This window comes from Leptodactylus fuscus, chromosome 2 (assembly GCF_031893055.1).
Source record: "Leptodactylus fuscus isolate aLepFus1 chromosome 2, aLepFus1.hap2, whole genome shotgun sequence".
In the NCBI taxonomy this organism is placed as follows: Eukaryota; Metazoa; Chordata; class Amphibia; order Anura; family Leptodactylidae; genus Leptodactylus; species Leptodactylus fuscus.
The window spans coordinates 222160996-222305174 of NC_134266.1; the positions used below are offsets into that span (position 1 = coordinate 222160996).

At 42.5% G+C, this 144179-nt stretch overlaps 4 protein-coding genes across 4 annotated transcripts; 3 read left to right on the plus strand and 1 right to left on the minus strand.

Annotated features, from left to right (window-relative positions):
* The first annotated feature begins 6049 nt into the window (after positions 1 to 6049).
* CDK4 (cyclin dependent kinase 4) lies at positions 6050 to 33364 on the plus strand. The gene is made up of 8 exons (XM_075265687.1): positions 6050 to 6147; positions 9646 to 9899; positions 17932 to 18067; positions 21159 to 21326; positions 26041 to 26150; positions 26863 to 26913; positions 27351 to 27486; positions 32413 to 33364. The coding sequence occupies exons 2-8, from the start codon at positions 9670 to 9672 to the stop codon at positions 32551 to 32553; spliced, it is 972 nt and encodes a 323-aa protein (XP_075121788.1). The 5' UTR covers positions 6050 to 6147; positions 9646 to 9669; the 3' UTR covers positions 32554 to 33364.
* Positions 33365 to 38425: 5061 nt separating this feature from the next.
* On the minus strand, positions 38426 to 58254 carry TSPAN31 (tetraspanin 31). The gene is made up of 6 exons (XM_075265697.1): positions 58075 to 58254; positions 49485 to 49652; positions 47496 to 47576; positions 45125 to 45265; positions 43629 to 43742; positions 38426 to 40087 (listed from the first exon to the last, which is right to left on the minus strand). The coding sequence occupies exons 1-6, from the start codon at positions 58135 to 58137 to the stop codon at positions 40013 to 40015; spliced, it is 642 nt and encodes a 213-aa protein (XP_075121798.1). The 5' UTR covers positions 58138 to 58254; the 3' UTR covers positions 38426 to 40012.
* Positions 58255 to 87116: 28862 nt separating this feature from the next.
* Positions 87117 to 99370, plus strand: LOC142193855 (uridylate-specific endoribonuclease D-like). Its single transcript, XM_075262867.1, has 7 exons — positions 87117 to 87192; positions 88302 to 88464; positions 93042 to 93244; positions 93783 to 93896; positions 96722 to 96828; positions 99005 to 99147; positions 99259 to 99370. The coding sequence occupies exons 1-7, from the start codon at positions 87123 to 87125 to the stop codon at positions 99368 to 99370; spliced, it is 912 nt and encodes a 303-aa protein (XP_075118968.1). The 5' UTR covers positions 87117 to 87122.
* A 10555-nt stretch (positions 99371 to 109925) lies between these two features.
* On the plus strand, positions 109926 to 130661 carry LOC142193856 (uridylate-specific endoribonuclease D-like). The gene is made up of 7 exons (XM_075262868.1): positions 109926 to 110040; positions 113717 to 113891; positions 115595 to 115797; positions 117380 to 117493; positions 117784 to 117890; positions 127090 to 127232; positions 130475 to 130661. Exons 1-7 carry the CDS (start codon positions 109971 to 109973, stop codon positions 130584 to 130586), a joined length of 924 nt encoding a protein of 307 aa, XP_075118969.1. The 5' UTR covers positions 109926 to 109970; the 3' UTR covers positions 130587 to 130661.
* The last annotated feature ends 13518 nt before the right edge of the window (positions 130662 to 144179 follow it).

Genomic DNA, 144179 nt, shown 5'->3' on the forward strand with positions numbered 1-144179 from the left:
ATAAAGGTATTTTGGACAAACAATTCAAGTTCAGTTAAGTTAGATGGTCGCCGAGCATGGACAGCCCGCTTCAAATCATCCCACAGATGTTCAATGATATTCAGGTCTGGGGACTGGGATGGCCATTCCAGAACATTGTAATTGTTCCTCTGCATGAATGCCTGAGTTGATTTGGACCAGTGTTTTGGATCATTGTCTTGCTGAAATATCCATCCCCGGCGTAACTTCAACTTCGTCACTGATTCTTGAACATTATTCTCAAGAATCTGCTGATACTGAGTGGAATCCATGCGACCCTCAACTTTAACAAGATTCCCGGTGCCGGCATTGGCCACACAGCCCCAAAGCATGATGGAACCTCCACCAAATTTTACAGTGGGTAGCAAGTGTTTTTCTTGGAATGCTGTTTCTTTTTGGACGCCATGCATAACGCCTTTTTTTATAACCAAACAACTCAATCTTTGTTTCCAAAATGAAGTTGGCTTCTCCAAATGTGCTTTTGCATACCTCAGGCAACTCTATTTGTGGCGTACGTGCAGAAACGGCTTCTTTCTCATCACTCTCCCATACAGCTTCTCCTTGTGCAAAGTGCGCTGTATTGCTGACTGATGCACAGTGACACCATCTGCAGCAAGATGATGCTGCAGCTCTTTGGAGGTGGTCTGTGGATTGTCCTTGACTGTTCTCACCATTCTTCTTCTCTGCCTTTCTGATATTTTTCTTGGCCTGCCACTTCTGGGCTTAACAAGAACTGTCCCTGTGGTCTTCCATTTCCTTACTATGTTCCTCACAGTGGAAACTGACAGGTTAAATCTCTGAGACAACGTTTTGTATCCTTCCCCTGAACAACTATGTTGAACAATCTTTGTTTTCAGATCATTTGAGAGCGGGCTGTCCATGTTCGGCGACCATCAAACTTAACTGAACTTGAATTGTTTTGTAGAAAGAAATGGTCCAAAATACCTTCATCCAGGATCCAGGAACTGATTAAAAGCTACAGGAAGCGACTAGAGGCTGTTATCTTTGCAAAAGGAGGATCTACTAAATATTAATGTCACTTTTCTGTTGAGGTGCCCATATTTTTGCACCGGTCAAATTTTGGTTTAATGCATATTGCACATTTTCTGTTAGTACAATAAACCTCATTTCAATCCTGAAATATTACTGTGTCCATCAGTTATTAGATATATCAAACTGAAATGGCTGTTGCAAACACCAAAATATTTAGAACTAAAAATGATTAAGATTAATAGGGGTGCCCAAACTTTGTCATAGGACTGTATATGTAATACAGTTTTGCACACATCACGTATCTAATATGTTTGCCTAACCAAACATGTTGCATATCAGCCTCTTTCTAAACCTTCTTTTTGTTTACTTATATTGAATGGAATATATCTGACAATAAGTTTTTCCATAGTATACATCTTGTTATATTCATAGACATGCTACATATACGTATTTTATACTGCCCAGCACCTTAGTCCTGCATTCCCCACTTTCTCCTATAGAAACAGTGCCCTTTGTACTCAGAATGGAGATAGCACTCTCTGTGTGTATATATATATATATATATATATATATATATATATATATATATATATATATAGCGCTGTACATGTCCCATACATTAGTCTATAGGCCGGCTATAGAGGGGTCTGCATGTAGGTGGGAGGGGGCACCCACACTGGCTAATAGCGCTCTCTCTGCACCCACAGCCCCATTAGGATTAGTCCGGCTATAGAGGGGGTCTGCATGTAGGTGGGAGGGGGCGCCCACAATGACTAATAGCACTAGCTCTGCACCCACAGCCCCAATAGGATTAGTCCGGAATTAATTACAGACCATAGCGGTGTATAAGCATCCTCACTGCTGATGCCGGCTCTCTGAAGATTGCCCACCCACTTTCACATTCATCTCCCTTCCCTTAGCCTCTATTGGCCAATCGGCCTGCAGGAAGCAAGAGGGGCGTGTCTCAGTCCTCCTGCTTTACTAATACTTATAGTATATGGTACTAGCTATACCCGCGACTTCGTCCGCGAATCTCCCTTCCTTGTGCAAACCATGTGCAGCGCGGCCCGTTGGCCCCCCCACGGCCCTTTTCTTGTGGCCACCACAGTCCTCTCCCACACCCTGGTGTGGTGGGACCCCATAGCCCCGCTGCTGTGGCTCCGGCTCCCCCTAGCACCCATCCGCGCCCCCTGCTCTCCCCTTATCTCTCAGCCGCGCCCCCTCCCCCCTTTAGTGCCTACAGTCACCTTCCACATCTCCCCCCCCTGCCACTACCACCACCCACCCGTGACCCCAGTCACCCGCCCACCTCCCCCTTTAACCTGTGCAATCGGCCTCCCTCCTACTCACCCTCAGCCCTCTGGTCCCAACCCCCCCACTAATAAACCCCCCCAGGCCCCCTCCCTAACTCCCAGCACCTCCCCCAAACCACCAACCCCCCCCCCCCCACCCACCACCTCTTCCCCCCCCCAGCCCCTTACACACCAACTCTTGTAACACCCCCCCCCCCCCACTAAGGAAACTGGCGATCACGGAACCTCCAGCACTCACCTTGCATATGCTGGGGAGGTCTGTGTGTAGTGACCGCGACATGAGTGCTGTCTGTTCCCGGGCACACAGTACGCAGATATGGGCGGCTGTGGGCCTGAGGCCTGGTCGCGCTGCTGTATATAATGGCGATATGTGGCCGGCCGGCATGTGAGCAGCGTTGGGAACATGCAGGCAGCCGCCATGTTCAGACAAGTGTCCTCGCGCGCTGGCCACGCCCACATTTTGGCGCTAACCTATGGGGTCGCTGTGCTGTCTCCCTATCCTGCCCCCGCACCGTCATGCACCAATTGGAGCTGTGTGTCACTACCTGCGCTGATGTTGGGGCCGACAGTGGAGCCGAAGCCAACTTTTGAGGGTCGCGGTGGCGATTTGGGGTGAGTGAGAAACATTTAAAGTAGCCTATGTATCCTTCCTGGTATGTAGGTGTGTGTGAAATTTCAAAGCAATCCATTCAGCCGTTTGGGTGTGATTGAGGAACAAACATCCAAACACACAAACTTTTCACATTTATAATATTAGTAGGATAGAATAAGGAAAAAGTTTGTTTTTGTACCGTGTTAGCCAGTGGGTAGGAAATATAAAAAACAAAAAACTTGAGAGTCTTTAGTAGTTGATACCTTTTTTAATGACTAATAATGATGATGACAGATTACAAGCTTTCAGAGCTCTCGGCTTCTTCCTCAGGTATATTTAAAAACAATTTCTGAAAGATGCGTAGTTATGTACAAAGGGGCACACAGGAATACAATGTTGTTACAATGTTATTTTATTCCTGTGTGTCCCTTTGTACATAACTATGCATCTTTCAGAAATTGTTTTTAAATATACCTGAGGAAGAAGCCGAGAGCTCTGAAAGCTTGTAATCTGTCATCATCATTATTAGTCATTAAAAAAGATATCAACTACTGAAGTCTCTCAAATTTTTTATATTTTATAGTATACTAGCCTCTGCCCATGACTTTGTCTGCGGGTTGTTGGCGTTGATGATCCGCCTATATTCAGCAAATTGCTGACGATCCGCCTGCTCCGGTGTTTCGGCAGCTGTCAAGCTGGCCTGCCACTGAACTCATTCTTCGAGCTGTGCCCGTGATTGTTCCGGTATCTCAGCAGGTTGTTGGGACAACATATAATGAGCGTGTTGTTGGTGTTGATGATCCCCCCCTCAGCTCCGCTTGAGGAAGCTCTGTGACTTCTGGCTACCTGCCAATTTGGATTAAAGGTATTTGCCCATGTCAGTTTGTCAGCAGTGCCTGGACCAGATCAGATAATATGCAAATGCAGGAACACAAACCACTGAGGGCAGTGGCGTAACTAGGAATGGCGGGGCCCCATGGCGAACTTTTGACATGTCCCCCCCCCCCCCCGACGACCTCGACCAAACCCCTCCTACGCATTCCTGCGCGTTCTATTATCCCCCATAGTGGGCCCTGCACACAGTATTATCCCCAATAGTGGCCCCTGCACACAGTATTATCCCCCTTAGTGGCCCCTGCACACAGTATTATCCCCCAGAGTGGCCCCTGCACACAGTATTATCCCCCATAGTGGCCCCTGCACACAGTATTATCCCCCATAGTGGCCCCTGCAAACAGTATTATCCCCCATAGTGGCCCCTGCACACAGTATTATCCCCCATAGTGGCCTCTGCACACAGTATTATCCCCCATAGTGGCCCCTGCACACAGTATTGTCCCCCATAGTGGCCCCTGCACACAGTATTATCCCCAATAGTGACCCCTGCACACAGTATTATCCCCCATAGTGGTACCTGCACACAGTATTATCCCCCATAGTGGCTCCTGCACACAGTATTATCCTCCATAGTGGCCCCTGCAAACAATATTATCCCCCTTAGTGGCCCCTGCACACAGTATTATCCCCCATAGTGGCCCCTGCAAACAGTATTATCCCCCATAGTGGCCCCTGCACACAGTATTATCCCCCATAGTGGCCCCTGCATACAGTATTATGTTCCACTGTGGACACCCATAAACAATTATTATGCTCTGGGGTCTTTTCAGACCCCAGAGTATAATAATCGGAGACCCGGGGGAATAAAAACATAAAAAACTGCTGTTTCTTACCTGTTCCCCGACTCCTACGCTGTCGGCCTCCGCTGCTGCCCTTCTGCAATGACGTTGGACATCACATGACCCAGGACGCAGGCCGGGTTCATGTGACGTCAGACAACAAGGAAGGAGGCCTGGCAGGATCGTGGAGAGGTAAGTAACCGTGTTTTTTATGTCTCTTACCTCTCCCGGTCGGCCAATGATTATACTCAGGGGTCCGAAAAGACCCCCGAGTATAATGATAGCAGCAGTAGCGGCTGTCACCGGGCCCTGTGACAGCTGCCTCTACTGCTATGGCAGTAGTTACGCCACTGACTGAGGGTTAGCATGTGTACACAGAGAGAGAACAGCCCTGGCTTTCTCAGAAGCTAAGAGCAGTGTGTAATATAGTATTTGTGAACATAAATTCATAACAGTTGTGAAGCCATGTCATTTACCGGGATAAAAAGTAGCCTATGTGTTAATCAAGGTTATAATCTATCTATGTGCCGAATTTCATCCAAATCCGTTCAGCCGTTTTTGTGTGATTGAGGAACAAACACACAAACATCCAAACTTTCACATTTATAACATAGGATAGGAGGATAGGATAGGATAGACACTCAACACCGACCAGCTGTGCTATGGACCACACCCACCTGTTCTGATAGGCTGACGGGCGTTAGCAGGCGGGGCCTGCAGGTCCTGTTACTTGCTCTGAGTGTTAGACCCTGCGCTCCATTCCTTTATAATAAGGTCACAAAGTGCCGCAGCCGCTAATGTTCTATTCTACAAGAGCGGAGCGATGTTACATGGAAATAGGATGTCTTTGGGGGGTGTTCACACCATGCGTTTTGTGTTTTTCTTGCTATAGTGTATTTATTACTAGTTTACTATTGGAGAAAGGCGCCTGTGTACATCACAGAAATACTAATACAAGCCGGATTAATCCTAATGGGGCTGTGGGCGCAGAGCTAGCGCTATTAGCCAGTGTGGGCGCCCCCTCCCACCTACATGCAGACCCCCTCTATAGCCGGACTAATCCTAATGGGGCTGTGGGTGCAGAGCTAGCGCTATTAGCCAGTGTGGGCGCCCCCTCCCACATACATGCAGACCCCCTCTATAGCCGGACTAATCCTAATGGGGCTGTGGGCGCAGAGCTAGCGCTATTAGCCAGTGTGGGCGCCCCCTCCCACATACATGCAGACCCCCTCTATAGCCGGACTAATCCTAATGGGGCTGTGGGTGCAGAGCTAGCGCTATTAGCCATTGTGTGTGTGCCCCCTCCCACCTACATGCAGACCCCTCTATAGCCGGCCTATATAATGTATGGGGCTGTGGGCGCCCCCTATAGCCGGCCTATAGACTAATGTATGGGGCGGCTCACATTACAGGAGGCGGGTCGCTGCATAAGCCCCTGCCCAGGGGTGACTGTGAATTGGGGCAGGAAGTGATTGTATTGTGAGGACATGTGAGAGGGCTGTAGTGAGGAGCCGGGCTCGCCATGACTGAGCGCTGCTGACTGGAGAAGAGCCGGGTAAGGCTTGCTGTGCTTGTAGCTCAGGCACCAGCCGCTCCTGTGTTATGGGGGTGAGCACATGGTGATGCAGTAACGAGGCTGCGGGTCATGCTGGGAGTTGTAGTCCCTCTGCCTGGAGGGGCTGCACAGTGGGACAGATGGGGCCGAGTCCTCCGACTCCTCAAACCCGGCCATGTTGTTTTTTTTCCTGGAAACTCCAAGTTTTGACCTAATAAGAAAAAAGTTGTGGCAGGAAGAGGAGGGGAAAGCGGCATGGAGGTGGATGAGCTGCCGAGAGAATGAAACTTCATTATCTCATGGTGTGAGGGGAGGGGAAGGGACCCGGGGATCCTGCCCATCCGTGATAAGAGCCCATGTGCCCGGCACAAAAGAGCCTCTGCGTGCGGTACCGCGTGTGGGGCTGAGGCGCTAACCTGACGCTGCGGTTACTGGTGAGTGCAGGCTGGTGTTCTCTGGTATCAGCCACACTGGGCTCCTGCTGTGTTACTGATAGGAAGAGCCCCCGCTAGTGCTGCTGTACCTCACCTGTGCCCAGGGCTGGGAAACTGCCAGAGAGCTATACATACAACTGCCAGAGAGCTGTACATGCATACATACATGGGAACTGCCAGAGAGCTGTACATGCATACATACAACTGCCAGAGAGCTGTACATACATACACATACATACATACATACATACATACATACATGGGAACTGCCAGAGAGCTGTACATACATACATACATGGGAACTGCCAGAGAGCTGTACATACATACATACATGGGAACTGCCAGAGAGCTGTACATGCATACATACATACATACATGGGAACTGCCAGAGAGCTGTACATACATACGTACATACATACATGGGAACTGCCAGAGAGCTGTACATGTATGCATACATACATGGGAACTGCCAGAGAGCTGTACATGCATACATACAACTGCCAGAGAGCTATACATACATACATACAACTGCCAGAGAGCTGTACATACATACATACATGGGAACTGCCAGACAGCTGTACATACATACATACCGTACATACAACTGCCAGACAGCTGTACATACATACCGTACATACATAGGTGGGAATTAGGCTTTACTGCGTCTTTATATTATTATTATTATTATTAGTGTGTCTATAACTTATACATGTGTCGTGGATCCTGTCTGCGTTTATCATAGTGTAAATGGTTATTTATAGAGCAACATTAACTTATTGGTGCTGTACATTATTATATTAATTCCCTGGTTCTGTACATTATTATCTGGTGCTGCACATTGTTATATTAATTCTCTGGTGCTGCACATTATTATTATATTTGAGGATTTACATATAGTAAACAAAATATACAAAACAAATCCAATACTAAGGCCTGGTTCACATCTTGGGGACCCCCCAAATAGAATACTGAATGCATTAAAAAGTGGTGAGCTATGAAAGCAGACGGAACCCATAGCCTATAATGTTTTTTCTGCCCGCTGTCCACACGAATCATGTGGAGAGAAAAATACTTCAAGAACTACTTTTCTCTCCACATGACTCATGCAGAAAACACACGGACCCCATTACAGTCTATGGGGTCCGTGTGCTTTCATTGCTCACCGCTTGTCAGTGCGTTTGGTATAATATTCCCTGAATGGAATATCGAATGCAGATGTGAACCAGGCCTAACAATGACCAACTGGCAGAGTGGGATAGAGGTCGCTGTCCGCGGGGGGCTTATGGTCTATGAGGGAAGAGGGATAGAGACAGACGGTGAGGGGAGAGACTGCTCAGATAGTGATGTGGTGACAGTAGTGTTATGTCATTGGGTTTTCCAGACCTGGTGACAGGCCCGCTTTAAATGGGGTCACATGATCCTGCTTGGCCATGTCACATATTACCCCCACTATCTTCATTCTCCTGAAAACTATGATAGTAGTGTAATAGTAAAGTAATGGCTCCAACCAAAATCTGTTCTGTTTCCACAGCCCTGAGTGTGCCAATACTTTGTGATCTGTAGAGGTCCATCCTCTGGGACCCCCATTAATCCTCAAAATGAAGGGATGTTTAACCATTTTATACAGTAGATTTTCTGGGACAGGTGGATGCCGGGCGCACCGCTGTGCACTAAAGTCCAAATTACCGTTGCGGCTCCCTTATTCGCAGGGGTCTGTCCCTCCTTAGACCATGAAGTCATGGCGCCTCCTCACTGCGTACCCCTCCTTATTACGATGGGTATACCCCTTTAAACCCTCGCAGTATTTTAAACACTTTGGTGGTGTTTGAGTCTTGCACAGACATGGCTTCTCCACAGTTTATAGAGCACATTTTTCTGTTCTATTTTTACCTCTCTTCTTCTAATTCACACTAGTCTGCTTATGTAACCAGGTTTTTCAGATGTTCTCCTTAGGGTATATTGACACCTGATAGGTTTGATATATGGAAATATACCTTAGTGGTTTACAATGGGCGGTGTAAATGTCTTGGGGTATGTTCAGGCAGTGGAATAATCTGATGTGCGTTTTTGCTTTATGCCCTGTGACAAAAATACGAGGAGGTTTTCTGTAGTTTGAGAATAGTGCGGGTCCATGTACAGTTTTTGGGTTGGTGTGCTATTATCCATACCGGCGCTGTCTCAGCACCCACCACCCAGTGACTGGGAACATTTTGCCCTATGAGTTTTAGTTACCCCCTCGCACGCTAGTATCACATGGTAAATCTGGTAGCCTTTACTTAAAGAGGTTTTCCAAAAAACAGAATTTATCAACTATCCAACAGATGACAAGTGATAAGTGAATCTGGGGTCTGAGTGTTGAGACTCCCACTGCCCATAAGACAGGTGGTCCCCGAGTCTTGTGTATGTATCGGTATTACTCATTCATAGCCCCGTACTTGGCGATCTCAATCAGTCCCATACACGTGTATTTTCACTATCCCATTTTGCATCACAAGTCAGTAGAGATTTACCATCGGGGGAGGGCAGTCCTCACCACCCTGCAATGACGCTAAGCCGTGAGGCCGAATCCAGTAATATCAGTAGTTGAAACTAATGGAACAGATATCTCACAATGGTGGCAGATACGGCGCTGAATTTACGGTCACCATTTACCCTACCTTAAGGCATGAGTTTATTATTTTACGATTTACCTGTTGTGAAACTTTGCGAATGCGTTGCATTTTATTGTGTAGATCCTGAGCTACAGCCGTATTATAGCCAGGAGGTGCAGGCAGAATTTTCCATGACTCCTTTGGTCTTAAATATAAAAAACAAAAAACTTGAGAGTCTTCAGTAGTTGATACCTTTTTTTAATAGGTAACTGATAATGATAACAGATTACACGCTTTCGGGATATCTCTGATCCCTTCCTCAGGAATAATTTTAGGGTTTGCTATTCACTGGGTTTTATTTTATTTTTTGACTCCTTCAGTAGGTGCCTGTTTCGGATCTTGCAGGCTCTAGTATATGGTTATTGTGGTGTTATTCACTACTCTACTAACTGATATTTTTGTCTTATTTCCAGGAGGAGAACTAGACGATAAGTCACATGCTCGGGATTATGGCTAAAGAGATTCGCGACCAGTATGAACCTGTCGCAGAAATTGGCGTCGGAGCCTATGGAACTGTGTATAAGGCACGAGACTTGCAAAGCGGAAAGTTTGTGGCCCTTAAAAACGTGCGAGTTCAGACCAACGAGAATGGTCTTCCCCTGTCCACGGTCAGGGAGGTGGCGCTGCTGAAACGCCTTGAGCACTTTGACCATCCAAATATTGTAAAGTGAGTAAACTGAGAGGCTGAGCTGTACAGGAAGGCAATGTGTCATCTTAACCTTTTTTTCTGAATAACTGTTTACTTGCAAGGGTGTGCTGAAAGAAACTGATGATAAAGGTTAAAGGGCAATTCTATCCAATATATATGCATTTCTATTCTGCATTTATGATGTATCCAAACCCTCTATTGCCCATATGGCAGCTCTACGTCTCCAGGTTTAAGACAAAAGGGGGGCCATGAATGCCATGAATTTCAAGTGTTTTAGTGACTTTTTGTCTATTCACTATTTTAACCCTTAATTACTATCATGGTATCTATCATACACCACTATCACACATATCATTACGATAGACACCATGATAGTACTTAAGGCTGAACATGCATTTTTCTAAATCTGTAGAGCAAAAAATTCCTTACCTACGACTTAAACCTCTGACCTAAAGAATGCCACAAACCATATGGTATATTGTACTATAGCCATCTATGTAATACCTGACTGTGACGGTGATTTGATAGAAATGACATTACCTGCTCACATGCAGTACTTGTAAGATTGTCAGACGCTGGAGATCAGTCATGTCATATGTGGCGGATCTGGGGCAACAGAGTGGCTCAGTGGTTAGCACTGCAGCCTTGCAGCACTAGGGCCCTGAGTTCGAATCCCGCCAGGAACAACATCTGCAAGCAGTTTGTATGTTCTCCCCATGTTTGCGTGGATTTTCTCCCTTTCTACAAAGACATACTGATAGGAAAAAAAAATGTACATTGTGATCCCTATATGGGTCTCACAATCTATATATAAAAAAAACAAACAAAAAAAACATGTGGCTGATCTAATACTTTGCTTACTAAATCAAAATTTTTAGCAAATCATATTTTCTAATTGTGTAACAGGCAAAAATGCATGTTAAAGATGGGTAGAAAAATGTCTTTACAGAGTTCTCAGAACGGGTCCACAATTGGGATACTTCCTGATAACTCTTAAGACACCTGATACCTCTTAATGACAGCTCAGCCAATCTCTGGCTGACTTGGTGACCACCTTAACCAGTAATTTCCTGTGTGTCAAGAGGGACCCAGGCAGTGTCGCAGCAGGGGATTGGTTAGATGGTACCTTTAACTCTTTCTAAGCATTCTGTATGATAGAAACACTGGGTTTCCCAATAAGGGGAAAAGGCAGATACATGCATGGAAATTGTCACATGTATCTACCCCCATGCCTAGTTTGACAAGACTCTGCTGAACACCTCTCTGTCTGTAAAGTACCGTAGTTTTTTCCAGGTACACTTCAGAAGTGCCCAGAAGTGAAAGCCGTTGACCTTCATACACTACTTAAATTTGTGGCTTTTTTGCTGGTTGAACACTCCTGACTCTGCAAAATTCACCACCAAGAAAAAGCAGAATTTTCTGCACTGACTCACGCAGTGAGCAGACTAAAGAACACGGTCTCACATAAACTGAGAAGACTTTCCATATTTGCAATGGGCCATGAAGTGGAAAGTCCACAATGAAGCTGAGTTATGCCAGTGTGACCAAAACTATGTGTTGTTTCCCACACTCACAGTTGTACAGTATTTGAGGATGCCAGAATGTCATGTCCCTGGCATCTGATAGTCAGCAGCATAAAGTGTCTATCTGCATAGATTACAAGACTGCTATATGTAGTCGCAATATCACTATTAACATGGGATTGTTATAAATGGGGCAGGGTAGTAAGGCTTTTCTATAGGATTCTGAAATCTTCTAATTTAAGGTTCTCCTGTTTTAAAGGGATTCTATCATTCAGAGGTAACTTTTTGTCCCTAACACGTTGGAATAGCCTTAAGAAAGGATATTCTTCTCCTACCTTTAAGATGTCTTCTTTGCGCCGCCTTTCCCGTAAAAATACCGGTTTTCGCCGGTATGCAAATGAGATCTCTCGCAGCACTGGGGGCGGTCCCCAGTGCTCAAACAGCACACTAGGGGCATCCCCAATGCTGCCAGAAAACTCTCCAGCGCCGCCTCTATCTACTTCAGGAACATCCTCTTCCTGTGTCTTCTTTCGATGGAGGCTTTGAAACTTGTAGGCCTTGGGCAGAGCCGACTGCGCATGCCCTTAGGCCACAAGAAATTGGCCGCTTACTTACTGTGTAAGCGCCCATTTTTCTTGTGGCCGCAGGCATGCGCAGTAGGCTCTGCCCGAGGCCTACAAGTTTCAAAGCCTGTGCTGGAAGAAGATGCATGACAACGATGTTCCAGAAGAAGATGGAGGCTTCGCTGGAGAGTTCTCTCACAGCATTGGGAACCCCCCATCAGTGCTGTTTGAGCGCTGTGGCCCACCCCCATTGCTTCTGTTGCTAACTATGGCTATATGGAAATTGTGTGTAAGATTCCCTTATAAATTTGGGAATAGCCCTTGAGGTTGTACAGGAGTATTTCCAACTAGAACATGTATATGCCATTATTGCCTGTCTGATTCACTTCTTATGTTTTTTAACCTGGAGGTTTCCAAATCCAGACATTAAATATATGCACAGGGGGCGATGCCTATATGGTATTCACGCTCTATTCACTGCTATGGACGTTACGGAAACAACTAAGCACATAAGTGTGGCTGTTTATATAACCTTCATAACAGTGAATGTGGAGAGCTGTGTACACTATCATTCAGCCCCTCTCCAGATGTGACAGCCGTATCACCTGATAGTAGGATGTGGGACTCTTGGTGTAACTAGCCACATTCTAATATATCATAAAGGGGTTTTCCATGACTTTTTTTTTTTTATATATAAATTCTTTATTTATAAACAAGATTAACAATAAAAGAACAAATAGAACAAAGTAAAACAAAACATCACAGAGCAGTGACACGTATGGGCCCAAAGAGCCAGAAAGGGGCCGAGTAGAGCAGAGCAGGCAACTCAAAGACAAGACAACCCTGATACCATCGAGCAGAAAAACATCTCAGAACTACCCCACAAAGGAAAGAAGGGAGGATAAAGAGAAAAGGGAGGAAGAAGAGACAAGAAAAGGGAAGAAGGGCTCCAACCCCCAGCAGCATGAAAACCGGTTGGACACGTGACCATGTATGAGAGCAAACCCTGGAGAAGGATCCTAGCGCTGGAGTACACGCCCTAGCGGCATGAATCAGAGGTGTAACAACTACAGTACATATCAAGGTACCTTGAAGAGGAGAAAGAGGGGGCCAGGCCCTCGCAGAGGTGTGTTGCTCAGGCAAAAGACACGGTAGTCCTATTACTCTAGCACAAGCAGAATAGGGAAGATCGCTCCTCCATTAGCGTCAATAAAGAAGAGCACTAGAGACCAATGCCGGGTGCCAGAGAACCAGAGGGGAGAAGGGGAGAGGAAAAGGAAAAAGAAAGAGAAAAAGGAGGAGGAATGGAACGAGAACACAAGCAAACAAACAGAACAAAACCAATAACCCCGGTCTAAGCTAATCCCAGAACGGGTAACACTAAGCAGTGGGAGTTTTACCCACTAAAGCAGGTCTCGAGAGAACGCGGCAGCATACTCCCAGAGCTGCCAAAACCCTAGCTAACGGGGGAAAGAGGATCTATGACCCAAAGCCACCCCGGCCCCGAGCAGTATCAATGAATAGCCACAAAGGCCGAAAGAGACTAGGGAGGATGAGAAGAAAGAGGAGTACAAATCCTGTGTAGCAGGAAACTACCTGAGTAGGCCATAACAGATCTGGGAGTCCACGTCACAACCCCCCCCCCCCTCCCCCGAGGGAAGGAGAGAGCTCTCCAAACAGTCGACAGCAAGTCCTTCAACAGGAAACCGGAAAAGGATAGGGCCAGCCGCGGTGCGCCTTCACAAACTGGGGCGGACCACACTGACGGAAGCCGCCGCAGACCAAGATCCACTGCGGCCCCCGCCAGGGCATGGGGCTTAAAGTAGTACACGTAAGTATCAAATAAACAGCAGAACAGGAATCAGACGAGGGCCCATACAGGCCAAGGCACAACAAAGTTCAAAAGTCCATAATCAAGGAAAAGGATACAAGGACGAGTCCTAAGTCCCATTAGGAGTCTTCCACCAGGTGCCGCCGCCGGAGTTGAGATGGAGAAGAAGAACGGGCCACGGTCAGAGAAGGAGGAAGCGGGAAGGTCAGCCAGTCTGGCAACAACAGATCCGGAAGTTCGAGGAACTGTGCTAGGGAGGACGCTTGATCAGGAGAGCGGAGAGTGAACAATACACCATTTCGACGGATCTGAAGGTGGAATGGGTGACCCCACCTATACGTGGCGCCAGAGTCCAGTGTCAGCTGTAGAAGTGGTTTGAGCATCCTCCTCATGGCAAGAGCACGACGCGACACATCCGGAAGGATCAGAACAGAAGAATCGAGATAGGCAACCGGACCGTGCCGCCAAGCAGCCTGGAGAATGTCCTCCTTCTCCCTGAAGAAATGGATCCTGCACAAGACATCTCGAGGGCCAGAGACGAAAGGGCCTTTAGAGCTCAGAACGCGATGAACCCTGTCAATAATGATTTCCGACTCCACAGCGCGGGACAAGACCGTATTGAAGATAGCAGTAACCGTGGAGCGAAGTTCAGCCGGGGAGACAACTTCGGGAATCCCACGCAGCTTAAGATTATTACAACGACCTCTGTTCTCCTGATCGTCCACCTGAAGGGGTTTTCCATTACTTAAATAGAGGATTGCTCATTACTGTCAGATCAGCGGGGATCTGACCCCACCAGCAAGCCATCCAATCAGATGTTAGAAGTACTAGCAGCCCTCGGATGAGTTCTGCTTCGTAGGCCATGTGGCGTCATGTTCATCTGTCACATGGTTTGCTGCTCAGTCCCATTCAAATGAATGGGACTGAGCAGCAACTTCAAGCACAACTGTTACATAATGTGCAATACTGTGCTGGCTGTTGGGCTCCCACCGATCTGATATTGATGATAAGGGGTTTTCTGGCCCAATATTGATTTTTTTCATCCTGTTCACTTATACACCAGATAAGTCATCAGTATGTGATTTGTGAGGGTCTGACCTCTTCACCCCATAGAGATCACTTGGACAGACCTCCTTCTGCTGCAGTGGACAGGCAGTGTGTGCAGGCTGCATCTACTGACAGTAATCCTGTTTGTTGCAACCCAGTACAGCCAGCAGGACATGGATGATGTCGATGGATAAAGCAGGGTTGGGGGCTTAGCTAGCCGTGGTGACAGCCGCTCTCCATTGACAGTGTGCAGGTGCTTGCTCTCTACCCTAAGTTGCTACTTCGTTCCCCCAGAGACTCTTGCACCACCCCAGACTTTCACCCACCCGGTCAGTTGCTTAGCACTAAGTTTTTTTCCATGTAAAATCCGTCATCTAGACACAAAAGTTCAGTATAAAACATTCGATTGACTTTGCTCTTTTACCTCATTCAAGTGTGTTTTTTGTTTTTTTCACCCTGTCATCTATTCCTGGCACATGTACATGGAATAAGCGCAGTGCCCCTTGTAATTCAGGACTCTTATGGTAATGACTGCCTGCAGTACAGTGTGTAAATGTGGTCTTTCTGAAGTTCTATACAAAGGCTAAGCTTTGCACCCAAGCGTGAAGCAACTATTATAGAAGACATTCTTTCTGACTTTCTAAGGGGAAGTAAAATAGTGGACTTGTCATTGTTTTTAGCACCAGAATCTGACATGTTCTGTTTTGTGCCTCTCATCTCTCTCTCTCGTTCTTGGGGACAGCTGCACCTTTTTTTTTTTTTTTTTTTGACTTCACAATCAACTGGAAAAGGTAACATTGCATTGTCCACTGGCTTCCCCTATAGACACGCTATAGGGGAGACGTGTAGTACGGTGGCTCCATGGTTAGAAGCGCTGGAGTCCTGGATTCAAATCCAACCAAGGACAACATCTACATGGTATTTATATGTTCTCCTTGTGTCCGCAGGAGTCTCTTGTAGAGGCCAAAAACAGTGATCGGTTAATAGGAAATTTGGATCAGAGTCAGGAACCTATGCTAGTAATGACCGTCACTGTACAGCTTTGTGGTATATGCTGGTGCTGTATAATAATCTCTGGGTCCTGCAGAGTGGTACTGTGTCTGCACTGCTCTAGCCCATAGGGTGCACCGTACGGAGATTCACCAATAAGCTTGTGGGATCGGTATACTGCTAAATATAGAGGCATGGTGATCTCATAGGGCTTCATTCCTTCTGTTTTAGCGATTAGTGGGGGTATCTGCCCCCAACAACAATAATAACGAATGATTTGACATGTCACTACACTATGCACCATAAGACTACATTCACAAGTTGTCCTATCTGTCACTGGACAGAAAAGTAAACCTGACTTGTTCACCCTCTGATTTGGAGAGAATAAGGAGGGGACAATAGTCAATAAGGTCCCTCTGGCTCTGCTCTTGCCCGTTTTTGACGGGGTCCATTACAGTCTATTTTTCTGTTCTTCTGGTCCTCCAGTGGACCAGAAGAAACAACTGGCCGGCACAGATGTGAACATAGCTTCAGGGAATATTTTGTGCTGATCAGTTAAGGGTTAAACAAGTACCGTAAGCATCCTCTGGTGATATAGCCGGGATCAGCTGTATCCTTCTACTGGTCCCAAGGAATTCTCACTGCTTGTACAGATGGAAGATATAGTCATGTACTACTTTTTATGTTTGTAAATATCTGTTTAACTGATACTTGTTGCCGCTCTTGTTCTGTTTTTTTTTTTGCTGTACACTTTATGTATGACTTGCAATGTGCTTTTTCTATGTATGTGGAACAGAAAGGGTTACAGAGACAAAGCCCCCAGAGTAGCTGCAAGTCTTTTTACCTTGTGCATTATGTAGGGCCTGGTGACCTGTTCTTGGTATCTCTTGTACTTGGTAAGCAGATTCCATATTTCTGATCATGGGGGGTTTTATCTCCTTAGCACAGCCTGTCGCTTTCCTTTATCTTAAGCAAAGACAAAACTTTTACAGAGACAAAAAAATAGTGAGGCTGATGGTGACCAATCTGTGTTCTGCTTATCTCTGCCTTGTTACTGAGCAGAAATGTATTGAATTTCTACATTCTACTTTTTTTTTTTTTTTTTTTTTTTTTTTTTTAATTTTCATAAAATTTTTATTACAGCCATTATCACCTGGTTTTTGATCTGTGCTGCTGTTTACTTGCTCCTCACATTGAGGGTCTTTATCCTGGGGAAGGTTGGGTGGCCATTATATGTAAGGCCTTGGCTACACCGCAACCTACATGTTGTGCACCTGAGTGACGTCTGTCGTCCGTACAGTTTGATATTGCTCCTTTGGGGGGTTTTTTGAACCGCTTTGTGGCTCAGTAGTTAAAATTAGTCAGTAGCGCTAGAAAAAACAATCTGTAGTGTAGCTCTGGCCTATCGGGTCAGTTTCTTTGCCATCACCCGCACAATTGTACATGTGATGTGGAAAGACTCAGATTGCAAAATGGGAAGAAACTGACCAATGCCTAGGAAGTGTCTTGGCCCTTTTGTGTGGTTTAGAATAGGACCATACATGGGCTTCTTAGGTGATACATGACTGGACTGAAAAAGCAAGAAAAGTGACTATTTTTATTGCACAGAAATCCAGTCCTACAGGTGTTTGCAGCCACGTTTTAAACAGACATGTCAAGCTTGTCTATTTAGTGGGATATTCCAGATATTTCTGTGGATAGGTCACTGGTATCTGGGGGTCTGGCGTTGCATTCAATCGTCACATGATTCTTCTGCAGATCAGTCTTGTTTAATTGAATAAGACAAGGCGGACTCAACAGGCGCAACCAATTGGCTTTGCCATATAACCCCCTCTACCACCGATCTGTATAAAAATCTTAAATAGCCGACCGCTTTCAGTCCTCGCTTATCTGAGTGATACAGAATACAGCTCTATGCTCTTATGCAGGTTTCCAGCCGCTTTTTTTCCAACCTTTGATAGATTATATATATATATATATATATATATATATATATATATATATATATATGTGAGAGGACTGCTGAAAGTGTAAGCTATAACTTGAAGTATACTTAAAGAAATGTAATAATATGGATATTTCATACTTTATTCTAGGTTGATGGATGTTTGCGCCTCTGCCCGGACAGACAGGGAGACAAAAGTTACCTTAGTTTTCGAGCATGTGGATCAAGACCTAAAGACTTATTTGAATAAAGTTCCTCCTCCTGGCCTGCCCATCGATACCATCAAGGTACTTGTATCCGCTCTGATGTCCCCAGATATTATAAGTTATATACATCAGTCAGTGTCAGAAATATCATGTTGGTGTACGTGTTTGCTTTTCTCAAAGATTACCCAGAACAATGATGACATGGACTAGATAAAGACAGATAAAATCTAATATATCACAAATACCTTACTGTTACTACTTTGTTCTACATGACAAACTGATTCCCCGCTATTACTGTACATGCTTCTGTAGCCCTACAATATTACGCTGTGCCCTTGGTGAGAGCCTGTATGTGCAGCCATTGTATGTATAGGCTTTCTATTCTCCACTTACATGTATCAGATGTATCGCCCAGACATGTGTGACTTCTGTAGTTATTGGGTTATAAAAAAACCTGGATCCATCAAGTTTACCAGTTCTTACTGTTATAAACTAGGTTTATGGTGCTCTCTGCCTTTTAGTGCAAAAACTTCATTCTTGACCCCTGCTGACAATTGGACAGATCCCCATATCGGCCTTTTACTTTAATACCCGTATCCCTGTATGTTGTGGCTCCTAAGGAAGTCAGCAAGCATAGTGAATTATGATGCCTGGAGCTCATGAACAGCAGTAGCAATACTGTACTGAGTTGAAGGCTGTATGTCAGTTTAGTACCATATCACTAAAAGTGTTTCTGCTTCTTACACATTTTTTATAAATCTCTCCACAGAATAGCTATACACGTTATGTCTGATATTCACTCTTATCCTGACCTATACTGGCCACGGTTTGATGTAGATTTGGCAATGAAAGTCTATAGGTGTACCATCATATATGTCGGGAGATTCTGTGCACTGCATATATAAATCAAGCCTGAAGGTTCACATAAGCCATCCTTCCCATCAGCATGTGTTTTTCAGTGTAAGGGAGAAGGGGATTGGGGGGTTATGTCGGATTCCCTTGCCACTATTTCGTTTTCAATACTGGGCTGTAACCAGAGCTGTCTGGCGTCAACTTCTTTGTCACTCCCCGTTAAATAAAACAAACCAAAAACCACATGCACAACCATATGGCTGATCATTCTCTCAGATCACAAAGGATTGAGGACCTGCTTCAGTGTCTGTGCTAAAAGGAGATGCTGATATCTGGATTGTATGGGGTCCTCCTGTCCCCCCCCCCCACAAAGCCAGATACAGGCAGGGAGAGAACAATCTTGAAGTTGGATTTAACATGTTCAGCTGTTTTATTCTCAGGCAATATACATAAAACACAGACATGCTTGGTCCAGCTGAGTGTACATGTATATCGAAGCTTGGTCATCCAACAGCTAATGTGTATAGCTAGTCTTTTGCAATATGTCTTGCTTGGGAGAAAAAAAAAGATTGGATCTGTAAAACACAGTCTTAGATTCTTCACCCCGAAAAAAAAAGTTAAGGTTTATTGAAGGGAAATGTGGACTAAGTGATCTGGCTGAGTTGTCAATGCTGCTTTTGTCTGTATGACATCCAGAATGCGGCTTTGTGTGCCTGCTCGTATATACTGTATCTGGAAGGCTTGGAGGATGAGCTTTGATTCTTAAATGAGCGTAGAAATTCCTTGGAGTAGCTGACCTGGAAGTTGTGGGGAATGTTTAATAACAAGAGGCCGTCCTCCTTCCCCTTGATTGAGTTTTTCTTAGAACAATGAGGGTGAGTCATGGGCAGATGAGGCCAGGCAGCTGCAGCCGCACTGAATGCTGTTTGTTTTCCAGCTGACTTGCTATTCACTAACCTCTTATTGCATTTGTTGATCTGCTCTGGAGAAGCCTCCAGGAAAATACTGTAACTGGTGTGTGCTGTAGTCCACCAGCGCTGCTACAAATTGCCAAGTATTTCCCCATTTTAACATTTGCTTAACACTTGCGTATTTTTCAGTTTTCCTCTACATCCCTTTCTAGAAGGTCAGTTTCACCAGTGTATGACCAGACATGTTACAGATACACATGAATCTACTCTCCTCTCACCCTTCTTATTTAATCATGCAATAAAAAAAAAAAAAAAATTATAAACAAGTCTTTTGTGTATCCCAGGACAGGGAAAAATCAGCACGTGTTTTCCTGAAAATCGCTGCTGCGAAGACTGCACACTGAATCGTGATTGGTCTCCTGTTACTTTCAGCCTTTGCATATAGTTAGGATTTATTAGGCTGATTCCACATGTTGTGAAAAAGCTGCAGTTTTTGTTTCAGATTTTGCTGCGTTTTTTTTTTAGCCAAAGCCAGGAATGGATTGAGCAGAGGAAAGAAGCATAAGAACTTTCTATATATTTCCCATTCCTTTTCAAGCCACTCTTGACTTTGGCTCAAAAAACTGCAGCAAAATCTGCAACAAAAAAAGCTCTGTTTCTGCAATGTGGGGCCTCACAGAGGACCATTCATGTCCTCTGACATCAGTGGTGTTAAACACTGCTCAAAAAAATAAAGGGAACACTCAAATAACACATCCTAGATCTGAATGAATGAAATATTCTCACTGAATACTTTGTTCTGTACAAAGTTGAATGTGAGGAGAACAAAATCACACAAAAATCATCAATGGAAATCAAATTTATTAACCAATGGAAGCCTGGATCTGGGTTTTTGGAACCATTTTTCAAAGTCGTCAAGTTTTTTTTCTGTATTTTTGGAGTTGTTTTTCAGTCCCCCATTCACTTCACTAGGACTTGGACAGGTTTCTTCTGCCTTAAGATAGGGCAGGAGGCTAGCTGACTTCGAGCTGAAATCAATGGGGTAATTTTCATGAATTTTTGGAGCTTTTTATTTTTTTTCTTGTGTCAGGAAAGCCTAAAAAAAGTCTCCATAAGAATCAGTATGACCCATCATAACTACACTTTTCTATTCCCCTTCTATAAGTAGCCATCTGGCCTTCATGTGCAGTGCAGTATCTCTCCAGTGTCAAGCACTGCTGGCAAGGGGTTCATTGTTACCATAATGACTATTCTATTATTTGTTACATAGTTATTTGTAATGTATTTTTAGTATTAGCATCCGCCTCCTCCTCATCTAATGTTGTTATTTCAGATATAACACATGCCTTCTCCTGGCGGGGCTGATCTAGGGATCTGTTAGTTATGTTGTGTATTGTCTCCCTCCGCAGAACCTGATGAGGCAGTTCCTCTCTGGCCTCGAGTTCCTCCATTTGAACTGTATTGTGCACCGTGACCTGAAGCCAGAGAATATCCTGGTGACCAGCTGTGGACAGGTTAAACTCGCAGATTTTGGCCTTGCACGGATTTACAGCTGCCAGATGGCACTAACCCCTGTGGTAAGTAAAAGCTCCTCCTGTATCATGTGTTTGAGATGGCTGTACACATTGGATAAATATTGGCCAAGTTTACCAACCATCCATTGTATATGGGGGACTGTATCCTGTCCGCCTTCCTGGAGAAATGGGGGGTGCCGGTGGAGGAGAAGGTTCTGTGGGGCACATTGCAACATACCCAATCCTTGTTAGTTAAATACTGGCTGTTTCTAATGGTTTCCCTTACCATCCATGCAGATTTATACCAGGTGTAAGAAGCGGGTATTTGATTTTATAAGACTGTAGGATGTAGCCACATAATGCCCATAGACTGGATCCATGTGGTGCAACCCTTTGTGCGGCTGCCATTGCTTTCTTCTGTGCGTCATGACAAAGGCGCCTTTCAACCTTTTAAAGCAACACTCCTACTTTAACAATGATCTTAAAGTGATATTGCTCATGCTATCTCACGTTTATAGTTCCTATACCCATGTTTTGTACTTGTTGGCATGTCTAGTTCCTGTTTCTACAAAACTCTGCAGGGCTAATTCTAAAAATGGACCTTGCCGGACTTTATGTAACTAAAGGTCCCTGTAAAACTATTCCAACTGCTGCTGCCAGTACTTGGGGCTTGGTGACCTGACTGTGACAGAGGGGGCTACAGAAAACTGAGTTTGTGAGAAGGGAGGTATTTTTTTTTTTTTTTTTTTTTGTCGAGGGAAATGGAGTGTCCCTTTAATTTCTGATATTTACATGACCTTAGTTTTGGCATCTGATCATTCCCTTGTGTGACATTTATTACCAGCCGCTCTGCTGCTGGGGAATTTTGCAGCCGAATTCTCATGATTTCACATGTTCCACAGAAGCTTTGCAGATGACATTTGCCTTATCCTTGCATGAAATGGTTTTCTGTTGCCGCTTTTTGTAGGGACTACAGATATGGGCTTGTGTGTGACTCATTTCTAATATTTGAGGTTTGTATCGGTCAGTATGAGAGCTGTGGTTGTACATTTCTTGTATGCATATAAGCATCCTGTTTCATGACATATTCAGTGAAATACGTAAACGGGCTGACCATGTGCTGTTAGAAGTGTGTGCGCTTATTAACCCCTTAAAGACAGCCTAAAAGAACTTTAAGGACGAGGCCTCATTTTTCAAATCTGGCGTGTCACTTTATATGGCAATAACTTTGAGACGCTATAACTTACATTTTGAGATGACGCATTGCACTTCATGTTAGAGTTAAACATTGATCAATATTTTTATATTTATTTATTACAAAAATAGGAAATTTGATAGACATTTGGAGGGAAAAAAACAATTTTCAAAATGTGAAATGCTCTGCTTTTCAGACAGTCATACTATCCAAATACAATGATAAGTATTATCTACCATATCTCTGCATTATATCTGCATCATCTTTTACTCGTCATTTATTTTATTTTGGACGTTACAAGGCTTACAAGTGTAACAGCGATTTTCCAGTTTTCAAGAAAATTTCCCAAACTACTTTTTTAGGGACCACTTCAGTTCTGAAGGGGATTATAAAGGATTATATGTTAGAAACCCCCATAAATCACCCCATTTTCAAAACTGCACCTCTCAAATAATGCAAAACAGCATTTGGGAAGTTTAACACTTTAAGCGTTTCACAGCAATTAAAACAATATGGAGGCGAAATTTAGACAGTTAATTTTATTCAATAACACTTTCATTTACCTTTAAAGGGTTAAAGGAGAAAATCCATCTCGCAGTTTATGCAATTTCTCCCAAGCACAGAAATACCCCACATGTGGGTGTAAACTGAGGTTTGGGCACACGTCACATTTTCTTGTGGCCACTGACGCTAGGTTCACACCTGCGTTCATCTGTCCGTTCTGAGCTTTCCATCTTCTGCATGCCAGAAGTCGGAAAGCTCAGACCGGGTCCGGACGTGAGCGTTTTATGCTCTCCGCCGCTAAACCGGATTTTTTAATCCGGACTCAGAGTACTGCATGTCCGACTCTGTGTCCGGATTATAAAACCCGGTTTCGCGGCGGAGAGCGCAAAACGCTCACCGCCACTCACGGCCGGACAGCTTTCTCACCCATTCAAATGAAGTGCACAACGCAGATGTGAACGAGCCCTTACACAGTAAGCTGTGGTAAGCGGCCACAAAAAAAATGGCTGTGTGCATGTGCAGTCTGCCCGAGTCCCGACGGCAGAGCCGACTGCGCATGCGTAGAAGTTTGAATATATTCATACATATTTGCTATGACTGAGGGACACCCCGAAACGCGTAAGCGTCTTCTTTTAACGCACCATGTGTGAATTCTAACGGACACCCTTTTGTATGCGATCATTTTAATCATTATGGAATAAAGAATTGGATGTTTTAAAAGGCTCAGGAGTGTCTGCAGACCATCTCTTCTCTTCATTTTCATCAGTAGAAGTTTGAACCCAACTCTGGAAGAAGACACGCAGAGAGGCCGTTCCTGAAGAAGATGATGGCGGCGCTGGAGATTTCTTTTGCAGCATTGGGGACACCCCCAGTGCTGCAAGATAACTCATTTGCATAGAGACGAAAACCGGGGATTTCTACCAAACAGCAGCGCGGAGAAGACATCTAAAGATAGGAAAAGAATAGCCTTTCTTAAGGCTATTCCTACGTGTGATTGAGAAAGAAAATGTGATTTTAATGATAGGATCCCTTTAAAATAAAAGTTAGTCGTATGTTCCTTTGCCTGGTGGTGTTGTCTGGGACTGGCTAGAGATGTTCACATAATCTCTGGCCTTACCGGCTGCTGGTCAGGGTCCAGTTATGTCACTATTGAGGTATGAAGAGGAATTGAGGCCGCATCGTTCATTCAACCCCAGATGAATAGGCCTGGATGGCTGAGCGTCTTATACTGCAGGTTGGTTTGTGTGGCTTTTCTACAGCAAGTTCGAGCAGGGCAATTATTTCTTTTCAGCATCCTGCTTTGAGCTCTGCCTCCCATTGAAAACAATGAGTGGTAGATTCTGGGTGGAATTTGGCACAGATTTTTTAGCTGGAATAGGTCTCAATCTGTGCCAAATTCCACCATGTGGACATAACCTTACATCACTGGTCCCTCCGAGGCCAGTGATTGCTGCAATGGTCATGTGAGACCCCCCGATTCTGGTTAGGCCTGGGCTATACAACAGATCGCTGGGGACAGAGTATGACAATTTGCATTATTCCGCGGTGACCACTTTACCAGCTGGAATGTTTTGAGGGACCCCTGTTCTGAAGATGCGTGTCACCAGGAGATGAGGCATACATGTCTAAGATCTGTCTACCCTTATAAGGTGGCCATACCCTGTGTGTGTGTTATGGGGAAGTTAGCTCGGTAGAAGCAGTGGTGTGGAACCAAACCGTCTAGACAGGGACACAAAATGTGCAGCAGACTGGTTTATTTAGAGAAAAAAACACAGAAAAATAGATCTTCACTTCAGGCACAAAATGAGCAAAACAAAATACAGCCTTAACAAAATACCTGCTCGTCTGAACGACTAAACAGAACAGATAACCTAACTATACGTGAGGCTTACTACCAGCCACACAAACAAAACAGGCGTAATAGTGTCTTACCGGACTCAGGGTTACAGGACAGAACCCACCACCTCCTTTCACCTCATGGAACTGCCCTGCTATGCAGGAGCTGCAGCTTTTTCTGGCCCAATAATGAGCCAAGGATCTACACGTTGGCTGAGGCCTACTCCAGATCTGCCCTGGACCACATATATGTCAGAAACCTGGGGCTGCTATGTCTGGACTCCAGCACTCTGACTTTTACCTTCTCACAGTATCTGTGTGTGATAGATAGATAGATAGATAGATAGATAGATAGATAGATAGATAGATAGATAGATAGATAGAATATAGTCTGCCTGTGCTCATACAGTTTTGTGCTTCCTTTGCTAGTCCCGACCATTACCAGTAGAACAAATTTCTCACTTACATTTTAAAGGTACGAGCTACAAAAAGCAGGGGTGGGGGTGTTATATTTTTCAACAGATCTGGACCATGTTTTTTAAAGTACATTACTTTTTGTTCTTTAAGAAAAAAAAACAAAAAACTTTCCTGTATCCCTTTTCAGTTGTTAAACTTAGGCCCACATGAGTTTGGCCTGATCTGCACTTGGTGGATATTGCTTTCTAGCAAGGACACTCAACAAGCTGCGTCTGTGTCCTCTGGGGATTTTCCAGCACTGTCATGTTTGCAATTCATGAGATTTCTTGCCGTCCCATATACCACACCTTGTAATAGCTGTGATACAATATATCTATATACTCTTTGTATCCCTGTGTCGGGGTCTGGTATATTTGCTTTGTCTTTCTCTTCAGTTAGGACTTTCCCTTCTGGAGCCTCTGTCTCTCCCTGGCTGTGCCTCAGTGTATAAATACCAGTCACTTCTCTGGCTGGGGAAAGCCTTCTGATCTGGATATTAGTGCCGTGCTGGAGATGTGGTCTGCTTTCTAATAGTCATATCCATAACCTATTGACAAGTCATTTGTGCAGCTATAGTGTCTGGGGCACCATCTTATTACAGTGATTCCAATATGCTTTAGGTATTGCTGGGTTTTCCTGCAGGTGGAAGGCAGTGTCTGGTCACAGAGCTGTGCACATGACTGTAAAGAATTAGTATTCGTATATTATTAACTGTGAGTGCCGCTATAATATGTATTGTAGAGATTCATCTAGACTACATGGAATAATTTTATTTCTTGTCTGCAGGTGGTGACTCTGTGGTACCGCGCTCCGGAGGTGCTTCTTCAGTCCACATATGCTACACCAGTAGACATCTGGAGTGTGGGCTGCATCTTTGCAGAGATGTTCAGGCGGAAGTGAGTACTCTCTATAGTGATATGTAGTGGATAAGGAATGGGAAGTTATGGCCAGGTAATTGCCCAAGGCAGCACTGACCTTGTCCAGACTCCATTGAGAACACATGTACTGCTTGAAGTACATTTCTCTCTGCATCATTCATGCAGAAAACACATGGACGCCGTTATAGTCTATGGGGTCTGTGTGCTTTCATAGCTATCCGCTTTTTAATGCGTTTGGTATTCCGTTCGGTGGGGGAGGGGTTCCCAAGCGAAATACCGAACACGGATGTGAACCAGGCCTTAGTGTTGTTGCAAATTGGGATATAATAGCCAAGTAGTCAGTAAGACTGGCTTCTCTAGGGGCAGGGGCACAGGGTCACAGTGTGCTGTATTTCTTGCAGTGTTACCACTCATTTGGTTCATATACCCCGATTTGTATCAACACTAAAGAGGCTTATATCTATTCCTGACCGCTCTTATTGGATGATGTGTGTCATTGGAATTTTTTGACCTCCTGACGGGTCCCCTTTAATATCAACCAGGTTTAATAAAAGGCTAGACTTACTGTAATGTAAATTTGACCCCAGTGTTTAAGCCCAAAGTACGCTCTTCTCGTTTATAGAGTCTGACTGTTATCCATGCCTGTACAAATAACCTATGTGGTATATTACAGAAGACGTATTACAGGTTGTCTAAGATTAAAAAAACAAAAACGCTTTTGTTTTTATAGGCCTCTCTTCTGTGGGAATTCAGAAGCTGACCAACTGTGCAAGATTTTTGAGTAAGTTGTGTAATGCAGACTTGGGGAACACAAAGAACATTTGGTGTCTGGTTATCTGTGAATATTACATGTGCGCTGTAGATGACCCCTCTTCCATGATTAAACTGCTTTTGCGCTGGGCTGCCTATAAAGAGTTAACTTGCAGGGTGCGAATGAGCTTTAGTTTCTTGTCACAAGAGTTTAATGGACTGTCCGGGATGATGTCACAATATGTGTATTAAAAGAAAAATGGAAAGATCAGAGGGACACTTTTCCTGATGATCTTAGGTGGATATTGAGTCATCTTATAGGACCTTCTGTTTCTAGCATATCTCTAGCAGTGTTGATTCGGGGTTCCAGATTTACTGATGTGTATAACTTTCTGGTGCCATGTAAATGCTGACAATTAAAAGGGAGCCCTTCATTTACTGTCTTCTCCGATTGTTCCTCTTCTATAGTATGATCGGACTCCCCTCTGAAGAAGAATGGCCAGAAGATGTCACTTTACCACGATCCGCCTTCTCCCCAAGGAGTCAGCAGCCTGTAGAGAAATTTGTTCCTGAAATTGATGCCACAGGGGCTCAGCTTCTGCTGGTAAGTATTCTGCTGGATGTATTATCTGATAGACTTTTCCATCTGGGAGAATGCTGAATTGCCATTAAAGGGGCTCTATCACTGGATTGTCACTATTTTAGATAAACATATGCCTGGATAGCCTTTAAAATGGTCCTGCTAATCGTTCGTTAAAAGACCCCCCTGCCCCCCCTTTTAATGAATTACCTTTTAAACGTATATGTAACTGAGCCCCTCGTGCACTGTGGGCGTTCCCATGCACCCGACATGTCATACTCTGTACACGCCCTCCTCTGTGGTTCTTCTATGTAAGTCCCTCCTCCTGCTTTCGATTCACAGCCTCACAACTGTCTCTTACCAAACTAAACGATAGGCCGCATAGACAAAATTACACAGTCCATATATATATATATATATATATATATATATATATATATATATATATATATATATATATATATATAAAAATGTTATAATTTTTATTATTCAAAATTCATAAAAATTCATGATCAGCAAGACAGATGGAAAAGTAGTGAATACACGGATGTAAACCAATGTAACAACCGACAAAACAACCACAATCATGCTACTGAATAGCAATATGAAACACACACAAAGAGCATAAATATGCATTCATACACCTCATAAATATAATGAAGTAACAAATATACAGAGTGTGTAGAAAATAGGTATTGGACCTCAATACCAGCAATTATAAATGGTGTGTCAGAATATACGGTATCGAAACTGATTATAGGTGAGTATAATGGCTAACACTGCAATGAAGATAAGTGTCCTTGGAAACAATTGCAAACACATCAAATGTATATTAGTACCTACAGAATATATAACACAATCCGCAATAATGGAATCTGCAGAGACTATAAGTGGCAACCCCATAAATCACCACAAATCAATAAGAGTTAGAGTACAGACATGGAGCACCTGTCATAAGAAATAATCGTATATAGGTGTCTAAATACACTATATCACATAGCCAAAAAACCCCCCTACCTGAACTAAATATGTGCTGTAGACATTAGATACCTGTAGACAGGGCTGCCGATAGGCCAGTACTACCGATACTGGCGTCAGGGGCCCGGCCAAATTGAAAAATGGGGGGGGGGGGGCGGTTTTGGCCCGCCACCGTGCGCCGGCCCCCTGGCGCCCGTAGCAGTCATTGTATGTCCTATTTCAACTCAGATCTGCATCCAGAGGACGCAGATCTGAGTTGAAGACATACGCGGCTGAAGCAAGGAGCTGACTTGTGCAGCTCCTCGCTTCGCTGCCGCCGCTGCTACTGTCTACAAGCCAGTAGCCGGCGAAGCGAGGAGCTGACACAGGTCAGCTCCTCGCTTCACCGCTGCGTGCCTCTCTCGCTGACACATATGCGGCTGCAGCGAGGAGCTGACCTGTGTCAGCTCCTCGCTTCGCCGCTGCCGCCGCTGCTACTGCCTTGTAGACGCGATGTGATGACGTCACATCGCGTCTACAACTGTGCGCCAGTGAGAGTGGCGCGCAGAGAGCTGCGAGGGAACGAAGGAGAAGGTAAGTGTAATGTTGTGTACTCTGAGGTGGAACGTGAAACTGGGGGAAGATGAAGGAGAGGACGGCATGACACTGGGGGCAGAGATGGGGGGACATGAATCTGGGGGCAGAGATGTGGAGACATGAATCTGGGGGCAGAGATGGAGAGGACGGCATGACACTGGGGGCAGAGATGGAGGGGACATGAATCTGGGGGCAGAGATGGAGGGACATGAATTTGGGGTCAGAGATGGAGGGGACATGAATCTGGGGGCAGAGATGGAGGGACATGAATTTGGGGTCAGAGATGGAGGGGACATGAATCTGGGGGCAGAGATGGAGGGACATGAATTTTGGGTCAGAGATGGAGGGGACATGAATCTGGGGGCAGAGATGGAGGGGACATGAATCTGGGGTCAGAGATGGAGGGGACATGAATCTGGGGTCAGAGATGGAGGGGACATGAATCTGGGGGCAGAGATGGAGGGGACATGAATCTGGGGGCAGAGATGGAGGGGACATGAATCTGGGGGCAGAGATGGAGGGGGGACATGAATCTGGGGTCAGAGATGGAGGGGACATGAATCTGGGGGCAGAGATGGAGGGGACATGAATCTGGGGGCAGAGATGGAGGGGACATGAATCTGGGGACAGAGATGGAGGGGACATGAATCTGGGGGCAGAGATGGAGGGAGGGACATGAAACTGGGGGCAGAAATGGATGGGCGGACATGAATCTGGGGGCAGAGATGGAGGGGGAGACATGAAACTGAGGGCAGATGAAGGGTGTATTTGAAGCTGGGGGAGAGATAGAGGGGGTACATATAATGTACGGATGACTGTAGGAGGATTATACTGTGTGCGGGCACATGAAAAATTAATGAGAATGGGCGGAGTCAACATAAAAGTGGGTGGGGCTAAATTTGCCGCGGCGCACAATTTCTCCCTCCTTTTGGTTCTTCAAAAGTTGGGAGGTATGGGTACAATGGAAAGATGTTAGAAGGGGGGGGGGATTGTTGGGGCATCGGGTGTGCGGCACTGCGGAGAGGGAACTGGGGCAATAATATATAATATATAAGTTTTTAGCTGGAGAACTACAAAGCACACAATACCTCCAAAGGTACGTGTGCTTTGTATTAATAATGATGTAGGCTGCTATGTTACTAGCATAGCAGCCTGTTTGGGGGTGGGACTTTCACTTTAAAGGAGTGTTCACATTGTGTTTTTGGCCTCCCTTGCCGGGATACGTTGGTAACCAGTCACAATCAGCTCCCCACTTATCCCTGCACAGAGAACTGCAGGCCCCCCTTTTTTTTAATGGCCAGTTCTTCGTGCAGGGATAAGTTGACATCTGATTCTGACTGGTTACCAACGTATCCCGACAAGGGAGGCCAAAAACGCAATGTGAATAAGCCCTGAGGATTTATTAGGAGGGTTCTTAGAAATGGTGTTGGCTCTCTATAGGCGCGGTCACACGTAGCAGATTTTACCTGCAAATAGAATTTGATTAAGCCTTGTAATGCTGCTAAATAAAGGGAAATGTAATACAGAATTGGTGTGTCGCAAAATAAGGCAGTTTTAAAATGGCGAGGGGGGCCCAGACACTTAGGCTGTATGGGGCCCCAAAATTCCTGATGGCGGCCCTGCCTGTAGACATGATGATGTGTCTTGTGCGGCTGCTACACTGAAGACCCCTTGGTTAGAATGCCTCGACGCGTTTCGCCTGACAAAAGGCAGATGACACTCTGTATATTTGTTACTTCATTATATTTATGAGGTGTATGAATGCATATTTATGCTCTTTGTGTGTGTTTCATATTGCTATTCAGTAGCATGATTGTGGTTGTTTTGTCGGTTGTTACATTGGTTTACATCCGTGTATTCACTACTTTTCCATCTGTCTTGCTGATCATGAATTTTTATGAATTTTGAATAATAAAAATTATAACATTTTTATATATATATATATATATATATATATATATATATATATATATATATATATATATATATATATATATATATATGGACTGTGTAATTTTGTCTATGCGGCCTATCGTTTAGTTTGGTGTTTGCCTATGTAGGGCTTGCTAATGAATTTTGAGGAGCCGTTTGTGTTGTTGAATCACAACTGTCTCTTCCCTGCTAGTGGTACAGGACCTGTGATGGTCACTACTGCTCTGTGATTGGCCTGTCCCTGTGATGACATCACTACAAGGTCCTTCTAAGTAGTGATTATGCAGCTCCCTATGTCTGTCATGGACCTCCATGTGTACAGTAGATCTATGCTATGATAGACATAGGGAGCTGCAGCCCCTGCTCTGCATAATCACTACTTAGAAGGACCTTGTAGTGACGTCATCACAAGGACAAGCCAATCACAGAGCAGAAGTGACCTCATCACAGGTCCTGTACCACTAGCAGGGAAGAAACAGTTGTGAGGCTGTGAATCGAAAACGGGAGGAGAGACTTGCATAGAAGAACCACAGAGGAGGGCGTGAACAGAGTATGACATGAGGGGTGCACGGGAATGCCCACGGTGCACTGACGGTTCATTTACATATACATTTAAAAGATAATTCATTAAAACGTGGGGTCTTTTAACAAATGATTAGCAGGACTTGAATAGCCATTTTAAAGGCTATTCTGGCATGTTTATCTAAAATAGTGAAAATCCAGTGAGAGCCCCTTTAATGATAAAGGGACATTTTACGTGAAAGACATTTGACATATCCAGGGAATATGCCATAAATGTCTTTATAGCTGGAGGTCCTAGCTCTGAGACATGCACCTATTTCTGAAATGAACCCCCTCTGTGTCTGGGCTTTGAAATTACTGAGAAGACTGTCCACAGCTATAGAAAGTTCTATCTAAGTCATATCTATATAGATAAGTCCCAGAGGAAAGTGAAAACAAAAGACCCCTCACATCTAAAACATAACATGCATATGTTGGAGGGGGGTCATTAGTCCATGTTACATGATAGGTCCTCTTTAGGCTCCCCCGCCCATCTTGGATTATCTGCATGTAATGCTATCAACAGAGAGGGTCAGAGGAGAAACATTATTCTGACAAATGTATTTTGTGAGAAAAAAAACCTAAGGCAAAAGCCCCATGTTGTGGAAACACAGCTTTTGCTTCTTTTTTTTTTTGTTGCAGATTTTGCTGTGTTTTTTTTTTTTTTGAGCCAAAGCCAAGAATGACTACAAAAGGAATGGGAAATATAACCTGCTGCTCAATCGACTCCATGCTTTGGCTCAGAAAAAGCAGCAAAATCTGCAACAAAAAAAAAAAAAAAACGAAACTGCATTTCCGTAACATGGGGCCTCTGCCTAATGACTTTATATGTAGAATACGTGGCCTCAAATAATGTAAAGTATGCAGAATATGAAATACTGACAAGGGTTTCTTTATTTCCAGGAAATGTTGACATTTAACCCCCTAAGACGCATATCCGCATCCCAGGCTCTACAACACGCCTTTTTCTCAGAGGACCTCGAGGCCTGCGCCACGTCAGAACCATTCCCACATGCACGAGCCACAGCAGATGAAGTGAAATAAATTTTTGGGGGACGCTGGACACCTCTGCTGTTTTTTTTTGTTTTAGATTCTCAATAGAAAATGATTGGTTTTTATCTTGACACTAAGCTAGCCTTGTTTTATGCAATATATCTGCAAAAACACAATGTGGAGCTGGTGATGACTGACAGTGTCACAGCGGATGACTGCTGCAAAGACGTGGATTTTCTATTTATCACTTTGTTTTTTTTATGTCATAAGCTGTTTCATGGCACCGATGCCTTATATTCTCCAGCTCTGTAAGTTAGGCCATGACTATGTGTCCGGTTTTGAGCCACAGAAAAACTTTTATACTCACTGAAGACCTTTTACACTGCCTCTTTCCAGACATTTCTGAGTATTTATTCCAGGGTATTTCTTTTTTTTTTTTTTTTTTCCAAGACTGACTTCCACCAGCTGTGCATTAACAGGGGGACCAGATGGGAGATTTCATAATCTACTGCTGGCTGAGGTAGCCCATGGCTCTCTAGGTGTGGCACAAATCACCTGCTAGGGGCTATCGGGGCAGCCTAGATGAAGTGTACAATGTACACTTTCTTTGGACCATTCCACTGCTAAAAATTGACTTGTATTAATTACATATTTCTAGAAACTGCAAAACCAATAAGATCTGTATGTGGCTGGGATGCGCCTCAATGTGGATTTTACCTGTGACATATTTTTTTAGTTATTCGATATATATTGTATGTAAAAATTCAACCCAGCTAGTGCTATATAGTATCATGATGTAAATACAAGGGTGATACAGAATACATAGACAACAAGTATGGGTATACGTTGGTATAGCATATATGGAAAGGCTTTATTCCAGTGTAAGGCTGGTTACAGATGACCTTTGCTGCAATTGGCCTGTTGTGAATTAAAATCACAGGCCGCACACGTTGTGTTTTTGCGGCCCCTTTCATTAAATGAATATGTGCTGCAAAATAGGAATAAACAGGAATAAAACCTGTTCTATATTTTGTGGTCCGCACACGGGACTGTGAGATTCAGTCATATGTACAGGCCCATGGAAATGAATGGATCAGTGTGCTATCTGTGAAATACACGGATAAAATACTGACCCACACCACGGTCGTCTGCAAGGGGAGTAAGTTTGATGTTACTGGGGTGACGTCTAGTAATGCAGTTAACTCCTTGCTAGAATTGACCCAGGTCCTTGGTTGCGTTCGTAATTTAGAATATTGACTGCAATAATATCATCCGTGGATCTGCAATGTAGCAGAATTAAAGGGGTTGTCCAAGACTTCATAGTGATGGCCTATCCCCAGGTTAACTCATTGATATGAGATTAGTTGGGGTTCTGGTACAGTGTGCAAGGTGCCTGAAGCAGACCGCCCTTGACACTGTTTAGTGACTACGAAGCGCCATTCCAGTTCAGCTCCCATTCACTTTAATATAGGGGTAGCCAGACCTTCTAAATATCCATACGACACATATCACATAGAATAGGACTGCCATGAGCCTCATGTGTATACTAGAGCCATGTGGCTTCCAGGCCCTAAAGTGATATGTGATGATGTGTGCCACTGTTTGGGGAAAAACAAAATGGTAAACTGTGTCCCTGTACGAACATCTGAGATACAGCAAGGACTCCAGGTTATAGGCTGTGTAGTCACAATCCTAAATACTTTTGTGTGAAGATTTTATATTAATTTTTGTAATTCATATGGAATCTATGATAAATAAAATTGGTAAGTTTTACTAAAGGCTGTGGTATAGAGAATTCTTGCACTACTGTTATAGGGTAACAGACTGGTCCTAATAATACAAGAATATTATGGAAGTGATCAGTGGTTTACAAGTATAGGTCCCCTCTGGGCTAAGGAGTCGGTGGGCCAAACAGAACCAGCCTGGCAGACAGAAGCAGTAAATCCAGCGATTGAATCTCAATGAAGGTAAATGTGTAAGAAAACATGAAAGCTGTTCTGTGATTGGTTAATATGAGAATTAAAGACTCTTCTGCCTTTAAGACAGTCTTGCTAAGGCTAGGGTCACATCTACGCTGGAATCTTCATTGGAGACTCTGCCGCAGAAACCACTGAAAATCAGCGAAGAGAAAAGTCCTCCGTGCAGAACATTTCAATCGACGATTTTCAGTAGTTTCTGCAGCAGAGTCTCCAGTTTTTATACTAAAACCGGCTGAGAGAATGGTCCTCAGCGGATCCTGTTATCGGGTCCCCGGGTGACCACCGCTTTAGCAGTCCGTCTCTTTGTTGTTCGGGTTCTTCATCTGAACCATAGAGCCAAGCATAGGTGTGAACCTAGACTAAATCTGTAACGGTTTAATACATGCTTTCAATTAATAACAAGCTGCGATGTTTAGTGTGAATCTGGCCTAGGGCTGGAAACTTGTAAGCTGCTTGTGAGCCAACACCAAGATGGATTGAAAAGGGATGGGAGAAATCTGAGGTTTTCTGGGCTAAGAATACCTATGCTAAGGATAAGTGACCAGTAACAGATGAGTGGAGGTATGATTCCCAGCACCCCCGCTGAGCAGCTGTTCTCAGCAGCTAATACAGAGAATGGAGCAGGAAACTTACAGCACTTTTCTATGTAATAGGTGTACAGCCACTGCAGCGCTGCTCTGTGTCGTGGCCAGACCAGGTACTGCAGATAACAGTATCTGAGTATCAGCTACCAAGAAGAACAGATCAGTGGGCACTCACCAATCTCATAATAATGGCCTATCCTTGGGATAGGTCATTAATTTTATTAGCCCAAAACTTTACTTTTAGCATACACTCACCGGCCACTTTATTAGGTACACCATGCTAGTAACGGGTTGGACCCCCTTTTGCCTTCAGAACTGCCTCAATTCTTCGTGGCATAGATTCAACAAGGTGCTGGAAGCATTCCTCAGAGATTTTGGTCCATATTGACATGATGGCATCACACAGTTGCCGCAGATTTGTCGGCTGCACATCCCTGATGCGAATCTCCCGTTCCACCACATCCCAAAGATGCTCTATTGGATTGAGATCTGGTGACTGTGGAGGCCATTGGAGTACAGTGAACTCATTGTCATGTTCAAGAAACCAGTCTGAGATGATTCCAGCTTTATGACATGGCGCATTATCCTGCTGAAAGTAGCCATCAGATGTTGGGTACATTGTGGTCATAAAGGGATGGACATGGTCAGCAACAATACTCAGGTAGGCTTTGGCGTTGCAACGATGCTCAATTGGTACCAAGGGGCCCAAAGAGTGCCAAGAAAATATTCCCCACACCATGACACCACCACCACCAGCCTGAACCGTTGATACAAGGCAGGATGGATCCATGCTTTCATGTTGTTGACGCCAAATTCTGACCCTACCATCCGAATGTCGCAGCAGAAATCGAGACTCATCAGACCAGGCAACGTTTTTCCAATCTTCAATTGTCCAATTTCAATGAGCTTGTGCAAATTGTAGCCTCAGTTTCCTGTTCTTAGCTGAAAGGAGTGGCACCCGGTGTGGTCTTCTGCTGCTGTAGCCCATCTGCCTCAAAGTTCGACGTACTGTGCGTTCAGAGATGCTCTTCTGGCTACCTTGGTTGTAACGGGTGGCTATTTGAGTCACTGTTGCCTTTCTATCAGCTCGAACCAATCTGGCCATTCTCCTCTGACCTCTGGCATCAACAACGCATTTCCGCCCACAGAACTGCCGCTCACTGGATGTTTTTTTCTTTTTCGGACCATTCTCTGTAAACCCTAGAGATGGTTGTGCGTGAAAATCCCAGTAGATCAGCAGTTTCTGAAATACTCAGACCAGCCCTTCTGGCACCAACAACCATGCCACGTTCAAAGGCACTCAAATCACCTTTCTTCCCCATACTGATGCTCGGTTTGAACTGCAGGAGATTGTCTTGACCATGTCTACATGCCTAAATGCACTGAGTTGCCGCCATGTGATTGGCTGATTAGAAATTAAGTGTTAACGAGCAGTTGGACAGGTGTACCTAATAAAGTGGCCGGTGAGTGTATATACTATTTAATAATGTCACCAACCTCCATACATGAGAGTTACAAATATGTCATACACGGTATATATTCTTTACTACTTAGAAAGCTCCGTTATCATTGTGCCTTATTAAGCATCTGGAACAATCTCTATTCTGCCAGGAAATAGACTTTCAGTAATACTGTCATGTAGCCACAATAAAAGCTCATAAGTAGTGTTTGGGGTTGTGCTGAGCAATGGAGCAGAGTCAGCAGATTATTCGATGATGACTTGCAAGTACATTGGAGCCAAACACTAGACAGTGTACAAAATGAGAGAACCTCAGACGGAACATGTAATGTCTGTTGTATGAAGCAGTGACATTGTCTGATGATTCATCTCTATGGTCATGAGTATGTGAGTGTGTTTCCTATTAAATGGGTCCTTTCTTTTAGGATCTATTTGTGTTTCTCGTTTAAGTCGAACTGCTTACAGGGATTGTATCGGTTTATAATTGTAGACAAGTGAAAAGCTTTATAACACGTTTTTCAAAAATCTGTTTCCTGAACCTGAGATTTAGTTTTTTGCCACTCACAAATTATCATTGTCCTCAAGGGTCTTATCCGAGGCGTTGTGGTCACATACATTTTGAACTGAATATAAGCTGTTCCCCTAAAGCCAAATCCTAGCTCTAGGTTATACAGATCGGGATGGAGCTATTGAAATACTGCATGATACATGGGAAACCCAACTGGGGCAGATTTACTAGTACTGACCAACATAAGACTGGCCAGGTTTATCAAAGTGCTGTATAATAAATCTGCCATACGTTACAATAAGTGATGGCACAGGGTAAGGATACTCCACCAATCCTGAGACTCCATGTAAAGTCTGACCATCCCATAGAGCTAATTCTTCTGCAAATGATTCACTATACTTTTTGTAACTGAATCCATGCTGTCCGCTTGCTTAAAAGGGGTTTCCAGCCATTTAATACTGATGACTTTTCCATGGGATAGGTCACCAATATCTGATTGATGGGGTCTGATGTGCAGCGGTCTCCAGAAACAAACTGCTCCATCCATTGTATAGGGGCCATGCTGGGTTACTGCAGCTGTCAATCACTTGAAGTTGATCCCTTGGACACCCTTTTAGAGTAAGTTCAGTTTTTTTTAAAATGTAGATTGTGAGCCCCACATAGAGCTCACAATGTACAATTTCTCCCTATCAGTATGTCTTTGGCATATGGGATGGAAATCATGCAAACACGGGGAGAACAAACTCCTTGCAGATGATTTTTTTTTTATTTTTTTTTTGCCCTTGGCGGGATCTGAACGCCAGGCTGCAGTGCTAACCACTGAGCCACCGTGTGGCCCCACACTGAGTTTTTGGTCAAGGTTTCGGCATTGTCAAAACTGGACCAGAAAACGCTTGAGACGTTTCCTGAGGCATTTTGCCATTTGAAGCGTTTCCTGAAGCATTTTTTTGAGGCGTTTTTTGAGGAGTTTCCTGATCCGTTTCCTCTTGGGATGTGGTCATGAATTATATTTAAAAAAAAAAAAAAATGCCTGATCAGGTTTTTGCCAAAAACGCTTCAGGTTCCGCTTCCGGTTTTTGACCCAAAATCCGCGAGCAGGAAAAACCGGCTCACATTGACTTGCATTGAAATTGTGAGCCAAAAAACCCTCACTGCTTCAAAAAGAATGGACATCTCGCTTCTTTTTTGACGCTAGCGGAAAAAAAAAAACACTAGCAGAAAAGACTCAGCGTTTTGTATACTTTGAATGGTGAAGCATTTTTTGGTTCAGGGTTTGGAGGTGGATTTCTGCCAAAACCCTGACCAAAAAAACTCAGTGTGAACTTAGCCTTAGACATGTAAATCTGTCCAATGTATAGAAGGTAAAACCAGTACAAGAAACCAAGTATTTAAGGGAGAACATACTTTATTGTATCTTTAAGCAGTTATTTCAATAAATAACCCACATTATATATCTTGCTGGGGCTTTTCAGGTCCTGTTTTACCTACTTTTCGCAAACATTTAACCCATTGACAACAGAACTTCTGTTTGCTTTTTGTTTTTTCTTAAATGCATGAGGGGGAATAATAATAATAATAAAAAAAAAAGATAAAATCTCAGGCAGGGTGCAAGCTATTGTTTTGTTACAGTTCAGCATACAGTGATCCTACCGACAGACCCTTTACAGTACAAGGTTCACCCACCTCTCGCTTGTCTGCCCTTATGGATCAATCCAGCTGTACAAAGTATTCTACCTGGTTTTTCTGAAGCAGATGGATTTTGGTAAGTGATTTTGTATATGTTTTAGCAAACCATGACGGCTGCAGGTTAACTATACTGTATAAAACCAAGATGCATAAAAAAGGGCACCCCTACAGACTGAGCCCTCTGTTTAATGTAAACGTTATCTAAAAACATGGTCATAGTAGCTTTAGCATTGGCACAGAATACGTTAATGCCAATTGCCAGACATGACATGCATTGAGAAGATGATCTGCGGTCAGATAGATCAGATTGTAAGAAAAGATACTGACCTAGCACTTCTTTCCAGTCGAGTTACCCACATAAGCCTCCAGTTTACAATACTTTTGTTTCATTCTTGGCAAGTTGCATGCAGGAGGATGCATGGAATATGTAAGAGAACCTTACAAACAATATAGAAGCCATTCTAGATAATAACCACATGGTTCTTAGGGAGTTGAAGCCTGGGCCATAATTGATCATTTATCTACACCTACTAAATCCGGGGGCAGCAGCAATAAAATGGATGGAAAGGAAGGCATGCTCATTGCATGTAAAATCCTCCTGTATATTACCAGAAATCAATGCTTCAGTCTAGCTTAAGGGACACTCAGCCTTATATATTCTATATGAAGACGTCATATTGGAAAGATCATCAAATATTTCACGTAATTGTAGCCGCTTTCTTGAGTGTCCCTGCCCATCCGTATCAGCATATCCACTATTTTAGGTAAAAGATTGCCACACGATCCTAGCACTGGTGCCATAATGGAACCTTATACCAGAATGCCATGAACATAAAAAACATCATTTCAAGAATCACTAGTATGTATCTTTACATATATGTACACGTCAACATACCAGTCATCCAATCCGCCCTTTAAAAACATGGCAAGGCATACCTTGTAAAATGAAACTGGACAGCCAAGGGCTAGAGCACAAGAATGTCCAATTTCTACAATACAGAGATCCTTGCACCGATTTGCCACTGAATGCTTAGCACCCCCCAAAACACACGCAAACATAGTAACCTTTTTATTTGCCTACATAATAGATCTGCTAAAAGTGTGGTCTGATTGCATTCCTGAAGAAGCCCCCACATTGGGAAGCTTGGTCTGACTTCTTCCCCTGACACCTGTCCCTTTCTCCTAGGTAAGGGGAACATAGTGCTGAGGGTGAGAAATTACCAGCTAAGAGATAGGGCTGAAACTGGAAAATTAAATACATGATTGAAGGGATGCGGGGGAGGCTTCAATAATACTATAGAAAAGCGCTGGGATTTGCTCGAGGGTCTTTCTGGTTCCTGTATCGGAAAGCAAGCCATACACCGAGGATCTGAAAAATATTAGATGGTGAAACAAATTATTACTTCTATTTATAGTGCAATCGCTTTTTATTATTTGATACAACACTCAGCCAATCCCAGGCCAAAGCAGTGAGCCAACTTCTCCAATAAAGTAGCTGAGATGTTGGGAATAAAGCCATGGCTGTGTTCTCGGGAATGTTAATTTTTTTTTTTTTTTTTTTAAATACACTGCTCAAAAAAAATAAAGGGAACATTTAAGCAACACAATGTAACTCCAAGTAGCACTGACTGACAGTCAATGTCACCTGCTGTTGTGCAAATGGAATAGACAGATGGAAATTATTGGCAATTATCGAGACACACTCAATAAAGGAGGGTTCTGCAGGTGGGGACCACAGACCAGTACCAATGCTGTCTAGCTGATGTTTTGGTCACTTTTGAATGTTGCTTGTGCTTTCATACTCGTGGTAGCATGAGGCAGACTTTACTACCCACACAAGTGGCTCAGGTAGTGCAGCTCATCCAGGATGGCACATCAATGCAAGCTGTGGCAAGAAGGTTTGCTGTGTCTGCCAGCGTAGTGTCCAGAGGCTGGAGGTGCTACCAGGAGACATGGAGGGGGCTGTAGGAGGGCAACAACCCAGCCGCAGGACCACTACCTCCGCCTTTGTGCAAGAAGGAACAGGAGGAGCACCGCCAGAGCACTGCAAAATTACCTCCAGCAGGCCACAAATGTGCATGTGTCTACACAAACGGTTAGAAACCGACTGCATGAGGATGGTATGAAGGCCCGACGTCCACAGATGGGGGTTGTGCTCACAGCCCAACACCGTGCAGGACGTTTGGCCTTTACCACAGAACACCAGGATTGGCAACTTTGCTACTGGCGCCCTGTGCTCTTCACAGATAATACATGAGGATCGACTCTGTGTCTCTCCTTGTTTTCATCACAGGGTGAAATGGAAACACAGAGAGATGAGTGTCTGCTCACCTACTTGGGTTGTGATGCAGTCACAACAGCCCGTATGAGCCTTTAGACACAATTCTGTCTTCCATTATGTAAATAGGAAGACAGTACCTCAGTCATGCAGCCCACTAAGGGGCTCTCCCTTTAACATCATGCCCGATCTTCCCATAGGACTTTGCTGCAATGATGTGGGATTTTACCAAGACAGCCTCTCAGCTGAGGACAGCTGTTTCAATCTATTTGGATCTCTTCAGCCCGGTGTAGAGAAGACTGACTTAGCAGAGGTGAAAGGCTTCTAGACAGGGTTAAGGGGATATCATCACTCCTTAGGGAGAGACCACCATATAGGTGTGTGGAGTCTTATTAAGCCATAGATGCTCCACTGTGAGGGATCATGGGAAGAGTATGCAAATCTGTCTTCCATGATGTAAATAGGAAGACAGTGCAGCAAAGGCCTCTGGGAAGGTCGGGCATGATGTTAAAGGGAGCGCCCCCCTAGTGGGCTGCATGACTGAGGCACTGTCTTCCTATTTACATCATGGAAGACAGATTTGCATACTCTTCCTTTAGACACAAGTTAGTGCTGGTAGTGCAGGACAGTTCAATAGGCAGCAGCTGCAGTGACATCACAAGAACGTAATATATGGATGCAATGGCTGGACCAACCTGGTTGGGATACAGGCTGAAGGACAGCGTTCACCCAGATATACCAGAAACAGGTTGGTCCATCCATTGTATCTCTTCACAGATGAAAGCAGGGTCACACTGAGCACGTGTGACAGAGTCTTGAGACGCTGTGGAGAACGATCTGCTGCCTGCAACATCCTTCAGCATGAACGGTTTGGCAGTGGGGTCAGTAATGGTGTGGGGTGGCATGTCTTTGGAGGGTCACACAGTGCTCGCCATAGGTAGCCTGACTGCCATTAGGTACATAGATGAGATCCTCAGACCCCTTGTGAGACCATATTCTGGTGCAGTTGGCCCTGGGTTCCTCCTAATGCAGGACAATGCCAGACCTCATGTGGCTGGAGTGTGTCAGCAATTTCTGCAAGATGAATGCATTGAAGCTATGGACTGGCCTGCCCATTCCCCAGACCTGAATCCGATTGAGCACATCCAGGACATCATGTCTCGCTCCATCCACCAACATCACGTTGCACCACAGACTGTCCAGGAGTTGGCAGATGCTTTAGTCCAGGCCTGGGAGGAGATCCCTCAGGAGAACATCCGCAACCTCATCAGGAACACGCTCAGGCATTTTAGGGAGGTTATAGAGGCACGTGGAGGCCACACACACTACTGATCCTCATTTTGACATGTTATAAGGACATTACATTAAAGTTGGATCAGCCTGTAGTGGGTTTTTTCACTTTAATTTTGGGGGCAACTCCAAATCCAGGCCTCCATTGGTTAATTAATTTGATTTCCATTGATGATTTTTGTGCGATTTTGTTATCATAGTCAACTTTGTACAGAACAAAGTATTCATTGAGAATATGTCATTCATTCAGATCTAGGTGGTATTTGAGTGCTGAGTGCTGTGTGTGTGTGTGTGTGTGTGTGTGTGTGTGTGTGTGTGTGTGTGTGTGTGTGTGTGTGTGTGTGTGTGTGTGTGTGTGTGTGTGTGTATATATATATATATATATATATAATATCTATCTCTTCCCAGTACATTGCACAAGATACTGATTGATGCCATTACAATGTGCAATTTGTCCCACAAATAATTAACCATTTTATAACTCTATGAACCCAAAAATGGGAGGGGGGTAGAGTATGTAATCATGGCTCTTGGATTGTGGGGAGGGAAAAAAAAAGTGGCTCGGTCCTTAAGGAATGAATGAGTCTGTGAAGCTGCCTGTTCAGGGTCAGCTGCTTCTCACTAGTAAAAGGGATGCTTATGTAACAGTCATGAGCTATCCATTTGTTCTTGTCATAGAATAATCACATCAGACATGGTTACAGAGCAAACATGTTGGCTAAAGTGAAGCTACAGGGATATTATGTATACGTGCTGAATAGAAGTAGAACGAGCACAGTTTTGGTAGGAAGGATGTGACTTCAGGATACTCGTACCCATAATGCTGCTCAAAGCAAGAGTGGTTTCAATGTGAGTAATGAAAGAAAACCCAAAAGGAAACTGTTCTGCTTTCTTATTTTAGAAGTGCACAGGCCTAACCCTAAATATGGCTGTGTAGCTACATCTTACAGTTCTGTTCACATTGTGCTAACAGGTTGTGTCTTATTAAATAATGAAGTTCCCTGAACAGTGCCAAGTACTGAAAAACTGGTATAGAATATGTGGCACCTGCAATGAAAAGAAAACACAAGCAGCAAGGCCGAGCGTTACATCCACATAGGAGGCTCCTTCTTCAAATACTGTCAAATCGCATGGGAAAATTTCACAGCATGCAGCAATATTATTCTTGTAAAAATGACAAACAACTCAGCCAAACTCACATGTGAATGCAGACACCAGATGTGACAGACCATTGAGACTTCTGTTACAAGTGACCGTGGTTCAGTGGAGTTATCGTAGTATAACATAATAACAATGGGACGTTATTTGGGATATTGGGTAAGTTACTTTAGGGATTTATTACCTCTGTAAAGCTGAAGAAGAGCCCTACCCCACCAAGGATTTTCAGGGCTTCACCAGCATGGTTCAACATTTTGTTGCCACACGTATCACAATTTTTCTTTAGCATTTTACAATCCTGAAAAAAAAATAAAAAAAAATAAAAAAAAATTAAATATAAATAAATTAAAAAAAAATATATAACCATGAAAGTCACAAAATACACATCATATTACATTCCAGAATCCAGCTTTGAAATGAAAGCTATATGTACAGTATTCGGGGTGTGGATGAAAAGTTTTGCTCTTTAATATGTTCTTCTTTCCTGTGCTAGAAGAACATACACAGCCCAGTCATATTAATGTGACCACCGCCTACTTTTGACGTCAACGTTAAATAACCAATCGCAGAAGGCACGTGTCATCAGCCATCTGGGTGCACTCATCACTGTGGAAGGCATGATGGAGCAACACAAGTATGCATCTATCCTTGCGGACCATGTTCACCCATACATGCGAACTGATTTTCCTCAGGATAGTGGCATCTACCAGCAGGACAGTGCGATGTGTCATAAAGCTTGCAGTGTACGTGTGTTGTTCGAGGAGCACCAGGAAGAGTTTACCATACTCCCTTGGCCAGCAAATTCCCTGGACTTGAACCCGATCGAGAATCTGTGGGACCACCTCGATCAGGTTGTTCACGCCATGGATGCTGAACCGCATAAGCTAGCGCAGCTGGACACGGCATTGGAGTGGGCATGGCTCAACATCCCAGTGAACATCACCACAACATCCCCTCTCTTCCTGCACGTCTCGCAGCGTTCCGCTCTGCCAAAGGTGGTTACTCTGGATTTTGACAGGTGGTCACATCAATGTGACTGGACTGTGTAGTTAGTACCGCCATAATGGACCACTGACTGGCAACTCTAATGTTTACTGGAATTGGGATTGCTGAGATTTTTGTCTCAATTTCTCCTAGTTAATCATTTTCCGAGGATATTTGATGCATGTGATGTGTATGAATTCTGTTTGTCCTCAACTGTCAGACTGTTTGTCCCAACATGAAAACTGAAATTTTCCCTTAAATCATAACTAAACCTCCAGATAACTTTTGATTTTCTGGCAGTATATGTGTCATTAGTATGGAGTACGGGGCTGTGTAACACGACACGTGGGGGAGGGTCACATCAAACAGGTATATCTCCGGCATTATAAAATACACAAACCTATGAGACTGAGGGTGCATTCACACTAAGTATACGCTGAGGTGACTCTGAACGTAAAGCACGTTCAGAATGAGTGCGTACAAAGCAGATCCCATTCATTTCAATGGGATCCGGCATACGAGTGCTCCCCATTAAAATGAATGGGCTGCTTTTTTCCTTATTGGTTTCAATGTGATACGCGCGGATGCAGCCCCTGTACGGTCACCCAATACTAGTGTGACTGCAGCCCACATGCTTCCTTCTGCCTTGTGTCTCTCTACAATTTGCCTGACGCCTATAGGAAGGAGAACGCTCACCGCTATGCAGACTGAAAACTCTTCTTTAAACTGTGCCATTTCTTCTGTGGAGTTCAACCATCCGCAGCAGTTCAGTTGCTTCTCCATTTCTCTCCTGGTCACATTGCCCATGCTAGTCCATGCTTCATTCAGGAACCGCTCCTGTACAAACCAAAGTAGTGCTGGTCAAACATGAGAAGAGGAACAACAGGCACCCACAATGCACAACAGATACACCATAGCTTCTGATGCTGCAGCTTTACAACTTGTGAGAGAAAGAAGCTTCTGCTTTATAATGCACGAACCAGGACATTAAAGGGGGTTTCCAGGCTAACAGTATTGATGATCTATCCTATCCTGAATGGAAGCCAAGCTGCATTCTGCCACTACACAGAGATGGGAGCTGTCTGCTTCCTGCTCTATTCTCTGTGCCTCAGCTACTGAGAACAGTTGGTCTATGGGAATGCCAGATGAGAGACCCCCACAGATCAGATATTAGTGACTTATTTAGGATAGGTCATCAATATTTTTATCCCAGAAAACCCCTTTCAAACATCTCAATTTATTTTTCAGATGAATGTGATATATTAACCCAGGTTATCTGCTGCCATTGGCATAACTGACAGGAAGTCTACAATGTCACCCCTATGATCTTTACTCCATTTTATTTCAGAAATTCATATACCATATATACTCGAGTATAAGCCAACCCCAATATAATCCGAGGCCCCTAATTTTACCACTAAAAACTGGAAAAACTTATTGACTCGAGTATAAGCCTAGGGGGGGAAATGCAGCAGCTACTGGAAAATTTCAAAAATGAAAATGGCCGGCTGACTATAGGGTATCTGCAGTGCTCCTACTAACCCTTCCCGACGGAACCGGAGCTCTGCAGATCCCCTATATTCAGTAGACTGGGCACTTTCAGACACAGGGATACCTAATGTGTTTGTGTTTCACAGTCATTTTCTACTTTTATATGTATTCTAGGGAAAGGAGCGAGTTAGAACATTTATTTTTTTGTTTTTAAAGCTTCCTTTTTTTCACTATTTTATGGGAGATTCTATACATTACTATTTATTTTTTTGCTCGACTCGAGTATAAGCCAAGGGGGGCATTTTCAGCACAAAAACTGTGCTGAAAAATTCGGCTTATACTCGAGTATATATGGTGATCTCACAAATTATTTACATGCAAATGTGAATGATAGTTCCAAGTTGGTTTGTCCTGCTCACTTTAGGGTAAAAGCACCTTTAAAGGAGTTATTCATTTTGGGGTTTTGTTTTTTTTTTTGTTTTTTTTTTTTTTTTTTTTAGCACTGATGGCGTATCCATAGGATAGGCCATCAATATTGAATCTGTGAGTCTAGCTACTGCAGTATTGTCCCATAAGCTTCAATGGGACTCACAGTATGTAAACATTACAGAGAGAGCACTGTGACACCCTGGACCCCGCAGATCTATTATTGATGGCTATCCCAACGATAGGCCATCGATAATAGAAACCGGATAACCCCTTTAAATGGAATCTGTCAAAGCACTTACCCACCCACATATCCTTATGGACAGCTAAGTTAGAGTCCCAAATATCCCTATTCCAGTCCTTTATTCTTACCCGGCTAATGAACTCTTGAAGCTGGAGTAGTACACTTTGGCTTCAGTACTGCACATGTGCTATACCTCAGACACACATACAGTGAAGCCAATGAGTCCTTCCCCAGCTCCTATGAAAAGCTGCACGTGCACCAGAATTTTCATCAGTCTCATCTCTGGGTAGGAATAAAGGTTTGTTTTTTTCAAAATGCAGTCCATTTGGGACCCTAAGCCACCCATCCATAAGGACCTTTGCGTGGTTTAAAGCTCCAAATAGCCCTGACAAGTTCTCTTTAAAGAGGACCTTCCACCATCTCCACCAATTCAAGTTCTTAGTATCTGTTAATAGGTATCGCTCCACTGATTCCAGCACAGTTGGAATGTTCTATCCCCCACTATTCCTGAGTACAAGTGCAGATAGTTTTGGTGCGTGAAGTGCCATTTAAACTCTGTAATGTCAGAAGGGCATTGTCAGGCAGGGGGTGTGATTCAGAGCTCCAGTTAGAAGCAGCCGGAGTCAGGGCTCAGAATCATACCCCTAACCTGTTCCTGCCTGACACCTCACAGTAGAGAGCCTAAATAACATATAATTCACCAAAACTAACAGCATTGATAGCTCAGGAATGGTGAGGGCTAGAAAAAAAACTCCAACTGTGCCAGAATCAGTGGAGCTATTAAATGGAGTAAAGTGCTGGTCTTGTTACAGGTGGTGAAAGGTCCTCTTTAAGAAAGAGGGTCTACAACAACCATTTTAAAAATCTCAAGATAGTCCAACTGTGCCCAGAAATGTTGCCTGTTACCTGTTGAGTTCTATTCAAAGCCAAGCAGGAACATGAGACCACCAGTTGGAAAATAAAGATGAGAATTAACACCACCATGTACTGACGTTCTTGTTAAGGATGATGACACTAGGTATTGCTTATCTGAGAACATATTCTTTTGACCAAAGTAAATACCCAAGCCTTGGCCTAAATACATTCATTTTGAAGTTTAAAAAAAAAAAAAAAAAAAATTTTTTAATAAAATTGAAAAATCACAATGTGAAACACCATTTGGGGTGGCAGCTCTGGGGGCGAAGCGGTTACACAGTCTCAGCAGTGGAATTGACATTCTGCAGATAGAGAAACTGCAAAGCGGGAAACTTGCACTGCAGATTTTTGAGAGACACGTGGATGAGATCGAATTCTACTGCAACTGTACAATGAACAGATGAGCTGCTGACTAATCCAAAGTATACACATACTACATGGATATACCTTAAAGGGGTTTCAGTTTCAGAAAATACTGAAAGACAAATGTAATTGAATGTATACACTGGAACTATGCAGAATGAATGACAGCAAACAGATCTAGAAAACCACAAGGAATTGATACAGAAAGTATATTGGAAAATTGTAGAACTTATCACTATACAAACTATAACATCTGTCTCTCTAGGCAACCCCTTTACACTTGACTACTGAAAAGGCTGTCTCGTGAGGTCAGCCCATATCCTTATTGCCTACCATGTAATCCAGTTATGGCTGGCAGTAGGTTGGTGCATTGTGGTAGGTGATATCTCCAATCAAAACAAGTGACAAAACTCCATATATGATGCAGCACTGGAATTTAATTTGTTGGTCCAGCATGCTTTAGGCCTCATGCACTCAACTGTGTGTGCTGTCATTTTGCTAGAAGAGTTTGCCCAAGGTAAAACTCAGGACATGTTCTATACCTGTCTGTTTTGTGGCCCAGGCTCGCCGAGATCAGTGAATGGGGACTGTAGATGGAGACGGGGGTGGAAATGTGTAGCCTTACACTGTGATCAAGGTCCAAGTGGGACAAACATGTTGGCTTTGTTTGCCTTTCACATGCTGGACCAATAAATACATTTCACTACTGCTTCATATATGGAGGGCCGTGCTTATGAGCCATCATGACTACATTGTAGAAGAGGATTCCATTCTAGTGGATCTAAGTTGCTCATGGGTTAAAGTGATATTAACATCTTGGCCAAACATGGCTGAGATGGGAATACATTGCTTCTTCTCACATATCCTGGGATGGACGTTACTGGAACAGCTGAATGCGGCTGTTCTGTAACTCCAATAGAGGTAAATGGTCATAGTAACAATGTAGCTCGCTCTGCTCCGCCTTTTCCACAACTCCATCCACTCCTATGGGAGCTACCGAAACAGCGCAGAGAGGCATTGTTCAGCTATTTCTACAAGTCCCCTATGGCTTGGGATTTAGGAATGGATATTCTCATCTAGGCAGTGATTTGCCAAGATGGGAATAACCCTTTAATACATGGATGGTCAATCATCTGAGCAGCTGCCATGTAAGGTCTCCCCTGTTGTGGTCACTGCAAGGGAGGAATCTGCTTGTCTAAACTTTCTTTGGCATAACCAGAGGTTCACAGTTTTGCTATAGATCATACTGGCTCACACATTGATAATTTGGTTTGGGTGTATTTGTTTTTTTGACTGCATATTAAAAGGGATATTCCAGTAGCAACAAGTTACCCCTATGTAAGGGTAGCCAGAGTGCAGTGCTCTGTCGCCTCCTGCCGTTCCCAGTGAAATGAATAGAGCAGCGATACACATTTCCAACCTGCTGCTCCATTTAAACTGTGGTGCAAACCATCCTGGGTCTCGTGATAGTTGGGGGGTTCCAATGGACGAATTCTTACCTACCTTCGCAAAGGGCGTAACTTGTTGCCAGAATACCCCTTAAATATAGGAGAAATCTATTGAACATGCAGTTCTGACAAATCACACAACTGGATACAAACATAGTTTAAAGGATACGATAAAAAGCATGACTTGATGATGACTAACAGCTCCGATTAATCCAATGATGGCGATCAGGAGAAGGAAGAATCCAATTGCTATGACTCCCCCGATAATGTGGAGGCTGGACACTATTCCGAAGCCTTTTCCCCATGCTGCCACTCCGATTAACAAGAGGCCCACCAGCTGAAAGAAAGGAGGAAAAGTTATCACAAGTATCCAAGCTTTAACTAGAGAGAGCGGTAAACACAATGATCGCAAGACGTTACACTTCACTCAAACATGAATGGGACTTAAAAGCTAACCCCGTTTTAAGATACCTTTGAGACACCAGTTACAGTTAATATTGTAAAATTATATTACAATCCATAAATAAAGATTTATTTATTTTTCCCACTAACACCACTTATCCCCTAGTCACGAGATCAGGGATAAATGTCGGACCACACTGATCACGAGAACAGAGGACCCAGTCATTTGTGTGAAGGAGGCAGTAGTGATATATATATCTATATATAATATACACGGCCATCACTCCATTCACTGTCATGGTGCTCCGACAGTCCAGAGGAAGCGAATGCACACTACTAGCACTCCATTCACACTGGGAACGAGGGGACCCTTGTTATGTGCATAGAGCAATCCTTTAATGGGAAGAGTGAGTAAGTAACTAGATAGTAAGATTTTATTTGGAAATTCCTCTCTATTTTAGTCCAGATGATAGAGTGACTGTAGACTTTAGGAACATGTTTTAGTTTTTCTTATTCCTGCAATATAATTTACAATAACATAAAACGAGCAGAGTTATGAGTCAGCGACATATACAGGTATACTGGCTGCCATGATGATCGCTCTACACTTAGGCCTGTAACCATGACATGGGGGAATCCTCTACATCTACAAGGAAAAACATATTTTTCCTTAGGCCCGGTTCACATCTGTGCATGGGTTTCCATTTGGGGTCCGCTTTGGGCCCCCCCCCCCCCCAAATAAAAACCTAATCCGTATAAAAAAGTGGTTACCATAGGAAACCTGCGGACCCCATTGACTAACGGAGTCCGTGTGGTTTGCACTCTGTTTCTACACGAAAAATGCGGATAGAAAAGCGCTGCTTGTGGGACTTTTCTTCCGCATTTTTCATGTGGAGAGGGGAATGGAATGGCCCAAATGCAGATGTGAACTGAGCCTTATTCTTAGCCTTCTTTACATGTGCACTATGTGAAAATAGCCTTTCATTATTCAGTCCTGTAAAAAAACACAACTGTGATCCTGGTTAGCAGTAAGGGAATATTCACATGGAGCAGAAAAAAAAATAAATCATGATTTTTGCTGCAAATTTCATTTGTTGGAAGCAGTTAAGCACATAAAATGTTTGTTGATCTGGTCAGTAGTACTGGATTCATCCATCTATATACTTTCTGCTGGAGGTTTTTTTTTTTTTTTTTTTTTCCTGTCTATTGAAAAACAAAATCCAAGGCCACATTCTGGTACCTGCCAGGTCACCCCATACAAAAGGCCAATGAATGAACCTGTGACACTGATGAAAAGCCAGCACACAGAACAAAAGTCACACAGCAGAGAAGCCAACCAAATACTTAGAAAGCAGGGATGGATGGGTGCGCACAAATCCCTGTTTGGTCAAAGACGGAACAGGAGGGGGGGGGGGGTTGAGAATAAAGTGAGTAGAAAGTGTTGAGCTGAGGCCTGAAACAAGATGCTCAGATCCATAGATGGGATACATTATATCAATCATATGCAAGGCTGCCTATATGGAAGGAATAACCAAGATGTCGGAGGCTTCGAAAGCAAGATTTGCTTTGGCAGTAGGAAAATTCAAGAGCACTGGAGGAGAAGCGATAAAACCCCCCCAAAAAATATAGTCTCCTGAAGCCTCACCAGCCAGAACATGAGGATACCTGGGTCTTACCATGTCAAAATGTCAAGACTGGACCATTACACCCCCTTTCAGTTTTTTAGTTCATGCAATTTTGAGAATAATACTGTCTTATTGGCTTGGTTATTTAAAATGTATTTAAATTTTGATTTTCTGGCAATATTTGTGTCATTAATAATTTATGTAATATGCTTTATTATCAGATTTCAGCTCCTTTCCGTGAAATCCACTTTCTGTCCCTTTCGTACTCTTTCTCTGTAATTGGCAGATGAAATCTTTACTGCTCCTGACTAAGAGTAGGGGAGTAAGGGCTAGTTCACACAGGGCAAGAGGGAGCCGATTATCCACCCCCTCACAATGGAGGTCTATGTAGACCACCAGACTACTTTTTTCCGTGAGCTGCCCATTCATTTGAACCTACTTCGGAGAGGGAAGCCGCGACAGTTGTGGCAGGCGTATTTTCTTCCCGTGTCACTCTCAGGGCCAAAATCCACTAATCCGCTCCCTGTGTGAACGGGGCCTTAGACAGATGAGTTGGGAGGGGGACTGAGGCTCTGGCGTCACATGTCATCGGCGTACCCATAGACTTTCAATGATGTGAAGCATCAAGCAAATGAATGGACATCTGAATAAACACACTGAAACGAATGATTATGTACGGCATCTGCAACTAATACAGATACTACACACGTACGTGATTGCAGATGTGTGAATAAGGCCCCTACCACCTCCTGAAATACAATATGTTTATCAGGGTCTGCCAAAACCCAGCTGTTTTTTCAGTTTTGTTGCACCATGCAATCATGTGACTGGGAGAAAACACCATAGCCACCTGCACCGAGTATAGAACAATCTGAAAAACAGGGATGAGAATATACCTTCTCTATGGGGAGTCCGGCTTTACCATCCCCACACACCTGCAAACTTCGCAGCTGTGTTTAAAGACATTGCAGAACTGCGTGCCAACCAGATAGATATTCAAAGTCATTCAGTATTGGCAAGATTTGTCTGCTGAACTAGAAGAACATTACAATGTGGATAGAGGAATCCATTATGTTCCTAAACCAGATACTCATGCAACCACAGACAAATCTGTGCGGCATATACTGACACCTGTCAATGCTGCCACCCCTACTGAATCACAACAGCAACTTGGGGGCCACCTCACAGTCTGAGGAGCACACATATAATGGTCAAATAGGTTCCCTTAGTATATATTATAGGGGGGGGGGGGGACAGGTAACAAGGTTTACTTAAACAATGCCAAAGGAGCGCCTGACATCCCAAACATGCCAGCAAAGCAGTACCGGACACTCTTAGAACAGACTTGCACATTATGGCTCTTTCTGTAGCAGGTTCCTCTTACCAAGCAGTCATCATTTGTCAGACTGTTCACTTAATTTACCAAAGGGGGAAACAAAAGAAACTGATAAAATACTGAGTAGCAGAAGTCCAAGTACAACTTCCACATAGGATGCAAATTGCATTAAAAAGAAAACAGAACTTTGCCATCTACACTCACGGTTTCACTTCTTGTAGATCAGCAGGGACTATGTTGCATAACAGATATGGCATTCCAATTTTCCATGTCCTTGTACATGTTGATACTAAGATTCATTCTCCAAGATATTAAAAAGAATGCAACAAACAATAGCTGCTTGTCTAACTAGTGCCCAGAAATATCCTGACTCCTCGGGCCTTTCTAATGGAATACATATTTCTTCATATGTCTATAAAGGGATATTCCCATCTCAAGGATTCCATCTAAACCGCAAGCTTATGTAAATTCAACAGTTTTCCTAAATACATTGCTTTAGCATTGCTGCTTTGTTTGCCTTCTAGGTGAAATTACTCCTTCCATTGTCTGCACTAAATTATCAAGGTAGCCTGTTATCTGATCTCAGGATGGGTGAGGGTATTCATTGCTCTCTGGAGGGGAGGGGGGCTGAGTCCTCTGACTGCTGGCTCTCAGAGCGGTTATCTCCTCTTTCATTCAGGCAATCAGCTAATTACAGTTTGTTGATCAAGGCTCAGACAGGGTAACAGGGCTGTTGTCTGTCCTGGCAGCATGTATATATATATTTTTTCTCTCCAAACCTGTGTAATGCAATATATGTTTACTATGCATATTTGATCTGCATTATTATAGATTTCTAGTAATCATAATAAATAATCTTTCACGGTAAAGGCATGGTCTATAGCTACTGAGATACTTCATAGAATCCAGTCCATCAAACCGTCAAAGCCCATCCAAAAGCTTGTTGAAGAACAAAGGAAGTGAGAAGAGATAGCATGGAAACTGGATAGAGAGAGGGTGATGGGAAAACCCTTTTAAATGTACAATGCATTGTACATTTTTTACCTCATAGGAAAATAAAAGCAAACAAAAAACTAAGGAAGTGTTCACACTACTGTCAAAATCTTGTGCGGACATTAGCAGCGGACACTAGCTGTGTCCGTGACATTTTGCATTGATTTAAATGGACATCAGGCACGTTCTTTTACAGTCCGTGGGTGTCCTTAACTATCCGTTCGCAAAGATGTCCGACTTTTCAAGCGGACAGCAAAACCCGACATGTAGATTTTTTCTGTCCACTTGAAAAGTCGGACATCTTTGGGAACGGACAGTTAAGGACAGACTCGGACTGTAAAAGAACGCACCCGATGTCCATTTAAATCAATGCAAAATGTCACGGACACAATTAATGTCCACTGCTAATGACCGCACTAGATTTTTCACGGACATTAGCAGCGGACACTAGCTGTCAAACACCGACGGTAGTGTGAACGCTCCCTTAGAGGCCAATATGACTGCGCAATGCACATGAAAACAGTATATGCATTTGTTGAAAGTTTCATTTCAAAGCAATGGATGCTAAGAACGCTGTGTAGCTGAAATGTTTTGTGGTTAAAAAATTAAAAAGTAACAAAATTTTTTGCAAGTTACCGCAATGTATTTTTATGTAGGATTCATAAGAATATTACTTGCATGAGAGATTCCTAGATTTACCTAATGGAACTATATGCTTTGTTTTAGAGCTTTGCTTTAACTTATGCTGCAAATGATTTAATAAGAGAATTTACAAAAATGCAAATAAATAAAAGTGGCAACGCTCCCCTGCAGCTCTCGCTCCAGTGCTGCCTGGATTCCTAAGGTTTAGTTTACACGCAATTACGAGTGTGCATATCTCGTCGCGGCTTTCCGCTCTGGATAAGGCCCAAATGAATGGAGGGTGGTGTCGCGAGGCAGACAACACAGCAAAGAAAGGGCAACTCGTTCTACACAAAACACCATTGTGAGGGGATGGATTATGACGTGGAGTCCGCGCCAAAATCCGCCCCCTCTTGCCCCGTGTGTGAACGGGGCCTTACTGGTCCCTTTTGCCTCAAAGGAGATAACCACACAGCCAATCACTAATTGGCTTACAGGACGTCCTGTGTGTCAAGAGGGGGCAGGAAGCAGAAGACTTCAGGAAGCGCAGGTAGTTCTGGAATGGGAGCATAATTCTAAATAAATAATGGCATTTTATGAGACTTACATATTGATGACCCATCCTTAGTCTAGGTCAACAATTTATGATTGGCTGCTGACATCATGTTCATCTGTCACATGGTACAATAGCCACTCAGTCCCATTGAAGTGAAACCCATGTAAACACAGGGAGGACATACAAACCCCTTACAGATGCTGTCCTTGGCAGGATTCGAACCCAGGACTCCAGCACTGCAAGGTTGCAGTGCTAACCACTGAGCTACCGTGCTGCCGGATTAAAACTATTTTTTGTTGCAGATTTTCCTGCATTATTTTTTGAGCCAAAACCAAGAGAAAGAAAATGGAAATATAAAAGCAATAACTCATGATTGTCAAAATCTGCAACCAAAAATGCAACTTTTCTGAAGTGTGCGGCTTCAGCCAGAAGCACATTGGTGGTTGGTTTGCGTTCTAGGTCCCCTATCATTTAGCATAATGTAAGGACCGCTGCACTCCTGTGCCATAAATAAGGCAGCCTAGTATTATATCTCAGACTTATTCAAGTGTCAATTTGGCCATCAATATAAGAGTCCTATAAAATGCCTTTGATATAGAGCCTCCGCTGCCAGATGTTCAAACACTTCTTTTCTGGGATGGCTTTCCCCTAAGATTTTTTGCACATCCAAATCTGGTTGTCCATCCACAACAGAGTTAGACATGTTGTCTGAGTTACAATTTATACCCCACACATGAAAAATCTGTATACTCAGTAAACATCTGAATAGCAGCCCTATTATGGCTTCAGTGTAATACATGCCCCAGGGCAAGAGATATCTGTGCAGTTACAGATATCTCTTCACTGTTAGAAGGGCGTTCCTTTCATGTCCTCCTGCACATGTGGTTTTACATACCACTATGTGCCCCGGGGCAAGAGCTATCGGTTCCGTTACAGATATTTCTTCACTGTAAGAAGGACTTTTCTGACAGTCTAGCCGAGCTGCACTGTACTGTCAGGGGGGGGGGCGCGTTCCTTAACGCCCAGCCATGACGCTAAGCTGTGAAGAATGCCCCCCAGTACTAGTCTATGGAACAGTACACTTGGGGGGGTGGGGGCATTCCTCACAGCTTAGCGTCATCGCTGGGTGGTAAGGAATGTGTAGCCCTTTTACAGTACAGGGCTACAGACAGTACTGTCAGGAAGGGCGCTCCTCGCAGTCCAGCTAGCCTGTCAGAAATGTCCTTCTTACAGTGAAGAAATATTGGTAACGGAACCAATAGCTCTTGCACATAATGGGAAAGCTGAAAGTGCGCTGAATTCTGGTGGTATATAAAACCACATGAGCAGGAGGACATGAAACGTCCTCTATAAAGTGATAGGAAAAAAAAAAAAAAAAAGCAAGTCCTTGTGTCTACACGGCTCACACAGACAAAATTGTAACATTCTCTAGAATTAGACAATTGTGTATGAAATGTGTTTATAACATACCTTGTGTCAATAATTTACTCCATTTGGTATAAGGAAAATGTTTGTTTTTGTATCGTGTTAGCCAGTGGGTATGAAATATAAAAACAAAAAACTTGTGAGTCTTCAGTAGGTGATACCTTTTTGTAATGGATAACTCATAATGATGACAGAATATGACGTTTCGAAACACTCGGCTTCTTCTTCAGATATATCTATATCAGATATATCTGAAGAAGTAGCAGAGAGCTTCGAAACGTCATATTCTGTCATCATGATGAGTTATCCATTACAAAAAGGTATCATCTACTGAAGACTCACAAGTTTTTTGTTTTTTTATATATAATTTATTCCAGTCAGTCCTTCTCCAGGCTGTAATGATTTTAGCAAGTGGTACATATGGACTAAAACCACACTATTAGCTACAACTAAACTCATCTAGATATGTATCAGGGGTCTCTGACCTGTGGATTTCCAGCCATTTTTATTTATGTAAATTTCTGCTAATTAGGAGTCCTACTCAGTGATTGGCTGCCTTCTCTGTATAAGCATACATACAGAGATAGCCATCAAACACTGATAGAACCGCCCACTGGACTCCCAAGTGATGGAAAAGCAGGAATTTTACAAGTACAAGTTACATGGCTTATGGAGACAGATTAGTATAGGACTTAGGCTAGGGTCACATCTGCCTTGGAGACTCTGACACAGATTCCACCTAAAATCATCAGAGAGAAAAGTAATTAATAGTCCGTGTTGTCCGTAGGTAGCCGCTTTTTCAGTGCACAGGCTCTCCGTCATTTGGACCTGAACGCTTGTGTAAACCTACAGCAAGCTCAGCTCCTTCTTCTCTATAACCTGCACGCTGGATCACATTCTCATGTAACAGGTTCTCTATTGTATTTTGGCAGCTAAATAATATATACGTAAATTCTTCAATACAGTGAGACATCACATGTGCTAACAGGCACTGACATACGTGATATAAGTGTGTGATCCTGAACATGTAGGTGCAAGCTCTGATCCTAGTAACAAGGCCAAGCCATTGGAGGGAAATCTCTGGACTGTAAGGCAAGGTTCACACTGCTGCTGGCTTCTCTTTGTATCAGTCGGAGAATCGTCATGTTCTATTGTCCTGATCCATGAGAAGATCAGAACGGAGAGCTGATGGCAGTGTGAATGTGGTCTTAAGGAAAACTACATCCTTTGAATGTGTTTTATCTGCTTATTGAAAAAACAAAGCATAAAACAAATACAGGACTCCTCTTTACTGGATTCAATGTCAAATCTGGCTGCTAAAGAGATCAACTGATGGTTGCCAGAAATCTGATAATTGGGGGTCCGAACACCAAGAATCCCAATGCATGACCATTGCTATAGATGCGGCCTCTGTCATCTCTATAGATAGGGGTATAGACTGGGAATCCCCAGTGATCAGACACTTGTCCCCTATCCATATGTATCTAGGGTAGTAAGGGGTTAAACACTCCATTCTGTCGCCCTATAATATACTTAGTGTTGTAGCCCCTCTCCATTCCCAGGACCTGTGCTTGCTGTCAGTGAATGAGCAGGTCCTGATCTACCTCACAGCTGAGGGTCTGTGACTACTGCATCAGAGCAGATAATCCTCCAGCTAAGCAGCCCGGACATTACATAACCCTGCCCTCCATGTCCCTGCAGTCAGACTCTTCACCATGACGACACAAGCTAATGCTGACAGGACAATGAGATCTGGACTGAGGAGGAGGCTACATAGATGGCCACGGCACGTCCTACCTACCATGTAAACCACGTTCAGCGCACATAGCGCGTTCTTTGAGCAGGTGAAGCCGCCGCAGACCATCCTCCTCCTCACACCGGGGACACCGGGTACCCAGCCAATAACGGAGATGTCTCTTTAAGAGGGAAGACTCCTCTCCCTTCTCCTTCCTCTCTACGCACCGCTAGCCGGTGACGTCAGAGCCCGCCCACAGGAAGATCAGTGCAGAGCGCTCATTGGCTACGCAGCACGCAGCCGCCTTATGAAACGACGTGCATTGTTTCCTGCCCGCGGCGCAGGGATGACGTCACCGGAAGTTGGCTTGTACGGTCCGCCACGTTATTACACCCCCCACTCCCTGGAGTACAAGGAGTGTAGCCTAGGCTATAAATGATTGGAGCTGCGCTTACCACTGGGGGTTATCTGAATGAAGTTATTTCCGTTTACCTAAGGGGAAGTCAGTCAGGGTCCTCATTATAATGGCTTGTCAAGTGAATAAACATAATCACTGTAGAACTCCCCCCAAGCTATAGTGAGTGAAGGCTGTGGTCCTTTTCTCTCTTTACACAGTTAATAGCGAGGGGAGGGGTTTATTCTCCTCACTGCCTGTACATTCTGCAAACTGTGGTTGTGTGCAAAAGACTGAGGATTCTGCAAATCTCACAGTTTACAAAAAGTCTCTGTACTTGTGGCTGCTTGTCGGATTACAGATTGGATAGTATTCACAGAAAGCAGCAGCTTTACTGACTGTGCTCATAGATGGGTTTTTTTTTTAGTTGTGAGTTTATCTCTTTGGTTGCATGTATTTACCCTGAATTTAAAGTCCATTGTTCCAGGATCTCCTATCGTATGGAACTTGGGCTTTGGGGCGACACAATCCTCCTGCTGAGTAACGTCTCAACATGCCCATGCGGTATACATAAATTTCCAAAATCGCAATTTTTTAGGCCTCAGGCATTGATAAATTCCCCTGAGTAAAGGTTTATTGGCTGCATCATAACAGAAAATCTGCACTGCCAGCAACTAAATACAGATAGAATTAAGAGGTGTTTGACTTACTGAGCTGTAAAAGCAGAGGTCTGAGGACTGAATCTGGCAGGTTCAGGTACCTTGCGTGGCAGCACCTTGAACATCTACAGGTTTTCTCCAAGTCATTATTGTGCCCCTAAAGAAAAGGCACAGAAAGCCTAGTTACTGACCTTTCTCCTCAACTCTTAGGGTGCATTCATACTACGGATACGGTGACTGATTCTGAACGTTAAAACACGTTCAGAATCAGCGCGTATAAAGCAGATCCCATTCATTTCTATGGGAGCCAGCATATAAGCGCTCCCCATTGAAATGAATGGGCTGCTTTTTTCTCTACGAGCGCTCCCATTGAAGTGAATGTTAAGCGCTCGCGTGTACGGCTCGCCGTGTGAAGGGGCCCGGCGCTCGGCTCATTCCGAGTCGTACACGCGAGCGCTTCCCATTCACTACAATGGGAGCGCTCGTAGAGAAAAAAGCAGCCTATTCATTTCAATGGGGAGCGCTCGTATGCTGGCTCCCATTGAAATGAATGGGATCTGCTTTATACGTGCTGATTCTGAACGTGTTTTAATGTTCAGAATCAGTCACCGTATCCGTAGTATGAATGCACCCTTAGAGGACCTCAGAAAATAGGCTAAAGAGGTACATGAAGGTAAAAAAAAAAGGTAGATAAGTATTGCTAAAGACTTGAGGATGTAGTACCGTATATACTCGAGTATTAGCTGAGTTTTTCAGCACAGTTTTTGTGCTGAAAAAGCCCCCCTCAGCTTATACTCGCGTCAAGGGGGGGTCTATGACCAGCCGCAATAGTAATGAATAGACTCTCCCATAAAATAGTGAAAAAAAAAAAGCTTTAAAAAAAAAATAAAAGTTCTAAATCACTCCTTTCCCTAGAATACATATAAAAGTAGAAACTTACTGTGAATCACATACATATTAGGTATCCCTATGTCTGAAAGTGCCCGGTCTACTGAATATACAGGTAGTCCTCGGGTTCCGACGGTCTCGGGTTACGACGTTTCGTGGTTACGACAGCTCAGTTGTAACAGAAAACTGCTAGCACTCCCAGCTAGCAAGGACTAGCCTGCGGCAAATCAATGCTGGTTCTGCAGCAGGCTCGTCCTTGCTCATCGGAAGAGAGCTGGCAGCTTGCTGTTACAAGTGAGCTTGTAAAATAAAACCCTGAAACAGAATGTGAAACTTACCGAACAGTGCAGGGTGGGCGGGCGGGCATTCAGGCCTCCTCTTCCTCCGATGTCCTGACCACTTCCTCCGGCGCTCGCGTACTGATAATGGCCTGGGCGCATGCGCAGTATCATAATGCTTCTATTACGGCTACTGCGCATGCGCCCAGGCCATTATCAGTTTGCGAGCGCCGGAGGAGGAGGACGGAACACCGGAGGAAGAGGAGGCCTGAATGCCCGCCCGCCCACCCTGCACCGTACGGTAAGTTTCACATTCTGTTTCAGGGTTTTCACACTAAATCACGTTGATCCGTTCCTACGCGGCGTCGGTATGGTGGGTTTCCGACTTACGTCGAAATTCGGTTTACGACGCCGCGCAAGAACGGATCAACGTCGTAAGTCGAGGACTACCTGTAGTGTATCTACAGTGCTCCTGTTCCGTCAGGAAGGGGTTAATAGGAGCACTGCAGATGCCCTATATTCAGCCAGGCGGAATTCCAAGTGGGGAAAAAAAACCCAGTCCTCAAACTCAGGGAAGGGGCAGACAGACAACTAAAACACCCCCTCCCCTTTCCCAGCACCCAGCAACTACTGCACCCAAAAACTGCGACCATTTTAGTTTTTGAAATTTTCCAGTAGCCGCTGCTTCCCCCCCCCCCCCCCCCCTCAGCTTATACCCGAGTCAATACGTTTTCACAGGTTTTTGTGGTAAAATTAGGGGCCTCGGCTTATATTCGGGTCAGCTTATACTCGAGTATATACGGTTATTTACTTTAACAGTAGCAAATCTGAATGTTTTGCAGCCGTGATAAAACATATTTCTTATCCTACTATATGTAATAGGGCTGGCCTTTAGATTTTGGTGTAGTTGTCAGATATTATGATTCTAATGTACTCTTAATACTTTATTACAGCTATTATCAAGTTGTAAAGTAAAAATTGAAAGTGAAAAGTTTTAAAATGTAAAGTGTGCATTGATCTTTTACGAGGACTTGCCAACTCTCCTACCATGTCTGATGTAGTAAATACTTTTATTATCACTTAAATGATTCTTGAGCAAATTCTTCTGCATTCTTCTGTTATTCCTCCTGTACTGGGGTGTCTTTGGGGCTCCCATAGAGAATGAATGGCCAATGTGGTTTTTCAGCATAAATAGGCATAGCACAACATAAAGCTACACTGGTATTCTTGAAACAGAATTTTTTTGTTTTGTATGACATCTAGTGGAAAGCAGCAGAACTACTTCATATCCAGTGAGTGGGTAGAAAATTAGATAAACTCTACCTATGGTCTAGGCCACTATAGAAACAAAACGATCCATTACTGTGCTGTCTTTAAAACGTTTTATGGACATTTAAATAATCACTAACGTATTAGACAACTTAGTCTCATTTCATAGAGTAGGTGATTTTCTGGAACAAAATGTAATGTTCTTTAATTAAAATGTGGCTGCTTTTTGCCTGAAAAACCTCTTTAAAGTTCTTGCCACTAGGTGTCTCCCTTCCAGTTAATATAATGCCCACTCTTCTTATCAAGGAAGTCCACCGTCCCTAGATACATCCCATTCTGTCTTGCTTATCTCAGTGAGTGTAGGTTGCGGTCCTTTTCTCCTTTACACAGTAAATAGAGTGGGGAGGGGTTGATTCTCCTCACAGTCTGCAAACTGTTGCTGTGTGCAAAAGCCTGAAGATTCTGCAAATCTCAGTTTACAATGTAACAAAAAAGACTTCTATGTACTTGCGTCTACTTCTGGCTGCTTGCGGGACTACAGATGGGATATTATGCACAGAAAGCAGCAAATTTACTGACTGTGCTCATAAATGGTTATTTTTTTTGTCTTTTATCTGCTTGGTTGCATGTATTTACCCTGAATTTAAAGTCCATTGTTCTAGGATCTCCTATAATATGACTACTTGGGCTTTTCTCAGATATTTGTTGCAGTTGTATAGTTACGCTTGGCAAAATGGCAGAACATTATCAGCAATGGAGGCGAGGGGGCAGACTGCTCCTTATTATACACACCTCCTGGCCGTGAAGCGGCTTTTTTTTTTTTCTTTTGCACATACACAAAGTCGGACATGCAGGACTTTGCATCCGTGCAAAAAAAGCGGTTTCACAGCAATGAGTCTGCATATGGACACCGGCGGTTTGCTTTAAAAACCCAATGAATTGAATGGGTTTTTAAACTGACCGTATAGAAGCCGTCCCCTAGCAGTTTTTTCTGCAATTTCGGCGGAATCACAGTGGGCATACAGCAGTGCAAGTGTGAATGCTTCCTTAGAGACAAATTTAATCTTTCAGCCATAATTTAATAATAAGAAGAATTTTTATTTTTATAGCGCCAACATATTCCGCAGCACTGTACAAATTGTAGGGTTCAAATACAGACAGATACATAACAAAGAACGTCATTTCACACAATGGGACTGAGGGCCCTGCTCGCAAGAGCTTACAATCTATGAGGTAGAGGGGGTGACACAAGAGGTAGCAGGGGCGGTATTGCTTATGCAGAGGTCAGACAATGTTGTAATAAAGGTTACTGTCATTACACAAACATAAAACTTTATGAGCCGTCACCAGTCGTGTCCTTTAACATGTGGATGGAGCTTGGACATATAAAGTTAGCCTGAAAGGACATCATATCATGTGGGGAAATGTGGGAGTGGGGAGGGTTTCATTTTAGGGATTCTAATTATATTATGGAAGGGTTTACATTAGAAATGGTGATAGGCCTGTCTGAAAAGATGTGTCTTTAGTTTACGCTTGAAGCTGTAGACATTGGGAATTAATCTGATTGTCCGGGGTAGAGCATTCCAGAGAAGTGGTGCAGCTCGGGAGAAGTCTTGTATACGAGCGTGGGAGGTTCTGATATTAGATCATGTAAGTGTTAGGTCAATGAGTGAACGGAGAACACAGGTTGGGCGGTAGACAGAGATGAGGGAGGAAATGTAGGGAGGTGCGGCATTATGGAGAACCTTGTGGATGAGGGTGATAACTTTATATTTTATTCTATATTGAATAGGCAGCCAATGTAGCGACTGGCACAGACCAGAGGCATCGCTGTAGCGTCTAGCCTGGTAGATGAGCCTGGCCGCTGCATTCAGAATAGATTGTAGAGGGGAGAGTTTAGTGAGGGGAAGACCGATTAGTAAGGAGTTACAGTAGTCAAGGCTATAGAATGAATCAGAGAGACAATAAGTGTATTTAGTGTATCTCTGGTGAGGAAAGGGCGTATTCTGGAGATGTTTTTGAGGTGGAGGTGACATGAGCATGCGAGTGATTCAATATGGGAGGGGTGAAGGAAAGGTCTGCGTCAAACATGACCCCGAGGCAGCGGGCATGCTGCCTAGGAGTTATAGTAAGGCCTGAGAATACAATGGATATATCAGGGACAGATTTATTAGATGGAAACAGTAGTAGTTCAGTCTTAGAGAGATTTAGTTTCAGATAGAGCGAAGACATGATATTAGAGACAGCAGAAAGACAGTGACTGGTTTTCTAATATGATTGTTAGCAGCAGGAAAACTTATAGGGAACCAAATATGAAGCCTATTCAGTCATAGAACAGACTGCCCAGCAAGACTTTACACATATTTCAACTTTTTCGTGAAAACACATGTACCTTTAAAGAAGACATTAAAAGAACTAGGTCAGGCTTCATGTACATTGTAGTTATTTAAATACCAGACTTTATTCAGTAGCTAGTATGCAATGTAACTGCAGAAGGGACACGAGTTGTCCTGGAATAACAAGATCTTAATAACAACATTTTTGGTGGACCTGTTTGGGTGAAAATGAGATGAAATTGCACTTTAAAATCTTTCAGTCTATCCTGGATGATTTAACAAATTAGCAAGGATCAATGTAATATTCTGTCAGTAATTGTCCCAATAAGACAGGAAATGTTTCTGCCTTTTCCAAAAAGATGTATACTGATACACGCTGTTTTGTGTTTTTTGTTGCTTTACACACGCATGCTAGCCTCGATTCTTCTGTTTCTCACATGTCTATTAATTAACGATCTGTTCCACCTTCCGACCTAGTGCAAACGGGAGGGGTTTGTTTTATCATTGTTTTAGTATTATATAAGTGCAACTGCGTACAAGGTTGTATGAGCCATGACTAAGGGGTAGCCAGACCCCGAAACGCGTAGGCTTTTTTTCCCATGTCTGCACTTGGACTTTTTACATGAAGTGTTAACCTTTCTTCAATAAAAGTTATGTTTTAACCTTTATCTATTTTGGATCTGTGGAGTGCTGGATATTCACTTTTTACTTGGATTGCTTAACGTCTCTGCCGCAGGAGATCATCCTGGCACCCGGGCTTACAGATCCAATGCAGGAATATACAAATATCTCATTCCTTTGTATTTCATATACTAATGATTTTATTATGTTATGGGGGCTCTTTGCATATTTTTTTCTTTGATCTCATGAGTAACCCGGCTGCTTACATGCCCCCTTGCTCAACATAAACTGTTATACAGCAAATCAAGTTTTACTTCAGAACTATTTTGTTTCAAGAGATATTAATATTTTTTCACCCAGAGTCTTTTTGCACATATATTTACTGTTTAATCTCAACTATGGACATTACTACAGATGAGGGCAGAAATAAAAGACTGGCTGAAGTATTTGACATGAATAGGGATAATACACAACAGCAAGATGATGTTACATCTATGATGCATACATACAAGAAATAAGAACATGGTGGGACCACGAGACCCTCATATCATATCTAGAAAAAAAGATGATTGCTAGAGGGTTAAGGATTAAAAAATTCCCCACAACTATATACGACACTGATTTTCAAAAGGAATGGGAGAATACACTTACGGATTGCTCATTGAAACTAATGCATTTAATTATCAAGCAAGAGGAAAAAAAGATACTCAACATTAAAAATAAAATTAGTAAAATCAAAGAGGAATTAACTCTACAGTTAGACATAGCCAAATACAAAGCTAGTTGGAACAAACTTCAAGAAAGCATGAAAAACCTTGGAAGAGAAGGTAATACAGATCAAGAAAAACAAATTTGCAAGAGATTTAAAGGACTATGAATCGGACACTGCTTACAACTGGAAAGATAATCGTCCCCGTACTCCCAGATCCATTCTAAAAAATAAAGACACTTGGAGAAGAGATAGAAGAAATAGTGAAAGAAGAGTTTCTTTTAGCTCCTCAGACACAGATATCACAGATACAGATTCCTCTTTTTTATCCTCCAGGAGCATTCCATCTCCTATAAGGGATGTGCCCAACACAAACCAGACCTCACACACCAAAAAAAGCAAAAAATGTCGGGGCGGTCACAAACTTAAGAAAAGATCAACATTACCACACACGCAGCGTTCACAAGACATAGAAACTGACTCCTCTCGATTGGACCCTCCATATACAGGACTTATGCACCCATCTGAAGGACACTCAATAAATACTTACATTTCTTTTCCAGAAAGTGAACATAGTGTGATAAATGTGTCATCTGTGGAATTGTCAGACTCCTGTTATAAGCTTCTTGACAAAGGTCTCAGCTTTGTCCCCACAAAAAACTTTAATTTGTTCAACACTATCTTAGATGTGAACAGATTTGTAAGATCCTGAACGGTAAAGAGACATTTTTTTGGACAGGACAATTGTGAACACAACTATGAACGAACTTGGATTTTCGGGGACAACTCTGTCTAGTGAATCTTAAATCCCTTGAAACTATTCCCACTGAGAATAGAAGTATTCGCAAAATCAGCGTTAAGATCAATAATCCATACTATTATCCATTATCTGCAAGAATGCCTGCTCTAGAAGAATTCCAGACAGCTGTAGAGAAGGACCTAATAAAATTACATCGAAAAAGTACCTCTGGCTCACACACACACAAAATCTCACACAACAAGAAAAAGCAAGTCTTAAAGCATTACAAGAGAATAAACAAATCACAATACGAATGGCTGACAAAGGGGGAAAAATTGTCATCCTAAACAACACATATAATGTAAAAAGTGTCATAGATATTTTAGGGGATGTAAACACCTATAGGAAGTTAAAATCTGACCCCACAGTCATTTTTTCAAAGATTTTACTCAGAATACTTAAAGAAGGGATAAATCTAAGCATATTAAAAGAAAAAGAAGTAGAATTTCTCTATGTAGAACAGCCCACTACACCAATCTTTCATGGGCTTCCTAAAATACACAAAGGCAAGTTCCCACCACCATTAAGACCTATAATTCCAGGAATTAGTTCCTTAACCCTTTCGCTGCTAGGCACGTACACTGTACGTGCTCCTAAGGTGGCACTTCAGTAGCGGAGGACGTAGTTAGTACGTCCTCCCTACTAATGCCGATATCTCTGGACTGCATCAACATATCTTGATGCTTTAAAATGCATTTTAAAGAAGAGACTCTCATCTTTAAATTGATACCAGGGACTTGATGATTTTACTTACAGTCTTGGAGCCATGCTGTTAGGGAACCCTGGAATGGGGACACAAGAGACAGTGAGCCCTAGGCTTATGCCCCCCGCTCTCCCTTCCTATTGCCAGGCCCTATCCTACGTAATAGGCGGCAACCACGAAGACGTTCCCTCCCTGAGTATGTGACACACAAAACGCAGACAAGACGAACAACAACAATGGGAAGTCAACTTAGCCAAGGGTCAGTAACAGTCGGGCAATACAGTACCAAATCGGAGTCCAAGAAGAGAAGTCAGTGAGGAAAGCCAAAGGTCAAGTATAATAGAGTAATCAAAAACAGCGAAAGTCAGAGCAGGTATGCGCACGGCAATAGCAAGCGCTGGTGTGAATAGGAACCAAGGTTAAATAGGGAGGAAGAACCCGCCCATGGAGTTGACAGGAAGGCAGCTGTCAATCACAGGGCAAGGCCAGATTAACCTCTAGATGATCAGAGCAAACTGAAGGTGAAGGAGATGGGTGTGGTGGAAAATCAATTACCAAGGTGAAAGAATAGGGCAGTGTTCAGACAGAGCAAGGAGAACCAAACGGAAAAAAATCACAACCGAACACATCTCCTGCACCGCAGCATGCGGCCGGATGTTACAGTACCCCCCCTTTTACGAGGGGCCTCCGGACCCTCGCCAGATGGACCAGGTTTCGAGGGATTTTGGCGATGAAAAAGTTTGACCAAACGTGGCGCATGGAGATCCCCACCAGAAACCCACGTCCGTTCCTCTGGACCATACCCCTTCCAGTGTACGAGGTATTGGACTGAATTCTGCACTCGACAGGAGTCTAGAATTTTTTCTACTTCATATTCTAGTTCCCCTTGAATCACCACAGGCGCAGGTGGACTGGACGAAGGAAGGACGGGCGAAACATATTTTTTCAAGAGCGACTTATGAAAGACATTGTGGATACGGAAAGAATTAGGAAGTTGTAATTTAAAAGAAACTGGATTAATACATTCTGTGATTACATAAGGCCCAATATAACGCGGCGCAAATTTCCCTGAGGGAACTCTAAGACGCAGATTCTTGGAGGATAACCACACTCGATCTCCCACCCTGTATTCTGGACCAGGTAAGCGTTTTTTATTAGCCTGTCGTTTTTGGTATTCTTGGGCTTTTACCAGGCTCAGGCGAGCCTGGGCCCAGACTGTGCACAGTCGTTGATAAATCTGCTCAGCATTGGGATTAACAGACTCAGTACTATAGAGAGAGGAGTACCTGGGGTTAAAACCATAATTACAATAGAACGGCGACATTTTAGTGGTGGCATTAACCCTGTTGTTTATTGCGAACTCTGCTAGAGGAAGAAAGGCTCTCCATTTTTCCTAAGCATCAGACACAAAACACCTTAGATATTGCTCCAAGGTTTGGTTGAATCTCTCAGTCTGACCATTTGTCTCAGGATGGAATGCTGATGAAAAAGACAGAGAGATTCCCAAACGACCACAAAATTCTTTCCAAAACTTAGATACAAATTGCACACCACGATCGGATACAATACTTTCAGGGATGCCGTGTAGGCGGAGTATGTGATTAATGAAGTGCGAGGCTAGACGTGGAGCACTTGGGATTTTCTTGAGCGGTACAAAGTGACACATTTTTGAGAATCTATCCACAACCACCCAAATCACAGTTTTTCCTTGGGAACAGGGCAAATCAGTAATAAAATCCATTGACAGATGGGACCACGGTCTACTAGGTACAGGAAGAGGATGAAGAAGGCCCTCTGGTAACCTTCTAGGTACCTTCATCCTAGCGCATATCTCACAGGCTGTTACAAACTCCTGTACATCTCGGGACCAACTGGGCCACCAGTATGATCGAGAGAGCAAATACTTGGTACCAGAGATGCCAGGATGTCCTGCTAAAGGGGAGCAGTGAATCTCCTCCAACACACGGAGACGAAGGTTGGGGGGTACAAATAGTTTCCCAGTCGGCGTATTTCTGGGAGCCAGACCTTGCGAATTAACCACAGACGTAGCCAGGTCAGGGTTTATGGTGGCCATTACCACACCAGGGGACAGGATTTTTTCTGGCACAATCTCTTGGTCCCCACTGGGACAAAAACTACGGGAGAGAGCATCGGCTCGCACATTTTTAGTACCTGGACGATAAGTTACAACAAAATTAAAACGCATGAAGAACAAGGCCCATCGAGCCTGTCTAGGGGATAGTCGTTTAGCCCCATCCAGATACAACAGATTCTTGTGATCGGTAATGACCGTGACTTTATGTTTAGCCCCTTCAAGGAAGTGTCTCCATTCTTCGAACGCCCATTTGATGGCTAAAAGTTTGCGATTCCCTACATCATAGTTGCACTCTGCAGGGGAGAACTTCCTGGAGAAAAATGCCACAGGCTGCAAACATGTGAGAGTCTCTGGACCCTGGGACAAAACCGCACCAACCCCCACTTCTGATGCATCCACCTCCACAACAAAGGGTTGCTCCAGGTCTGGTGGTATTAAGACCGGAGCTTCCGCAAAAATGACTTTAATTTTTCAAATGCCTGTTCTGCCTCAAAAGACCAGTTGGTCAAATCTGCACCCTTTTTAGTTAAGTCCGTTAATGGCTTGGCAATGATAGAAAAGTTTTTTATAAATTTTCGATAATAGTTGGAAAAGCCCAGGAAGCGTTGCAGTGCCTTCAGACTAGAAGGGCGTTCCCACTTTTTAATTGCCATGACCTTGAGTGGGTCCATACAGAATGAATCAGGGGTAATGACATAACCCAGGAAGGTGACCTTTTGGACTCCGAACAGGCATTTGGATAATTTAGCAAACAGATTGTTTTGGTGTAATAGCAACATAACATTCCTGACGTGTTGCACATGTGTAGCCCAATCTGGAGAAAAAACCAGGATGTCATCCAGATAGACCACCACATACCGACCCAAGAGATCTCTAAAAACATCATTAATAAAGTGCTGGAACACTGCTGGGGCATTACACAACCCAAAGGGCATAACCAGGTACTCAAAATGCCCCTCCGGGTTGTTGAATGCAGTTTTCCACTCATCTCCCTCCTTGATCCTGATCAAATTGTATGCCCCCGGAGATCAACCTTAGAAAACCAGCGGGCACCCACAATCTGATTAAAAAGATCCGGAATCAGTGGAAGCGGATACTGGTTTCTGACAGTAATTTTGTTTAGTTCCCGATAGTCAATGCATGGTCGTAAACCCCCATCTTTTTTATCCACAATACAGGCAGAGGTTATTCTGGACACGATATTCCCGTCTAGCCTTGGTATCCAGCGCTCCCAGCTGCATAGGCTCGTCCCCAGAGGTGACAGGAGGAGAATTAGTTTTTTTAAACGGAAAAGAGTGGTAGACAGAAGGTTTAACAGAATCAAACCCTACCCTCTCTTTACGTCTGTCCTGGAGTCTCCGGTCAATGCGAACAGCTAGGGTCATGGCCTGTTCTAAGGTGGGGGGATCCGGGTGACCTACCCAAACATCTTTAACTGAGTCATTGAGACCTTGTTTAAAGAGAGCCCCCAACGCTGCATCACACCAACCTGTGGTTATGCTAAGTTTCCGAAATTCAGAGCAATAAAGTTCAGCGGAGCGTTTACCCTGCCGGAGGGTAAGTAGTTGTGATTCAGCAAGTCCAATTTGGTCAGGCTCTGCATAAATGGCCCCCAAAGATTTGAAAAATCTTCCCAAATCTGTCCACTCCTCTGCTTCAGGGGGAAGTTTCAGGGCCCAAGTCTGTGGATCCCCCTGTAAGAGAGAGATGACCACCCCCACCATCTGAGACTGAGATGCATGAGGATTGACACGAAAGTATAGCAAACATGACTCTCGAAATGTCTCAAACTTCCCTCTGTCCCCAGAAAACCGGTCCGGGAGTAACATTTTAACCCTGGGAAGGGAAATGACATTAGTAGGTGTAGCCGCAGTCTTTGCTTGTTTTTGGGAGAGGTTGTGCACCTGATTAGCCAGTTCACACACCAAACCTGCTAAACCCTCCATCCGAGATACCAGGTCTTGAACAGAAGCCATAGTATGGAATAGGAGGGAATTTTTTTTTTTTTTTTTATGGGCTTGCTATTATGTTAGGGAACCCTGGAACGGGGACACAAGAGACAGTGAGCCCTAGGCTTATGCCCCCCGATCTCCCTTCCTATTGCCAGGCCCTATCCTACGTAATAGGCGGCAACCACGAAGACGTTCCCTCCCTGAGTATGTGACACACAAAACGCAGACAAGACGAACAACAACAATGGGAAGTCAACTTAGCCAAGGGTCAGTAACAGTCGGGCAATACAGTACCAAATCGGAGTCTAAGAAGAGAAGTCAGTGAGGAAAGCCAAAGGTCAAGTGTAATAGAGTAATCAAAAACAGCGAAAGTCAGAGCAGGTATGCGCACGGCAATAGCAAGCGCTGGTGTGAATAGGAACCAAGGTTAAATAGGGAGGAAGAACCCGGCTGTGGAGTTGACAGGAAGGCAGCTGTCAATCACAGGGCAAGGCCAGATTAACCTCTAGATGATCAGAGCAAACTGAAGGTGAAGGAGATGGGTGTGGTGGAAAATCAATTACCAAGGTGAAAGAATAGGACAGTGTTCAGACAGAGCAAGGAGAACCAAACGGAAAAAAATCACAACCGAACACATCTCCTGCGCCGCAGCATGCGGCCGGATGTTACACATGCACTGTGTTAGGAGTATTTAGGTTCATTGCTTTCTATTTTTCTTACCTGGGGAGTTTTTGGCTGCGCGGTGTCTGGGGTGGCATCCTGGCGCTGCGGGGTTGTCCTGTCGTGGGTATTGGTGCACACCTTCTGACTTGCACGCGCGCACTGCTGGTAGGCAGCTTTATTTCCTGGTTGATTAGTCTGTCCTCCCATTTGCACCTGGGAGGAGTGGTCTCTACTCTGTATTTAAACCCATGCCTCCCATGGTTCTGTGCTGAGTGTCGCTTTTACAGAGCTAGGCCTTAGCAGGAGGAGTAGGTGGTGTTCTGGGATAGAGGAAGTTCCGTGGTTGGTTTTTGGGAGGTTTGGGTGAACGAGTTGGTTTGTGTGTTTTCCCTTCTGTGTTCACCAATCCTTCCTCTGTGTGTAATTGACTGTGTGAGTGAATTGCCTTATCCTTTGATTTCTACTCAGTTTCCCTGTGTTTGTTTCCTAGTGTAAGGTACCTTCCCATATTGGTTTGGGGATATCCTTTCCCACATGTTTCCTGTGTGCTGCTTGCGTTGTTAGTCAGCGCACACCCTTGTCAGTCCCTGTCAGTAGCAGCTTCACTTGTTCGTTAGGGGTGACCCCTTTTAGTCTCCAGTCCCTAGAGATCTTATAGGGCATTCCTTCTCCCACTTCCCTTTAGGCCTACGGTATCAGTGAGAGAGGAGCTGTCGGGGTCAGGCTTAGCCTGAGAACAGCCGACCCACACCCGTGAGGCAGGGACCGGGTTAGCTAGTGGGAGTAGTGCAGGGCAAGATTTCCTACTGCTATTCCTTAGCCCCGTTGCAGCTACCTGGACTGACATAACACACTGTTGAAAACACTATTTGGCATTGAGATCCAACTGCAGATCTCAATTCCCGACAGCGTTTCAACAGTGAATCGCTCCAAAACTGTACATCCAATCATCAAGTTCTTGAAATCATTTTAAAGATGAGATTCTCCTCTTTAAAATGCAATTGAAAGCATCAAGATATGCTGATGCAGTCCAAAGATAGAGAGCTCCAAAGTGTCCCCCCCCCCCCCCCTCCTGTCTAAGCAAGCAATTTGCGATCTAACAAGAAAGGGAGAGGGACACGGAGCAGCCCAGCAGAGAGAGAGAGACAAGAGAAACGATCTCTCTCTCTGCATAACTTGTATGTGACAGCAGGAGGGGGGTGGCAGGGACTCTATTGTCCCTATTAACCCTTCTCCTGCCAATCAGAGCGTATACTATACATTTGTCTCTGATTGTCACATACAGTTATAATGTAATTCCCCCTTGAGCTTTACTAGTGGGGTATTCTTATGTTATACCTCCTGAACATAACCAGGAAGTTTATTGGCGCTGTGACCCAGACGTTTACCATTGTCCAGGTCGCAGAGCCCCCAAAAAAAGTCACACCAAACACTTACACAACATATACATAAAGTCGCAAATAAAGTTTACATTTCACCCAATCCCTGTCCTGTCTATACCTGAGCTTTCTACAGTAAAATACGTCTCTAGTGATGTCCGTTACACACTAAAATAATAGTAATAACGATTATCACTAGAGATGAACGTATAGTAAATCCTGCTTGTCTTCTGTATTCGTGTTTTTGGGAGTCCGAGCTCTTGTTGTAGTTGATGTTTGCAGTACATATAGTATATATGCACATTGTATACACCATAAGCTATTATTTTAAAAGTATTTTGTATATGAATGTGAGATTGAACATGAGTTTTAGGTGCAAATATGTGTTTTAGCGTATTTTTTCAAAAAATTATTTGTGTTGGTCGCAAAGTTGCATGAAGGTGGATGTGGCTATCGATGACCCATTAAGACATATGTAATCTTCAGATTGTCTACTTTCAAAAAATATATAGGGTTTAGGGGTTCACTTACTTTTCATGGTGTGTAATCCCTACATTTTATAGGATGATACTTTTTTAACGTTTCCAGCTTCAAAGCAAAATTTTGTTCCTTGCAGTTCTAGCGATTTTCTGAAGACATGTGCATGCGGGTTCAGGCCATAGTGATATGTATGAACTCTGCACATGTTGAACTCTTATTTTTAGGAGGTTTGGTGCATTTCATTTTTGGTTTGGTTTCCGCTTTTAACAACTAATATACATTTATTTGCATTTTTTCATAAAACATTCACTTTAAATCAAAATTGCATGAAGGTGCCTGTTCGTATACAGTACCAAGTGGCATTCTGACAATGCTGCAGGTGTCTACTTTAAGAAAATATATAGGTATGGGGGGGTTGGATGCTTTTTTAATGTTGCAATTTAGGTTTGATTTGTCCATCTCAAAACTGTGAAAATTGCTCTGGCTACTGGAGGTGCAAAATTTCCAGAGACCCTTGGCACTGAAAAGGTTAAACGAACATGTTTGTGCCTGGATAGATGATATACTTCAACCATTAGTAAAACGTATACCAGGCTACATAAAGGCTATTAAGGAACTTGTGCGTATATTTGAGAAATTCAAATGGAACTCAGATTATAGATGGTTAATATGTGACGTTGTTTCCCTATACTCAAAAATCCCCCACCATATTGCTTTAGGTGTAATCATTTTTTATTATGAATTTTGCAAACAAGAAATAACAAACACAAAGATAATCCAAGCAAATGAAGAGGGGATAACGTATCCCAAAGAGAAACGAGATGGCCACGCAGGGCCACAGTATGAGGCAAATGCTAGGGGAAGAAGCCCATTGAAGTAAAACATAGTCTCTGTAGAGACAACATAACCCAAAAACTCAATGAGAAAGACAAGAAGAGGAAAGAAGGGAGGGACAAGACAAGACCCACGTACTAGGAACAGTAAGGGGGGAAGAATGAGACACCTGTCAAACACAAGGAGAGGGAGAGAAAATTGTGTGCAAGGCACGGCTGCGGGAGGACAGACACTGGGGAGCTAGGAGCAGTCACGCTGAGGGAGTCAGACGAACAGGGTGGAAAATTCTGATGATTCCTGGAACACCATCCACGGCCGCCAGAGGTTTTCGAACTTGGATGAATCGGGAGAGTCCATCCTCACTAGATACTCCATTCTACGGATAAGCAGAAACTCTTGCAACCACTCCACCAGGGAAGGAGGGGTGGAGCTGCACCAGTGGCGAGGGATAACCGTTCTGGTGGCTGTGAGAAAGTGGCGCAGAAGATCCCCCTTAACACCAGAAAGTTTACCAGGGATGAGGGAGAGGAGAGCTACCTGCAGGGTAAAGGTCAGGGGGCGGCCTGAAACTTTCTCACACAGCGAGAACACGGACGTCCAAAAGGGCTGAATCTCCCCACAATCCCACCAAATGTGCAGGAGGGAACCCTCCACGGTACCACAGTGGCAACACCGGACAGAGACCGTGGGGTAAATTTTATGAAGGAGGGTAAGGCAGCGATACCATTGGGTCAGTAATTTGAAATTTTTCTCCTGAGCACTACAGGGTCCACCACATTGCATTAGAAGCACTCTCTCCTAAATAGGGACTGGCCCTTTAACCCTCATATTTGTTATGCGGACACAGCTAAGTTACCATAATATATATAGATATGCTCACACCAGTGGCGTAACTAGGAATTGCGGGGCCCCCTGACCGACGCCGAAGACCCCCACCGGCCCCCCTCCCCCCGCATTCCTGCAAGCTCTATTATGTGCCATAGTGGCATCTGCACACAGTATTATGCCCCATAGTGGCCCCTGCATACATTATTTTGCCCCACAGTGGCCCCTGCACACACTATTATGCCCCATAGTGGCCCCAGTACACAGTATTATGCCCCATAGTGGCCCCTGCATACATTATTTTGCCCCACAGTGGCCCCTGCACACACTATTATGCCCCATAGTGGCCCCAGTACACAGTATTATGCCCCATAGTGGCCCCTGCACACATTATTATGCCCCATGGTGGCCCCTGCACACAGTACCCATGAACAATTATTATACTCTGGTGTCTTTTCAGACCCCAGAGTATAATAATCGGAGACCGAGAGGGGATACCAACATAAAAAACACTGTTACTTACCTATCCCTGGCTCCGCTGCAGTCCTTGGTGGTGTCGGCCATCTTCAATGATGTCCGGGACGTCACATGATCGGGGTCTGCATTAGGGATGTCACAGAAGTAGGTGTGTGTGTGTGTGTGTGTGTGGGGGCGGGGGTTGAGTGGTAGACCCTTTCTGACCACATGCTTAAACTACCAGAGGCGTTGCCCTTATAAGGTGTGACCACTGAGTACTTGATCATGCAAATTGAATTGAGTAACGCTGCTATTTTCCAGGACTTTTTTAGGCTAAGGCCCAACATAGTGGGCGACAGCACTTTTCACAGAAAATCCATAGAGTTTTCATCTGCAGACTTTCTGCTTCCATTATATCTATAGAGAAACCGCCAGCATTTTAGTAGGTGTAATTGATATGCTGCTTGTGTTTTTCCACAGGGCGTGGATGGAGTCCTGTACTGGTCTTGCTTTGAGGGTTAAAAGCCAACCTATGTGTTCTTTTTTTGTTTGTTTTTTTAAGACTCACTTTTATGGCTCAAACTATAATTGCCAATTCATCCATTGCTTCTCTACTCATGTGGCTCCTATTTCTGCCCCCAACTGCAAAGGACCACAACCTCACATATTGCTGACCAAAGCTTGTGTAAGCCCTTGATGGTTTAAAAAAAGAAATCTGCTTCTTCCTCAGTTCTGCAGTTCTCTATGTTTAGCCATCATTTCATTCTGGAAGTTAATGTCTGGTCTGAGTTTCTGCAAACCTCTAACAGAAGAGTTTGTGGAGAATTCTGCCCTTGTGGTTCGTACTCAGAAGCCTTCAGTTCTGCCGAAAAAATATTCTTGTGCTTACTTGACCTTTTTGCTGTACTTACTTGACCAGTGATGGAATTGCTCTGCTCTGAGGATCAGACCGCTGATAAATGAAACATTCATGGCCTATTCTAAGGATAGGTCATCTTTGTTTTATTCTTGGAAAACATGAAGTATATATTTTTGAATGAATAATGGGGACGGTAGAGAACTTATCTGGCTCCTACTGGATTGATAATATGGTGTTCCATTCACTGGCTAAAATGGCAGCTATGCCATCAGCTTTTTTTGGACTGTGTACAAATTTGTGTGCACTTGTTGATATTCTTTGTGTCTAGAAGACAGTGTAGTTCACCCTGAATATTTGAGTCTTACGTTTATCATACAGTACTAAAGTTAATATACATTATTTTGGAAATACATTAAGCTGGCCAAGAATAAAAATCTAGATTTTTTTAAGCATATGGACGATGTTCTTGTTTTTGTTAAAGTAGAATAAACAAGTTTATTGGCCTGGGACGGGGGAAGGAGTCATATCTGTTTGACGCAGGATTCCTTGTCCCACCATCCGACTATTGAGTACAGTGAAGAAACTGTTGACCATAGCTGGTGACAGGAGGAGAAAGCATGCATGAAATACACAGTGCCTTGCAAAAGTATTCATACAACTTTTTCACATTTTGTCACCTTACAACCACAGCCTTAAATCTATTTTACTGAGACTTTAAGTGGTAAACCAACACAAAATAGCAGATAATTGTGAAATGGAAGGAAAATGATACAGGGTTTTCAAAATTTTAATCAAATAAAAATCTGAAAAGTTTGACATGCAAAAGTATTCAGCCCCCTGTACTCTGATGCCCCAGTGCACACAATTGCCTTCAGAAGTCCCTTAATGAGTTAATAGTGTCCAGCTGTAATTTAGTCTCAGTATAAATACACCTGTCCTGTGAAGGCCTCAGTGGTTTGTTAGAGAACACTAGTGACCAAACAGCATCATGAAGAACAAGGAACTCACCAGACAGGTCAGAGATAAAGTTGTGGAAGAGTTCAAAGCATAGTTAGGCTATAAAAAATGTATCTCAAGCTTTGAGCATCCCAAGGAGCACTGTTCAATCGATCATCCAAAAATGGAAAAAGTATTCTACAACTGCAAACCTACCAAGACATGGCCGCCCACCTAAACTGGCAGATCAAGCAAGGAGAGCACTGGTCAGAGAATGCCTATGGTCACTCTGGAGGAGATGCAGAAATCCACAGCTCAGGTGGGAAAATCTATCCATAGGGCAACTATAAGTCGTGCACTCCACAAATCTGGCCTTTATGGAAGAGTGGCAAGAAGAAAACCATTGTTCTAGGAAAGACATAAGAAGTCACATTTGCAGTTTGCCACAAGTCATATAGGGGACACAGCAAACATGTGGAAGAAGGTATTCTGGTCAGACGAGACCAAAGTTGAACTTTTTGGCCTAAATGCAAAGCGCTATGTGTGGAGGAAAAGTAACCCTGCTCATCACCCAAAACACACCGTCATCCACACTGTGAAACATGGTGGTGGCAGCATCATGCTGTGGGGAGGCTTTTCTTCAGCAGGGACATAGAAGCTGGTCAGAGTTGATGGGAAGATGGACGGAGCTACAGTCCTATGAAAAAGTTTGGGCACCCCTATTAATCTTAATCATTTTTTGTTCTAAATATTTTGGTGTTTGCAACAGCCATTTCAGTTTGATATATCTAATAACTGATGGACACAGTAATATTTCAGGATTGAAATGAGGTTTATTGTACTAACAGAAAATGTGCAATATGCATTAAACCAAAATTTGACCGGTGTGAAAGTATGGGCACCCTTATCATTTTATTGATTTGAATTCCCCTAACTACTTTTTACTGACTTACTGAAGCACAAAATTGGTTTTGTAACCTCAGTGAGCTTTGACCTTCATAACCAGATGTATCCAATCATAAGAAAAGGTATTTAAGGTGGCCAATTGCAAGTTGTTCTCCTATTTGAATCTCCTCTGAAGAGTGGCATCATGGGCTACTCAAAACAACTCTCAAATGATCTGAAAACAAAGATTGTTCAACATAGTTGTTCAGGGGAAGCATACAAAAAGTTGTCTCAGAGATTTAACCTGTCAGTTTCCACTGTGAGGAACATAGTAAGGAAATGGAAGACCACAGGGACAGTTCTTGTTAAGCCCAGAAGTGGCAGGCCAAGAAAAATATCAGAAAGGCAGAGAAGAAGAATGGTGAGAACAGTCAAGGACAATCCACAGATGACCTCCAAAGAGCTGTAGCATCATCTTGCTGCAGATGGTGTCACTGTGCATCGGTCAACAATACAGCGCACTTTGCACAAGGAGAAGCTGTATGGGAGAGTGATGAGAAAGAAGCCGTTTCTGCAAGCATGCCACAAACAGAGTCGCCTGAGGTATGCAGAAGCACATTTGGACAAGCCAGCTTCATTTTGGATGAAGGTCCTGTGGACTGATGAAACAAAGATTGAGTTGTTTGGTCATACAAAAAGGCGTTATGCATGGCGTTCAAAAAAACAGCATTCCAAGAAAAACACTTGCTACCCACTGTAATATTTGGTGGAGGTTCCATCATGCTTTGGGGCTGTGTGGCCAATGCCGGCACCGGGAATCTTGTTAAAGTTGAGGGTCGCATGGATTCCACTCAGCATCCGCAGATTCTTGAGAATAATGTTCAAGAATCAGTGACGAAGTTGAAGTTACGCCGGGGATGGATATTTCAGCAAGACAATGATCCAAAACACTGCTCCAAATCAACTCAGGCATTCATGCAGAGGAACAATTACAATGTTCTGGAATGGCCATCCCAGTCCCCAGACCTGAATATCATTGAACATCTGTGGGATGATTTGAAGCGGGCTGTCCATGCTCGGCGACCATCTAACTTAACTGAACTTGAATTGTTTGTCCAAAATACCTTTATCCAGGATCCAGGAACTGATTAAAATCTACAGGAAGCGACTAGAGGCTGTTATCTTTGCAAAAGGAGGATCTACTAAATATTAATGTCACTTTTCTGTTGAGGTGCCCATACTTTTGCACCGGTCAAATTTTGGTTTAATGCATATTGCACATTTTCTGTTAGTACAATAAACCTCATTTCAATCCTGAAATATTACTGTGTCCATCAGTTATTAGATATATCAAACTGAAATGGCTGTTGCAAATACCAAAATATTTAGAACTAAAAATGATTAAGATTAATAGGGGTGCCCAAACTTTTTCATAGGACTGTAAATACAGGGCAATCCTGGAAGAATTGCTAGGTTGGAGCCTGCAAAGTTTTTGAGACTGGGAAAGACATTCAACTTCCAGTAAGACAATGACCCTATGGGACTTGTGGGAATGCTACATGTTGTAGTTTGGTACAGCAGCACCATTTAACCCCTTCCCACCACAGCCATTTTTCCTTTTTGCATTTTTTTTTTTAGAGGTGAAGCCACAAAATAAACTGCAATTCAAGCTTTTTATTTATTTTTCCGGCTTCAGCATTCTTCGTATGGAATAAATAAGTTTATATTTTTAATGGTCCAGATATTTTGTGTGCAGGTATTGCTAATGTGTGTTTATTTATTATATAGATATTATAACTTACTTTTACATGTGTTATAGGTAAAAAAAAAAGAAAAAAAAAAGGGGTGATTTAGCAGTTATATATTTTTGTCATTTTTTTTTAAAAAATTACATTTTGTAGCTTTTTGTTTTTGCAAGGGTCTTAACCCCTTCCCGCCGATGGCATTTTTTGATTTTCGTTTTTCGTTTTTGACTCCCCTCCTTCTAAACCCCATAACTTTTTTATTTCTCCGCTCCCAGAGTCATATGAGGTCTTAATTTTTGTGGGACAATTTTTTCTTCATGATGCCACCATTAATTATTCTATATAATGTACTGGGAAGCAGGAAAAAAATTCAGAATGGGGTGGATTTGAAGAAAAAATGCATTTCTGCGACTTTCTTACGGGCTTTGGTTTTACGGCGTTCACTGTGCAGCCAAAATGACATGTCCCCTGTATTCTGTGTTTCGGTACGGTTCCAGGGATACCAAATTTATATGGTTTTATTTACATTTTGACCCCTAAAAAAATTCCAAAACGGTGTTAAAAAATTTTTTTTCTAAAAGTCGCCATATTCCGACGGCCGTAACTTTTTTATACATAGGTGTACAGGGATGTATAGGGCGTCTTTTTTTGCGGGGCCGGGTGTACTTTTTAGTTCTACCATTTTCGGGAAATGTTATTGCTTTGATCACTTTTTATTCAAATTTTTATCAGAATTAAAACAGTGAAAAAACGGCGGTTTGGCACTTTTGACTATTTTTCCTGCTACGGCGTTTACCGAACAGGAAAAATATTTTTTATAGATTTGTAGAGCGGGCGATTTCGGACGCGGGGATACCTAACATGTATATGTTTCACAGTTTTTAACTACTTTTATATGTGTTCTAGGGAAAGGGGGGTGATTTGAACTTTTAATTCTTTTTATATTTTTTAATATTTTTTTTTACTTTTTTTTTTTATTTTTTTTTGCATTTATTAGACCCCCTAGGGGTGTTGAACCCCAGGGGGTCTGATCACTAATGCAATGCATTACAATGCTAATGCATTGCAATGCATTGCAAAAAATCATCATCTCTTTTGCAGGCTGTATACACCAGCCTGCAAAAGAGAGAATTTGCAGACCGGCTGGGAGCCTTTAACAAGGCTCCCGGCTGTCATGGCAACGGGGGGTCGGCCCTGGAGCATGCTCCAGGAGCCGGCGATCCCTGCCAAAATGGCGGCACCCATGCGCCGCCGGGAAAATGGCGCCTCTGGCGCCTTTGACAGCAGCGCCGGAGGGGTTAATGCCTCCGATCGGTCCGGGGACCGATCGGAGGCATTAGAGCCGGTTGTCTACTGCTTAAAGCAGTAGACACCCGGCGGCTATGGCGACCGCCCGGCTCCCGGGCGGTCGCCATAGTTACAGACCCAACACGCGCCGTACTATTACGGCGCATGTCGGGAAGGGGTTAAACTTATGATCATAGATTACAGTCCCATAGACTGCAAGCTAAAGCCTCACGCACGACCATTTCCATTGTTAGATCTGTGAAAAACGGATCAGTGCAAGCAGATGTTTCCACAAGTATTCTGTTTTTCCTTTTACTCAGATAGACCTGAACTAATGAGGAGGGGTTCACATCTGCACCCGATCCCCGGTTTAGCCAATTCAGCCGGTTTCCGTCTTCTGCCCCGCGAAACTGGACAGGAGACGGAAACCCAGTGGTAAATTTTCAAACCCATTCACTTGAATGGGTTTGCAAAGTGACTGCCCGTGTGCGTCTTGTGCCTGTTCATGGGGAAACCGTTTTTTTTAGCCGGACACAAAGTCGGACATGCAGGACTTTGTGTCCGGTTAAAACGGTTTCCCTGCTGGTTTGAAAACTCACTGCCGGGTTTTTGTCTCCTGTCCAGTTTTGCGGGGCAGAAGACAGAAATCGGACGGATTGGCTAAAGCGAGGACGGGTGCAGATGTGAACCTGCCCTTAGTGATCAGTTAAAAAGAACAAGAATTTCACGGAATGGACTAATAGATTTGTGAAAAGAATGGGATACATGGCCCTATAGAAATAAATATTTCAGTGTGCTATCAGTGAAAAAAACACATAACACACTGCAGTGAAATAATGTGTGCACGAGCCCTATAAATTATAAGGGTGTGGCCCCATGTAGCGAAAAAGTGCTGTAGGAAAAAACGCGGCAGAATGGAATTGTTATTTTCCTCACAGCACTTTTCACAGAAAGTTCACAGAGTTTTCCTCTACAGACTTTCTGTTTAAAATTATACCAATATGGAAAACACCAGCATTTCTGTAGGTATAATTGATATGCTGCGATTAACAAAATGTGACGGCTTTGAAATCGCAGCATGTCTGCTGCGGATATTTTTCTGCAATGTGTGGATGGATCGGCCAGAATCCCATTCGCAGGTACTGTAAAATGCAGTGGTTTTCCACTACGTCCTTGGCCTTCCACAGTTTTTATAAATGGGCCTCAGTATATGTATATTCATGATGTAATACAAATACTTTCAAAAATAGAAGTGTTTACTACTTTTTACTACTGATGAAAGGATTCTTACTTTGCAATGTTTTATCCCCCACACCTTCCCTTTTGCATAGTACTGTACATCTATGAGCAGATCTTTTACTGTAGACAAAAAATTAATTGAATATTCTATACAAAACCTTTGGGGAGGTTATTGTATAATAGATACACTATAAACTTAAAGACCTTTCAGATGCTGATGCTTGTGTCTTGTACCCTTTGTCTTTGCACTGTAGTAGTGCTAGTAAGCTAGTAAGTTTTTATTTACTTTGTCTATGAATATGCTGCACAAATACAGGTGCTTGTGACATTGTTATCTTATAGATTTACAAATGTGACCTAGAAATAACTGTACACTACTATATACGGAGACTCCTTCCAAATACCGGTGATTGAAATGCCGCAACCCAATGGAGGGAACCGGAGTATAGTAGTAGTAGTGACGGTGGTGATGTCACAGGGTAGGCCAAGCATACTCAACTCCTTCAGCCCACTTCCCAGGCCGGACACTGACGTGGGTGGCCTGTGTGGTACCTAATGGTGGTGGTAGTTGTTTCCTTGTGGGCGCTTCTAGATGGAGAGGGGTCCTCTCTCACCCAAAATCGTGTGGTGGTGTTCTGAAGGGCCCTGTTGATAAGCCCAGGAATGATTCTGAAGAAAGTGGTGCAGTTTAACCAAGGTGAACTTTACTCTGATAACAGTGTAACTGTCATCTCATGCAGCTTCCCGATGGGAGTAGTAGTCTCCACCTGGTTTGCTATTCCCAGGCTTGTGATGAGAGATGCCCAGTCTATTACGGTATATGATGACTATACACCACTCCAAATAATGTATAATACTCTGCCTCTCCCAGTACAGAGTATCAGGGCTGAGTAAACAAACTCCCAAGTGCCCAGATGTCTGAATTCAAATAGGTCCTGGCTAATGGCTTCCTGAGAATATGACTCTTTTTCTCCTCTCAGGCATACTTATTATACTTATTATAGTTTTGAGATCAACAGCTATGACTTCCCTGTCTCAGGGCTGTCTTTGGCAGATGATGGCTGGTGAACAGTGGTGATCTCTCCCTCAGGGGCTGCCAAGGACAGTCTCAGTGGTGTAGTCACAATACCAGCACACAGTCAACGGACTCTCCTAATGGTCCTATGGAGACTTTAGGGCTCATTCACACTACGTAAACGCCAGCTTATTCTGAACGTAAAACACGTTCAGAATCAGCGGCGTATAAAGCAGTTCCATTCATTTTTATGGGAGCCGGCATACGAGCACTCCCCATAGAAATGAATGGGCTGCTTAGTGAATAGTAAGTGCTGGCGTGTACGGCTCGGCAAGAGCAGAGCTTACCATACACACGGGCACTTCCCATTCACTTCAATGGGAGCGCTCGTAGTGAAAGAAGCAGCCCATTCATTTCTATGGGGAGTGCTCGTATGCCGGCTCCCATTGAAATGAATGGGAACTGCTTTTTTCACTACGAGCACTCCCATTGAAGTGAATAGTAAGTGCTGGTGTGTACGGCTCGGCATGAGCAGAGCTAGCCGTACACGCGGGCACTTCCCATTCACTTCAATGGGAGTGCTCGCAGTGAAAGAAGCAGCCCATTCATTTCTATGGGGAGCGCTCGTATGCCGTCTCCCATAGAAATGAATGGAGCTGCTTTATACGCTTCTGATTCTGAACGTGTTTTACGTTCAGAATAAGCCGGCGTTTACGTAGTGTGAATGAGCCCTTAGAGTTTCGACTCCCGGCCCATTGGTCTGTGATAAATCAGGGCTGTATGAAGTCCTGTAACACAGAGGGCTAGCCAACCAGTGGATTAAACCATGAGGATAAAAACATAAGGGAAGTTGCAAACATACAATGGCAGGGGAAAACACATAAGGTCCCATAATAAAGCAACCTATACAGCCAGTAACACAATAACATAAAAACAATTTAAAGAGGACCTTTCACCACTTTTGGGCACATGCAGTGTTATATACTGCTGGAAAGCTGACAGTGCGCTGAATTCAGCGCACTATCGGCTTTCCCGATCTGTGCCCGCTGTACAGAGCTTACGGTGCCGGTACTGTAGTGCTCTATGGTCAGAAGGGCGTTTCTGACCATTAGCCAGAGACGTCCTTCTGCCTCGCGGCGCCTATCGCGCTGTGCTGTGGAGCGGTGAGGAACGCCCCCTCCCTCTGCTCACACAGCTCGTCCATAGACGAGCATTATCAGGAGCGGGAGGGGGGAGTTCCTCCCCGCTCCACAGCACAGCGCGATTGGCGCCGCGAGGCAGAAGGACGTTCCTGGCTAATGGTCAGAAACGCCCTTCTGACCATAGAGCACTACGGTACCGGCACCGTAAGCTCTTTACACCGGGCACAGATCGGGAAAGCCGACAGCGCGCTGAATTCAGCGCACTGTCGGCTTTCTGGCAGTATATAACACTGCATGTGCCCAAAAGTGGTGAAAGGCAGTGTTTTTTACAGAAAATCCAGAGTTTTCCTCTATGGACTTTCTGTTTCAATTATACCTACAGGAAAACCAACGGTGTTTCCGTAGGTATAACTGACTAGCTGCAATTTACAAAAATGTGACTTTTTTTTTGTAATTGCAGCTTTTTCACTGCAGATTTTTTTTTCTGTAATGTGTATATGTGATTAGCCAGAATCCCATCCACTTTGCAGGTAATGTAAAATGCAGCAGTTTTTGACATGGTATTAGGGTCCATTCACATGGAGTTGTTTTTTTGTAGATGCAGATGTTGTTCCTGGCAGGATTTGAACCCAGGACTCCAGCACTGCAAGGCTGCTGTGCTACCCACTGAGCCACCGTGTTGCCCCTCACACGGAGTTTTTTGTCGAGGATTTTGGCACTGAATCCATGTCAGAATCCACGTGGAAAACATGCCTCCCCCATAGAGTTCTATGGGTTCCGCTAGCAGAATAAAAAGCTTCCTTCAGGCGGATTCCACCTGCAAAAACCAACGCAGTCAATGGGAGGCAGAAAATCCACGTGGAATTGGCAAAAACCGTTTTTTCAAGGCCCATGCACTGTGCTGAAGACAAAAAACATTATCTAATTCCTGAAGCAGATTTTTTCCTCCTCAAAATCCTCACCAATAAACTCTGTGTGAATGAACCCTTAGACAGTTTTTGTAAATGTGCCTCAGTGTTTGTATATTCAGTATAATGCAGCACTATGCAAAAATCTTAAAGGGATCCTATCATTAAAACTCAATTTTTTGTCCCTAATAAATAGAAATAGCCTTAAGAAAGGCTATTCTTCTCCTACCTTTAGATGTTTTTTCCGCGCCGCCATTCGTAGAAATCACGCTTTTCGTCAGTATGCAAATGAGTTCTCTCGCAGCAATGGAGGCAGTCCCCGGCGCTCAAACAGTAGCGCCGCCTCCTTCAGGAACTGGCTCTCTTCGTGTCTTCTTCCGGCGGTGGCTTCAAACTTCTAGGCTTCAGGCCTAGGGCAAAGCTAACTGCACATGCCCGCCGGCCACAAGAAAAGTATTGTAAGCGGCCATTTTCTTGTGGCCAGCGGGCATGTGCAGTTAGCTAACTGAGGCCTTGAAGTTTGAAGCTACCGCCGGATGAAGACGCGAAGAGACCCCAGTCCTGAAGAAGATGGAGGCAGCGCTGGAGAGTTCTCTTGCAGCATTGGGGATACCCCCAGTGCTGTTTGAGCGCTGGGGCCCGCCCCCAGTGCTGTGAGAGAACTCATTTGCGTACCCACGAAAACCAGATTATATACCGAACGGTGGTGCGGAGAAGACATCTAAAGGCAGGAGAAGAATAGCCTTTCTTAAGACTATTCCTACATGTTAGGGACAAAAAATTTAGTTTTAATGATAGAATCCCTTTAAACGAGTGTCCAACAAATGTTGCAGTAGACTTTCTACTTTCATTATAATTATAGGGAAATTGCTGGCATTTCCATAGGAAAAAATTGACACGCTGCAATTTCCAAAACCACAACGTTTTTAGAAATTGTTGCATCTCCGCTGAATGTATTTTCTAGCAAGAAAAATCCCAGCGTCAAAATCCAATTCAATTTCAGCATCAAAATCTGCATTGGATTTTTGTCAAGCAGAAAAAATTTGCTTAAAATTTTTGAAGCAGAAACTTTCTGCTTGCCAAATTAAGCAACAAATTCCTACGTGTGAACATACCCTTAGGGTCCATTCACACGAAGGAAAATGGTGAGGAATTTGGTGTGGAATTTTCCACGCTGAAAAAAAAGCCTCTCATTTCCACTAGTGGAAAATTCTGCTAGTGGAATAAAAAGCTAGAGGCACCCATTGAAGCCAATGGGAGGCTTTTTTTTCCCCACACCAAATTCCTCACCATTTTCCTCCATGTGACTGGAGCCTAATAGTGGCAACATGCAACCAAAATTTTTTTTTTGTGTGCAGGGGATTTAGATCTATTGGAACCTCAGCATTCATAAACATGTTTAACAATGCAATAACATGGTATTAAAAAGTAAAAATTCATTTTTAGCAAAGTTTTATCAAATCGACATCAAGCTGCATTTCTGCATTTACCTTTCAGCCTCATATGCACATATAGCCTGGACACAAATGTATTATACTCTACTCATAATATGTTTGTGCTTCCATATGTACTGAGTCTCTTTGACATAACCAAAAGTTCACCCAGTTCCTTGGCTTTGCACAATTCCTAAACCTAGGTTGTGAGACGTTCAAGGTTATCCCTGTACAAGTGTGGAGGTTACTGATAATACATGCCTATAAAAACACTAGGAGCTGCAGTGCAGTTTGCAGGATCCAGACTGGACAACGGTACTACACCATGAAGTACACAGCCATTCTTCTGTTGCTCCTACCATGTGTGATCTATGGAGCCAGTCTGCCAGAACCAAGTAAGAATCTTTCCTATCTTTCTAATGTAATAACAAATATGTTGCAGGTACTACAGATTTTTAATATAGATATTAAATGAAATACTATGCTGTATTTATATTGTCCAGTATTATACTTATCTGTTAGAACCCTATTTACCTATAAGGTATAAGATCAGGACGTCTTGTCAATAAATGAAAACATACTTGATCATATCCAGACAGGGGTGGACACAAGTGGATATTTTTGCAGCTCCAGATCTCAGGTGCACCTCTTCCCTTCTGTCTCAGTCGGCAGTATCTTGAAACTTCATCTGGCTGAATATGAACAAATTTTTTTGTGGGTCTAGGGTCTCCCAGCACGGTGTGGTCCTGCAGCTCCATTATTTTCTTGTGGTGGAAGTCTACGCTGCATGTGACCACTGAAGCCAATCAGTGGCCTCAACGAAGGACACGGGACGTCACTACCTATGACATACCATAGTCTTTTCCTTAAGCTGCTGATTGACCCCACATGATTGTTGAACTTGACCCCATGTTCCCATGTTTTAGCCTTCGAGTATGATGTGATAGATAAGAGAAGCACATTAAATGTAGTCACGTTGAGAAATTATCACCAATCCACAAGATAAGTAAAGTAGGGTTCACACTAGATTGGAGATTCCGTTATGAAGATGTCTGTTTATAAAAAAAAAACAAAAAAAAAAAAAACGACACCTATCATAACAGACAGTATCTGATGGCGATTTGGATAAATTGTAAACTTGGTACAAGTTGACTGGCACTATTACATACAAGGACAGCACCCCAAGGGTTGATCTCTCTTGTGCTTATACAAATGGGGAAGGGGGTCGGATCTGGACTGGGGGATTCCCTAGCAAACACACCTATTAGTTCTTGCCATATATTCAACCCTACAAGTGAACCCTACCATGTTTCTAGGCAATGTAGTGATCTCACTATCCTCACAGTCTTAGATCTACACCACTGACCCAAGTTCAGCATGGCAGGATAGTTCATCACCGGTAGTGTGAACATACTTTTACAAGCATGGAGCTACTAAACCACTTCTGTGTTTCTTATGAGGTTTATTGATATCCTTTGTCAATACCTTTTGTTTTTAAAACCAGGGATGACCGTATTCGCTGCCACTAATGATGAGCTGTTAAATGTGGCCGAACAGTTATACTCCGCAGATGTAAACAAAGCTGCAAGTGGTGACGTAACATTGAACCTGCAATATAAAGCATCCAGTGCTCAGACCAGCTCAGGAACAGACTTCGCCTCACAAAGGTAAACTGATGGCATTTTATAACTCATTTGTTTTTAATCCTACTAATATTATAAGTGTGAAAGTTTGTGTGTTTGGATGTTTCGATGTTTTTGAGTTTGGATGTTTGTTCCTCAATCACGCTAAAACGCCTGGACGGATTTGCGTGCAATTTTCCACAAACATAGTTTTCCCTCAGGATTGAGTAACAGGCTACTTTTGGTGCCACTAAACAACATGGCTTCCTAGCAGGAGACTCACAAAAGCAGGACTCCTAGCCCCAGCTATAGACTCACACACACTGCCTGGCATTTCCTGCCTCAACCTGCCTGCACACTCCTTACTGTCACCTCAGGAGTAGCCCTCACTCTACTCACTCACATTTACATCTAGGTTTCCACTGTATAACAGATGTCTGTATCACTACATACACAATATAACACATCACATTGTCTGTATCACTACATACACAATATAACACATCACATTGTCTGTATTACTACATACACAATATAACACATCACATTATCTGCATCACTACATACACAATATAACACATCACATTGTCTGTATTACTACATACACAATATAACACATCACATTGTCTGTATTACTACATACACAATATAACACATCACATTGTCTGTATCACTACATACACAATATAACACATCACATTGTCTGTATTACTACATACACAATATAACACATCACATTGTCTGTATCACTACATACACAATATAACACATCACATTGTCTGTATTACTACATACACAATATAACACATCACATTGTCTGTATTACTACATACACAATATAACACATCACATTGTCTGTATCACTACATACACAATATAACACATCACATTGTCTGTATCACTACATACACAATATAACACATCACATTTGCTATCCCACCAAACTTTTTAAAGCACTTTTACAGTTTCACACGTCTGTGTTCGCCCAATTCTCAAATCACCGGAGACGAAGTCGCGGGTAAAAGCTAGTAAACCTATAAATGTAACTTTATTACAGGGGTTTCCCAGGAACATAACTATATTTACATTGATCGAAAAAGTAAAAGTTAAACATTTTTGCAAATATAAATATTTCTAAATTTTGCAGATAATTTTCTTTACTCATCTTATATACGACCATATATACAGAAAATGTCTATGGTCTAAGACTTGTCAGAAACCCCAACTACGATCTCCTTATTATAAATAGGTAATCCTGAAGACTACATGTACGAGAAGATAAACCAGCCATAATAAACAAAGAATATAGACCCCAGAATAAATACATACCTCAGGCCAGACCCCCAGATTATGGACATCAGAGTATATGCAGACCCCAGATTATGGACGTCAGAGTAAATGCAGACCCCAGATTATGGATATCAGTGTAAATGCAGACCCGGGATTATGGACATCAAAGTAAATGCAGACCCCGGATTATGGATGTCAGTGTAAATGCAGACCCCAGATTATGGATATCAGTGTAAATGCAGACCCCGGATTATGGACATCAGAGTAAATGCAGACCCCAGATTATGGACGTAAGAGTAAATGCAGACCCAGATTATGGACATCAGAGTAAATGCAGACCCCAGATTATGGACGTCAGAGTAAATGCAGACCCCAGATTTAAACACAGATGTAAGAATAATCCCCAATACAAACATAAACCCTTAAACGTTAAATGAAATACAGATCAAGATACAGATCCAGACTCTAGACATCAAACATGTTAAATGATATGCTAATATAACCCATATACAATTACATAGCAGTTCAGTACTTTCTCTTCTGTGGAGATTATGGCTTCAGCACTTACATACAGATGTACATAATGTGAATCCACAATGTGCATCAAATCCCAATAATTAAAATTATATTGTACCCTTCTCCCCAAGTTTGTTTTTCCTTCCAATTGTTGACTTCCTGACATCAGGAGACCACTCCTAAGTACCCCTGGATATGTCAGTTTATTGTAGCTACTATGTGGAAAAATATTTTAAAATCTTTATTACTATTATTTTTTCTATATCTTTTTTTACTATTATTTTTTCTATTTTTTTCTATATTTTTTTCCAGAGTTTAATTAAAGGTAATGTGTTGCCAGAAACGTACCTATTTTTATAATCAATTTTTATGTTAAACATGTTTTTGAACAATTTTGGTGAGTTTTTTTTCTAAAAATTGCACGTTATCTACATTTTTTAAAATTCTTATAACTTCTGCAGTTCCAACTCTGGCCATTAAGCCAAATAATATGCTGAGACTTCCTGTTTTCTTTGCATCCACTTCACTTATTAGCACACTGATGATCACAGCTATCATGTATTTGTAGATACAGTCCTATGAAAAAGTTTGGGCACCCGTATTAATCTTAATCATTTTTAGTTCTAAATATTTTGGTATTTGCAACAGCCATTTCAGTTTGATATATCTAATAACTGATGGACACAGTAATATTTCAGGATTGAAATGAGGTTTATTGTACTAACAGAAAATGTGCAATATGCATTAAACCAAAATTTGACCGGTGCAAAAGTATGGGCACCTCAACAGAAAAGTGACATTAATATTTAGTACATCCTCCTTTTGCAAAGATAACAGCCTCTAGTCGCTTCCTGTAGATTTTAATCAGTTTCTGGATCCTGGATAAAGGTATTTTGGACAAACAATTCAAGTTCAGTTAAGTTAGATGGTCGCCGAGCATGGACAGCCCGCTTCAAATCATCCCACAGATGTTCAATGATATTCAGGTCTGGGGACTGGGATGGCCATTCCAGAACATTGTAATTGTTCCTCTGCATGAATGCCTGAGGATTTGGAGCGGTGTTTTGGATCATTGTCTTGCTGAAATATCCATCCCCGGCGTAACTTCAACTTCGTCACTGATTCTTGAACATTATTCTCAAGAATCTGCTGATACTGAGTGGAATCCATGCGACCCTCAACTTTAACAAGATTCCCGATGCCGGCATTGGCCACACAGCCCCAAAGCATGATGGAACCTCCACCAAATTTTACAGTGGGTAGCATGTGTTTTTCTTGGAATGCTGTTTCTTTTTGGACGCCATGCATAACGCCTTTTTTTATAACCAAACAACTCAATTTTTGTTTCCAAAATTAAGCTGCCTTGTCCAAATGTGCTTTTTCATACCTCAGGCAACTCTATTTGTGGCGTACGTGCAGAAACGGCTTCTTTCTCATCACTCTCCCATACAGCTTCTATTTGTGCAAAGTGCGCTGTATAGTTGACCAATGCACAGTGACACCATCTGCAGCAAGATGATGCTGCAGCTCTTTGGAGGTGGTCTGTGGATTGTCCTTGACTGTTCTCACCATTCTTCTTCTCTGCCTTTCTGATATTTTTCTTGGCCTGCCACTTCTGGGCTTAACAAGAACTGTCCCTGTGGTCTTCCATTTCCTTACTATGTTCCTCACAGTGGAAACTGACAGGTTAAATCTCTGAGACAACTTTTTGTATGCTTCCCCTGAACAACTATGTTGAACAATCTTTGTTTTCAGATCATTTGAGAGTTGTTTTGAGTAGCCCATGATGCCACTCTTCAGAGGAGATTCAAATAGGAGAACAACTTGCAATTGGCCACCTTAAATACCTTTTCTTATGATTGGATAGATCTGGTTATGAAGGTCAAAGCTCACTGAGGTTACAAAACCAATTTTGTGCTTCAGTAAGTCAGTAAAAAGTAGTTAGGGGAATTCAAATCAATAAAATGATAAAGGTGCCCATACTTTCGCACCGGTCAAATTTTGGTTTAATGCATATTGCACATTTTCTGTTAGTACAATAAACCTCATTTCAATCCTGAAATATTACTGTGTCCATCAGTTATTAGATATATCAAACTGAAATGGCTGTTGCAAACACCAAAATATTTAGAACAAAAAATGATTAAGATTAATAGGGGTGCCCAAACTTTTTCATAGGACTGTAAGACAAGGAATCCTCCAGTCACAATAGAGATAGTCACATCTACTCCTCCTCTCTGTACAATTACCTCTGCAGAGGTCACAGAGCATGCCTAAAAAACTCTCCCGTATATGGTCTGCTCTAGACCATTGTGTCATATTCCCATGGTTCAATTCCAGGAGACAGGAAGCCACAAACTGCAAAATTTTTGGATTTTTATAATTTTTTTAATTTGGATAATAACCTAGAAAATTGAAAACAACCACCAAAAAATTCTTAAAAATATTTTTAATATAAAGACAAGATTTAACAATAGGTCATTTTCTGGTGATATTACCTGTGATAATAGCATATTGTTGTTATGTTTATTCCACATTCTACTCTCAATTAGAGATGAGCGAGTACTGTTCGAATCAGCCGATCCGAACAGCACACTCCATAGAAATGAATGGATGCACCTGGTACTTCCACTTTGACGGCGGCCGGCCGCTTAACCCGCCACGTGCCGGCTACGTCCATTCATTTCTATGCGAACGTGCTGTTCGGATCGGCTGATCTGAACAGTACTCGCTCATCTCTACTCTCAATATGATAAAGTAAGAATCTTGTAGCTATGACTTGTACTTTATAACTGTGTCTATTTTTTTTCTATCAGGATTTTCAGCTATGTGAATGAGGCAAAGCTGTTTGCCCGTCCAACGTTTTCTCGCTTAATCGCTTTACTAGACAATTATGTAAAAACCACCGGGACAGCGGAGTCCGTGCCCAGCAGTGAGATCACTGAGCAAAATGCTTTCGTGGATGAGATCTTCAAGACCACAGTGTTCAGCAGACTCTCAAGCTTTTTAGTTTCCAAAGGTATATTTTACTGATTTGCACCTGTAACCTGTAGAGATGAGCGAGTAGTATTCGATCGAGTAGGTATTCGATCGAATACTACGGTATTCTAAATACTCGTACTCGGTCGAATGCCACTCGGTAAACACAGTAAAAATTCGATTCCCCTCCCACCTTCCCTGGCGCTTTTTTTTACACCAATAACTATGCAGGGGAGGTGGGACAAGTAGTGAAATATTCGAATAACATGGCCCAGTGTATGTATGAGGTGAGTCTCTTTATTTCTCTCCACAAGTTCCCATCTTATACTTGCTCAATATCAGGGTGCCCTGTCCGTCCTGTGGCTCAGGCAGGATCAAAGCTCTGAGACCTTGCTCCACTTACTCTCAATATCGTAGACTTTAGCTCCAAATGGCTCCACTTTCTTAGGCAGCTTTTCATTCCATGTCTCAGGGCTGTCGTGTCTACTGAGATGCTACACTTGCTAGCGGAAAATGTCGCTAGAATAATTTGGAAGTATTGTCCATTTCTGCATCTCACAGACTGTCATCACATACAGGTTATTACACCTCAACTGAGAGCTTTAAGGCTGACTTAAAGGAGATGTGGTTTGGACTGTACACCCGCACCAAAGGTCCCCTGGATTCATCAGGCTTTGAGCATGCCTTTCATGGTAAGAAAAAAGACATTTAATAATATCTATGACAAACTAGGAAGACTTTCCACATAAACCTGCACGCTATAATGACTATTGCAATATGCCCTACATACAGTCCTATGAAAAAGTTTGGGCACCCCTATTAATCTTAATCATTTTTAGTTCTAAATATTTTGGTGTTTGCAACAGCCATTTCAGTTTGATATATCTAATAACTGATGGACACAGTAATATTTCAGGATTGAAATGAGGTTTATTGTACTAACAGAAAATGTGCAATATGCATTAAACCAAAATTTGACCGGTGCAAAAATATGGGCACCTCAACAGAAAAGTGACATTAATATTTAGTACATCCTCCTTTTGCAAAGATAACAGCCTCTAGTCGCTTCCTGTAGCTTTTAATCAGTTCCTGGATCCTGGATGAAGGTATTTTGGACCATTTCTTTCTACAAAACAATTCAAGTTCAGTTAAGTTTGATGGTCGCCGAACATGGACAGCCCGCTCTCAAATGATCTGAAAACAAAGATTGTTCAACATAGTTGTTCAGGGGAAGGATACAAAACGTTGTCTCAGAGATTTAACCTGTCAGTTTCCACTGTGAGGAACATAGTAAAGAAATGGAAGACCACAGGGACAGTTCTTGTTAAGCCCAGAAGTGGCAGGCCAAGAAAAATATCAGAAAGGCAGAGAAGAAGAATGGTGAGAACAGTCAAGGACAATCCACAGACCACCTCCAAAGAGCTGCAGCATCATCTTGCTGCAGATGGTGTCACTGTGCATCGGTCAACTATACAGCGCACTTTGCACAAATAGAAGCTGTATGGGAGAGTGATGAGAAAGAAGCCGTTTCTGCACGTACGCCACAAATAGAGTTGCCTGAGGTATGAAAAAGCACATTTGGACAAGGCAGCTTCATTTTGGAAACAAAAATTGAGTTGTTTGGTTATAAAAAAAGGCGTTATGCATGGCGTCCAAAAAGAAACAGCATTCCAAGAAAAACACATGCTACCCACTGTAAAATTTGGTGGAGGTTCCATCATGCTTTGGGGCTGTGTGGCCAATGCCGGCATCGGGAATCTTGTTAAAGTTGCGAGTCGCATGGATTCCACTCAGTATCAGCAGATTCTTGAGAATAATGTTCAAGAATCAGTGACGAAGTTGAAGTTACGCCGGGGATGGATATTTCAGCAAGACAATGATCCAAAAAACTGCTCCAAATCCTCAGGCATTCATGCAGAGGAACAATTACAATGTTCTGGAATGGTCATCCCAGTCCCCAGACCTGAATATCATTGAACATCTGTGGGATGATTTGAAGCGGGCTGTCCATGCTTGGCGACCATCTAACTTAACTGAACTTGAATTGTTTGTCCAAAATACCTTTATCCAGGATCCAGGAACTGATTAAAAGCTACAGGAAGCGACTAGAGGCTGTTATCTTTGCAAAAGGAGGATCTACTAAATATTAATGTCACTTTTCTGTTGAGGTGCCCATACTTTTGCACCGGTCAAATTTTGGTTTAATGCATATTGCACATTTTCTGTTAGTACAATAAACCTCATTTCAATCCTGAAATATTACTGTGTCCATCAGTTATTAGATATATCAAACGGAAATGGCTGTTGCAAATACCAAAATATTTAGAACTAAAAATGATTAAGATTAATAGGGGTGCCCAAACTTTTTCATAGGACTGTAATAATTGTGAGTGAACCCATGGCCTTGCTTTCTTGCTTTTGGGCTGTACTTACTATTCTGAACAGCGCCAAAGTAGTACTGTAGAAACAAGAGATTCCAATGGTTACGTGAGTGTAGGTGACCGCTTAGGTCAGTGAGTGACCTTAGTTTGTGGGAGGAGGTGAGTGGCGATCATGAGGTGACTGCTGAAAGATGATCTTTACAGACCAGGAAGAGTTAGCGTTTCTTGAGGCTCACGGCACAGAGTTAAAACTGCTTTGTAAACTTTTATATAGAAAGGGACATGGAGAAATGGTCCTCCCAAATATAGAACACAGATGTTGTGTAACACAATGTTCACATGAGCCAGTGCATCAGGGTCAGGCTATTTGATCATGTTATCATGTATTTGGAAAGGGTGATATGAGCAACCTTGAGAAACAGGGCTGATGGAGATATTTATTCAATTATTTCCCTGGTTAATAATTGTGATATATGTTACTGTATTGCCATGATGGTCGCTATATGCCACTGTTCACTGCATATGAAGGAAATGATATCCTGGTGGAAGTTAATACTGTAAGTAACCTATGTGTAGCCTGGTTGTTAACATTTTTGCACAAAACTTTTTACTTTTTTCCAATGCCCTCGCCACTTTCCGGCAAATTCACTATAACCTATGCTAGATACTGACATAAAATATAGTTCACATGGCACACAGAGGGCAAGAGACGCTCCTAATTCATTAAGGGGTATACCTATTAATAAATAAGGTCCATCTGACTGTGGCGGATGTAATGCCAGTCTTAATGAAATGCAACCACTGTCTCACAGTCACTATTTCCCAACTTATCCCAGAATGCAAAACCAATGTGCTCTGTTGTTTGTGATATCGTAGTCAAAATACACCGTACTTCTTAACAATTGAGCCCAGTTATTATCTATAGATTTTGAACTGATATTTCCCAATCAATGGCTCATTATTCCCTAGCCAGAAACATCAATAAATATTGTGTCACAGCGTCACCACCAATGTCATGGTGTTATTAAGACTTGACTTCGTTCATTGTTATACCATGTGCCCCAGGCATATGTTTCGTATTACTGGTCCATCACCTTATCCAAGATATGTTAGTGACTCGTGCTGTCTATACACAGGTGAAATCCACGGTGGAAAGATATCTGGATTCCACAGCTGGGTACAGTTCTACCTGCAAGAAAAAGCTGGACAGATCAACTACCTGAGTTACAGTGCAGATGGTCCAGTAAGTATTTGATGTCAGTGCACATAGGATATTCCTGATCTACTACATTACTTTATTTTTATTATTTCTAATGAATGTTTTACAAAGGTAATGTATTGTAATAAAAGGACATATGATTCACCATTCACCATAGGTGATATTCACAGCTTATGTCCACCCCTTCTGCACAAGTCATCTCTCTTTCACTCCTTCCCCTCACTCTCTAACACCCCTTCCCTGTCTTCCTAGGTATTCCTCCCACTGCTAGCCTTTCCCAACTCACTCAGACCTATAACTATCACATAAACAATACGAAATTGCGGAGTGATGCATACAAATAATAAGAAAACAGTGACAAATGTAAGAGTAACATATCCACAAAACATGGAGTAAGATAAAAATATGTAGAAATCAACAACTATTAACCAACAAAAGGGAAGAAAGGAGGGGGTAGTAGCCTTATAATATAAAGAAGTAAGTGCCTGCCAAACCACAGTGTACAGAACTGGAATAACACTGCTCCATCAGTGGCGTAACTAAAGTCTTGTGGGCCACATGTAATCTTTTGTTCGGGGTCCCCTACCCACTGCCCCCTGCCTACAGCATATACATTAGCCTGTAGATGCACTTGCTGCGTGAAACGGCCCGTCGCTGCTGCTCACTTTGTCCCTGGTATACCAGTTTTTATTTGATCCCAATAAAGAAGCACTGAAGTCTGGTTGTATGCTGCCGTTCATCTTCTTTTTCTGTGGATAGTGTAATATGCTCCATAGTGGCCCCCACACAGTATAATGTGCGCTACAGTGGGCCCCACACAGCATAATATGCTCCACAGTGGCCCCCACACAGTATAATGTGCTCTACAGTGGCCCCCATACAGTATAATATGCTCAACAGTGACCTCCCCCCACAGTATAATGTGGTCTACAGTGGGCCCCATACAGTATAATATGCTCCACAGTGACCCCGCCACAGTATAATGTGGTCTACAGTGGGCCCCATACAGTATAATATGCTCCACAGTGACCCCGCCACAGTATAATGTGGTCTACAGTGGGCCCCATACAGTATAATATGCTCCACAGTGACCCCCCACACAGTATTATATGCTCTCTACAGAGGACCCATACAGTGTAAAATGTTCCTAAATTTGATGAATATTCATGAGATTCAGCCGTCCACTTCGGTGCTATTATTATCTCCTCAGATCCCAGAGTATAATAAATAGAGTCCCGGGGGAGGTGATTAAATATAATAACTTATACTCACCTTGCCTCACCTCTCCTGGGCATCCTCGCTTTGTCTAGCTCTCTTCAGCATTGTCTTTAGTCCTCTTCTGTCTGCAGCTGAGGTGACATGCCCCAGATGTCACTGCTGGGGCCTGTGATTGGGCTTCAGTGGTCAAGTGGGGTGAGCTGATGTCAGCCACAGAGAGGATGCTGAGGATTGTCAGAAGCCCAGCAGAGGCGAGTATAAATATTTATTTTTTTTAGTCACATCCCTTGGGCATCTGGGCCACTTCCCATTATAATGTGTAATGTCCAATATGTATAGCAGTCAGGGAACCAGGGACCATCTCCAGCACCCCCTTTGACCATGATCTTTACACCCCTGCACTCCATATACTTTTAGTTGTTTTGTTCCTGTTGCTCAGCTCCCATTAAAGTGAATGATATCTGAGCTGCAGTAACCTGGCTTGATATCTACACATCTGCATCTATGGATTTGTGTATTTCTGGCTTTGTGACATTGTGTTTATGCTGGCGATGTGGCAAAATCACAGAGCTGTCATTTGAGTGAATGTGAGTGAAAGGAGCTGTGTACCCTTGGTCTCGTAGCCTGTCTTTTTCTGGCACCACAACAAAAACATAGTGTTTTCATTCCAGTGAATGGTCTGTGAGCTGGAGTAACCCAGTTTAGCCGAAACAAAGTGTACAGAACGGTCTGCAGCTCCATACGCCATGGAATAGACTAGAATTTCCACCAGTTATCTGGTGCAAAAGTGGCTTATTTTTGGCAAACAGCTGTGACAGAAATGCACCACTTTACCTATTGGACATAGCAGGGTGGAGATCACGGCACTTCAGGGGAAGATACCTTGACCTGACAAATATAGTATAACTTAAGAGTTACCTCTTGTACAAAGGGAATGGTTATTCATATCACACTGATTATTGTGCTGTTTTTTCTTTTTTAGTGGACCAGTTATCCTGATGTATATGGATTTCAGTTCAAGTGGTCTACTTACCTGAAAACCTTGGGATCAATGTTTGTAGGATCAAGTCCTGAGTATGAGATTGCAGTATACACTCTATGTTATGTGACACGTCCTGATAGTCTGTGAGTACATCTTGTCTCCATCATGCCTGTTATTATGCCTACTAAATGTATACTTTATTATCTTCCATGTCTGCATTGCTACATTTACTAAATTATCTTCCTTTTTTTTAGGTGCACCCTAAGGGCTGGTGGACAAACTCTCAAAATACAAACATACACGTGGGCCAACTCATCATACGGGAATGGCAAGAGATATGTGGCATCCGCTTATCCAGTCGTTTAGAGACAAAGCTTTTCTCCTAATGTAAAAATAAAGTCTCTTCAAAGCAAATACACACGTCTGGTTTTTTAATGGATATATAAAAAAATAAAACATCTTATTTTCGTTTGCTTTCATGGATGGACCAATATGAGTCAATGGGTCCGATTTCACAGCAATAAACCCTTTTACACAAAATCATGTACCTGTAGGTGATTAGATATGAGGGGCTCCAGAGCTGAGCTTTCTCCATACAGGGGATACCGGCTGGATAAGGGGGCATTCACACTAAGTAAAGTGGCGCAGATTCTGCCACGATAACTCGCGACAGAATCAGTGCTGATAGAAAGACTCTGGGTGTGGGTTATCGCTGAGAAAATGGCGGTGACCGAGCGCCGCCGGGAAAATGGTGCCTTGGTCAGCTTTGACCAAGGTGCCAGAGGGGTTAATGCCCGTGATCGGTACGGGAACCAATCGTGGGCATTAGTGCTGCGTGTCTACTGTATAAAACAGCATTTATAGCTGATACCCTGTCTGCTCAAGGAGGCAGAGATTAAGCCTCCCAATATGGGAGGAAAATGTGTGTGCGTCTTATAGTCCGAATGCAGCGTGTGCAGCGTCTGTGTCCTGTCTATGAGAATCAAAAGGAGAGCAGCACGGTGCCTGCCTGCTCTGCCCCTCCTTCCCTGTCTGTGTCGCGTGTTTGCAGGAGCGAGATATGAGAGGCAGGGAAGTAGGGGCGGGCCAGACAGGTGAAGGAAGCGTGGTTTCAAGCTTGCCGAGAAAACCACACCTCTTTCACCCGTCTGGCCCGCCCCTACTTCCCTGCCTGTGTGGCTTCATTGCAAGAGCCAGATCTGAGAGGCAGTGAAGGAGGGACGAGCCAGATGGGTGAAAGAGGCGTGTTTTCAAGTTTGCTTAGAAAACCACACCTCCTTCACCCGTCTGGCCCGCCCCTTTTTCTCTTCTTGCATAGCTTCACTGCAGGGTGTCTCTTTCCATCCATGGATGAGAATAGATAGATAGATTAGATAGATAGATAGATTAGATAGATATGTTCAAATCACCCCCATATCCCTAGAATACATATAAAACAAAAACATTACTGTGAAACACATACACATTTGGTATCCCTGTGTCCGAAAGCCCCCGATTCTATTTACATTGGTGAAATATTATATTATTAGGTTATTAAATATTTCACCAATTTTTTTTCCTTAAAATTTTTTTTTTCCCTATTTTCCTCCTCTAAAACCTTAGTGCGTCTTATGGTCCGGTGCGTCTTATAGTCCGAAAAATACGGTAGTTCCTTTGCTTCTTTAAGCACTTAGACGGTTGAAACTTGTCCAAATTTTTCTGTAACTTTACATTATACTGTATATTTTACATTCAAACGGAAAATATACTATTTATTAGGATTAACTTCATGGCGTAGCTTGGCTTTTATTTGCATTATATGCGGTATAAATTAGGAGACCTTTGTGTCATTTTCGCTCTCATTTTCCTCCGTTTCATTTATCTCTGACTTATTATACTGTAAATGTAAGTCTCTCAGCTGGGGATAAGAAGTAGAATTATGTGATGTAAGAGTTTAGCTGCCAGGAATCCAGCTGTTTTAACAATAAATATTGCTTTAAAGTGAACTTTTTACTGACATGTCAGCTATAAACATGTCATGTAGTGGTCCTTAATTAGTAGATAGTGTTTATATCTGTCTCTGACCATCCTCAGACTAGGTTCACACGGCATCATTTGGAGCTGATTTAGACACAGATTCCACCTAAAATCAGCTCCAAATTCCAACCAGAATTTACCTTTCATTGTTTCCAGGGCTCCGGTTTTTCAGGTCATAAGGTTTATTTACACAGTATGGGGCCACCTAGTTTTCAGGCTGTACAGCAAAGTGCAGGTTCACCCACTGAGCTGAGGCTGGAGGATACCCATGCTCAGTCCGCATAGTGATCCTCTGTTCACTGCAGCAGATATGAAACCTGTACATGTCTGTGTACACTGTGAATGTCTATATTGACAGCTGTCAGAGGAGGTACGAGACTGTATCTTGTCAGAGCCCATCCCTACAGTGCAGATCAGCAAAGTCACCCAAAGCACAGAAAAATGGAAGGGATAAAATGTATTTTATATTAGAAATATTGCAAATTGTTTTACAGCAGCCAAGGAAATGATTCATGAAATAATCCAATATTTATTATTAATTTAGAGTGCCATTGACCATAGTGCTTTACATAAGAACAAGTACAATAGACTAATACCATCACCAACTGGTATAGTAAGACAGAGGACCCTGCCCGCAAGGGCTTACAATCTATAAGGGAAGAGGGATAGAGACTGTTGGGAGGGTTATTGAAGGTTGTAGGCTTTCCTGAGTTTTCAGGGACCTTTTTAGGCTAAGGCCCCACGGGACATCCCACAGCAAAAAAAGTGCTGCATGAAAAACCGTGGCAGCAATGCATCACAGTTCTTCCACATCGCTTTAGACAGAAAGTTCGCAGAAGTTTTCTCTGAGTACTTCCTGTTTCAATCATACCTATGGGGAAACCGCTGGCGTTTCCGTAGGTATAATTGACATGATGTGATTTCCAAAACTGTGCTGGTTTTTGAAATCACGACGTGTCCTCACCACGGTTTTTACCGTAAAGTGGGCATGGGATTCACTAAAATCCCATCCACTTTGCCCTGACCGTAAAATGCAGTGATTTTTACCGCGGCATTTCCGCTATGAGCAAATCGCAGCGTTTACGCCATGCGGGGCCCCGGCCTGAAGGTGTAGAAAATTCTGCAGAATGTCTACTGTGAAAACCTACTTAATAAAACAAACATAGATTGAGGGCATGGGAGACAGTCACACAGTCTCATGGCATGTGTAAATGTCTCATTAGATTGTAGTTGAGTCTTGGGCTTTTTATACCATCTTACAGATAAGACAATACTATGAACGCATTACATTGACCAGATTTCAAGGTTGTGCAAAGTCTACAAGTAGACAACCAGGGTCTCTGGACTAAGTCGTAAAGTTAGCTTGTTTGAGAGACAATCATAGACAATTGATCTATTACATACTATTGTGTAACCCTTCATTAACAAAGGTTATAAATGTGCGGACGGTCTTATGTATTGTGGTATAGTGAGTTTCAGAGTATAGGAGATGCGCGGGAAAAGTCTTGGAGGTGCTTTTGTGAAGAGCGGAGAAGGAGTTCCTGAGAGAACTGGAGATTACATGGGAGTACCTTTTCGAACTATAAGAAGAGAGGAAAAAGACACCGAGCGCTCTAAGCGTAGTAGATCTGTTAAAATGGTGGTAGACAATATTCATTAATATTAATTTAGACCAGTTGGCCTCTCACCTGAAGGGTTGTGGGATATCACAACCCCAATGTGGATTTATGTTAGTAAACAATCCAGGTGAGAGTGGCAGCAGAATCCACGAAGACAGTGGAAGGCAAGAACCAGAGGTTCAAGATGAAGTGGAAAAACTGCGCTCCCTGGTTGTTGATAGGTAGTGACACAAAGACCAATTGTCCACGTATGGATTTATTAAGAAACAAAAGCACGACGCGTTTCGGACCTTCAAGGGTCCTTCTTCAAGTGCAAGAACAAAGCTAAAAGAGAATACATACATATACACAAGTAAAACCTCATGGAGAGGGATGCATCTTGCCTAGTTAGCTAATAAAGTATGAAATACTGAACATATAATATAGTTCAAATAAAAAAAAAACATATAGCATTGAAATAAATAAACAATAGCAGAAAGAATTACAGTTAAAAAATAGTGAGTCAAGCTCAAAGCAATACTTCCAATTAAAAAATAGGAGAGACTCAATCCTTCATCATAAGTATTGTGACCCCCTTGGGTGAACATACCTTAGCAGAAGCTCATTTAATATACAGCCTTAAGCTTCAGGCATAGTCATAAAAACATATTGGTATAGATGTAAAATACACTTCCAAGATAACATATTGAGGGGTCGAGACCTCTAGAGATGGAACTGTATCACTATTAGGGGGATGTTATGGCGATATCGGGGTACTCTATGTCAAAAATACATTTTTGGTTTGCCTCTTTAAATTGCCTGTCCCTTTAAAATTAAAGACCATCAAAAACAGACCTCAAAAACAGATATAAAAGAGCCAATGGCTCTTTACTGCTGGGAGAAAAAGTTCTCTCATCTACATATTCGTAGAGCATTACCATAAATAAACATAAATGATGTCTTACCTTGACACGTTAGGCTAGATGCATAGCTGCCTGGATCGTGTCACTGTCTTATAAAGCCGGGTATTTCCCGCGCGCGCCCTTTTGCTTATGGAGCCGCATGGCGCTCCAGTGGCGTCCCGGAGGTTGTGGTGCGCATGTGTCAAACTAAAAAGGTGCGCATGCGCACTAGCTGTGAGATCGGACTATGCAGTTCTGGTGTGAAGCAAAACGTTCCCTTCGGACAGTTCCGCCGGATTTGTCGGAACTGCTCGAGGGATGCTGATTATAATGCCCAAAGCGTTACTCTTACGAACCGCATTTTGGAGAAAGGTTATCCTTCACAAATTATACAGGCTGCACAACAAAAAGCAGGCACACTGTCTCAGGTAGATTGTCTAAAACCCAAATCCAAGCCTGAAGAAAAAGATTTTCATTGCAATTTCATAACCACATACAGTTCAATGCATAATCATATTCGAGATATCCTCAATAAACATTGGCACGTGGTCCTAAATGACCCATTCCTGAAGGGTATTCTGCCCGTATTACCGGGAATAAGTTACAGGAGAGCGAGGTCACTCAAAAATGTTCTAGCACCTAGCCGCGTCAAACCATATGATAACAGCAACACTATAGATAGTAAGCCCTCCAGGGGTAGTTTTTCCTGCGGAGGGCGACGGTGCAAGTGTTGTGCCTCCATCCAACATGGATTAGTCCATGTTCAAAGCTTCACCACAGGCGACACTTTTGAACTACAGCATCGTTTGGACTGTTCATCCTCATGGGTCATCTACGTATTGGAGTGCCCGTGTGGCCTCCAATACGTGGGCAGGACAACCAGACCTCTCAGACAACGCATCAGCCAGCACAGATGCAATGTCACTAACGGCTTCACCAAACATAGTGTTTCACGTCATGCCACTCAATATCACCAGAAAGATTTTTCTAATTTTCGAGTCACACCAATAGATACAGTACCTCCATCAGTAAAAGATAGATTACACACTCTCAATAGGAAAGAAATGTTTTGGATGTTTAGACTCAACACCCTCCAACCAGCTGGTCTAAATATAGCATCCGAGGATGTGACCAAAAATTAGGTTCTACACACTTTTTCCACAGTACCCTGTTTTTCCGTTTCTCCCCCCCCCCCTTTTCCCCTCCTCCCCCTCTATTCTCCATATGTCATTTTTTTACCCCCAGTTTATCTACTACACTTTCAACATTAGTTATACAGTCCTCTTCTGTCTACTATTTATTTAGATTTCTCTTCCTATAAGGGTTCATTGGATATGCACAAGCCATGACCTGTTTTAACCTCTCACACTAACACAGCCACTCCATTCTTTCATTCAATCATCACAATGTACTCTTTAATTCATTGTTTTGATTTATCAAGTGATCAACTTGCAACAGTTTCTTTTCAGATATTGATATTGAACCTTTACATATGGTTGATGTTTGTCTGTTGTAATATATTAGTTTCCTTTTCAATGAAGCACATGAGAGCGTCACATGGGAGACAGACACGCTCCATGTCTCCGATATTGAAGCGGTGCTTCCCCGTTACTCGGGGTGGATACACACCAGAACTGCATAGTCCGATCTCACAGCTAGTGCGCATGCGCACCTTTTTAGTTTGACACATGCGCACCACAACCTCCGGGACGCCACTGGAGCGCCATGCGGCTCCATAAGCAAAAGGGCGCGCGCGGGAAATACCCGGCTTTATAAGACAGTGACACGATCCAGGCAGCTATGCATCTAGCCTAATGTGTCAAGGTAAGACATCATTTATGTTTATTTATGGTAATGCTCTACGAATATGTAGATGAGAGAACTTTTTCTCCCAGCAGTAAAGAGCCATTGGCTCTTTTATATCTGTTTTTGAGGTCTGTTTTTGATGGTCTTTAATTTTAAAGGGACAGGCAATTTAAAGAGGCAAACCAAAAATGTATTTTTGACATAGAGTACCCCGATATCGCCATAACATCCCCCTAATAGTGATACAGTTCCATCTCTAGAGGTCTCGACCCCTCAATATGTTATCTTGGAAGTGTATTTTACATCTATACCAATATGTTTTTATGACTATGCCTGAAGCTTAAGGCTGTATATTAAATGAGCTTCTGCTAAGGTATGTTCACCCAAGGGGGTCACAATACTTATGATGAAGGATTGAGTCTCTCCTATTTTTTAATTGGAAGTATTGCTTTGAGCTTGACTCACTATTTTTTAACTGTAATTCTTTCTGCTATTGTTTATTTATTTCAATGCTATATGTTTGTTTTTTTTTATTTGAACTATATTATATGTTCAGTATTTCATACTTTTTTAGCTAACTAGGCAAGATGCATCCCTCTCCATGAGGTTTTACTTGTGTATATGTATGTATTCTCTTTTAGCTTTGTTCTTGCACTTGAAGAAGGACCCTTGAAGGTCCGAAACGCGTCGTGCTTTTGTTTCTTAATAAATCCATACGTGGACAATTGGTCTTTGTGTCACTACCTATCAACAACCAGGGAGCGCAGTTTTTCCACTTCATCTTGAACCTCTGGTTCTTGCCTTCCACTGTTTTCGAACTATAAGACACACCTAGGTTTTAGAGGAGGAAAATAGAGAAAAAATATTTGAAGCAAAAAAATGTGGTAAAATATTTAATAAAATAAATAACATATGGAGGTTGTAGTTATCCAACAGCTGCGAGGCCACATGGACGGGTGGCCCTGCTGCTGTACGGGATGCATAGGGCATCTTTGTTTGCGAGGTCAGGTGTACCGTACTTTTTAGTTATACCATTTTGGGGAATGTCTATTGCTTTGATCACTTTCTATTCAGAGGTGAAACAGTGGAAAGAAAAGTCAGTTTGGCACTTTTGATTTTTTTTTAAACACTATGACGCTCCCTACAGTTAAAATATTTTTATAAGTTTGTAGACTGGGCATTTTTGGACATAGGGTTACCTAATGCGTATGTGTATCATAGTAATTTTCTACTTTTATTTGTATTCTACAGAAAGGGGGTAATTTAAAACTTTTATTTCTTTTATATACCTGTATATATTTTTCTATTTTGTTAGCTCCCTCCCCCCCCAGGGAACTTGATCCTGCAATCATTTGATTGCAAGTCACATAGACTGCAATACAAGTGTATTACAGTCTATGGGAGATTCTACACATTACTATTGCGGCTGTTAATAGACTGGCTGCAATAGTAATATCACTGTGAAAGGCCTGGGAGCCTTTAGAAGGATCCCTGGCTGTCATAGGAACAGCCGGCCTGCAACGAAAAGGTAGTTTTAATACGTTAAGGGAGGCTTACTGCTAATAATGCCTGCGATTAGAGTAGACTCTGATTGTGGACATTAGCTGCGGGTCTCTGCTGTACATTAAGATAAGATAATCCTTTAATAGTCCCACAGTGGGGAAATTTCAGCATGTTACAGCAGCATAGTAATACAGATACAGGATAATACACAGTAATATATTCCAGACGTAGGCACACATATGCTGAGAAGAGAAGATATACTAGGAGTCCATAGCAGCTAAGGAACAGAAGAGAAAGAAGGAAGACTTCATAGTCATAATCATTAGTTCTCTGTGCGGAGTGATCTTCGTTTGGTCTGATGTAGATTATACAGCCTGGTCGCGGTTGGAAGAAAGGACCTGCGATAACGCTCCTTCTCACACTTGGGGTGAAGCAGACGGTCACTTACAGTGCTGCCAAGTCCCATCAAGGTCCCATACATGGGGTGGGATTTGTTCTCCCACATGGAGGTCACCATGGACAGTATCCTTCTGTCAACCACCACCTTACAGCAGACACCCGGTAGCTATGGTGACCACTCTGCAGCAGAGCGTCCGCCATCATCTTTACAGACCAGGCATCTGTCGTAATAGCACTGCGGATGCTGGGAGGTTCACAGCACCAGGACACCGTTTTAGCCCAGGGCTGCGATCCCACTCCTCTGCCCGCTCCAGCACAAAAACACCCCACATCTGGACTATAAAACACAGCCCTATTTTCCTCCCAAATTTTTTGGGAAAAATGTGTTTTATAAAAAAATGCATCTTATAAAAAAATATCGTAGTTAGCAGGAGATTAGGTTAGAGATTATGGAGGGGACAAGGTGTCGATGGCCTTGTATGTCAGCAGAAATATTTTGCCAGGCAGTGGATAACCAGTGAAGGGATCGGCAAAGAAGAGAGGCTGATCAAGGAGAGAGGTAGATTAAGCGAGCAGTTGTTGAGGGTGATGTGGAGAGGAGCGAGAGCACTTGAATGGAGGATTATCTCTGCACAGGAAAGAGAGTCATAACTAAGGGAACATTACATTTCATTGTGATGAGAGCTGAAAAGAAGAAGTGAGCTTACTCAGAGTAAGAAAGATTAAGCCCACATACCAAAGAGGAGATGGACGTGTAGTATGTGTATTGTGCAGTAAGCATAGGCGAGAGGAATGTATGCATGACATGCTGTATCACTTATAGCCCTCTGGACTACAGCATTAGTCATTTTTGTGAACAGTCATCCTGAAAGTATGAAAGGCAATGTAACATAAGCAAGTTCAAAATTGCAAACACACATCTTTTAACTATTTCACTGCCAAAGATGTAAATAATATGTCACTACTAGCATATACACGTATATGGACTATTATCTCAACTTTCAGATAATACCTAGCTAAAAAGCAACAGCTAAACAAAGATTTAGTCCAGTATTCAGAGTGCATTTTTCTTTTAGGCCACTGCCACATGTGGCATAAACGCTGCGGGGAAAAAACGCGGCATTTAACAGTCAATTATAATTGACATGCTGCGGTTTTGGAAATCGCAGCATGTCAATTATACCTATGGAAACGCCGGCAGTTTCCCCATAGCTATAATTGAAACAAAAAGTCCGCAGATGAAACCTCTGTGGACTTTCTGTCTAAAGCGCTGCAGGAAGAACCACAATGCGTTGTCACGGCATTTTTTCCCGCAGCATTTTTCTTGCTGCAGGACGCCCTGTGGAGCCTTGGCCTAAAACTTAGAGTTTAAGATATAAAGTTTCACTTTGTGACACTGTGTCTGTGTAGGGGAGATGTGGGAGGATGAAACTGCAAATGAGAACAGAAAGAAAATCACAAGTTGTTACTGTCATCTCCTCCCACACTGCTTTCAAGATTTTTTTTTACTTTGTGATTGTAACACATATGTTTTGTTTTTTTGCTTCTACTGCAGTGGTAAGAAGATGAAGAGTATTTTGGGACATAAACAATGGCATGAAAAGGCTAATCCTTCTAAATGTGCTTTAAAATATGTAACTCACTTGATACAAAATCCTCAGATGACATCCAGTCCACAGATCATCTCCAATGAAGTCCATATAGATATATCAATGATTCCATCAGGTGCAAATGTCGCCTTTGGCGAGTAAGTGAGTGAGGAGTCACACTCGTAACAATTTGGGTACAACCCTAAAAAGCACATGATCTGTATTCTGTTCTCTGGTTAAGTATTCAGCACCATGTGACCAAATGATACTTTAGATAGGAATACATCACAGGAAAAGACAATAGAAAAATTTACGTCCCACGTGGCTTAAATGCTGCAGTTTGGCCGTGGTGGAAACGCTGCAGCAAAAACCGTGGCGTTTGACAGTCCCTGCGAAGTGGATGGAATTCTCGCGAATCCCATCCACATGTTGTAGAAAAATACATGCAGCGGGTACGCTGTGATTTCCATAACTGTTGCATTTTTAGAAATCACAGCATGTCAATTGTACCTACGGAAACGCCAATGGTTTCCCTATAGGTATAATGGAAGCTGAAAGTCCGCAGAGCAAACCTCTGGGAAAGTGCTTGGTGAAAGCTATGATGCGTTGCCCTTGCAGTTTTTCCTACGGCGCTTTTTTGCTGCGGGCCGCTATGTGGGACTTGAGCCTAAGATATAATTTATGAACACAACTGCAGAAGAATATTATTACTTCTTATCCATTAACCTTTACCAATAAAGATCACTAATCCCTACTTATTGCTTTTGTTTTGTATGTTTTTGTTCTTTTCGATATTATAAGTTAGGTTTCATTGTGGAAATAATGTAAAACCAGAGAGAATCACTTCTTTCATGTCTCAGTTTGCAACTGTCTACAAAATGTAAAAAAAACTATCGTACAATACGTGAAGCAACACACAAAATCTTGTAAAATAAGAAACAAAATGAAGATGACAAGTGTTAGCAGATTCTCCTGTGTTGTTATAGACTAGACTAGATGTTCCTCTATTTTGGCATCTGTGTGCAAAGCTTTTGGGACACACAGGGTTAGTGTTGTGTATGTGCCTGCCCCATGAGGTCACTGAGACAAGAGGTCTATAAAAGACATGTGGCTGCAGCGAAGTGGAAAGGATTTTAGTTGCAGATTCTTCACCATGAAGAGCACTTTTGTTCTCCTGTGGCTTTTACCATGCGTAATTTGTAGAGCTAAACCGCCGACATCAGGTGAGAATACAGTAATATTACTTCTTTGTGAAGTGTTGTAAATTGTATAGATTTTATCTATTTAATAATAAGTATATGTTTGTCATTTTCCTGTCAATAATACTGTGAGCAAAGCGACATGATGTAAGCCATGGAAACACTACAGAGCTTCCTTTGTATGCATCAAGCACCATCAAGTAAAATGATGTCTATAATAAATAGTCGTTCAGCTTTATACATTCATTTAACAAGTGATAAAAGCAAATCTTGTACATCAGGAAGTGAGATGGAATCAGGGGCGTAGAGCGGCAGGGTAGCATCTGTGTCCGAGCTGCTTAGTACAACCATGAAATCTCTGGTTATTGTGTCCACATTACAGATGAGAAATGCAGTGTATTATGGCGTCATGAAAGCGACATAATACTGTAGTATATTTTATGCGCCTTAAAGTTCAAGATAATGCAGGCAGCATGATAAAGGAGGAGCTGAGCAGATTTGTCCCAAAAGATTCAGTATAACTTGTCATTTACATCTTTTCTTGTTCTATGCTCAAAGACAGTCATCTAGTTATAAGGGAGATCCTACTAGTGACTGACAGCCTCCCCTCTACAACCATGCATACAGCGATAGCTGCCAGTCACGATAGGACTATGACTAGGAAACTTTTTCCAGGTATAGAAACAGTAAAGACATGAATGAATGAATGAATGAATGAATGAATGAATGAATGAGTGATAAGTTATCCTGAATCCAGATGTAAATGGATAAATGACAAGTTATCTTGAATCTTTTCACACAAAACTATATATCCATATGCTCAGCTTCTCCTGCTCTATAGCAGAATGACTACAGATTTTCTGTGCGACAAGTTCATTTTAAAAGAATATATTGCCAATATTTGTTTTTATTAATTAAAACTGGAAAAATATATGATTTTTTTGTTTTTATTTTCTGCCTGTATATTTTTTTTATTTTCTGTACATTTTGATGGGGTCTGCCACCTTGCCTGAGCTTCTCCTCTGCACTGTTAGGCTAAGGCCTCATGTAGCAGGCCACAGCGAAAAAGCAATGCGGGAAAAACCATGGCGGAAATGAAACACGATTTTTCCTGCAGCATTTTTCTCAGAAAGTTCGCAGAGGTTTCCTATACGGACTTTCTGCTTCCATTATACCTATAGGGAAACATCCAGCGTTTCCGTAGATATAATTGACATGCTGCGATTTCTAAAACTGCAACGGTTTTGGAAATCGCAGCATTTCTGCTGTGCGTATTTTTCTGCAAAGTGTGAATGTGATTCACTAGAAAAGCATTTAGTGAACTGATTTTCAGCACTCACATGACCATAGGCAGCAATAGTCTGGAGCCGAGTCATTGAAGTTAATAGGAGGTTTTTCTATACATGCTCTGTGAATGGAGTAGATAAGCTGTGAAATTATCTATTGTCAGTATCTGATGCAATGTTGGCTAAGTTGTATTATCTATAGCAGTATTATCCACTGTAATCCTGTCAGTGATGTACATGAGGTTACCGCTACAAAGAAACCTCTACAGCAGGAATAGGGAACCTTCGGCTCTCCAGCTGCTGTAAAACTACAACTCCCAACATGCTCCATTCACTTTCATGGGAGTTCCAAGAACAGCAGAGCAAGTATGCAAGCTGGAAGTTGTAGTTTTGGAACAGCTGGAGAGCCGTACGTTCCCTATTCCTGCTCTACAGAATTAACATGTGGTTGTCTATTATTAGGCTCAGTGGTCAGAGTGAAAATCACTCAAAGCTCCTTTTTTTAATCCATAGATACATGAAAATCAAAAATTCTTCAAAAATATGTTTCACATAAAAACTTGGTGTAACAAAACGGGTAATTTGCTGGTGACACATTCACATCAGCGTCGCACCTCCCATGAGGCGACCGCTTCAGGCGGCATTATGCCAGGGCCTCAGGGAGGGCAGCATTTTTGGTTACCTAAGCCTTACCTTAGCACCGAGCGGTGGTTTGGGGAGGCCTGCTCTCTGCCGGCGAATGACGCTAAGCCCCGCCCCTTGCACTTTGCCATGCCCCCGCTCCGCCCCCTCCGCTCCGCCCCCTCCTCCGGCGGGGGAGGGGGGGGCGGCTTTCTGTAGTTCGCCTCGGGCGGCGAAAGGGGCAGGTTCGCCCCTGATTCACATTAAGTAAATCTCCAGGAATTCCCTCTCAGTCAGGCTGATTAATACCACTATGTGTAGAAATTATACATATGGCTGTATTACAATATGGATGCCATGTATTTATATGATGCCTTTACTTTTTCTGGTTATGCCTCACATTTCATAAGAATGGGGATCACAGAAGGAAGTAACCTCATATATATATAATACATAGAAAAAGAAACAAAACCCTAAAATATTGTAAAATATATACTTATTATATATTATATATTGTATATTGTGAGGGTAGAGTTAAGGAAGAGCAATATTTTTTCTTTAATATACACAGTCCATTGTTCCCATTTCCAATAAATGGATATTTCATAAGAAGTATACAGAGGTTTTATTTACCAAACGCTGTATGTATAGAGTCATAAGGAAGCATTGTTTGTAGAGGCGAATATCTCTGTACATACAGCACTTGCCATTACTAGGCTCCCTGGCTCCTCTTCTGTATAGGCCCTGTACAGCGCATGCACAACCCCTTTAATGGAGCAGAGACAAAATCCAGCCAGTATGGGAGAACAGAAAAAGCAAATGTAATATTATTGGTTTAACCTTGCACATAATATAAGCCCAGAATTGGGCACGTACATTAACAAGCCATGTACAAACAACATCTGACCTTCACCGATCTGTCCCGAGCATCACAACATACCAGCTCCATGTTCCCACATTGCTTCTCCAGCCACACTTGCTGAAATGAAGTAATATGAGGAGATGACAAGTATTTGCTATTTACACGTCACTTGTTTTACATCCTCAACTTATTAAAAATGAGCATGGAAGAAATGAGAGGAATGGTCTGTACTGTGCCCCCCTGATGGGCAGGTGTGTGCCTCTCAGCTGCCATAGCTGAATACCTCGGACTATCCAGTCATACAATTTCCATTATTAAAACAATGAATACATATCTCTATAGATACCCTGTGGGAAAGCATGGCTGCACTCTGGGTGTGGTTGACCCAGCAAAGACTGATGCCATTGCATATGTATAAATATGCAATGAGTATTTAGTGGTACTGCACCCAGCCCATCTCATGGTTCTGGTATCCATAGATTGCTGGTCCGGTGTTATGCAATAAGTACTTAGTAGTACTGCACCCAGCCCATCTCATGGTTCTGGTATCCATAGATTGCTGGTCCGGTGTTATGCAATAAGTACTTAGTGGTACTGCACCCAGGCCGTCTCATAATGGTTCTGGATAGATTGCTAGTCCGGTGCTATGCAATAAGTACTTAGTAGTACTGCACCCAGCCCATCTCATGGTTCTGGTATCCATAGATTGCTGGTCCGGTGTTATGCAATAAGTACTTAGTAGTACTGCACCCAGGCCGTCTCATAATGGTTTTGGTATCCATAGATTGCTGGTCCGGTGTCCTATAACTATTCTACTGAGTATCCTTGACCACATTTTGGCTCAGTAGATAGTCTGCTGTATGAGTTTGTAGATCTACTACTTTTGGAAGCGAGTTCTGTGTCAATAACACTTTTATCCCTTGGGTGACAGCGAAATCTCCTCCAACATCACAGTTTGCGGTAACTAATAATGAGATTCAGGATGTGTCTGAGCAGCTGTATAAGCATGATGTCAACCGAGCGGACAGTGGCGACATTATCCTCAATATTCAGCACAAGGTGTTCAGCAATGAGACCGGCAACGGGACAGACTTTTCTAAGCAAAAGTAAGCTGACAACATAGTGACAAGTTCTAGTTCTTTATATTATACACACTAATTATGTTATTGTATGATGTTATCCATGTTCTACATTACTTCCTATCATAACATGGCATGAACAGTCCCACTGTCTTATACACTAGCCTATATGAAAGTATCGCATGATAACATATTTGAGAAAAATATATCAACAGAAAAGACATGACACATATAAAGCTAAATTATATATATACATAATATTATACTTAGAATAACTCATATTCATCTGGTTTTTACGGTATAAATTCAATGTTGTGCACCGGAGGGGAAGGAGCATAATAGATTCATTCATGTGAAGCTTAGCTTACAGCCACTAACAATAGCCTATGTTTGAGGGCAATTATTTCTTTCATTATGGAAGAATAATACATATATTGTACAGGGACATAGTACAGAACCCTGTTGTATTTCTGCATTTCTCATAAAGGCATACAGATTTTTTTTTGTATTGTTACAATCCATATGATTCCAATGTAAAAAACACGCTAGCATGTTTCATCAGATGCTGTATTACCATTATATACTTAGATCCTACCAGTGTCACTTTGCAACCTAGCCTACCGTATCCGTGTAGAGCTAGCTATACACATTAGATTAAGGGGGCTCTATCATTAGTTTTTAGTGATTTGAGCTAAACATATGCCTGAATAGCCTTTAAAAAGGCTATTCAGGTGCTGCTAATCATTATTGAACCCCCCCCATTTTTCTGAATTACCATTAAAATGTATATGCAAATCAGTCCTACCGTGCACAGTGGGCATTCCGTCCCCCCCACTTCCCCACGTCTACTGGGGACACTCCCGCACACTCCCTCTCCATTTTTGTGTAGAGAACTGCTCAGTTCCGCTGAGAACTACGCGAGCGTGCTGCACATGCCCAGTACGGTCGCAATGTTCTCTACAGGAAAATGGCGCTGGAGAATACGCTGTAGCGCTCTGGTGGGAGCGCTACTGTGCATGCGCGAGATTTTGATCGAAACCGCTGGGCTGGAGGCTGTGAATCGCAAGGAGGAGGAAGTCAAAGAAGAGAGGAGGGTGTGAACAAGCTATGACGCGGGGTATGGGGTGCATGGACCGTCCTCCGTGCACAGTAGGACTGATTTGTATATACATTTTAACGGTAATTCAGAAAAACGGGGGGGGGGGGGGGTGTTTAAAAATGATTAGCAGCACCTAAATAGCCTTTTTAAAGGCTATTCAGGCATATGTTTATCTTAAAACCGTAAAATCTAATGATAGAGCCCCTTTAATGTTGCCCATTTTATAGGGTTTGGCTAATCTGTTCATGTGTATAGCGGTGCCACAAATTATGTTTGGGGAAAGGAGGATCCAGCATGATGTATTTCCACACGTGAGATTCTTTGTGCTCAGGGTAAAAAGCCACTACCATATGGTTCTGGTTTCCCCTGTCTCCATTGAGAACACATGCTGAGCTAAGAGGACCTACGTATGGAGGATCAGGTGGAAGAACTTTGGGCCGGATGGGCAATTATCTGACAGCTATTAGAAATGTACAGTCAGCATGGAGCTGAATTCTGCAGTATATTATATATGTAAAACCTTACTGTCATAGTAATAGTTAATAGATAGATTGAATACTTGTTTGTACGTTGTATATTTGTGACTGGACTTTATAGCTTCACGAGTCAAAGTCTTATTTCTAATTCTTAGGCTTTTCAGTTACGTCAATGAAGCGAAACTCTTCACCCGTCCAACATTTGCCCGACTCATCTCTTTGCTGGATAATTATGTCCAGAAAACAGGAACTGCGGAAAATGTCACCAATGAAGAGATCCGAGAACAAAATGCCTTTATAAAGGAAATATTCCAGACTACTATAATGAGAAAACTTTCCATATTCTTAATATCCAAAGGTAAACCAAGGCTTTGCTCTAATGGTTGTGCAACAAGAAAAATTTAAAGAGAGCCTGTGGCATGGAAATGCAACCTAAATTACAGGCAGCATGTTACAGAGCAGGAGGAGCTGAGCAGATTGTTGTATCGGTTTGTGGGTATGGCTCAGTGTAAACTGTCACTTATCCATTGAAACCTCTGCTTTTTCTATACTGAGGAGAATACCTTCCCCCCCCCCCCCAAAAAAAAAAAAAAAAAAAAGAAGAAAAAGAAACAAAACAAAATAAATAAACCTTCAGGTCAGACACAAAGATGAGCAAAATAAAATACAGCCTTAATGTCAGACAAAACAGACAACGGTATGAAACAAAATCCTGCTCGTCTGAGCACTAAGGGGGCGTTGACACTACCGTCGGTCAGGGAAGGAAGGGCTCGGAGTGCAAAAGAACGCACCCGATGCCCATTTAAATAAATGACAGGTGTCACGGACACAGCTAGTGTCCGCTTCTAATGTCCGTGCCAGATTTTGAGCGGACACTAGGAGCGGACACTACCTGTCGGACACCGACGGTAGTGTGAACGCCCCCTAACTAAACTATAAATACTAACTGTATGTGGGGCTTACTACCAGCCACACAAATCAACCAAAAAAAACCACAATACCGTCTCAGCAGACTCACAATGTCAGGACAGACCCAGGCACTTCCTCTCTCTCCCAGGATCTGCCCTGAAGTGCAGGCTCTGAAACCTTTCATAGCCTAGTAACGAGCCTCAGGACCCACCCTGGACTGAGGCCTACTCAAGACCCACTATGGACCACACAAAAGTCAGGAATCTGGGGGAGATATACCAGGACTCCAGCACTCTGCCTGTCACCTTCTCACAATGTCTAATATCAATTGTGGCTCCTATAACAACCAACTACTATATACATAAATACTATTAAAACATGACCTATATATGTGTGGAGGGGAAACATCTCCATCTCTAATTATGGGAATACTCCAGGGAAAACTCCTTGATGTGCAACTGACATTGACCCCAAAAGGAATTAGTCAACTGCTAATACCACACATTAATATTATTATGCCTTCAATGACTATATGAATCCACGTTTCTAATATTCTGATATCATGGGGCTAGTTTACAATATATGATACATATATAACACAGTATCTGTGACATATAATTGAAAGTACTGTGGCCTACCTATTGCAGCTGAAATACTCCTAACGCATTAACCAACGCATTACCCAACGCATTTTGCCCGCTTCTCTGGCTTACTCAGGGAAGAATAACTCCTGCTATTAGAATAGGACCTGCTCCATATTTCACGGCCCAGGCGCACAGCTACAAAGCTCCTAATGTGTGCATGGGGTCATAGAAAAGAACGTGTCCATGTGTCATAACTGCAGATCTGTAAATACATATAATGTACTGAAACAATCTATGGTCATGTGCTTGGGACCTAAATTTGAGACTTTGACTTTCTTGACTTTTATGGATGCTGAAATCTGAATAGGCTCTCTATGTTACAGAATAACAATGGATGTCTCTTTGTGCCACTTTGTGGATTATCTGATATACTGTTTTGATGTCCAGGTTATTACAAATCAGATGAATGCTTTGAGAATGATCTGCGGGAAATGTGGTTTGGATTATACACCCGCTCAAAAGGATCCTTGGACTCCTCAGGCTTTGAACATGTCTTCCATGGTAAGATAAAAATTCTAAGCACATTGAAACCCAATAACAATGACGGGTGTCAAGAGAATGACAAGATATGGAAAGTTTGCTAATGAGTTTATGTAGGAAGGTGGTGAAAAGTGAAAATAAGGATGAAGTGCAGATATTCGCAGGAGTAGGTATTGTAATGAAGACAAGTTTTCCTACTATCTGGAAAACCAAAGTTTTCTGACTCAGGGAAGCATTAAATCCATCTTATTTTACTGAACCTTTACTGATGCCGTCAGTTATTAGGAATTAACAATGTTCTCTGTATGCAGGTGAAATCCATAAAGGAAAGATAGCAGGATTACACAACTGGGTGACTCTCTATCTGCTGGAGAAGGCTGGGGAAATGAACTATCTCAGCTACAGTTCAGATGGGCCGGTAGGTGTCATACATCCGTCACTGGGGAGCTGTGTAGGATTATGATTTCGTTTTTTAGGTAGATATTTTATGATTTATTTCCTGTATTCATACTTACCATATACCTCCTATTATAAAACAACTTGTCCTAAATGAATAATGCAGGTGAATATTGGAAACTTTGTAATATATTTTATGAAGGAAATCTTTTTCTTTCCCCACTTATTAGGCTTCTCTCCTCCTTATCTTCACTCAGTCTGTGTGGTTACATAAGCCTCCATCTTGGTATCCAACTCACACACAGAAGTCTATAGAGAGGACAGATGGATTTATTGCTTCATTCTATGTAGTGATGACAGTGTTAACCCCTTCCCGACATTAATAATGTTCCCAAGCTAAGCTCTGCTACATGTTGTTTCTAAAATACACGTTGTAGCTCTTTTGACTCTGCTATGTATTGAAAGGTAATGGACTCACTGTACAGAACGAGGCATTAAATAAATGACTCCATCTTCTCCATAGACTTCTGTGTGTAAGGCTGGATATGGATGCTATTCGAGATAAGAGTCTGAGTGACGCGAAGGAGGAAGAAAACAGTCTGATAAGAGCAGAAGAGCATGTCTCTTTAATAAAATATCTTGGAAAGTTTTTTACATTCACCTATAGTATAAATTTATGAACAGTTGTTATAAATATAAGTATAGCAGTACTTTAAACATTGAATTTATGTTAACCCAAGCCTAATGTTACCTATCAAAGGAAAAATAGGAGGTTCCTAAAATATAACTTTTAATAATATTTATTAAAAATATTCATGTTTAATAGCTACACAGCATGCCATAGGTCACTGTTCAGACCTTCTAATACATTCCTGGAGGACAGAAGTACTGTGAGGCCACATGAGGGGTTAATCATGCAACCAGCTCACATTACTCTCCTTACAATAATAGCTGGATATTATTTACACCAGTCCTGTTTAGACCATGTATCAATTCCACTAGACAATGAGCACATTACACCTGACGCAGGAGAACACCAGCGATTATTGGTCGCCTCCCATTGGGTAAATATTCACTTGCCACAGGGCTAGTTTAAGCCTCATCAAATCACAACTGTCTATCCCCAGGATATCAAATAATAACCTAGACCTATCCTGTCTGTCCAGTTCTGTTCATATATGTTACCTCGATTGATCAACAGGGAATCCATGGACAGGTTAAGTATAATAAGGAAAAGGACTGAAATTAGATTAATTATGGTTAAGCATTATCTAATAGCCATGTGGGCCAGTACCATGCCAAATCTCTGCTGACTTAAGTGGAGTACTCTGCCCTCAGGGAGATATTACCCCTGGACCCCCCAATCAGTGCCTGCCACATCACTTGGGAACCCCCACACCTCCTAGTCCAACAAGCGGCGTAGGGCTGGCATTTGACATCAATAGGGAGCGAGGATCTTCCAACATCCTCAAAGAGATGCTGAATAGTGTCTGCGAGTGGTAAAATAGGAGGCATGGCTTCTTCACATCAGTATTCTGTTCAATTCTAACGCAACATAGAGTCAAATACTGGCATAGAGGTATATAGGGATAGTAAATGGAATGCGATAATAATAAATCCAAGGGCGATCATGGATGTACCCTGACGGAGACGGTAAAAGTAGTATCAAGCTCATCTTACTGGTATACTCACCTTACTTGTAATAGAGAGTTGGGTTAGTGACATGATAAGGACAGATGACATGTTCTAGAGACACATCTACTTAATATGTACAATTACATCAGAAGGACATTTGTCACACAAGGCTCCATGGTTTCATAATTAGTCATATACCTCAGGGCCAGCGCGGTGAGTGATAAGCTCCAACCAGTAGGCCTTAGCGGAAGCAGATATATATTAAACGTTCATTTAACTCCTCAGGGCCACTGTTTTAAGTTTACAGATCCATTTTGCCTCCTTTTGTAAGATTTGTATATCCCAAGGGTCTTTTACGTACATGAGGTATAATGTGTTCAATATCCATTAAAAATACTTCCTCAATTTTACCCCAGTGGTGAGACCACATGTGACACGCTACAACTTTCTTCTGATAGCATTGATATGATTTAGTGCTCTTCTCCATATTTCATGTTGTATTTTTCCCACATAATTAGATGGGAAACTTTATGTGGCCAAATATACCACCCTTGGGTTTTACCATTAATGCATTCTTGTATAGTTACATAGTTACATAATAAATGAGGTTGGATGAAGACATCAGTCCATCAAGTCCAACCTATAACTCTACAATCCCCTGCAGTTTTGATCCAGGGGAAGGTAAAAAAAAAAAAAACCCATGAGGCTCATGCCAATTAACCCATTTCAGTGGGAAAAATGATTTTCCAACTCCAGTCTGGCAGTCAGTATAAAACCTTCCACTAATCAAAATCTAGAACCCATAACCTGTAGTATTTTTCTATTCAAGAATGGCATCCAGGAATACTTTGAAGTTGTTCAATGAATCCACCATCACCACTTCCTGGGGCAGAGAGTTCCAGAGCCTCGCTGTTCTTACTGTGAAGAATCCCCTTCTATGTTTCTGGTGAAACCTTCTCTCCTTCAGACGTAGAGGATGTCACCTTGTCACTGTCACTTGCCTAGGAGTAAAAAGATCATTAGAAAGTTCTTTGTATTGTCCCTTCATGTATTTGTACATTGTTATTAGATCTCCCCGTAGACGTCTTTTTTCTAAACTGAATAATCCCAAATTTGTTAACCTGTCTCTGTACTCTAATCCACCTATTCCCTAATAATCTTGGTCTTCCTTTTTTGCACTCTCTTTCGTTCAGTTATGTCCTTCTTCTACACTGGGGCTCAAAATTGTGCATACTAGTCTCTGGTCCATTCATCTCCTATGCTGACAAGCCTAACTAACAATCCTGTAGTTTTTACTCTGGCCACTAAGCCAAACAATATGCAGAGACTTCCTGATTTCTGTAGATTTCTTGTGCTGCATCCCTTTCACTTATCAGCACACTGTTGATCATAGATATAATGTATATGTAGATAAGTCACAGAATCCACCAGCTACAATAGGTGATTTCACAGTTTCTATCTTCTCCCCTCCGCTTAGGTCACTGAGCATGCACAGAAACTCCCATAGAAGTCAATAGGATCTACTGCAGACCATTGTCTATGACACATTGATGTCAGCATACTTTCTTAAAAAATATGTTTAGCATTAAATAATGCATCATTTTCTCAAGACACATTCCAAGATCTGAAGTAGTTTCTCAACAAAAAAGGAAAACATCTTTGTAAAGTGTTTCCTTCTTTCTCTATTGACATCCAATCATACAGATGGGTGCGTGAACCTTTAAAGTGATTATGCAAACAAGTCCTTAGATACCATTTGTTTCCTTCATTAATTGTGTGCTAATTGTGAATTAATAGTAACTAGCCTGATTTGCATCTAAGTGACTGGATAATTGTTCCTAGACAGCAATGATGCGCCAGTGTATAAGGAATACAAGATTGTGGGACATTACAGATGTACAAACAGTGACTCAGAACTGGCACAAAAATTGATTCCTATTGTTCTATGAATGTAGTTAGCACAAGCACCACTATGTGGCGCTAATTGAACATGGTTAATTGAATCACAGTCAACACTTTAACTAGACATTTCCAAATCGCGAGAGCAACTTCTTATTAACAGTTCTGCTTGTTATTAATGGAGATTAAAGTTAAATCTTAAAGGGGTTGGCCACTTTCAGACCAATATTGAGAGACAAATGTTTATATAAATGTTTGTATAATAAGAAGTTGTACAATTTTCCAATATCAATCTCTCAAAGTTTTTTTTTAGATCTTTGCTTACTGTTATTCATTCTGTTTACCTCTAGTGGATGAAACTCTGACCATGGTCATGTGATTTACAGTCCATGGTCATGTGATTTACAGTCCATGGTCATGTGATGTACAGACTGTAGTCATGTGATATACAGTCAATGGTCATGTGATGAGTACACAGGTGCACAGCTCGTTATAGTCACACCACAGTAATCAGACATCTGCCCGGTAATGAACTGTGCACCTGTGTGCTCATCACATGACCATGGACTGTATATCACATGACTACAGTCTGTACATCACATGACCATGGACTGTAAATCACATGACCATGGACTGTAAATCACATGACCATGGTCAGACTTTTATCCACTAGAAGTAACAGAATGAATGACAGCAAGCCGAAATCTAGAAAACCGTGAGGAATTGATACAGAAAGTATATTGGAAAATTGTATATTCTTTCATTGTACAAACAATAACATTTGTTTCTCAATATTGGTCTGAAAGTGGCCAAACCCTTTAATTAATAAGATAGTGGAGAAATTACACTGAGCGCTTCCCATGTATAACATGGCACAACTAGAGATCGCCAACCTGACTCATACCCGAGATGGCTTCAACTCGAATATTCCAAATTTTTTGTTTTTTACCAAACCAACCAAATGGAGATTCATCTCAAGAGAACTATAATGGCCATCGCGTTACACTCTAGGGTCTCTTCAGACTTTGTGTGGGCTTTAAAAAAGCGGTCATATACATGTGGGTGGCAGTGGCATAACTAGGAATGGTGGGGCCTCATGGTGTACTTTTGGCATGCCCCCCCCCTCCCAAAGATGCCGACAAGGAATGGCCCCTGTAGACAGTATTATGCCCCATAGTAGCCCCTGCATACAGTATTATGCTCCATAGTGGCCCCTGTACACAGTATTATGTCCCATATGGGCCCTTAACACAGTATTATGCCCCATTGTGGATCACCCATGAACAATTATTATACCCTGGGATCTTTTCAGACCCCAGAGTATAATAAGGGGTATAAGAGAGCCAGAGGAGGATACAAACATAAAAAACACTGTTACTTACCTCTCCTGAGTTCTGGTGTACTCCCTGCTGATGTCGGCCATGATGAAAGAGACGTCACTTGAGCTGGGCTTGTGTCACGACACATAAGGACGCAAGCCCAGCCCAGGTGATGTCTGAGACATCAACAAATAGGCTGTTAGGGAATAGCCAGATGATAATTCCCCAGAAGCTGCTGGTGAACCCCCCTGGAGGGAGGGGCACAAGGGACAGTGAGCCCTAAACTGAAGCCCCCCGCTTTCCCTTCCTATTGCCAGACCCTATCCTAGGTGATAGGCGACAACCACGAGGACAATCCCTCCCTGAATACGTGAAACACAAAACGCAGACAAGACATACAACAACAAAGGGAGGTCAGGTAGCCAGGGTTCGGTAACAAGAGAGCGATGCAGTTCCAAATCGGAGTCAAGAGAATAGTCAGTAGGAAAGCCAGAGGTCAAGGATTAGCATACAAGTAAATAACAGCAAGCGATACCAGAAAGCAAGGGCAATAACCGGCACCAGTGTGACTGTGAGCCAAGACTAAATAGGGAAGGAAGAACCCGCCCAGAACCTGACAGGAAGAAAGGCTGTCAATCACAGGCAAGACAGATTAACCACTTAATGAACAGAGGCAACCTTGGCAGAAGACGGGTGTGGTGCAAATCCAATTAAGGACTAGAGCCGTGTTCACACAGTGCAACTAAAAACCTTAAGCAGATTGTCAAACTGCACACGCCTCCGGCGCCGCAGCATGCGAGCAGAGGGTGGCGCAGAGGCCCGAACAGGCAGAGATGTTACATAGGCCTAAAGCCTTCTGGAGCCAGGAGAGGTAAGTAACAGTGTTTTTTTACCTTAATATCACCTCTCCTGGCCTTCCGATCATTATACTCAGGGGTCTGAAAAGACTCCCGATTATAATGGTAATGATGTTTGTGGGGTTCGCGGGCCTGCGGCCGTACCGGTCCCAGCTCCTGCTTACAGCCGCTAGTTAGAGCTTAGACAGTACACTTAGATATTGTAGGTGCACTACTGAGAGCACAGCACATTACGTATAACACACAGTTTACTTTATAAAAGAACCGTATTTTTCGGACTATAAGACGCACCCAGGTTTTAGAGGAGAAAAATAGGGAAAAAAAATTTTCAGGCAAAAAATGGTAAAATATTTAATATATGGGAGTTGTAGTTTTGGAACAGCTGCAAGGCCACATTGACAGGTGACCCTGCAGCTGTACGGGGATGTATAGGGCGTTTTTTTTGTGGGGCCAGGTGTACTTTTTAGATATACTATTTTGGGAAATGTTTATTGCTTAGATCACCTTTTATTTAATTCAGAGGCAAAACAGAGAGAAAAACCCAGCGGTTTAGCACTTTTGATTTTGACGTTCACTGTACATAAAAATATTAGTAGACCGGGCATTTTCAGACACAGGAATACCTAATGTGTATGTTTCACAGTAATGTTATACTTTTATATGTATTCTAGGGAAAGGAGGTGAACTTTTATTTATTTTATTATTATTATTATTATTTTTTTTTTTTTTACTACAGGTAGTCCTCGACTTACGACGTTGATCCGTTCTTGCGCGGCGTCGTAAACCGAATTTCGACGTAAGTCGGAAACCTACCATACCGACGTACACCGCGTAGGAACGGATCAACCCCCCCCCCCCCCTTTAAAATAAAACCCTGAAACAGAATGTGAAACTTACCGTACGATGCAGGGTGGGCGGGCGGGCGGGCATTCAGGCCTCCTCTTCCTCCGATGTTCCGTCCTCCTCCGGCGCTCGCAAGCTGATAATGGCCTGGGCGCATGCGCAGTAGCCGTAATAGAAGCATGATGATACTGCGCATGTGCCCTGGCCATTAACAGTTCACGAGCGCCGGAGGAAGTGGTCAGGACATCGGAGAAAGAGGAGGCCTGAATGCCCGCCCGCCCACCCTGCACCGTACGGTAAGTTTCACATTCTGTTTCAGGGTTTTATTTTACAAGCTTACTTGTAACAGCAAGCTGCCAGCATTGATTTTCCGCAGGCTAGTCCTTGCTAGCTGGGAGTGCTGGCAGTTTTCTGTTACAAGGGAGCTGTCATAACCACGAAACGTCGTAACCCGAGACCGTCGGAACCCGAGGACTACCTGTATTTTAATATCCCCCGCCTAGGGGGCTTGAACCTGCAATCATTTGATTGCAAGTCCCATAGACGGCAATAAGTGTATTGCCGTCTATGGGAGATTCTATACATTACTATCGCGGAGGGTCATAGACCAGCCGCGATAGTAATGTATATCTATGTCAAGCCTCGGAGCCTTCATTAGGCTCCCGGCTGTCATCGGAACAGGTCGGCTCCTGCGGCCTCGCCGTGCAGGAGCCGGCCTGCATCACTAAAGGTATGGGGCCGGTGGGGGTGGGTGGGTGGGGGGGCTAACTGACTGCCGGGACCTGTGGAGGAGGAGTGGATTTGCAGCATGACCGCGCTACTGCCACCGCTGGTTTTCTTCAGCGGCAGTAGCGCGGCAATCTGCAGGCCCCGGCAGCTAAGACAGTCCCCGGCATCTGCTGTAATAGACCGGCGGATGCCGGGGAGTGTCTTAGCTGCCGGGGCCTGCAGTATTGTCACGCTCCTGCCGCTGAAGAAAACCAGCCGTGGCAGTAGCGCGGCCAGGCTGCAAACCCACTCCTCCACCCACATTCAGACTATAAGACGCACCCTCATTTTCCTCCGAAATTTGGGGGGAAAAAAGTGCGTCTTATAGTCCGAAAAATACGGTAATTTTTTTTTTCCCAGTGTATGGAATAACATAGTTGTTTACCATACCATTTATTTTGTGACATATAAATGTACAGTATACCAACCCAATGGGGATTAAATGTATACTCTTTTAGCTTTCATACAAAAAATAGTCAGCACTGCCAAACAATATGAACAATATGTGAAGGTGCACGTTGCCATGGCTGCAATAGAAATGCAAATACAAAAAAAATTGCAACTCTGCTAGCACTAAGAGTATTACTTCTAATTCCTAGTCTAGGTAAAATTCATGAAAATCAGCTTCTTATGATAAGCACAGTGATGTCACAGTACAGGAATAATGTACACAGTCATGTCACACTACAGGGAACATAAACACAGTGATGTCACAGTACAGGGATAACGCACACAATTATGTCACAACACATGGATAATGCACACAGTGATGTCACAGAACAGGGAACATAAACACAGCCATCTCACAGTAGATGTTCACAGTGATGTCAGATTACACAGATAATGTACACAGTGATGTCACAGTACAGGGATAATGCCCACTGTAGCATCACAGCATATTGAAGAAAGTAATACTAATGATGTCACCCCAAAAGTAATGAGGGCACATTTGGTTTACCATAGTTAACACTTAATGCCTCCTAGTGTCTCAGTGGAAATTGCCCCCTTAGCTGTGCTTCAAAGCAACTGATACCCTGGGGGTTATACCCGTGCCTCTAAATGATTTAAGGGGAGTGTTGTTCAGTCATATTATGCTCTAATTAAAACCAGCCAATGGGCAGATGGGGGCATGCATGACCAATGTGGAGTCACCTACACCCCCAAATGTACAATATAAAAAATGCACAAAAAATGCTCAGCACTACCAAGCAATATGAACTATGTACAGGGGCGGGTTGCTGTGGCTGCAATAAAAATGCAAACACACCCCAAACAAATTTGCATCAATGTTCTTTTACCACCAACAAATATCTACTCTATATAAAATACATGAAAATGAGGTTCTTGGTTAACATTTTGATCAAAATATTTTAGCTTTCTTCTGGCTATAGAATCCAATGGATACACTTAGAGTGTAAATTGGGAACTTACCGGTGTACACGCTAAGTGTGTAATGTGAATACAACAGGAGGTGGACGGGGATGCAAGTAAGTTTCTACTTTTAGAAAATATTGGTCTAGGAGTCTAAAAATTTTACTTGTATTTGTCTAAAGTGTGAAAATTGTTTGGCAGCAAAAGCACACATTTACGAGAGCTGCCATCACAATGCAGCTGCCGGTTTCACAGTTGTAAAATCACTACTGTCACTACAATAATCTATAGTCACATAGAAGATGTTATTAATGAAATCCCAGTGGGAAGGTGATGCCATCATGTTATAATTTGTGATTATAATCCTGAATGGGGCACATGGATGATATATTCCTGTACCGCACAAGGTAACTGATAATACAGATAATTAATCCCAACAGTAAATTTCCATGCAATAAACTAGACTAGAAACAGACAATGTTTTTCTTCTTTTATGTCATTTTTGCTACTTTTGTTTGTCTTTCCACAGTGGACCAGTTATCCGGATGTTTTCGCCTTACAGTTTAAGTGGTCCACCTACTTGAAAACGCTTGGCTCCTTCTTTGTGGGATCCAGTCCTGAGTTTGACATGGCCATGTACACACTTTGCTATGTCACTCGCCCAGATAGAATGTAAGTATTTTTTTATAATATAAATGATACGTATTTAACCTGCCCAGTTAGTACTGACAGGAGTCTACCACCTCACCCAAGCATACTAAACTTTTACCATCACTTTCCAGAGTGGTAAATAACATATCTCTGTTATGTATGTCACTTTTGTAGATTTAGATAAAATCAACTTTGAAGTCTTATGCAAATTGGTTAGTGCACTGGAGGCGGGCCTAAGCTCCCTATATAGCACTGCTCTTACCACTCAGAACCCTGAGTAAGAGTAAGATTACAGTTAGAGTTGATTCTCCACTTCTATAACAGCTCCTGACCCTCCACCGGCCTCATTTGCAAAAGACTTTAAAGATATTTTTCTCCAAATCTAGAGACATACATAACAGAGGTATGGAGTTATCACTGCAATGTGCTCTTTCATTTGGTGTTAGCAGTTGAACATACTTGGGGAAAGTGGTAGACTTCCTTTAACCCCTTAACGCTAAATCACGTACCTGTACGTCAGGGAATGTGGTTAGTTCCCGCATTCCCACGTACCTGTACGTGATTGAGATTGCACGGGCTCAGAAGCAGAGCCCGTGCAATCTCCACGGGAGGCCGGCTGTATCTGACAGCCAGGCTTCCCCTGTAGCAGCAGGGACGGTGATTGCACCGACCCCCGCTGTTTAACCCTTAAGGTGCCATGATCCATAGTGATCATGGCACCCTAGGGGTTTGGCCGGGCTATAAAGCAGTCTGCCGGCAGCATCAGGAGTCTGTGTGAGCTGTAATTTACAGCTATACGCTGCTCCTTAATCCCTCCCCCCATCGGAGCGAGCTCCGATGGGGGGAGGGTTAACCCCTTGGATGCCAGGACGAGTGGAAGCTAGTCTATGCATCTGCATAGCTAGCTTCCTCTATAGACTGCAATACACGTGTATTACAAGTCTATAGTTAGTATAGAACCAGTGATCCTCTCTGATCGCTGGTTCTAGTGTGCTTACAGCACAAATGTAAAAAAGTTTTTTTAAAAAAAATAATAAAGTGTGTAAAACAAACAAACAAAAAAAACAGTTACATTTCTTGTAAATCTGGAAAATCGCTGTTACACTTGTAAGCCTTGTAACGTTCAAAATAAATTAAAATACAATCAAAATATGATGCCGATATAAAGCAGAGATATGGGAGATAATATTTATTCATGTATTTGGGTGGTATGACTATCTGCCTGAAAAGCAGAGAATTTCACATTTTGAAAATTGCAATTTTTTCCAAATTTCCATCAAATTTCCTATTTTTTTAATAAGTAAATACAAAAATATTGATTAGTGTTTACCACTAACATGAAGTATAATGTGTTACGAGAAAACATTCTCAAAATCACTTGTGTAAGTTAAAGCGTCTCAAAGTTATTGCCATTTAAAGTGACACATGTCAATTTTGAAAAAACAGGCCTGGTCCTTAACATACTTTTGGGCTGTGTCCTTAAGGGGTTAAGCATCTAAATATAATGAAGTGGAAGTCACTGTTTATAATAATATAATAATAATAAATTTTATTTATATAGTGCCAACATATTCCGCAGCACTGTACAATTTGTAGGGTTCAAATACAGACAGATATATAACAAAGAATGTCATTTCACACAATGGGACTGAGGGACCTGCTCGCAAGAGCTTACAATCTATGAGGTAGAGGGGGTGACACAAGAGGTAGCAGGGGCGGCATTGCTTATACAGTATTCAGACAATTTTGTAATAGAGGTTACTGTCATTACACAAACAAAACTTTATGAGCCATCACTAGTCGTGTCCTGTAACATGTGGATGGAGCTTGGACAGATAAAGTTAGCCTGAAAAGACATCATATCATGTGGGGTAATGTGGGAGCGGGGACAGAGGAGGGTTAAATTTTGGGGATTCTGGGGCTACACAGTGGCTCAGTGGTTAGCACTGCAGCCTTGCAGCGCTGGAGTCCTGGTGTTCAAATCCCACCATGGGCAAAAAAAACATCTGCAAGGAGTTTGTATGTTCTCCCCGTGTTTGCATGGATTTCCATCCCATATTCCAAAAAAAAAAAAGACATACTGATAGGGAAAAATGTACATTGTGAGCTCTATGTGGGGCTCGCAATCTACATTTAAGAAAAAAAAAAATAAAATTTTGGGGATTCTAATTATAGTACGGAAGGGTTGAGAGAACAACACAGGGTAGGTTCACAGAACCGTTATTAAAGAAATAAAGCGGTTTATAAAGAAACGGCAGGGACAACTGAAAATGTAAAGGTAGTAGTAGAATATCCTTTTTAAAGGCTATTCAGACATGTGTTTAGTAAGGCTGAGCCGATCTTGAGATTTCAGGATCAATTTTAAAATCCGATTTCCAATCACTTTCCAGCCGAACCCGATCGCGATCGTGAAATTTGCTCGATCTCCGATCAGAATCCGATCTTTTCCGTCACTTTCAGGGTTGAGCCAGTCTTGAGATAACCTCTGACCTCGATCCCGCTGGAAAAGATCAGGATCGGATTTCCGATCGTGAAATTTACTCGATCACCGATCGGAAACGGATTTTTTCTGATCCCGATCACTCAACCCTAGTGTTTAGCTCAAAAACACTTTTCCCAATGATACACTCCCTTTAAATGATTGAATATATAAACATATTCTGTAAAGATGGTAATTAATAGATTTAGATTACAAAACTCCTGAAGGAGGCCGGACCTATTTATATTACTGCTTGACAATATAGGGAGTATCAGTAAATTTGACATTGCTGACATTCTTGTTTTCTCCTAATACATTGACAATGGGCCAAATAGTCAATGTGTGGGGGAGGGGGGGAGTCACTAACCTTTTGCACTTTGCAACCCACATTCATGTATAAGTGAAAAACAATGTACCAAAACAAATGTTGACATTTGCAGACAAATATATCTGTGTGAAATCTGACACATTAGACACTAGCAGTGCTCATGGAGAGTGAGGGGAGTCACCATTGAAGCTGGGTCATAATACGGTCCAATATGACTAAGGTAGCACAACAGGTTGCAATAAATAATAACTGGTACAGACAAGAGTGCAGAGCAGGCTCATATAGAGCCAAACACTCAGATTGGTTACATTAACCTTCCCCTGACTGGGCTCCTGATCCAGCCTTCTAGTTCCAGGTAAGGTATTACACAATGTGAACAGAACCTAATACTGTCTTTCATTTCTGGATTTGTTGACTTGCTCCATTACTTCTCTACTGATATCTCTTTTCTTTTAGGTGCACTGTAAAATTGGGTGGTACTTCTCTGAAAATCCAAACATACAGTTGGCCAAATTCATCCTATGGAAGTGGCAAAAGATATTTATCATCTTCGTACCCCAACATTTAAAGCATCTTTTGGATCCATGTACATAATTGGATTGGAGCACAAAAGCTTTTTAACAAACCTTAAGTAAATGTCTACAGATCTCCTCCTTAATAAAATGAGTTTTGTTTTGTCCCTCAGTGACCATTTTTATGCTTGTTCTGACCAAACCATTTTTCGTTATTCTCACTCGCATAACATTACCATCACTGCCTACTTTTTTCCACATAAACATCATCTGCTTTGATGAATCGGACAACTGAAGGCACTTGTGGGTAAGAGGATGGGTTCTCCGGTAATGGGCAGAGCATCCCCTGCGACAGTGAAAGTGTGAAATTTGAGAGCACAGCCTGCGATCTTTTACATTAAGCCAAATTGCACCTTCCAACTCAAACCTATTATCTATTGCCATTGGACTATTGTGTTAATTGTATACATGTCTACTACTTCAGCTAAGAGGACTTCAGCAAAGAGTAGAGTGTCTGTGTCCTTGATCGCAGGTAGGTGGGTTCAGGTGACCTGCAGGGGTTGTGGAGACATCATCCCGAGCAAGCCCTTCACAAGGTGATTCGCGAATGGCAAGATGTGGAAAAAGTGGGAGTGCCCTTTTAAGGGGGCATGTTCTTTATAAAACAGTACAATTACATGTATCCAGACCTATATAAAAATATTAGACCCAAGAATGTTATTGTTTAATATAAACAATAGCGCCATTTAGTGAGCACTTTAAATAATTATTGCCGAAACTGAAAATATATATCTTCCAATCATTTAATAATAATTAAAAAGTTACAGGCAAGTTTTTTTCTTTCCCTGCATTTTTAAGAGAATTATCTCTATATACCAGTGCTATTTTTAAGCATAGAATGTCCCGGCATACAGTGTGGTATATTTAAATATATATATATATATATATATATATATATATATATATATATATATATATATGAAGCTAATAGAGCTTGTGGCTCAGTCAGGCAATTTACATAAAAATGGGTCTCAAAAGCTGTATAACAGGTATATTTGGAAACCAAGGATTCACCCCTACAAGGTGCTGGGATTAGGGATTATAACAAATTTAGTGCTCACAGATTCCCTTTGAATACAGTACATTGGTCCAAGGAACAAGTCCATTATTTGAGAATATTAAAAGTGATTTTTAAAAAATAAATAAATGCTTCTTTGGAACAGTGAAGCATTAATATCAATGACCTGAATAGAAGAGGGATGTAACATTAATTATGCAACTCTCTTAGTTACATAATATATTGCAATGGTCAATGATGACGGGAGAACTGTACAGCAATGGAAGCAGCAGAACCAGTTTCACCAGACAAAGCCAATTTATAGGTCTAACTATATAATAATATCTAACATAGAAAATCTCATATACGGGGTGTGATAGGTTATTTACTCCTCATGTTTAATGTACAGAATAGATACACATAGCTGTATATATAACTACACTTACCATCCAGGGCTTGAGAAAGTTTCTGTTTATCTAGAACCAAAAGTTGCAGTTGGAATAAACCCATGCATTATTTTTATTATTCATCAATTTGTAGTGTTGCCTGTTCCTTATCTACTTTACACTTATCATCCCCGATCATAAAATGGTTGCTGAAATTCTCCATGAAAATCCATTTGCACATTTTACTTAGAGTCTCTCCCTGTATTCATAAAAACATACAATTTGCAATGTACATTAACCCTTTTAGGACCAAGTGCTATTAATTGTTTGAAGAATAATGCATTTGGTTTTTTACCCTTTCCCGCTCTGCGCCATACTATTACATCGCGCGAACATATAGTAGTTGTAGTACGGCGCTATAATGCCATGTTACACAGCTAAGGGCCAGGACCAGCCGTCAGAGTAGGAAGATACGCCGACCCCACTGGATTAACTCCCTGGATGCCGTGTTCAATATCGATCATGGCATCCATGGGGTCTAGGGACAAGATTGCAGGTTCCGAGGGTTTGCCATGCTAGGTATCCCCATGTGTGTATAAGTACCCACTATCCAAAAATAATGTTATATATCCCATACAGTGACTGTCGTAAAAAATACAAAAAAAAAAAGTAATGCCCAAACTAATGTATCTTGGTCACTTTACTTTCCCCAAAAAATAACAATAAAAAATGATCAAAAAGTCATACATACCAAACATTGGTATTACAACTTGTCCTGCAAATAAAGAGTCCTGGCATATCTCCGTCAACAGTACAGTAAAAAAGTTATAGGCATCAGAATATGGTGACCCCAGGGAAATTGTTCAATTTCAAAAAGTGACGTTTTATTTGTAAAAGCAATAAAACATAATAAAAGTCAATCGCTAGACAAAGCTGCCATGTCATCTTTAATGTAGAGTGAACGCCGTAAAAACAAAATGCAAACGATTATGATAGAATTGTGGGTTATTTCACATGGAACCCCAAAAAACATAAATAAAAGCTAGGCAAAAGAAAATAAATCTCGTCACGCAAAGAATAAGCCCTCACATAGCTATGTCGACTGAAAAATAAAAAAGGTATGAATTTTGGAAGACGGGGAGGGATAATATGAAAAAAGTCGACGAGCATTAACATACAAACTGCCCTGTGTCCTTAAGGGGTTAAGGTGTACCGTATATACTCGAGTATAAGCCGAGTTTTTCCAGCACAGTTTTTGTGCTGAAAAAGTGCTCCTCGGCTTATATTCGGGTCATTACGGTAATTTTCTGCTAGCAGGCCAGGATAGCAGAGCCCGCCCCCCCCCACCGCTCCATCACACGCCGGGTGACGTGGCCACGTAAGCTCAGGCCCGCACTTGGCGTGTGGCTGCTTCCTGGCCTGATAGCAGAAGTACCGTAAGTACTTCTGCAGATTTTAATGTACAGCATCGCCGCGCTCCTGGAAGGAGCGTGGTGATGCTGTGGGCCCTGGCACCCGCCCCGGTGTCTGGATGCCCGGTCTGTAAATGTAATGGCGCCGCTCTGCAGAGCGGTCGCCATAGAAACCGGCACCTCCGCTGTATTGCGTACAGCAGAGATGCTGAAGCTTATGCCTGCGATCTCTGATTGAAGGCATAAGCTATGGCATCTCCGCTATAAGTGTTACAGCGGAGGTGCCCTCCGGAGATGTTCTCCCCCCTCCGGAGATGTCCTCCCCCCTTAGGCCTGCCCCATACCTTTAAAGTTCCAGGCCGGCTCCTGCACAGCGAGCTCGCAGGAGCCGACCTGTTCCGACGACAGACGGGAGCCTAATGAAGGCTTCCAGGCCTGTCATCGCTATATTACTATTACGGCTGGTCTATGACCAGCCGTAATAGTAATGTAGAGATTCTCCCATAGACGGCAATACACTTGTATTGCCGTCTATGGGACTTGCAATCAAATGACCGGAGGTTCAAGTCCCCCAGGGGGGGCTAAAAAAATTGTAAAAAAAAAAAAAAATTAAAACAATATATATATATATATATATATATATATATATATATATATATATATATATATATAATAAAATAAATAAAAGTTCTAAATCCTTTCCCTAGAATACATATAAAGGCGGGTTCACAGCACCTGATCTCCGTTATGCAGGTTTCCGTTTTCTGTCGGCAGAGGACAGAAACAGACATTCAGTGTCTGTCAGTGAGCGCCTTCTGCTGCCCATGGTGAAACCGTTATGCATAACGGAGATTGGGCGCTAGTGTGAATCTGCCCTCAAAGTAGAAAATGACTGTGACACACATACACATTAGATATCCCTGTGTCTGAAAGTGCCCAGTCTACTGAATATAGGGTACCTGCAGTGCTTCTATTCCGTCTGGAAGGGGTTAATAGGAGCACTGCAGATACCCTATATTCAGCCAGGCTGAATTCCAACTGGTTGTAAAAAACCCAGTCCTCAAGCTCAGGGAAGGGGCAGACAGACAACCAAAACACCCCCTCCCCTTCCCCAGCATTTACTGCACCCAAGAACTCGGCCATCTTAATTTTTGAAATTTTCCAGTAGCTGCTGCATTTCCCCCTAGGCTTATACTCGAGTCAATAAGTTTTCCCAGTTTTTTGTGGTAAAATTAGGGGGGTCGGCTCATATTCGGGTCGGCTTATACTCGAGTATATACGGTATATTAATTTTCTTATTTCATTGTCTACTATTTTCTTTTCTAACGGCAAATAATTTTTTCTGACTAGTGTTAAAGTAGAAATACTTGATGACATCAATTGAGTTTCCTACATAATATAATCCTCTAATGATTTAATGACACCAAATATGTACAGTACACACTGTACACACTACTTGCTCTTTGATGTAGCCATTATATCCAAAAACAAAGATACTTATAGTGACACCTGGGCAGGATTGTTTGTGGAGGAAAGGTATATTTGTCTCTGAATTCTCTCCTATATGAAGTAGCAGGGAGAGGCCTGCATCTGTTAATTACTGTAGTTAATTCAGAGAAGACAGGTATGTTAGAGAGGGTAGGAGGGCATCTCTTTCTCTCTGCCTGGGGACACCAAAAGTCATTCTGTGTGAGAGACACATTTGAGCAAGAGGTTGCTGAACTTTGTTTTAATTGTTTTGGTTGCAATCTGGCAGAGAGAAGCTCTCCAGGTGCTAGCTAGGGATATTTAATGTTTAGTGAGTACCAGACAGACCAGTACTTTCTTTGGTTGCTGTTTTGTTTTATTTTGTGCACATTCGCAAAGTTACCAATAAAGCCTGATGCAGAGGCAGCTTACACGTATCTGCTGTCGTTTGGCCTAGTTTTGATGAAACAGATATGTGACATAACCTTTGAAACCAGCAAAGGTAATCCCAAGAATAATCTCATAATGTATGTATACATATATGTATGGACTTACTAATCATGCAATGGACTTGATACTCAGAACATGAAGTAATGAATTGTGAACAAAACAGTATTGGGCGATAGGACATGGAATAATGCAGCTATAATAGTAATAATAATAAATAATTATATAATGTGTGCTGCGATATCAGTTGCACTCAGGCCCTACCATCTCAAAAGTGTTATAAGTGGCACATGGTAAGTGAAAGACTGTTATAGATTTTGCAATTAGGCTCATGAACTTTAGTTAATTCTTTAGAAATAAGCTTTTAGGGGGCTAGAATTGCCACAGTATATACCTGCACAGCAGACTCGGATTGACCAATAGGTAAACAGGTGAATCCCCTGGTGGGCCCCAGCTTACCCTTGCTGCAAGGCACAGTACACTCCCTGTACTTCATATAGTTACTTATCGTACAGCATCTCAACCAGGTTATATATCAGTGTAATATACGGGGTAGATTATTTAAGAAACTACCCACTTTATTTTTATATGCTGTAGACACATTGGATGGCTGAGATTATATCGGTGGCTCAGTGGTTAGCATTGTTACCTTACAGCGCTGGAGTCCTGGGAAAACATCTGCATGGAGTTTCTATGTTCTACCAATGCTTGTGTGGGTTTTCTCTGGATACTCCAATGTTCTCCTACATGGCAAAAATATGATAGGTAAATTGGCTATAAAAACAACTGACCCTTGAGTTTGTTGCAGATGAATGCCTGTGGCAGCCACTAACTCCCCTACTTCACAGCGCTTCCTGTGCTTTGAGTTCCCTGGGTTTCCTGCCTCCTGTGCTTTGAGTTCCTCCCTGGCCCCATCTTCTCAATCACACTGTAGGGACTCCAATCACATCTTTCTGCTGCTGTGTGGGCACATAAGAAGGCTCTAGTTTAAGGCAAGAGCCAGGCAGCAGGCAACTGACAGGACAGAAACAATCAGAGCCAGCAAGCTACTACTGAAAAAATAAATTTATGTTGGTGACATTTTAGGAATTTGTGAACTAGTGTCTGATAATATTGCATACAGCAGCAGGTAGGAGGCCCCAGAATGAGTTTTGTTGGTGGGCTCTAGGCATTCCAGTTTCACATTGGTACATAGTACCTACAGATACTCCCGAAATGAATCCCTCTTACAATATGATGGACTGATGCTCACACCTGCCTCCAGGTGTATGTGACACATACTTACATATCAGATGACTGTGGTCTTGTAAATTGACCCATGACAGCTGTTGTAAAGCAGACTTACTGTTACTGTCATGGGTGTGTTTCCTTGCTAATGTGCTTTTAAATGCTCGACCTCCTTTGAAGTAGAAAGAATATCTTCATAATCTTCATTATATTTTGGCGGTGCAACAGATTTCTCAGCTGTAACTGCTCCTTATCCAGATCACTTCTACTGCAAGTCACTTCTACTTCATATTTCCATCTTTATGTCTAAATATGCTGGACTTCACATTAATATGTATATTATCATAAAAGACAAGGAATACACCAAATCCTAGAAGAAAGATTGGAATAAGAAGGTAAACAGATGGCTTTACTGTGGGGACGCACCCAAATTGTGGCCTAAAGTAAGCATGTTTTAGGTGCACAATGTCACTTTTTTTAGACAGTAGCTTGAAAAGACAGTCTAAAGATGCACCAGCATCATCCACTGTGATAAATCTAGTACATTTTTAGGTCCCACATTGCGGAAAGGCAGCTTTATGCTGCGTACCGACCAAAGCCAGGAGTGGATTGGGCAGAACAGAAAAGTATAAGAGCTTCCTTTATAAATCCCATTCTTTTTGTAGCCAATTCTGTGTTGGAATTGGCTACAAAAAAAAAAGCTGGCTGGAAAAAAGTGCAGCAAAATCTGCAACAAAAAATCCACTTTTCCACAAGCTGCCTGTAGAAATTTTTGTGATCAGCACTATACTGTATGTCATGTCAAGAATATTTTCCACACTATGTCTGTAATGGAAGGCTTTGACTGTATGGCTGTACAATAGGATATCTTATCCATCAGCTGCAATGTTAATATATTAAGCTGCATTAGGGGGTGCAGCAGTAGTAGAAGGCACCAGATCCTGAGGGGGGCCCAAATGTCCCCCTGCCACATAAACTATACTAATATATACATAATACATACATAGATATACATGGGGCCTAGGAACTATAATTTATACTTCTGCACAACCTTCGACATACCTTCCAACATTCCAGTCCTGTGGGAGGCATGTCCCAGATTCAACTCATCTGTGCTACATCTTTGGCTCTTTTTGGTACCTCTAATTTGGGCCACAACTTTTGATTTGCCAGATGTGTGTGGATTTTTAGAAAAAAAAGGTGGTATGGCTTAAATATGCCACAATGCTCAAAAATGCACCAAAATTGTGTTGTAAAATTCTGGCTTAAAGTAAACCAACTAACAGGTGATCTACATATAGACTAAAGATACATCAGATTTATCTCCCAGCATCAGCCACTGCGATAAATTTGGCACATTTTCAGAGTGTCTAAAGCTACAGCCAGATGAGGCTGTTTTGCATTCAAGGGGTATACATTTTCTTGGCTCACCTATGCACCTAAGTGTATTGAAGGACCTGTGAAAATAATTAAAAATAGGACATGATCTATATTTTGACAGCCCATGACAATGGACTGTCAAAATAACAGTAATGTGAGTAGCCTCCATTCACTAACACTGAATTTAATGCTGCCACATAAAAAAAAAAAATGCACATCACGTGGCCATTAATCACTGTTGTGTGAATGTTTTAACTATTAGTAAATCTGGGCCTCTTGTAGTATTATACAGTGTTGGCCAAAAGTCTTGGCACCCCTGCAATTCTGTCAGATAATACTCAGTTTCTTCCAGAAAATGATTACAAGCACAAACTCTTTGGTATTAATATCTTCATTTATTTTGCTTGCAATGAAAAAACACAAAAGAGAATGAAAAAAAAAAGTCAAATCATTGATCATTTTACACAAAACTCCAAAAATGGGCCTGACAAATGTATTGGCACCCTCAGCCTAATACTTGGTAGCACAACCTTTAGACAAAAGAACTTCGGACAACTGGTAACCATCAATGAGTTTCTTACAATGCTCTGCTGGAATATTACACCATTCTTCTTTGGCAAACTGCTCCAGGTCCCTGAGATGCGAAGGGGGCCTTCTCCAAACTGCCATCAAGAGATCTCTCCACAAGGTGTTCTATGGGATTCAGGTCTGGACTCATTGCTGCCACTTTACAAGTCTCCAGTGCTTTCTCTCAAACCATTTTCTAGTGATTTTTGAAATGTGTTTTGGGTCATTTTCCTGCTGGAAGACCCATGACCTCTGAGGGAGACCCAGCTTTCTCACACTGGGCCCTACATTATGCTGCAAAATTTGTTGGTAGTCTTCAGACTTCATAATGCCATGCACACGGTCAAGCAGTCCAGTGCCAGAGGCAGCAAAGCAGCCCCAAAACATTAGGGAACCTCTGCCATGTTTGACTGTAGGGACCGTGTTCTTTTCTTTGAAGTCTCCTTTTTTTTCCTGTAAACTCTATGTTGATGCCTTTTCCCAAAAAGCTCTACTTTTGTCTCATCTAACCAGAGAACATTCTTCCAAAACGTTTTTGGCTTTCTCAGGTAAGTTTTGGCAAACTCCAGCCTGGCTTTTTTATGTCTCTGGGTAAGAAGTGGGGTCTTCCTGGGTCTCCTACCATACAGTCCCTTTTCATTCAGACGCTGACGGATAGTACGGGTTGACACTGTTGTACCCTCGGACTGCAGGGCAGCTTGAACTTGTTTGGATGTTAGTCGAGGTTCTTTATCCACCATCCACACAATCTTGCGTTGAAATCTCTCGTCAATTTTTCTTTTCCGTCCACATCTAGGGAGGTTAGCCACAGTGCCATGGGCTTTCAACTTCTTGATGACACTGCGCACGGTAGACATAGGAACATTCAGGTCTTTGGAGATGGACTTGTAGCCTTGAGATTGCTCATGTTTCCTCACAGTTTTGCTTCTCAAGTCCTCAGACAGTTCTTTGGTCTTCTTTCTTTTCTCCATGCTCAATGTGGTACACACAAGGACACAGGACGAGTCAACTTTAATCCATTTCAACTGGCTGCAAGTGTGATTTCGTTATTTCCACCACCTGTTAGGTGCCTCAGGTAAGTAACAGGTGCTGTTAATTACACAAATTAGAGAAGCATCACATGATTTTGCAAACAGTGCCGATACTTTTGTCCACCCCCTTTTTTATGTTTGGTGTGGAATTATATCCAATTTGCCTTTTTGACAATTCTTTTTGTGGTTTTCCATTGAAGACAAATTAAATGAAGATAATAATACCAAAGAATGTGTGATTGCAATCATTTTCTGGAAGAAAATGAGTATTATCTGACAGAATTGCAGGGGTGCCAATACTTTTGGCCAACACTGTATGTCCGCCATTCAGATGAATGGCCCACCTACAGTTTGGGCTCATATAAATGGGTCCTTAGTGAGGACCCCCTATGACGTTCATATGCCCTTACTGTATATGACTAACCTTTATTTGCAAAAAACAGGAAATTTATTATATTATGTTATGTTAAGATGATGACAGAGATTTGGGTAGAACTGAGACACTGTAGCTCTATAGTAGCAGATAGACAATATATGTGGATCGAAATATATAAAAATACACATTAACTGAGTGTATGGAAATATGTCTATACACTATATACAATATACATGACGTTCACAATGGTTTGCTTTGACAATGAATGAGTAATCCTGTAGCGTCACCCCAGGCCTATGACATGCTGGAGGCGGTGGTTTTCATTCACTTTGTTCTGGAATAACTTTGCTGACTATTTGCTCCGCATGAAGAATTGGGTGGAGCTGTTTGGAGTTCCTGAGATGTGTAAACCTGCTCGGTCACTAGGATTGTGTCTGTACAAGGCAGGGGCACCTGTTACACTAGATTGTGACGCTGCCTGGAACAAACACTCTATTTACTGCTGTGCAGAGACTTCTCGCTGTCACCTTCCCTTACCCCAGGACAACTGCGCAGATGTGTCGTGACAGAAGCAGGAGCAGAACACTTATGTCCGCCTACCTGACACTATTTTTGTTCCTTTGTAATTCTTAGTGAATATAAAGGACTGTGTATAAAAGCTTTATTTCATCGTTGCTATGTTTAGTGCAATTGCTTGAAATAAGACATAATAGGAAGCCACCTGTCACAAAGATATGGAAGGCTTTCTGCTCAGACAGGGATGGTTCAATGCTTAGAATCAAGAGCTAAGAAAAATCTATTGTAGTAAACACAATGGTCAGTACTATGACCATATGCTATATTTAGTACCGCAACATAAACACCATATTCAATGCTATAACACTCATATTGCATTTAGGGCTGAAACATGGACACTATATTCAATAGTATAACACTAATACTATATTTAGTACCATAACATAGACACTATATGCAATGCTATAACCAGCCTTCCCATCTCTGTGGCAGCAGAACAGCCACAAATGTATACCTCTTCATGAATGGGATGGCTCCTTCACTAGGCCTTGTGTCTGTGATGGTTTCTCTGATCAATTGCAGCAGTAAACTGACATACAGTCCTATGAAAAAGTTTGGGCACCCCTATTAATCTTAATCATTTTTAGTTCTAAATATTTTGGTCTTTGCAACAGCCATTTCAGTTTGATATATCTAATAACTGATGGACACAGTAATATTTCAGGATTGAAATGAGGTTTATTGTACTAACAGAAAATGTGCAATATGCATTAAACCAAAATTTGACCGGTGCAAAAGTATGGGCACCTCAACAGAAAAGTGACATTAATATTTAGTAGATCCTCCTTTTACAAAGATAACAGCCTCTAGTCGCTTCCTGTAGCTTTTAATCAGTTCCTGGATCCTGGATGAAGGTATTTTGGACCATTCCTCTTTACAAAACAATTCAAGTTCAGTTCAGTGTGATGGTGGCCGAGCATGGACAGCCGGCTTCCAATCATCCCACAGATGTTCAATGATATTCAGGTCTGGGGACTGGGATGGCCATTCCAGAACATTGTAATTGTTCCTCTGCATGAATGCCTGAGTCGATTTGGAGTGGTGTTTTGGATCATTGTCTTGCTGAAATATCCATCCCCGGCGTAACTTCAACTTCGTCACTGATTCTTGAACATTATTCTCAAGAATCTGCGGATGCTGAGTGGAATCCATGCGACCCTCAACTTTAACAAGATTCCCGGTGCCGGCATTGGCCACACAGCCCCAAAGCATGATGGAACCTCCACCAAATATTACAGTGGGTAGCAAGTGTTTTTCTTGGAATGCTGTTTTTTTGAACGCCATGCATAACGCCTTTTTGTATGACCAAACAACTCAATCTTTGTTTCATCAGTCCACAGGACCTTCATCCAAAATGAAGCTGGCTTGTCCAAATGTGCTTCTGCATACCTCAGGCGACTCTGTTTGTGGCATGCTTGCAGAAACGGCTTCTTTCTCATCACTCTCCCATACAGCTTCTCCTTGTGCAAAGTGCGCTGTATTGTTGACCGATGCACAGTGACACCATCTGCAGCAAGATGATGCTACAGCTCTTTGGAGGTCATCTGTGGATTGTCCTTGACTGTTCTCACCATTCTTCTTCTCTGCCTTTCTGATATTTTTCTTGGCCTGCCACTTCTGGGCTTAACAAGAACTGTCCCTGTGGTCTTCCATTTCCTTACTATGTTCCTCACAGTGGAAACTGACAGGTTAAATCTCTGAGACAACTTTTTGTATCCTTCCCCTGAACAACTATGTTGAACAATCTTTGTTTTCAGATCATTTGAGAGTTGTTTTGAGTAGCCCATGATGCCACTCTTCAGAGGAGATTCAAATAGGAGATCAACTTGCAATTGGCCACCTTAAATACCTTTTCTTATGATTGGATACATCTGGCTATGAAGTTCAAAGCTCACTGAGGTTACAAAACCAATTTTGTGCTTCAGTAAGTCAGTAAAAAGTAGTTAGGGGAATTCAAATCAATAAAATGATAAGGGTGCCCATACTTTTGCACCGGTCAAATTTTGGTTTAATGCATATTGCACATTTTCTGTTAGTACAATAAACCTCATTTCAATCCTGAAATATTACTGTGTCCATCAGTTATTAGATATATCAAACTGAAATGGCTGCTGCAAACACCAAAATATTTAGAACTAAAAATGATTAAGATTAATAGGGGTGCCCAAACTTTTTCATAAGACTGTAAATGACAATAAATGTAACACAATTCTAATGCCACTTCTGCTTCCTATGAAGTGGCATAGGATGCACAAAAACACCAGTTGTGAAGTGCAGGAAGAGAGGGGATGTTGTGATGATGGTCACTGGGATGCTGAGCCATGCCAACTCCAGTGCCATGGCCAGCTGCGCTAGGTTACGCGGTTGAGCATCCATGGCGCGAACAACCCGATCCAGATGGTCCCACAGATTCTCGATTGGGTTCAAGTCGGGGGAATTTGCTGGCCAAGGGAGTACGGTAAACTCATCCTGGTGCTCCTCGAACCACACACGTACACTGCGAGCTTTATGACATGTCGCATTGTCCTGCTGGTAGATGCCATCATCCTGAGGAAAAACAGTTCGCATGTAGGGGTGAACATGGTCCGCAAGGATAGATGCATACTTGTGTTGATCCATCGTGCCTTCCACAATGATGAGTGCACGCAGATGGCTGATGACACATGACTTCTGCGATTGGTTATTTAACATTGACATCAAAGGTAGGCGGAGGTCACATTAATATGACTGGACTGAGTATATACAGTGCTATAACATCAATTCTATATTCAACAATATAACATTATTATTATATTTTCATAATGTTTCATATATTCATTAGTGTATAACATTAAAAGTAAACACTAAAAGTTTTCTGGTGTAAATGATAATAAATTTGTTGAACCAAACATCCCTATCCCTGCCCACCTACATTCCTGCCCTGTTTATCCACTTGTTTTTTCAAAGTGACAAGCAGGGTGCAAAATGAAAAAAGTCATTAGTTTTGCATAAAAAAACTAAAAAAAAACTTGTATAAGGCTGAGGCCCCACATTGCCAAAACGTGGCTTTTTTTGTTGCAGATTTTGTTTCAGTTTTTTAAGCCAAAGCCAAGAATGACTACAAAAGGAATAGGAGATACACTATGTGATCAAAAGTATCCGAACACCTGGCTGAAAATGACTTACAAGTTCGTGGCGCCCTCCATCGGTAATGCTGGAATTCAATATGGTGTTGGCCCACCCTTAGCCTTGATGACCGCTTCCACTCTCGCAGGCATACGTTCAATCAGGTGCTGGAAGGTTTCTTGGGGAATGGCAGCCCATTCTTCATGGAGTGCTGCACTGAGGAGAGGTATCGATGTAGGTCGGTGAGGCCTGGCATGAAGTCAGCTTTCCAAAACATCCCAAAGGTGTTCTATAGGATTCAAGTCAGGACTCTGTGCAGGCCAGTCCATTACAGAGATGTTATTGTCGTGTAACCACTCCACCACAGGCCGTGCAGTATGAACAGGTGCTCGATCGTGTTGAAAGATGCAGTCGCCATCCCCGAATTGCTCTTCAACAGTGGGAAGCAAGAAGGTGTTTATAACATCAATGTAGGCCTGTGCTGTGATAGTGCCACGCAAAACAACAAGGGTTGCAAGCCCCCTCCATGAAAAACACGACCACACCATAACACCACCGCCTCCGAATTTTACTGTTGGCACTACACACGCTGGCAGATGACGTTCACCGGGCATTCAC

Bases quoted from the DNA above. Each gene is read 5' to 3' on its own strand.
- LOC142193855 (XM_075262867.1), top strand. From the start codon at position 87,123: ATGAAGTACACAGCCATTCTTCTGTTGCTCCTACCATGTGTGATCTAT. The intron at 93,245-93,782 runs GTATATTTTACT...CATCACATACAG, and splicing joins AAGCTTTTTAGTTTCCAAAG to GTTATTACACCTCAACTGAG. The intron at 96,829-99,004 runs GTAAGTATTTGA...TTTCTTTTTTAG, and splicing joins GTTACAGTGCAGATGGTCCA to TGGACCAGTTATCCTGATGT.
- LOC142193856 (XM_075262868.1), top strand. From the start codon at position 109,971: ATGAAGAGCACTTTTGTTCTCCTGTGGCTTTTACCATGCGTAATTTGT. The intron at 117,494-117,783 runs GTAAGATAAAAA...CTCTGTATGCAG, and splicing joins CTTTGAACATGTCTTCCATG to GTGAAATCCATAAAGGAAAG. The intron at 117,891-127,089 runs GTAGGTGTCATA...GTCTTTCCACAG, and splicing joins GCTACAGTTCAGATGGGCCG to TGGACCAGTTATCCGGATGT.
- CDK4 (XM_075265687.1), top strand. From the start codon at position 9,670: ATGCTCGGGATTATGGCTAAAGAGATTCGCGACCAGTATGAACCTGTC. The intron at 18,068-21,158 runs GTACTTGTATCC...CTCCCTCCGCAG, and splicing joins TGCCCATCGATACCATCAAG to AACCTGATGAGGCAGTTCCT. The intron at 27,487-32,412 runs GTAAGTATTCTG...CTTTATTTCCAG, and splicing joins CAGGGGCTCAGCTTCTGCTG to GAAATGTTGACATTTAACCC.
- TSPAN31 (XM_075265697.1), bottom strand. From the start codon at position 58,137: ATGGTCTGCGGCGGCTTCACCTGCTCAAAGAACGCGCTATGTGCGCTG. The intron at 43,743-45,124 runs GTGAGCGTTCTC...TTTTTTTTTCAG, and splicing joins AGTTTTCAGTCTGCATAGCG to GATTGTAAAATGCTAAAGAA. The intron at 40,088-43,628 runs GTAATAAATCCC...AATATTTTTCAG, and splicing joins TCTTCTTCAGCTTTACAGAG to ATCCTCGGTGTATGGCTTGC.